At 37.1% G+C, this 103,961-nt stretch overlaps 10 protein-coding genes and 1 long non-coding RNA gene across 18 annotated transcripts; 5 read left to right on the plus strand and 6 right to left on the minus strand.

Moving 5' to 3' along the window:
- Positions 1-1,243: 1,243 nt before the first annotated feature.
- Positions 1,244-1,931, minus strand: LOC113761777. Its single transcript, XR_003467156.1, has 2 exons — positions 1,715-1,931; positions 1,244-1,574 (listed from the first exon to the last, which is right to left on the minus strand). It is a non-coding gene; the product is annotated as an uncharacterized LOC113761777 (long non-coding RNA).
- Positions 1,932-5,172: 3,241 nt separating this feature from the next.
- LOC113763828 (pre-mRNA-processing protein 40A-like) lies at positions 5,173-22,310 on the minus strand. 3 transcript variants are annotated; one of them, XM_027307783.1, is made up of 29 exons: positions 22,225-22,310; positions 20,450-20,502; positions 18,976-19,044; positions 18,477-18,806; positions 18,229-18,375; positions 18,015-18,091; positions 17,246-17,315; positions 15,266-15,318; positions 15,097-15,154; positions 14,605-14,960; positions 14,453-14,519; positions 14,283-14,366; positions 14,136-14,204; positions 13,985-14,062; positions 13,755-13,841; positions 12,893-12,927; positions 12,618-12,723; positions 12,040-12,120; positions 11,863-11,955; positions 11,539-11,592; positions 11,334-11,450; positions 10,413-10,511; positions 9,606-9,653; positions 9,444-9,533; positions 8,351-8,458; positions 8,195-8,247; positions 6,489-6,591; positions 5,629-5,919; positions 5,173-5,521 (listed from the first exon to the last, which is right to left on the minus strand). In XM_027307783.1, the coding sequence occupies exons 2-29, from the start codon at positions 20,480-20,482 to the stop codon at positions 5,378-5,380; spliced, it is 3,000 nt and encodes a 999-aa protein (XP_027163584.1). In that variant the 5' UTR covers positions 20,483-20,502; positions 22,225-22,310; the 3' UTR covers positions 5,173-5,377. The 3 variants fall into 3 exon arrangements, with proteins under 3 accessions (XP_027163584.1, XP_027163582.1, XP_027163583.1); XM_027307781.1 differs by having other exon boundaries at positions 18,211-18,375; XM_027307782.1 differs by lacking the exon at positions 22,225-22,310 and adding an exon at positions 21,988-22,134 and having other exon boundaries at positions 18,211-18,375.
- Positions 22,311-23,545: 1,235 nt separating this feature from the next.
- On the minus strand, positions 23,546-28,266 carry LOC113760815 (probable zinc metallopeptidase EGY3, chloroplastic). The gene is made up of 6 exons (XM_027303548.1): positions 27,512-28,266; positions 27,189-27,386; positions 26,461-26,685; positions 25,499-25,737; positions 25,089-25,243; positions 23,546-24,128 (listed from the first exon to the last, which is right to left on the minus strand). The coding sequence occupies exons 1-6, from the start codon at positions 28,127-28,129 to the stop codon at positions 23,773-23,775; spliced, it is 1,791 nt and encodes a 596-aa protein (XP_027159349.1). The 5' UTR covers positions 28,130-28,266; the 3' UTR covers positions 23,546-23,772.
- A 3,365-nt stretch (positions 28,267-31,631) lies between these two features.
- LOC113763306 (F-box protein SKIP22-like) lies at positions 31,632-33,637 on the plus strand. Its single transcript, XM_027307074.1, has one exon. It carries the CDS (start codon positions 31,771-31,773, stop codon positions 33,364-33,366), a length of 1,596 nt encoding a protein of 531 aa, XP_027162875.1. The 5' UTR covers positions 31,632-31,770; the 3' UTR covers positions 33,367-33,637.
- Positions 33,638-34,188: 551 nt separating this feature from the next.
- On the plus strand, positions 34,189-37,648 carry LOC113762443 (protein SHORT HYPOCOTYL IN WHITE LIGHT 1-like). Of its 2 annotated transcripts, none has more exons than XM_027305898.1 (4): positions 34,189-34,454; positions 34,569-34,799; positions 36,202-36,267; positions 37,183-37,648. In XM_027305898.1, the coding sequence occupies exons 1-4, from the start codon at positions 34,293-34,295 to the stop codon at positions 37,336-37,338; spliced, it is 615 nt and encodes a 204-aa protein (XP_027161699.1). In that variant the 5' UTR covers positions 34,189-34,292; the 3' UTR covers positions 37,339-37,648. The 2 variants fall into 2 exon arrangements, with proteins under 2 accessions (XP_027161699.1, XP_027161700.1); XM_027305899.1 differs by having other exon boundaries at positions 34,197-34,449.
- Positions 37,649-38,498: 850 nt separating this feature from the next.
- Positions 38,499-40,926, plus strand: LOC113761258 (tubulin alpha chain). Its single transcript, XM_027304157.1, has 4 exons — positions 38,499-38,784; positions 39,219-39,453; positions 39,547-39,917; positions 40,025-40,926. The coding sequence occupies exons 1-4, from the start codon at positions 38,692-38,694 to the stop codon at positions 40,676-40,678; spliced, it is 1,353 nt and encodes a 450-aa protein (XP_027159958.1). The 5' UTR covers positions 38,499-38,691; the 3' UTR covers positions 40,679-40,926.
- Positions 40,927-44,535: 3,609 nt separating this feature from the next.
- On the plus strand, positions 44,536-48,107 carry LOC113761055 (amino acid permease 6-like). 2 transcript variants are annotated; one of them, XM_027303872.1, is made up of 8 exons: positions 44,536-44,661; positions 44,802-45,035; positions 46,289-46,382; positions 46,470-46,684; positions 46,785-46,927; positions 47,011-47,238; positions 47,401-47,531; positions 47,609-47,744. In XM_027303872.1, exons 1-8 carry the CDS (start codon positions 44,577-44,579, stop codon positions 47,658-47,660), a joined length of 1,182 nt encoding a protein of 393 aa, XP_027159673.1. In that variant the 5' UTR covers positions 44,536-44,576; the 3' UTR covers positions 47,661-47,744. The 2 variants fall into 2 exon arrangements, with proteins under 2 accessions (XP_027159673.1, XP_027159672.1); XM_027303871.1 differs by having other exon boundaries at positions 47,401-48,107.
- A 14-nt stretch (positions 48,108-48,121) lies between these two features.
- Positions 48,122-52,063, minus strand: LOC113761056. Its single transcript, XM_027303873.1, has 4 exons — positions 51,621-52,063; positions 50,976-51,202; positions 50,185-50,292; positions 48,122-48,488 (listed from the first exon to the last, which is right to left on the minus strand). Exons 1-4 carry the CDS (start codon positions 51,850-51,852, stop codon positions 48,366-48,368), a joined length of 690 nt encoding a protein of 229 aa, XP_027159674.1. The 5' UTR covers positions 51,853-52,063; the 3' UTR covers positions 48,122-48,365.
- Positions 52,064-55,255: 3,192 nt separating this feature from the next.
- LOC113762125 (pyruvate kinase isozyme A, chloroplastic-like) lies at positions 55,256-58,884 on the minus strand. Its single transcript, XM_027305413.1, has 7 exons — positions 57,990-58,884; positions 57,778-57,865; positions 57,501-57,691; positions 57,147-57,265; positions 56,559-56,802; positions 56,122-56,356; positions 55,256-55,834 (listed from the first exon to the last, which is right to left on the minus strand). The coding sequence occupies exons 1-7, from the start codon at positions 58,539-58,541 to the stop codon at positions 55,506-55,508; spliced, it is 1,758 nt and encodes a 585-aa protein (XP_027161214.1). The 5' UTR covers positions 58,542-58,884; the 3' UTR covers positions 55,256-55,505.
- Positions 58,885-62,783: 3,899 nt separating this feature from the next.
- Positions 62,784-70,308, plus strand: LOC113763793 (inositol-tetrakisphosphate 1-kinase 3-like). Of its 4 annotated transcripts, none has more exons than XM_027307731.1 (10): positions 62,786-63,514; positions 64,869-64,950; positions 65,536-65,568; positions 66,910-67,030; positions 67,202-67,336; positions 68,074-68,193; positions 68,289-68,465; positions 68,920-68,975; positions 69,063-69,147; positions 69,916-70,308. In XM_027307731.1, exons 1-10 carry the CDS (start codon positions 63,318-63,320, stop codon positions 70,005-70,007), a joined length of 1,098 nt encoding a protein of 365 aa, XP_027163532.1. In that variant the 5' UTR covers positions 62,786-63,317; the 3' UTR covers positions 70,008-70,308. The 4 variants fall into 4 exon arrangements, with proteins under 4 accessions (XP_027163534.1, XP_027163532.1, XP_027163533.1 ...); XM_027307732.1 differs by having other exon boundaries at positions 62,787-63,514; positions 67,244-67,336; XM_027307735.1 differs by lacking the exon at positions 62,786-63,514 and adding an exon at positions 64,246-64,316.
- A 290-nt stretch (positions 70,309-70,598) lies between these two features.
- LOC113763170 (serine/threonine-protein kinase TOR) lies at positions 70,599-103,234 on the minus strand. Its single transcript, XM_027306905.1, has 57 exons — positions 102,890-103,234; positions 97,873-98,211; positions 97,707-97,781; positions 97,109-97,281; positions 96,249-96,347; positions 93,971-94,130; positions 93,686-93,829; positions 93,324-93,493; positions 93,031-93,235; positions 92,758-92,949; positions 90,424-90,576; positions 89,759-89,880; positions 89,362-89,461; positions 89,191-89,286; positions 88,488-88,618; positions 88,201-88,303; positions 87,937-88,119; positions 87,776-87,868; positions 87,644-87,679; positions 87,068-87,166; positions 86,877-86,975; positions 86,614-86,776; positions 86,394-86,518; positions 86,241-86,293; positions 85,634-85,757; positions 85,344-85,526; positions 84,139-84,291; positions 83,837-83,989; positions 82,217-82,288; positions 82,002-82,136; positions 81,853-81,914; positions 81,632-81,729; positions 80,787-80,896; positions 80,521-80,694; positions 80,367-80,432; positions 79,747-79,815; positions 79,539-79,649; positions 78,912-79,052; positions 78,694-78,822; positions 78,453-78,612; positions 78,128-78,342; positions 77,388-77,594; positions 76,048-76,161; positions 75,768-75,971; positions 75,295-75,375; positions 74,797-74,871; positions 74,648-74,714; positions 74,393-74,553; positions 74,047-74,220; positions 73,833-73,961; positions 73,592-73,675; positions 72,794-72,855; positions 72,655-72,727; positions 72,417-72,551; positions 71,992-72,165; positions 71,652-71,917; positions 70,599-70,929 (listed from the first exon to the last, which is right to left on the minus strand). Exons 1-57 carry the CDS (start codon positions 103,004-103,006, stop codon positions 70,911-70,913), a joined length of 7,410 nt encoding a protein of 2,469 aa, XP_027162706.1. The 5' UTR covers positions 103,007-103,234; the 3' UTR covers positions 70,599-70,910.
- Positions 103,235-103,961: the final 727 nt, after the last annotated feature.

Genomic DNA, 103,961 nt, shown 5'->3' on the forward strand with positions numbered 1-103,961 from the left:
CAACAAACCATGCAATGAATATAAATCCATATGCCCGGCCAGAGTTGTTAAGATTTTTTTTTGGTGACCATTTCTCGCCCGCCGGTTGTTGCCAATTAATATAAATTAAATCCATCCCCTTAATGATAACGTCAGCTCTTAGTCTTTAGATAGCAAAATAGTTGTCTCCTGGAGACCAAATTTTTCTAGCAAATGCTAGAATTTTCAACTTTTGTATCTCTAGAAAGTTCAAAGTTATGAAGAAAGAAGAAAAGGTTTGTCCCTTTGCAATTTGTCAGAGATGTGTTATAGCTGACTATTAAAATGGACAAAATAACTTCGTACAAATGCTCGAAGTCAGAGTTCTGCGTCCCATGAATTTTCTTTCTGATTAAATGAAACAGGTTACTTTAGGGTTGCTGTGCAATATGAGGCTCCAGCTTAGTAGACGAATTGGATAAATTTATGAGGTCAGCCTTAGCACGAAAGATCCGGTCCACTGATGCCGGTCTGGAGCATTAAAACATAACCCCCCCAAGAAACATGGAACAGCAACGCATAGCAGTTCAGTTCAGCTCATTGATTCCAACCAAATAACTGCCATCGGAGAAAAAAAAAGAAAAAAGAAAGTGTTTTAAGAAGGCAGCAAGCTAGCTTGTCTTGTGATGGCCAGGGATAAAGCATGGCATAGCGAGCCACACTACACACCAGGCGTATTGGGTGCATTAATTTTGGTTGGGGCAAAGTGAGTGGAAGAACTAGCTGGAACGGCTATCATTTGGTTTCCTAGTATGATTTTGAGCCTCGTGATCCAAAATAATTAGTGGAAGGAAATGTCTTTACTTAGTATCATCACATTAAATGGTAAGCTTTCAACTTTGGTCAGTTAGATTTTAATAAAGTGGATGCCATGGCAAAGGACAATGTGTAATTAAAGTTGTAGTTGACGAATATATTCTTGGCTTTCGGCGCTAGCTCTAAATATCTTGTTGCTGGGCTTTTGCGGTCCTGGCCAATAATCACCCGAGTTGGAATTGGATAAAATATTACTGTAGTATTATTATCATATATGCCGACCGTAGATCTACGAGAAACACGAGGTATGCCGTCTTGATTAGATGCAGAGGTTTTGCCCATATCAAAGAACAACATAAATCTGTTGATGCATCAGAGTCCTGTAAAACAGATAGGTGGCTTTGATATCCTATACAGTCAAATTAATGAGCAAGTTTTGAATTTGCACCATGCATCCCAATCCGGCAAGTAATTAAGGCAAATCACGAGCTAGAATTATATTTCTAGCACAAATGTTTATCGGTTACCCAAGATACATTCGCATTGATCACAAACAACCGAGACTATATATGATGTGTAGAAGGATCATATATGATATATACACGCACAAATGCTCATGCATAAGACATGAGAAAAATGAGGGAGTAAGAACAAAGATATATACTATATCGTCAGGGCTGCTTTTGCCCCTGCGTGTATATATAGTCGAGATGAGCCTCCAGTGTTCTTCTCATCAAGCACTCATCTTCTCCAAGTCCTTCGCAACTCTCCTCTTTATCTACCTTCTCAACATGATCATTCTACGTACAAGACCAAAGACACAGATTAATTACTAGCATCAAAATATGTGTATGAACCAGTACTCGAGCCAAAATCAGAAACAAATAATAATAATAATAATAATAAAGATGACCATCAGATGAGTTGATATGCATCATACCACACGATGACCATGATGAGTTTCCATCGGAGTTACGTCCTGAAATGTAGCCACCGGCCGGGCAACCGCGTAAGATAGGGTAAGAAAAAGTAGAAGGGATACGATGCAAAGGGTGCTAACCTTGGACATTTTTGTGATAGCTAGATAGTGCCTAATATTCTATATATCTATCTTCTCCCAAGAAGGGTAGGCAAAGATATGAAGACTGTTGAGGGCAATATATATGTATATTTATAGGGAGGGAGAGGAAGAGGGGCTTGCTGGGGAGGATGTGAGATGGGTAGTAGTTTATCCGGATGCTGAAAGTAACCCGGACGGCCCTGAATTTGTTTGACAAATGCTAGAAAAATGCTTGGCCTATCCTTTTCATGGTTGAATAATACGACTACTACAACTATGATGAATAATATGAACTATGAAGACCTCTAGAAGGTTCATGAATGGTGTAATACTCTATTGGATGGATTAGTCAAAATGGATGAAATATGTATGTGAGCAAGGACTTGTTATCTAGAAGAGACATTTGGCCGAGTGTTTCAGGTTTCTGGGACGTTGCCTTTTACACGGAAGTATCCTCGTAATCCCAAGCAATTGACTGCGGTTAAGTCGGAAGGTTCTATCTGTATGCTCCTACTATGCAGGGATGCCACGTACCATCACCATGCCATTTAAAAGTAATCCTGCCCACAACTTAATTTGGAAAATTAGATCAGCTTAATTAGCAATTTCTTTCCTATTTTGGGCTTTCATATTTGTAGTACAATCTCTCATTTGCACATTTTTTAAGTTGTGAGCTGTTTTCTTGAAAAGGTGAAACGTACATGGAAGTGGAAAACTTCAAGAATAAAGAGCAGCGGAATTAATGGAAAGTGTACTATTTCATTCTAGCATTCATTAAGCTCCCTGATTTGTTACTTTTTTTGAATTTTTTTTATCAGACTTTTGAAGTTCGTTAATTAAACTTAATCCCAAATTTAACTCCGAAAGTCGACAACTCTTGAGACAAACTTGATTTGTTACTTTTGAATGGTACGAGATATCTTTGGATTGATTAGACTTGAGAGAAGATCAATCGATCACGTACAAATGATTTAATTTCATGGAGAAAATCTTCAAAACTTGGTGAAAAGCAGCAATTAATGCAAGGACAACAATTAAAAATGATAAATACGGATGCATAAGTGCTAAAAACCAATTAACATGTTCATGATGATGTCCAATGTCCTTGAGGTGCAACAGCCCACAATGAGCAACACATATGCCGCCCGCACTGATCATGATGAAGTCTAGCATGCATGCTCCTGCTCCTCAGAGATTCTGTGAGTTGACCGGACCACGGGGATCATAACCCACAATGAATCAGTTAATTACTAGCACCGAGTGATTGTTATCTTGTACTCCCTCCCTTTTATTATAACTGACGTTTAAGAAATTTGCTCTAGTGTACTTTTATCTGTCGTTTTATTATCCCCATACAACATTAATTATTTTTTCACAATTTTACCCTTTTATCTCTCTTTTCCAATACAGGGTTCTTAATTACTACTTTTGGCCTAGTAAAACAGCACCATTTAGTACTCTAGTGAGAGAAAACATGGGTAAATTGGACAATTAATGAGGGTATAAAAGGAAAGTAGTATACAGATTTAAGCAATGAAAATTTTTTTTTAATTGGTGTGCAAAATCTTAAACATCAGTTATAAAAAAAGGGAGGGAGTATTAAGGAAAGATCCACTTGCATAAAATGGCTAGTTCCAACAATGCAAAAGTTGACCATGAGCCTTACACACACACATACATACATATACACATATGGTGGGGTAGGTTTAAAAATTAAAAGTTAGAATGTTCATTAGGATGATAAGTGAGCCATAAAAGGTGATGGAAACTTTTCTGTTTTGTCAGAATTTCAACTTTATAACTCCACGTTAATCTTGTCACCACTATGACTATATCTTTTCAACCTCCACCTGATCAGTTTCTTGAGATACGAACAGACAATTCTAGACAATTCTGCAATTGTCCCATCAAAATGCCCTAACACACACACAAAACGTAGTTGATCGAGGAGGAAACATGCAACCTGCGGTGGAGGTTGGAAGGTTGAGTTCAATCATTATTAATGAGGTGCCGCCATTTGATTATGGACTGCTAGAGATTCTTGGTGGAACCAATGGTTATAAAACTTACAATACATGTTTTGTGGCCTCAATCATGCAACCTGTGAAGCCTTTTGCCGCGGTCGATGGTTATTGCTATCGGCCGCTCGTACAAATACCATTAGTCTCAATCATCATGCATGCATGCATGCCTCTGCCGCCCGGGTCTCTGCTTTTGCCCGGACGTTTGTGCTGACTAGTGACTACACACGCACATACATATATATATATATGTATATATACAAAACAAAAAGGAAAAAGAAAAAGGAGATTGCAGAAGCAGAAAACACAATCACAACAGTTACACAAGTCCTTTCACCACTTGTGAAATGCAGTTTCAGGTTGTCGGAAAAATTTTTTGACCGTACTCTGACTTGACAAAAGAATAAAGAAAAAGAGTAACGGGAAGAACACTTCGATTAGGAAAATTTGGCTGGTGATTTCAGCGGGCATGCATGGGCTTGCATTTTGCGGATAGATACGTCTTTGCTGAACTTGTAATAACACAGCCCCGATTCCATTCATTGGCTATCTCTGAATAGACATTAATCATCATCTTATAAAACTGGTAATCTTTGTTAGCTCCACAGCCTATCCATACCCAATGACCAACTTTTGTGAACAAATTATTTACCTCCTAATTCTCCACACACTACTTGGAAGTAAGGGTGGATTTGGAGAGCCCTTTTTTTTATTTATTTTTAATAACTGCATTTTGAGTTTCACCTGTGTATAAAACAATTATCGATTTAGTTCAAAGCGGTAAGTTTGACAAGAAATTATCAGGCTGTTTCTTCCATTGAACTGAATTTATTAGGTAGTGCAAGATGCACAAAGAAAGTTCAAGAGACGAGGCAAAAGCCATGCAACAAAACCCAATGCTTAAACGGAGGCATTAGAACCAGCAGCTGTTATAAGCATAAAAAGGAACAGAAAAATATAGAATTTTGTGACACTGATGAAAGTCAATCTGCAGAAAAAAGCATAATGGAGCTATTTCGATCGCACTCTCAATACTCAAGTGTTATCAGGATACAATCGGTGAATGCACGTTGCACAACCTATACACCACCCGAAAACCTGTTTATCATGGATGCTAGGAATGAAGCCCTAAGGATTCACTGGGTAATATTAATCTGTCAAGCCTTAGAAATAAGAAATACCTAGTAGGGTCAGACTGAGAGCCACGGCAGGTACATAATTCAAAATTTTAGATAGCATCTCTATGGTTATTTGATCTCAGAACAATACGATTACAGCTAACAAGATGGCCAAATTGCCAAGAAAGGAACCGAAAGCGCCAAGTTCAAAATCTTTTTTCCTTCCATAAATATCTCAAAAAACTCTATGTTGCTTATGACTCTACAATATCAAAAGTCCACATGACAATTAAAAAGACTGGAGCAAATCTAATCTGAAGTACACTTACTGCAGCAGAACTCTAAGCAAATTCAATGCTATTTACAAGAGACGAGCAAGAATTATAAATTATTACTCCAAAAAGCTACCGAACCTCCCCATCCTCATCAATTTCTCCACCCCTGTACTCATCATGATCACCACTCCTGTAAGAATCCCTATGATCTCTCCTCTGTTTCTTGTATTGGCTATCTGAAGCAATTTCGGGAGTCCTCGAGTGCGGTTCCACCTATCATGCAGAAACTAGATTTTGTAATCTTAACTTAAATGATCATACTACAAAACAGAAAGACTGTATAACCATTTAACAGATAAATGAGAACGAGAGTGTATTACCCGCTTCAATTTTTTGCGTTCATCACTGTGTCTGTGAGAGTTCCTAGGCCGATCTTTCTCGTTTTCATCCAAACTTGTATTGTCACTTGAGTGCCGCTTCCTGTGTTTACTGTCCCTGTCTCTGCCTGACCTTTCTCTCTCTTCAAAACTGTGGGACTCTGTTCTATCACTGTCCGTTCCATCACTCTTGGGTCTCTCTTTCCCTTTCCTGCTTTCAACTACTTTCTCCTTGTCTCTTCGGTGTTTCTCTTTCTTCTTCTCCCTATACCTTCTGTCTTTATCTTTTCTGGCCTGCAAAACAATAATAATCATCTCAAATTGCATGAATTGTAATCAAAAGTGAACTGAAAGCTAAAGGTACACACTAAAAGGCTGAAATTATAAGTTAAAATTTGTCTTCTACAAACCCATGAAATCTCGAGCAACTCCACCACAAATAACATTTGCAGGAGAATAACACATGATTAACCAATTCATGTCTCAAATAAAATTACTATAGATAGTAAATAAAGGCATAGTTTGGGAGGTCATAATAACAGGATACCATCTCAACGTTGACAGTTACAATAAGAGTACAATATTGAAACTCTTGTGAATTTCTTCTGAATTCAATGACAATCAACCTTCCTCCATATTAAGATCGCAACTTCTAAATACGTAAATACGTGTATCCCTTTTCTTCTTAACAAGTGTACCAAGTTACCAACTAGCAGTCTCTTCTCTATCCAGAAGAGTTGGTCTCAACTTTTGTAAATTTCACCACATGCCAGGAAGCATTTTAAGGAAGTAACCTCAATGGGTTAATCGCCATAACTAAGTAGTAATGGATAAGCATAAGATCATCAATACAATTGAAATACCTTATCCTCCCTATGCTTTCGTTCCTTCTCTTTTGCCTTTTCCTTTTGTTCCATTATGAACTTTTCAAAAGTTTCCTGAAGAAAACTCTCTTCTCCAATGAACCTAAACAAGAGCATGGTTGTTCAGATCTGTCAATAGACATTAGTTGGAGCAAGATATCACAAAAGAGTTTCAATCTATCATACAAAGTCAAATTAGCCAAACATTTCAAAACTTAATTAGTTGTGAGAACCAACAAATCATCAACCAAAAGTAATTCACTGGGATGAAAAAGAGAACACGTGCAAAATTTATGGGCAATGGGAATTTTTATTTTCAAATGCAAAAGAGAAAAAGAAAACTATACATGGAATTGTCACCAAGCTGTAGACATCCAAAAGAGAGCTGCATAATCCAGTTATATACGATACAAAAGGGTTCAAATATCCAAGCAAAAAAAATCCACCAAACTTCTCCTTTTCAATGAATTAAAACATTTTAAAAACAAATTAAAAGTTGGAATTCAAGTCTCTTTTATGAGTTTTAATTTTTCCAACCTGCCTTCTCCAATTTCATAACTCAATTTTTGAGCCCTCGAGCTACCTTCCCTAAATAAGTCTATTTGCTTAAATTTCTCCCAATCTGATTAAGCAACCTCATAATCCCTTAATAATTCTCACCATATCCAATATTTTATAAGATACATCCTAGTGCAGTGCAAAGACTTAGTCGAGAACCGGTTCGCACAATCACAAAAAGCATCTTTGTCCTTCCCCTTTTTAAATAAGGCAGGCTATACTCAGAATGCAGGCAGTTCAAAATCCTGCAACAGAACCAACCCAATAACTGTGTGCAGTGCCCAAACCCTCTTAAACTTTATACGGTGCTTACACAAGGCAATTGAACATTTTCTCAAGCATCTTTCACCTAGGAGCTCTATTTAGCATTTCTTTTTCAAGGTAATTGACAGGAACCACTAGACCCAACTGAAACTCAAATTTCACAAAGACGATACTTAGAGAAGTTTGTTCCTCTATGCATCCTGCAAAAGCAAAGAGTTCCCCATTAGATATGCCCTCTTAATCCCTTCAAGCCTCCTCTTGCCAAACAAGAAGAAAATCATTTGAGCAGCAAAGCAATGAAGTGCTGTTGCGCAAATCTCAATATTTCTCCAAAGCATTGACCATCAAGCTGCAGCCAACGGTCCCATTGACCTCATCAACCACAAATCCCCATGGAAACCCATCTAATTTCAGCTCATGTCATACTTAAGTGAGTCAAGAAAACAAATTTGATTCCCTCAAACATTATGGCCCATAAATCGACTCTTTAAAGCATTGTCACCCATAAATATTTCCAGCAAAAAATATGGCCGAAAGCACTAAACTGTCTAGGACAGACATTTCTGTTTCTTGCAGACTAACAGCATAAACTGGAGACAGCTCCTTTCTAACAATATTCACATCTTGAATATCAACAAAACCCGACTTCATCTCTTTGATTAGTCATGTTTATCAAATATACCTTTCTAATTTGCATTCAGCACTCTCATCTATTTGACTGAAAAATATATGTTCCAGGACAGTTGCTTTTACTGACAGAAACTAGAATGAGAAAATCTTTGCCAGAAATTTTTCATGTTCTGCAACATGACTTTAGTGTAAATGTTGTCTAGGTATAGCTCAATGGGAAAGTAAATATGGATTAGCCAACAATGTTATCTTGCCTGTGTTCAATAAGTTGTTTCCAGTCCTCCCATCTTGAAGAAATTGAAATTTCCTGTCAACCAGCAAACAAATAACAGTTAAGGTTGCCTTATTTAATATCCTGCCACAACAAAGTAATTTAAAAATATTGCAAACAAAACTTGAGTTTTTCAGACCTTTGAGCCATGCAGAAATTGATAAAGGTCATCAGCAAGACGTTTACGCCTCTTAGCTTCTTTTTCCTCCTTTTCCCTAGCTCTTTCCAGTAGCTCATCAAATACAAGCTGCAATGTGGTAATGCATGCATTAGATTTTTGAAGTCAAATGACCAACAGTAGAAAGAATATCCCTTAGGCAACATGTGCTAACATCAGAGGAAGCAGAACTTAACTAATTCAGATTATCCATGCAAATAAATAAATAAATAAATAAATACTTGCTCTTCTCCTCTCACTTTATGGTCATCAATCAGGGAAAAAAAAATGATAACGATTTTAAGCCTCCTTCAGATTACCAACACCAGAATGGCATAACAACAAATATTGGTCTAACAAGTGGAAATTGCCAAAAATTAAGCCTGATGGAAGCACCATAATCAGATGGTTCAATGAAATCCATGTCCACCTATCATGATTAAGCTGCACTCCAGTCATACTTTCTTCCAATGCTTCTTTACAACAACAATTTCCTTATCCTGGAATCTTTATCTTTTGTAAGAAGCACAGAAGCTCCTAAGTTCCTTGTCACTTTATCTAGAACAACTCAACAAACCATCATTGACTCGTATTCTTCAACTTTGCATACGTATTTGACATTCCTCAATTAAAAGCCAATGCGTGCATAAATCTGGCAAATGATAAAGAACTAACCATCTGGTCATTGTAATAAGCATGCAAGTGCAACAGCATATCCATCACTTCATGGATGGATTGTTTTATTCGGTAAAAAAGACCACGATAACCAAACACCACAAACAAGCATGCCATAGCACAAAATCATAGTCAAATTTTGAACACCTTCAATAGGTTTGTGTTCACTTAATCCATCAATTCGTCACACTAACTCTATTGCTAAATCTAACAACATTGCACACAGAGAGTTTAACCAGTAAACATCATAGACAGTCATCCCAAATTCTTCACTGAATCCTGAATGTGAACCTTTCATATCTTAAAGGCAAGGTGAGCTTTAACTAAAATAGATACCAATACAACATATATGTTCAAAAAACTTCCAGCAGGAAAATCTACATGTACAGGAAAAACTTACTTTTAAATTAACGTCTGAAACTGGTGAACCGACATCTTTTGCAATTGCAGCCTTGAAGTCGTCAAGAGTTGAAGATGATGTCAAACTGATCTGCAAGCCAGCCAAGAAAGCAATGGTAAATATCTATGATAAATAAAACTTAAACCTAAAGAAAATAAATACCTCTCTGATGTTGACTGCATCTCTTATCTGGGCCTTATCATCCAAATACTGCGACCAATATTTATTGTTCCAAGTGAGTGAGTATAAATAATGCTAAATTAGAAACAAGAAATACAGCCTCAGGATAAGTGATGCACAAGGAATTTCGTAATAACGAAAAACAATATACTGGACTATAGCCTTTAAGGACTCATGATTGGCCGTTTGATCTTGATCTAATCATGCTTCATTGCCACAAAAACAATTTAATAATGTGTAGTATATGAAGCAGAAAAATTGTCATCTTTTGGCAAGGAGCAGAAAATCTACTGCACAACTGATGCAACACCACGATACACGAGTACTATTTTGATCAGATAAATAGATGAACAATTTTAAAGATAGTCAAACTCCAATTTAACATGATAAGCTTTCTCACCAATATAAGATAGAGCCAAAAATATAGACATCGCTGAGTAAAGAGATGAACTAAAAATTATTGATTAAACTGAATCATGAAACTAAAAAGTAAAATGACAACCTATCTTCTAATCCTCCAAAAATCACCCCATCAAATGCCCTTGTTATCCCTAAGTCTAAGAGCAAATCTATACATATGACCATGGGGACAATTGCCCCCACTATGCACAAGAATATTGACTAAATTATAATTCCACTAATAGCTTGAGCATTGAATTAGAACTCAAAATGCCAACCATATGTCAAATTTAACCAAAATGTATCTATAATTGCTGAGAGAAACTTTCAAGATGCCAACCAATGCACCAAATTCTTGACAAGATAAACAATAAAAAGATTAGCATTCACCTTCTTTACTAGCTCCTCCGAGACATCGTCAAAAAGTTCTTTTGCAGTTGACCCTGAGGAGTTTGATGAGACAGCCAGATAAGCAGGCGAATCTTTAACCTACAACCATGTTCAAGAAATTAAGATAGAAACTATGACCAGAAATTGCTATATGTTTCCAAAAAAAAAAAAAAATTAAGACAAAGTGATCAACTTTTTCCTTTCCACAACACAATCCACTTTTGCTTTTTCTACAACACCACATTTTACAATCATATAATGAAATAATAGGATGACAGTTGGGAGAGATACAAGTCAAATGAAATACTAGAATCATGCATCTTGCAATCCTAAATGAAGATTTATGAGCAATCAATGTGTTTGGAGTTAAATGAACGCTAAAGCTTGTTAAACAAGGAGGTCTAATGTATCATGTCCTATTTTTGTTACTTTTGTTCATGGATTAGGTGGAATTGGGGATCACTATTTCCCCTTACCATGTCTGTCCCATCTACATGAGACAACACAATTCCCTCTATAATTATGACAGAGGAGAGGCAATAGGATTATGTGTTGAAATAAAAATTAGCAAACCACAAAATGACTTTACTCATTCCCAATTATCTATAAATCCATTAAGCCATTCTGAGACAATCCTAAAATATATTTTCTCTCTGTTAAAGTAATTGTTCATTTATCTAGTCTAAACCAAACAAAGAGTGACTGACTTGAAAAGTATTAGAAATCCAGGGATATAATCCTGGGACTAAGACTCTAGGATAATCAATCCCACCCAGTCCAGTCTGTAAGCGAAGTGTCAATCATGTTAACTGCAGCATATGAAATCAAACGTATCATTATACCCTTTTCAGCTTATGTTATCTAGAGGAGAAAGCAACCAACTCGATGCTTAGTTGTTTGCATGAGAACACAATTACTAACCTGAATACAGTAATCACGCCAGAGAGTTTTTGCAGTGAGTATGCCCGCTGCAACATGCTCCTCCATCAGCTTGCGGAATTCGTCACGTTTTTTACGCTCTGCTTTTCTTTGTTCTTCCTAATTTAATAAGAAACGAAGGAGAACTAATAATATGCATCAAAAACTTTGAAAAGTAGAACCTAAAACTTAGACCAATCATTAGTACCCTCCGCAATTTCAATTGCTCCTCTTCTTCCTTCTCTAGATCACGAATGTATTCCTGCCAAGTCAACATCAACGAGGGTAATATCCAGACCATTGATCATAGACTCTAATATAGAAAACCACTAAATTTTTTCAAATAAAATGGCATATTGAATATCATAATTACACCAACTCTAGATCAACCTTCACCCTTCAAGTATATTTTACTTGTAGCTTCTAAATCAAGAAAACTGAATTAGATATTTTCAGACTTCCAAAGTCATAGTTACATGTAATTACAAGCTTCTGCAAGTGTAAATTAACCAACGTAATAAACAAGCAGTACCTGAAATATTTCCAAGCGATCAATTTTTTCAAGGCGTGAGCACCTTTCATCAGCCTCTAAGCGATCTTGAACTTTTCGCCACTGGCTGCTTGCCTGCATAATATAATCACAATAGTAAGGAAGAATGCATTTCAAAAGTGTGCATGACGAGAATTAGAACTCCTCAACATAAATTACCTTTATAAAATCACAAGATTTAAGAAATTCTAAATATTCCACTCTATTATGTTTCTGCTCTTCCATAGCTTTTGCCCGTTCCTAATCAAAATCTCAAAACAGAGGTATTAATAGCATTGGAATTTTAGGATAGATCTGCAATCACCAATTTACTACCTTATTAAAAAATAATAATAATAACCCGTCAAGTAACCAAGTCTGTGTCACCACTTACCCAACAATGTAATGGCACAACCATTCAAACTTCTAACTACAGTAAATATACAAAGAAAAAGTCCATCATGTTGAGGTTATATGCATAGACCGTTACTGGTGAAGCCCTTAGACCATAACAACAGTGAAAGAAGAAAATTGTATCTGATACAAATTCATTTGAGTTCAGCTGATTAGTGAACCTGTAAATCACTAATCCACCTAGATGGTACATAAAGTGTGTGGTCATAATCCTATCAGAAGCAGTAGATCCTAGGATCTACCAGAATAAGTATCTCTAGCAAACCATAGTCTTGTTTCATTCTTATTCGTATTCAGTTGCTTTATTTTTTTTTGAGCAGATCACAGTGACAGTTAGAATGTACCTTCTTCTCAAGTTCCTCCTTATAATTTTCAAAAAGATCCTCACGATCTTTAGCTCGTTCAACTGCTTTAAATCGCTCATCATCTTCAAATATGGAAATTGCTTTACTGGATAGTGAAAGCAACTCAGTTAGTTGACAGTTCTAAAACAGAATTCACCATGAGAAATGTAGACTTCAACTATAATTAAATTGCAGCAAAAAGATTACATAAGGAATTCTGTCAAACATAATCTAAAGTAAAAGGCAAGAAGGATCACAATGCAGAAAAGACATACCTCCATCTTATGGATGGTGTGAGCTCTTTGGATTCCTGTTGCGAAGAAAAAACGAATAAAATTTGAAACACATTAGGAAAGTAAAATAAGTGGTGAGGCAGAAGAAATTCTTGTGCATATCAAGTTTTTTTTTTTTTTTTGTGGAATATAAAAGGGGGCAATATTGGCACTCCCAAAATTGTTAATAAAACGCCTGTCCATTGCCAAAAATAGAAAACCTGTATTCCAACTTATGTAGTGCCCAAGAGCAAATCTACCCATTCCCTTGTCCAGCACCCCAGCAACCACCCCCCTTTCCCGCATTTTCCAGTGCTCCCCCACCAATGCTCATCCCTTGCCCTGGCCAATCCAACTCCACAACCCGCTTTCCCCTCCTTCCATCTAAATGTTAAAAGTTATTCCAACAGAACAACTATATGCTGTTGTGAACGTCTCACCAAAAATTATGCAGGAAACACATCAAAACATAGCCTACGTTTCAACTCTGTTTGTTCCTTTTTTGGTTCATTCAGCTCATATCACAGTGAAAAACAAAATGTGAGGCTGCATACTTTTGCTTCAGTGTCCAAGCAGGCATGGTTTTTATCTAGAATCCCAATTTCTAGCAGCTGGGTAATTTGGGTGGCTGTGCAGGGGAGTAAAGGGACAGGGAAAGACCAAATGAAGCAGAAGACAACTAGGTTCGGGAGCATTGAGGTGTTGGGGAAGAGAAGACTAAGACAATAGAGAGGATTAAGGATGTTTTGGTCAATTTCCAGAATAAACTGTTGAGGGGTGCAGTGACAATATTATTAGTGCCAGTACTGCCACCCGCCCAAAAAAAAGGGGTTCAAAATAAAATCACTGATAAAGAAATACTTACTTCTAGCATCTTCTTGAAATCTTCCCGTGCTTTTTTCTGTCTAGCACGTCTCTCTTCAGCTTCTTGCTTTTTCTTTTGGCTCGCAAACTAGAAAACAGACCATAAACACAGTGGTTGACTCTTATTCTCGGGAACAAAAGCAATAGGTGGCAATTGAACATCCTCTGAAAGTCTTGTTTTCATATAACATATCAGAATGTCTTTGTGCAAAGCATTGATGAGAAACTAACCTCGTTAAAAGCTTGCTTCCTCTCTCCAAGGGATTTTAAAGCACCATATCTTCGATCATTAATTATTACTCTCATTGCCTGATCAAATTTCTACTTTAGCAAATAGTTATTTTGAATGAACTGGTATATATATTGGTAATCCAGTATGAACCTGATCCCAAGTCCAGTCTGACCCAACATTTTCAGTTTCCAAAAGGGCTTTGAATGCATTCTTTGCCTCCTGGAGTTAGTAACCAAGATAATATGAGATCAATGAAGTTAACAAATAACAAACAAAATTACAAGCAGTTTACAATACCAGCTTGTTCTCATAGACCAAGGGCCCCTGCTCAACTGTTTTCTCTTCGGATCTTGCACTATCTTTGATGTCTTTTCTGGCTTCCTTCAACGCATAAATCAGGAAGTCTCAGCGGTGGAAATCCATATGTACTCAATTGTAAGTACCATAAAAAAAACAGGCAGTTGTACCTCACTATTTCCTGGAGAAACTCCAGCAACTGAAGTATCCGGAGCAGACAAAACAGCACAACTACTTCTGCAGTAACAAAGGCAGGATACTAATTATAATGACTGCCAATTTCAGAAAGCAACCAAACATAGAAAAGCAACAAATTCTATACACTGGTGTTCTAACAGTAGTTTCCAAGGCAACTGAGACTGCATCCTTGTCTAAGACAGCAACAAATGGTGTATGAGATTCTAAAGAAGTCTGCATATCAACATCGTCCATTGCCACAGGAGAAACCTCAGCTGCTGGGATTGAAGATTCAGGAGTCACTAAAGATTGTTCAGTAACAATTGGTGCCACCGGATTTGGGCTTGACACAGCAGGTTGAGCAGGGAAAATAGATGCTTCTATACTGGAAGATGATGCATTGACTTCAGAAGTGGAGACAGCAGCTGAGTCCTGAGAGCTTGCATCCTTTCTTTCTTGTGTTTTATTCAAAGAGTCCAAATTTACACGTTCACGAGCCAACTGCATGCATAAAAACCAACAGCTAAACCTCAAAATTTAAAAGAAGCTGGAGATAGTCTCCCTCCCTCTGTAAGTTCAAGAAGATGAAAAGGATGAAAACAATAAGATCAGCAACAAATTAATCAACTAAAAGAACCTTGACTTCATCAGGGATACGCCACTTCGATTGTTTAGTAACTCTATTGTAGTAATACCTGCGTCAGATAATTACACATTTTTTGTATAAGTAACTGAATACTATAATCCATGTGTTCAAGAACGAAACATGAACACAACAAATAGGATAGTCTTATTGTTTCACGAACTTCCTGCCATCAGGACTAGTATATTCTCTCCAGTCAGTTGAAGCATCAGCCCTCTGTATGAATAGGAAGCAAAAGCCATGTCAAATTGAGATGAAAACCCTAAGAATAAATGGTTACTTGGAGGCCTAACACATTAATTGGTAACACATGGTCAATATGCTATAGAAAAGAAGGGAAATAAAAATCAACAATGATAAGTGGCAGAAGCTTACGGTATAGATGCAATATTACAGTTCTCAACCATTAAGACCTGTCTATCCATCGAATTCCAACCAAAACCTAGTATTTAGAAGTCATACCTTAAATTGAGATCAAAGCAAAACAGATGACACAGTATATGATACCTAAACTTCAGAAGTTGAAATTCCATAGCCAATGACATGACATGCCAAGATCAGCTAATTACATCCATATTACAGCAGAAAAGCAAAAATACTGTAGTACGGATTCAATTCTCAGGGTTAACTACAGCTCACCTCCTTGGGCATATTGTTATTCATGTCAGGCTTTGGTTTTAGAGAATTTTCTCAAGCAATATCTTCTCACCCACCTCATACCAAAATTACCTAGACGGGCCATAGAATTGGCAAAATCTACACCAACGATATGATGGTTACAAACAAGGATCACTCTTGGGAAAAACTGTAAAACAATCAGAATAAGAGTATACATTTGCTAAATTCAAATGGAAAAAAAGAAAAGACTGTTGAACAAACTCCTCATCCCTCTACCTAGCATCTGCTTCACCTGACTAATATTTCATGATAAAAACTAAATTTTGGGCTGCGTGGTTTTAGTAATCTAGAACACACGTTAAAATAGCTAAATTTACCAAGACTCAAGCAATTTAGTAAAGTGCAATAGGAATCTAAGAACTGCAGTATAGTCTACATACCTACCTACCAACCAATTGACCAGACTGCATACACCCATTGGCAGCTTAAGGCAATAGGAATCAGCCAATTCATAAAAGGGTATGGAAGTTGATCAAAAACTGAATCAAAATAAGAACTGCCCCATCCAGGCAGATAGTTATGGAAGCAATAGGCATGAGTTGCAATGTCAAAGTCATCTCCATCTCAGAAAAGAAAAATACGATATACACAAGTGGTGAAACACCCTGCAGAGTAGAAAGGCAATTTTTGGGAACAGGAAGGGAGAGGAAATTTCTAAAAACCCTTCTGATGAAGCAAAGAAAGTCTAGGAAATGGAAGGCAGACTCACTACATTTAACTAATGCTAGCTGGCATCCAAAGGAAAGGCTTGCAGTCCCTTGACAACATATCCTTGTTTTGTTTATGTCGCATATAAATAAAGTATGAAAATAGATTTAAAAAGTACAGAAGAAAATAAAAGGTAGCAGCTATTACCACTACATTCTTCTCTCCACAATTTACCACTACATATTAGGTAGCAGCTATGTTTAATCTCCTATCATCGCTACAGAGGAAAAATAAGGAAACCATTCTTCAGAAATTAACTGCAAGGAAAATTTTTTCTGTGCTCTGAATCTTATAATGCCCACCCTTCCTTTCCCAAAAATGATCATAGGGAGAAGGAAGTAAAGAAGATAAAAGTGAAGAAATACAGGACAGTAAAAGGAGGCAGGGAGAAAACGTTTTTAAATATGGTTTCATACGAATTTGACTGTCACCTGATGTTAAATCAGGGGTTGGCATAAATAAATAGAAGAGATAGTCTGTCAAAAAAAAATGGCCTCTAACAACAATAGCGCATGTCAGAGAATAAGCTTGAACTGAAATAGCTAGTAAAACAAAAAAAAAACTGTTAGAGAACTAAATTAAATAGCAAACTAATTAAAAGAGACAAGATGCTAATCCTCTCATGACTAGATGTTGCAACTATTTTACATCCTAACTTGAAAGATCTTTGTATCAGGAAAAGTTTAATCATTCTACTTCACATCGCATAACATATTCTCCAGGAGGTTACATGTACAACTGGAAAATTATGACTCACTTCAATCGGTGTCATTAATGCTAGAGGCTTCTCCCAAGTAGAAAGCCTTGTCAACCTATTGTAATAGTACCTGCAACAACCATTTGCAGGAGAATGACAAACAATGCATATTTAAATACAGAAATATATGACAAAGGAAAAAATTATCTTAGCTAAATCAATAATCAACTCATAATGCTAGAGTTGGAAGAGAAACTCATATAAGGATTAATAACACCAAATTATGCATTTTCTAAATGCAAAAGTTACTTATGCAATTCAATGCTAGCCAGATTCAAGAAAAGTACGTACAACTTTTTCTTTGGTAGATCACTGAAACATTAAAAATGCTCTTTTTTATTCTGTTGGGAAAAGAATATGACTTCCACCACCAACACTACTCACATCAGAGTTTAGGAAATTAACTGACACAGTTATCACGTAAAAACCACTGGCCATTCTTCATTTCTAGGTCCTGAAACTACATGGCATCAAGTTATTGGAGTTACAGAATAAATATTATAAATCGATTGCTGCTTTATATGCATATGTTCCTGCTAAATGAATGACATTACAAAGATGTCATGTGCTTGCTTACCATGTGACTCAACAAGACCGGCAGTCTTTTATGAGCAAAATTCTCATCTTTGATTACATAATCAAGCTTCAGATAAGGAAAGCACCAGAAACAATAACAGCACTTGAACTTAGGTTCTCATTGATGTTATCTTGAGAAACATAAGAAATCCATGTTCAACAAAATCTACAACTTCTCAAATAAATCACTTACTTTTTCCCGTTACGAGCTGTGTGCTCTATCCAAAGCAAAGAAACCTTTTCACCAAGGTCAGGTTTGGAAGTTATTTCCTGAAATCAAAAGGAACATTAAGAACCAACAGAAACCACAAGAATGCAGTGTCATACCAACAATGAACATGAAGTAGCTAGAAAGAAGGAAATTGAAAAGTTAATTTAGTATATCTCACTGGGTTTGCAGCACTTACACATGGTTCTTGTGTCTGCTGCACAGGTGTAATAGGTTTTGTACCCTGATTTCCATTTGATAACCAAGCTTGTCCCTCAGCAGGAAAATTCAGAAGTGTTGTCTGGGACATTGGCTGGTGCTGGGAAGCAGGATCCACATTAATTTGCTGCAAGCAACCGGATGATAACAATAACTAGTCAAAAACCAATTTCAATATGTTAAAGACTTCAAACTCGATTTCTATCACACACCAATGTCTGTTCTTACAGTATTTGATGATGAAAGAGGCATTCTGGGTCCACCAAAGCCTGGCATATAGTTATTTGAGATCTGTGTACTTTGCTGAGGCTGTCCAGGAACAGGTGTAGGAGGTCCGCTCTGCTGAAAATCTTGCAGGGGCCTTGCCTGTGCTTGAGGCAGACCTTCTCCTGCTGGAGGAGGTCTAAGAGGAAGCTGATGCATAGGTTGGTGAAACTGAATTTGTGGAGCCGGAGGAAGAGGTGGTGGGGGCATTCGGACGTTTGCATGTCCAAGAAATGGTTGAGGAGCCAAGGCAACATATGGCTGTGTCTGCTGTGGTGGGGGCACAGCCCGGTACTGTTACAAACATGTGTCACAAAATTATCCATTTGGCATTACTATGAAAAATTTATTTGGCAGCATGAGGCCAGAGCAACAATAAATGTGTGATTATCAAAATCTGCAGTGCAAAATTACTATATAAACTAATTCAACCGCTTAAAAACATAATGCAAGAAAACCTTACTTGCAGGGGCATGGATGGAAGAGCACTTTGTGGAGGACCAAGAGAACCAATTAGTGGAGGCCGATGGGGCTTTTGTAGAAATATCATGAACCAAATAAAAACATGTAGCAATTAGCAAACCATATTGAAATTAATCAATGTTAGATAGCATGAGTACAAGTATTTCAATCATGCTCCATATTAATCTTGAAATTCAGAAAAAATTTGAGTTTCAAAAGGCAAGAGGAAGATGTAATGCACCACCATGCTTCATGAGTGCTAGTCGCTTAACAAATATTAATTGTTGAAGAATAAAAGAGTAATTGTATGCTCCTACATTCCAAAATCAGTAGGACATACAAAACAGATCAATATATTCTGGGAAAAAAAAAGACATTTTCCAAGTAAGCCATTCAAATAAGCAAAAATATTTAATCAACATTTCCTACAAAATCTAGTATTCTGCAATCAACTCCCAAATTATCTTTAACTTGCATCAGACATTTGCAAATTCCTAATTTCCACGAGTCAATGGGAAGAATTGCAATTCAACTAGGATTTCACTGCTAAAAATATTCAATCTAGTAATGTTAGTCATCTATTTTAGACACATTGATTCAGATGTTAACAAGCCCAAATAAATGCACTACTTTCTCGATTTTGAACACAAGCCACTTTCACTGAATTTGCATGCGGAAGTCGCATGATCTTTAGTTTTAGGGCAGCGTCCAAGTGAGAAGATTTCCCCTTAATGATGGAAAAACAAGACTAAAGCATATTTGTAGTAGAAATTTGGTATATATTTTTTCCTTTTTTTCTTATAGGGAAATCGACATTTCTATAACAAACAGCTCCCCGTTTACAAGAGGTCGTACTCAAAATTGAAATTCAAAATGGTGCCAAAAATGCTTTGAAAACTTTGAGGACCAATTTGGCAATTAAGCCAATCCAAATGGTCAATTGACAGGGATCTAGGATTCTTGTTGCTGTAATTAGAAGAAAATCTTGATACAAAATTAAGCTAGGAATGTGCTGCCATAAACAAGTCAAAATATAATTTAATCAATGTTGGCAAACAAGTCAATGACACAACTTTATATGGCAATGCATTAGATGAAAAAATGGAAATCAAAGCACATGAGGGTAGGTTAATTTTCCTTAGTCGATTCCCCTCATGAAGGTTTTCTATCATAACTTCCCTTCATTCCAACAAAACCTAACAATTGAATATTCACCTAGCATCACGGCGTAACTTCACTTGGCATCAATTGCTTGAAATCACAAACATTTTCATTTGCTACAATACACATATCACTATATTCTGCAGGTTTTGTACACCCATGAGGACTCAATGGAAGAAGCAAACAATGATATTCTCCATAGTAATCCAGAAAATGAAGTGTATCTACTCTACAAAATCTTGTGCAATATATGAAAACCTTTAATAGAACAGGTCAAAAACAGAGGAAGAAGAAAAATAATGGAGAGATTTTACCTGCATTCCAGTGTATTGAGAATTATTTGCCATGGCTGTGAAAATGTCAATTCCTGAAATTTTTCCAGAAAGCAAGCAAGCAAGCATTTTATTTGGTATGGCCATAAGGTACATCTAAACAGTCTTGAAAAGCCATACAATAAATAATTGGAAAACGCATTATTTAGTATTGATATAGGAACCATCACTATCAACACATGGCTGTGAAAATGTTAATTCCTCAAATTTTTCCAGAAAGCAAGCAAGCATTTTATTTGGTATGGCCATTAGGTACATCTAAACAGTCATGAAAAGCCATACAACTAATGATTGGAAAACGCATTATTTAGTATTGATACAGGAACCATCACTATCAACACATATAAACTTGTTTAGCTGAAAAACGACATCCTAACAACCCATTCTGGCTTCAAAGATACTAGCAGATGCCAAATCGATAATAATACCAAAAGAGCAAAAACAAAACGTGGCATTCGTCTCTACAATGGAACAGATGAGACCGGAGAGACAATCATTTGATCGCAACTTTCTAAATCTGCTTTTCTTGCATTGTTTTTAAAAAAAAAAAACTTCCATAACAGAAAAGCGTGGGAACATATTTAAAAAGGCCACGTTAGCAGCAGGAGATCTACGCGCCAAAACAATCAAAAAGGTTTCGACATCATTTTCTGGCCTAAAATAGGAATAACAGCAAAACTTCCAGCAGAAAGCATAACAAACGATGAGGTTCTAGCCACATCCTAATTCCATAAACAGCAACGTTTAAAATCAAGCTTAATAGATGTCACATCCCTGCAATCTTCCTCATCACACATAAAAGGCAAATGAAACTGAACAAAAGAAGTGAATCTCTCTCAATCATTCCATTGATTTACTGATAACAAAAGAAATCTAATAACACGAAAACAACTCTCTCTCTCTCTAGAAATCTGATAACATGAAAACAACTCTCTTTCTTTTTCCTCATCTTTTTCCTTTTGGCAGGGAAGGGTGGAGTTCCTTTAAATCAGAATCTCATTAAAAATCATAATACCGATCACCTCATAAAAACATAAAAAAGATGACGAAACAACAAAGTTATCACAGAAAACCCAGAATTAGCACTGAAGGTCGTCTTAACGAGCAGGCGCACACGTATAAACAAAAACAAGTTACAACCTTGGAATCCCCTAAAACCCCAAAAACAGGTTGTCAAATAGAATTTCAATTCAATTAAGACCCCTGAAGAGCAGCATCCCGAATTCATTCAAGCTGTCTTGAAAGCCTACAAATTCAGCCCTAAAGCTATCTCTTCCTCTTTTTTTTAAGTCTTCTAACTGGATTAGTTCAACAAATTTACAGAAGGGGTTCCAAATTTTATTAAGCAATCTTCAAGTTAATGGAATTGAACTAAGAACTCAACAGGGGTTCAAAAATTGTGAATGCAGATTAAGAACGGAAAAAAAAATAAAAAAAAAAAACGTCGGTCAGGGAAAGAAACAAAGAGCAGAAAAGATCGAACCAGTCCGTCAGTATGAGTCCGAAGATTTGTTTTGTACCTTTTTTTATTTGGGAATTGATTTGGAATTCAATTCAAATGAAGGGTGTTTAGTTCAATAAACTAGGCCTGAGTGAGTTGGAGATACAGAGGGGAGAGGAAAGCACATTCTTTTTTGGAAGTTTTGTGAGGTGAAGCTGAAACTGAAACGGAAAGGGGGCTTTGGGAGTGATATTTATACACGACCGGACGCACACAAAATAACAAATAAAACAACGTGAAGATGCACTGTACTTACCATCTCCCTCTATATCCCAAGTGCCCTGTTTGCGGTCTTAGTTGTCGTTGTTCTCTCTCCCCTGAATCCTGATGCCAATTTCACTTTCTTCTCCTTTTCTTTCTTTTATTTTCGGTCTCTTTTTGCCTATTTGGCTGCCTGCATAAGGCTACTTGGGTTACTTGGTACAAACATCCGTTCCATAAGCGGAAAGCTACGTCTAAAATAGTAGTATCAAATTCGCCTATAACACTTGTGAGATTCTTGTTTAAAGATTTGGCAAAAACATCTCCTCGATACTCCAACCATTAATCTTATACATTTTCAAGTACTCCAACTATACATTTTCAGCTAAAAAAAAAAAAACTATACATTTTCAGCTATTCAACTATTATTATTCGAATATTTGTAACCCTCTTATTTCTAAAGTATTCTTAAGTCTTCTGTCATTATTTTAAAATGATGCAATTTTGATCACCTTTAATCCTCCAACGGCCACTAATTATTATTAATTATTAGTTGACCACTATTCTAGTGTTGTCAAACATATATATATATATATATGTTTTTCGAGTATATTCTAAATTTGGATTCAAATTTCTTTGAATCTTCCTAGTTATGAGTAGATTTTTGTTTATATATTGTGCATGCTGCAGTGTCCATTAGTTTTAATAGCTCGAATAGACACGAGAGTCAAAAGTATACGCTTTTAGAAATTGAATAGCTAAAAATGTACAAATAATAGTCAGAGGGCTAAAAAGTGTATTATGCCCTCAAAGAAAGTTACTGCAGTTGGACAAAAGTTCAGCTTAATAGAGCTTGTCCGAATTCGACCCAATCATTCCAACATCATTTTGACATTGTTGAAGACATGAAAAACTTTTAAGCATGGTGACATTGGACCTATGGTTGAACATGTAAATTGACTTAATTGACGAGTTGCAATCTACAACACTTGCAATATTATTATGTAGTTTGTGAAAGTTTTGACAGTTTCTCTTTACATTGTACTAATATTGTCGACTTAGGCCAAGCAGATTGTGGATTCGAACGTGACCCTACTTGAAAGTCTTTTCAAGATATTTGGCAAATGCTTTATGCTGCCATTGGTGGATTGTTTCCACCATAGTAAGGAGCATGCAAAGGTTCAAAAAAGACAAAACGAACCTACAAGAATTTTGTTGCAGTAGTTGAAACTTTCTTTCGAAAGAAGAGAAATTTGCCATGATCAACAATAAACTCGATTCCCATAATTTCCCTGAGAAATCTTGCGACGAGCATTTGAAAGTAAATCCATTCAATGCAGACTCTGAAGAAATCTATGCTTTACTTAAGATTAGCCAAATTAACAGATAAAGATTAGTTTAGACAAGTTTAATACGAAAACATCTTTGCTCAAGGCTGCAATCAGAAATTACAAAAGATTGACTCTACAAACTTGATTAACACAAAACGAATACAGATCCTTCTGCTCCTAGTAATACGAAGCTGGGGTGTTTACCTTACATTTTACATATTCTGTATCATACAGGGCAATCTAAGAATGTCATTAGCTTCTAGCCTACTACTTTAGAAATCACCTCTGAAATAGGGCGACCCGAAATATGAGCTAGAGAATGTCCCTCCCACATTGGGGAAAAGAGTGAGGAAGCATATCAAGAAGAGTACACAACCCCAAGCAAACCTGTCATCTCCTAACGGGGTGATCTCATCCTTAGCAGGGATCTCATCTCCGCCCCTAAGGAAGGTTGCAAAGAGTCCCCATGCCAGACAAAGGACGCTACCGCTCAGGCCACCGATAGCTAGCAGCAGTGAAGTGGCAAAAGATAATAAATTTGCCGTGCTTCGTCCAAACATGGCGTGTGCAATACGGCCCCCTTCGAGTCTTCCACACGGCAACAAGTTCAAAGAAGTTACCACCATCCCTGTAAAAGACCAAAACAATCAGGCAAGGAGATTCGGAAAATATATTTTCTGCTTTCATGGCAACATAAGTTGGACACAGGTGGACTTTCCTCAATGCCTGCCTAAGTAACTTTGGGAAAAAAATTGAAATAACACCAAGGTGATTAGATTAAGAGAACGCTTCTGCTTGAATACAGAAAGGAACCATTTTTCTCTTTCTCTACTTTCGCTGTGTATGTACATGCACATTTATGTGGATCACCATAAGCAGAATAAAAAGTGAGAAAACAACTCCGTTTCTTTATCAAAATCATATTATAGATGAGGAGGAAGAGGATAAAGTTTCAATCTTTATTTATTTATTTAATTTTTTTTTTTTTTTGGGTGGGGGGCAGCGTACTTCATGGAGTCTTAATGCAATGAAACTTCTTTGAGCTCAAAAAGACCAGACTCTTTGCTACTTTAGCCAAATAGATTGTAAACAACATACATTAACTGTCCAAGACTTACCAACAAACCTGCAAGTCATTAGTTTAGATAATCCAACTGACTCGCATATTGTGCTGCCCATGAATAACCATTCTTCTATAGATTCCAAAAGGTAAAGTATGTGGCTGATTTCATGTTCCTAGTTGCTATTTATCATTATTTATTCAAAACCTATGTCTCATGGTTTATCCTACACCTACACCTCATGATTTCACCAAATCCCAAGAAGATTAGTAGTATTCTCATTATAATCATAAAAGAGGCGCTCTAGAAATATCACACAGAAAACCCTTGATATAGATCAAAGAAAATAAACAAAAGAATAAACTACCAAAATTTTCAGAACCCCACAACCAAAGCTGCAGATGAATTGAGCACGTTTGTACAGTTATAAAGGCAAGCTATATGAGCTTATGCTAGACAATAAACCATGTACTCAATCATGCTCAGCCATATGAAACGTGCCATGTTAAAACAGGTGAAATGCTAACCTAAAAGGCCAGCAAAAGCAAGGGGATCACAAGGGACTCCAACACCTTCCACTGCATATGGCAGCACATTCCCCAGATCATCGGTGTACGGACCAATGACATACTGGATAAACGAAAGGAGAGGATTATTGAAGAAGAACTGAGGTCGTATATACCTGCAGAGAAATAGACCAGAATAAGCAGATTTTAAAGAAGCTTAGGTGTAACATTCACTTCCTTTTTCTCTATCGGTAAGCATCCTAGAAAGAACAATGGCTGATCTATCTTCCTCAACTAAGAGAAACCAGGAACTAAAAAGGATACTGGTGATATTATTTCTGAAAAAACAATAAGTAACTAAAAGACATTTAAGTGGAATCTATGGTGACAAACATTCAACTCAGAGCATATCAAGATACAGAATAACTTACAATGCATTGTCACCCCCATTGAAGCTGCCATCAGCTACAAAAGCAGCAACTGCAAGTACCAAGGACGTCAAATACGCACTTGCTGTTCGTGCCACTGGGATATCAAACAAAGCCCTCTTATTTGGAAGTAAAGACTCATAGTTATTTACAACACCCAGGCAACCGGTCCAGCTTGAAGGAACAAGAAATGATGGGCTAAGCTTAACACCATATCGTGCGGCTGTTACTCTTGTTGCAATCTGCATGGCTTAGGGAAGAAATGCTTAAATAAAGATGCTTGAATCTGCAATGGTTGAACCAACTTAATTGTCCTTCAAATGTGTCAGCTTTATATATTTAAACTGTCCTTCCAAATTGTTCATTTTCTTCTACATGACCTTTTCCATAGTAGAGCAATATTCTGCAAGACCCGAATACAGTACAGCACTTGCCAGTTGGGCTTGCCAATCAGCAATAGCAGTTGCTGCATGATAAAATATACATTTCCAAAACACAAAGTTGTCACTAGCCCCCTAATTTCTTTTATGGAAACTAATTCAACAGACAGCTGTCACTAGTAAAAATCAGATCCTCTCTCCCCCTAAAATTTCTTTACCTAGTTGTCCACAGGATGCCTCAAGGAAACAAAACATATAGACTTAAAGGTTACACATGTTTTCTCAAGAGTTTCTTAGGACAAAATATAGCCAACTTCCTGCCGCTTTTATATTTTTAACACTACATCATCCAACTAAATATGTATCTAGATGGAACTTGGAAGTGACTACTGAAGCGTACTCTTACAACACATATAGCCTTTCCTTGGCTAGAAATGTTTAAAAAGTATCTAAACATTAAAAAAAAAAAAAAAAGGGGTCTTGGAAACCAGTTTGCCCTTTCTCTAATCATTCAAGATAGTATGGAAAGGGTGTTAGCATCAGACACTCATAAACTGTAGTTGAGAATGGAAGAGTAAACCATACCTCTGAGACTCCCAAGATGGTTAAGAAACCGCCAAAAAGAGGCACGATGTCTCTAAAATAGTCATCTATAGTTGCATCAGGTTTGAGGAAGAATCCACTTGTCAGTGCTATTGTACCTATTGTCGTAACGAATAAAGCTATTGCACTAAAATAACCCCAAGCATTGTTAAGATTGGTTGGCTCAAACTGCAGATCCATCTCAGCTTTGGGTTGCACCACACAAGCCTTAGAACACAACAGTTAATAGTTGACAATGAGGGTTAAAAACAGACTAAGCAAAAATATGAAGACATAGGAACAGAAATATTAAAAGGAAATCGTAATAAGTAGCAAGCCATGAGTACAACCAGTTAACCTCTCCAGTACGTCTCACATGGGCAAGCATTTGCACATTGGATGCGTTCAAGGAGGTCTATTAATAACATAATGATTCTCAATCGCAATCCATGTACTCTAATTGATTTCTCGTATATTATCTTGTCAGCTATTTCTAAGAAGCAAGTTCTAAGTTCTATACTACAAAGTTGCTAAGACTTCAAAGTGAATGCTACATAGTACTTCTAAACAAGTTAATTGTGGTCCAAATGAGAGAATTGCCACATGTGAAATGTTTGATCGCTCAATTATATCAAAATTCTGAACAAAACTCTCAAGAATTATATCGCATGTGAACATCGTGCAGTTAAGTTCCATTACAGTAGATATGCTTTTATCTTTTCTTCAAGTACCTGCTTTTTGATGTCATTGGTATTCTCCTCCATGAACCAGACCACAACCTCTGTCCCTGCCGCTTCTGATAACTTCTTCTCCAATGTGGGGATTGCTTCTTCAATTGGTTTCCTCAAATTTCCAATAAAAATTCCTCCATCTCCAAATCTCCTAACGTCAGTGGCAAAAAATGTATCAAATCCAAAGCAGCTCTTTAACTGCATGCAATGACAGAAAAATCTCATGAACGACAAAGATCAAACACGTATAAATAATTTAATACAGGTGAAAGTGCAATAAATTAAATGGATATCTGAAGGCATATCAGAGAGGAAAATAGTACCTTGTTAAGGTCAAGAGCTTTAAAAGCCTCTTCTGCTTTTTCCAACCTCTCTTTCTCTTTAGACAAATTATCTCGAGCTAATTTATTAAAGAAGCCCAAGATGGGATTATCACTTGTTTCCCGGTTAAGCTCCTTCAGCTTCCTATCAGTCCTCTTCTTTTCTAGCTTTATAGCAGCCTCGATAGATGGATTCCCCATGAACTTCTTGAAGTCCTCATCACTTTTCCAGTCCAATTCTTGCAGCTTCTCTTTCTCTTCCTTCTCCGCATCGGATTCAGCCTCAGGTTTGGACTCAGTTCCACTTACTCCGCTCTCTCCACTTAACTCACCTTCCAAACTCAAATCTTTCTTCTGGGGTTCCTCATTTTTAGGCTCTTCTGATACCACAGCTACTGAAGAAGGAGAAGATGATGATGATTCATTTTTTTCCTCAGCTCTGACATAAAAATTGAATCTTTTCGATTTAGGCTTGGAGATTATAGAAAAACAATGGTAGGATTTCCGAGAAAGGGAAAATTTTGAAAGAGAAGAAGTCAGATGAGATGTTGAGGACAGTGGGATTCTGTTCGGAGCCCATGACGATGAGAAGTAAGATAAAGCTGGGAAAGGAGTAGCCATTGCAGGATGGTACTAAAGAAGAGTTTTTGCAGATGAAGAATAACATGATCATAAAACTGCAGATGCAGCTACTTTTATTTGAATTCAGAACATCCATCTAGAAAGTTGGAGAAGCGTTCCAGGTGTATCGGGTGGTGAAAGTAGTGCCAAAGGACTTGGGAGATGAGAAACACCACAGGCCAGGATTATGGAAATTTAAAGGCTTAACAATTAACAAGAAAGGCCGAAGTTTTTAGTTTTGTGGTGCATAAGCTTCAGTTCAGTGATGATTTGGAATTCCGGATTTGATTGAGACGTTGAAAGTTGACACTCATGTTCATCCACAATAGCCGTGTCACGCTTTAGGGGAGAAAATACACGAATCCACAAAATGCTGTTAGGTGACACAAAAATGATAAAAAAATATTTTTTTTTGCAGAATCATGTACCCAACCATTAAAGGTTATCACCATTTGGTCCGGTGGTCATCATCATTAAAGGTGATACTGGAGGTCAGGGTTCAATTCCTACCTCCCCTTCCCCTTAATTGACCTTCATCGATGGAGTCTGTATTCACATCGAACCCCCTCCCCTTCCCCTTAGATTATGCTAGATTAGGTTATAGAACATCTATCGTTTCGAAAAAAAAAAAAAAAATGTACCCAACCAAACAGCCTGTAGACTACTAAGAGCCATTTAAATTGCTATTTTTTAAAATTTTTGTAGAAAATTATATTAGCCACGTGATATTTGTGAAATAAAAAATAATTAATAAATATGTCCACGGACAGGACTACAAACAAATCAAATTACTCGCGAATGCTCATGAGTTGCTTCAATCAAAATTCAATTCGAACTCGATCAACATTGAGCTGGAGTCGAGGTCGAACTCAAACAAAAAGAAACTCAATTTATTATCTTGCGAGCCGCTTGAGTTTATATATATATATATAGTAAAATTACATATATATCTTTAATATTTTATTATTTATCAAAAAAATTACTATTTTATTTATTTTCTTAAAATAAAATAATTATTTTTTTAACTCAAGTAGGCTCGGATTCAAGATTGACGGCTCAAAATTGAGGTGAAGCTAGAGCTGGCGCGGGAGTTGGAGTTGGAGTTGGAGATTTACATTGAGAGTTCATAGGGTTCGAATTCAAGTTTCGTAAAATTGAGTCGAAACTTGACTTGATTAAGTTAAACTTGATTCAACTCGATTCATTTGCAATTATATCACGGAAAATGTAAACAAAATTTTGAGAAAAAATTGACAATATTTCTTCTAGATTAATTATATTAAGTGATCATAGATTTTGAATTCAAATAACTAATCTTTTAGACATTGTAATTTATTTTTATATTTAAATTATAGATTTTTAAATAGTTAAAATAATTAAAATTTATATCAAAAATGGATTTTGCTATTTCTAATGATTATGCATAATTACGGTACTTTTCATAATTAGATTTCGTTGGAAAGTTTAATTCTGTATTTACCAAATTACAAATTTATTATGAATGCCGTTAGTGATTGGGTAGCCACCTCACGCCTACTTATATACACTAGCTATCGAAACACATTCGATGCGTGTGTAATTTGTTAAAAAAATTTTATAATTGAAAGAATCACACAAATAGTGCAAGTGAATGTAACTATTTTATGTAATATGCAATAAAAAGTGTATTGTACATAAATATGTACAATTGAATGTTAAAAAAAAAGCTTTGATAAGAGAGAACATGAGAATCGAAGAGAAGTACTTTTAGTTGAATAAAATTTGTGTGTCACTTGATAATAGAGATAAGGGCTCATAGATAATATAAACAAGGATAAATTTGATAACAAATAAAGTTAACACCAAATTAAGGCCCCGTTTGGTAAGTGAATTTTTTTTGTGTTTGTTTAAAATTCTACTGTAACTTATTATAGAATTTGTAGAAAAACATGAAGTGTCTGAAATTTCCTACAAATATCATGTGGCAAATATAATTTTTTTCATGTTCACGGATATCACGTAGGAAATTACTATTTTTTTTCCTGTAACTTTAATATAATTTTTTCCTTTTCTTAAAGGAAAAAAAAAATTTTCTTTCCTTTTCTCTTCTCCTTCCTCCCTCTCCATTGATCACCTGTCGATCATCAGCACCACCGTCACTAGCACCTCCGTCGAGAGCCGACGGCAGATTTTTTTTCTCCCTCATATTTCTCCCTGTCCCTCTCTCCTCTCTCCCATCATCTCCTCCTCCCTCCCTTCTCCAGCCACGTCTCCACCTCCCATTCCCTCTCTCCTAGCACGACCAGAAACACGTATTTTCTATTCTTATTCTAAATCCATTTTTCTATTATTAATATTCATTTATAATTCAAACTTGAACCCAAGTCTTGCAAATGTTGAATCGAATCCACTTTTATTTTTTTATCTTTTCTCCCTTATTCTAAAAAGGGCAAAAAAGAGAAAAGAGGAGAAGAGGGGTTAGTCATAAATATTTGATTATATCTTCAATCTTCCTTATCCCTTCCCATGTCAATAACTAAGATGAAAAATGGGGAATGTCAATGCATCTGAAAAAAATGATTAGTCTCTATCAATAGACCTACCAAAACCTCGAATCATAGTGTACTTAGTACTGTGCCACGAATAGATATGTTTAAAAATATCACATATTTGGTCGCATTAGGGAAGAGAGAGGAGGAGGGTGACAGGGGAAGGGAGCGGGAGAAAATAGCAGGAAAGAAAGGAGGAGGGGAGACAGAGAGAGTAAGGGGAAGGCAGAATAGGGGAAATGGAGAGGGAAAGGGGAAAGAAAGAAAAAAAAGAAAAAACCTCTATCGAAGGGGGAGGGTGGAGGCCTGCGGAATAAAGGGAAGAAAGGTGGTTGGTGAGAAAGGAGGGAAAAAGAAGAAGAGAGGAAGAGATAAGGAAAGGGAAAGTAAGAGGGAGAAGAGAAAGCAGGAAAGAAAGAAAGAAAGAAAAAAACCCTTGATCAGTGGCGGAGGTGGTGGTGGGTTGAGATGGGAGAGTAAGAAGTGAAATATTTTGTGTTTTTGATATTTTGAAGCGCGTATTTTAAAAATTTTGAGAAATTTTTTAAAGATTACTGTAATTAAAGTTGTTAAAAAACTCGTAGGAGAAAAACTAGGTAAAAAACCACTATACCAAATAGGGCCTAAGTATAGAGTAGTTGACTACAGATAAAATCTTAAGACTGTCATTAGGTGCAAGTCAAGGGATTTGTTCATTTTCAGGATTTTCTAGAAGTTTTCCTGACTGGTGCAAAGGCCTGTTTTGGCTCACTTACTCTGGAACAGGAGTAGAATAGAAAACTATTGTGTCGAAAACAAAAAAAAAAAAGCCTATGTACACAGAAGGGAAAAAAAAAGAAAAGGGCCTGACTAGACAAGCTTTATGACATCGTAGGTGCAGGGCACGTAGGCTCACACCGTCACACGCGGTCAAAATTTTAAACTTATTTAGTAATACTACGATACGGCCTAGAATTATTCCATCATCTTCTCTACCAGACAGACAAGAAGTTAGGCTAGAAACTCGAAATCGACCGACCGTCGCTTTCTCATACTCTGATCCATTTCTCTTCTTCATTCTCACCGTTTGCGAACAATTGCCGCACAAACTCTTTAATCATTACCAAATCAAGGATGATGAAACTCAGGATTAGATCATTCGGAACCAAAGAAACGCTAAGAATTGAGGTTCCCATCCCATGTTCTCTTCAACAACTCAAAGACATCATCTCTCAAACACTTAGGCCATCAACTTCTTCTTCTCCTCCGGCGCCGTCTGATTCAATTCATCTTTCTTTAAATAGAAAAGAGGAGATTCAAAGTTCTTCCCCCAACGAAGACACCCTTCAATCCCTCGGTATCACCTCGGGTGACCTAATCTTCTACACGCTCGACCCCAGTCGATTTTCTTCGTCTGAATCCCTGATTCCCAACTCTCAGGAACCTATCTCTAGTCCGCTGGTCCAGAATTCTGAATTTCCCCTCAGGATAGACCTGACCCTTGATTCAGGAAAACCCCTGCAAAAACCCTCCTCAATGGAGCCCCTAGATCCACCAAAAATTACCAATTCAGATCCCAGTTCACAATTAAAGCAAGCCCATCAACCGGAAAGTGCAAATCTTAACGAACAAAATGAGGGATCAACGGATTATATGGAGTTTGATGGTATTGATGACCAGGAGGAAGGGGATGATGCGTCTGCTCTAGAGGCTGTTGGGAATGGGAAATCGTTTTCTGTGCCGGGATTTTTGAGGAAAGTGTTTACAGAAGAGTTGGGTGGCGGTGATGATGATGGCAGCCGCAATCATAAACTTTTGGTAATTGCTATTCACGCTGTTTTATTAGAATCTGGCTTTGTTGGGTTTGATATGAATTTGAAAACTGAAAGTAAGGGGTTCCCCTTCAGGAATGATTGGCCTTCCAGTGGTTTTAGGTTGTCCCTGTTTTATACTCTTCCTGAGATTGTCAGTGATGTTTCCCCCAGTTTAGATTGCCATAATTGTGTTGTTGGATTGAAGTTTCAGAATGTAGGGAAGTTTATGATGGTGTATGGATCTTTAAATGCTGGTTCTGCCATGCATTCGGTTCGGCTGAACGAGGATGAGTTAGTGTCTTTCTTGAATGTTGTGTGGGCTAATTGTGGTTTAGGGGATGATATTATGATTAGTGGAGATGTGGTTTTAGGGGCGTCACCCGAGAATGAGGTGTTTAAGTTTTGGAGGAATGTGAAGGATAATCTTGCATTGCCATTGTTGATTGACTTGTGCGAGAGTGTTGGTTTAGTGCTGCCGCCTTGCTTTATGCGCCTTCCTACTGATCTTAAGCTTAAAATTCTGGAGTCATTGCCTGGGGTCGACATTGCAAAAGTGAGCTGTGTCTCGGCTGAACTGCGTTATCTGGCTTCAAGTGATGACCTGTGGAAGCAGAAGTGTGTGGAACAGTTTGGTCATGCTTGTAAAACAGAGGACAAAGGCCCTTGGAAGGAGAAGTTTGCCAGGTTCTGGGAAAGCCGAAAGAGGAGAAAGTTGGGTTCTAGATCTTTATTTCGCAGACCACTTCATCCTCGCAGGATACTTGATCCTATTCCAAGGTTTCCTCATTGGCCGGGGATTATAGGTGGAGACTACGATTTGTATCCACAAATTCCCGGTGGGGCGAGATTGCGGGATCTCGGCCACTGTTCCAGGAGTCATGTACCCCGCTGTCAGTTTGGACGAAACAGGATATGATCATGTCTGAACGCAAAGATGGTTAGCTTTACGTGCTTGTCCTGGCACATCAGAGTGTTTGTTGATTGCAGTACTTTTAGACTTGTCAACATGTCTGTTAGTTATGTTGTTCGTTGCAAGAATAGTTCTACAACTGAATGCCAAGTTGGAGATGCCTATGGAACCTGCTTGTTTTGTTTTTCATGTGTACTTGTTCTTGTACTTGTTTTGGTACAGTGTACATACATCAGTCGCTGTGCTAATCTTATTGGTCATGATACATTAGGACTCACCACCTGGAGTTTTTTATTTGTTTGTAAATATTTTGGAGATCTTTATGACCAAAACAAAGTTCGTTTGCTTAATGGAGAATTTGATTTTTCTGAGATAATTAATCCATAGATTAAAATAGCTGATTTGAGGGTTAACAGCTCAACAACATCTTCATCTTTCGTAAGTTAGTTATATTCTAATTTTTAAACCACAAAAAAAAAATTGAAACGATATAAGGATTCTTTAAATTTCCCCAAATTGTTTTGTGAATAATCTTAAAGGATTAATTTTGTATATATTATCACGGTTGGATGAATGACATATGAGCAAAATTTGAATTTCATATTTGACACGTGTGTAAAAATTTAAATTTTGCTTATATGTTATTCATCCAATCATAATAATATATACAACGAATGTATATAAGATTTACTCTAATCACTTTTCAATCCTATTTTCTCGATGATGATGGGCTCTGGTCCAAAAAAAAGACGGTCATCTGCCCAATTTTATAAAAATTAGTTGGATGTTATACAAGGCGCATCTAAGAGGACCACGCCTTCTAAGTTCCCCACCAAAACACAAAAAAGAAAAGAAAAAAGCTCACGGACGAGGGAGAAATCACCACCGTACTCCACCACTTTTGGGCTCACAGTCCCTTGTCTTAGTCCGTTATGGCGTCTAATGTCGTTTGCTCTCCTGCGACGCTTTCAGCTTTCCCGCGTCCGCTTCCTCTTAACAACGACACCGGCGGCCACCTCCGCCTGTGGTTCTTTCCAACTGGAACTCCTCCCCTCCATAATCATTTCTCTCGACGCCTCTCCGATTTCAGTAAGGTGTTCCACAGTCCACACAGCTAGGCACATAGCAATTTTACGAGTAAAACTCATCAATTTTTAAAGTCGACAGCTGTCTAATTGGTATTGGTACGTAAATTATGTGACGTTTAGGAATGGGAGAGGTTGGATACGGAACCTCGCCATCGGAGCAGAAGTCGGAGCGGCGTCGTAAATGCGGGATATGCTGTTGATGATGACGACGAGGACAAAGATGATGACGAGGACGAAGATCGAAGTTTGGATCTTCTAATTAGGTTTGTTCAGAATATATTTAAGAAGGTATCCAGAAGAGCTCGCAAGGCCGTTCGGTCTGTTCTCCCCGTTCCCATTTCTTCCCAATTGGTAATTTTCCTCTCGCCGAATTAAATTTACAAATTCATCTTTGGACTCTCTGAAATTGATGTGAAGTAACTTTAGCGTCTTGGTTTGTTCTGGAGTTGGTGCTGTTTGCTTCTGAAATAGAGTTTGAGAAATTCTATCGGTACGGAGGATTTCATTGTTGTTATTTTTTGTTGTAACGGTAGTCTACATGATGAGACAGAGAAAATTTTTTATGAAACCTAGAATGAAATTGGAGATGCTATTGAGTTAAATCACTTTGCCACTGGGAAGATATGTGGATAGACTTTTTCTAAGGCTGCATCTCAAGTCTACTTAAGGACTTGTACTAGCATTACTTTGGAAGAGCTTGGTAGGTGGACTAAAACTCATGAATTAGTAGTGATGTAACAAAAAGATATTCCTCTGCAAAAATTCATGAACTAGGAATGTTATTAGAACAACATGGACAGCTTCTTATGGTATGTTTTGAGAGTGCACGCTGCTCCAGAATCTACTTGTTAGCCTTATTTATGCTGAATTTCACATGGGAAGGAAAGCACACTTAACTGTTTCCTCGTTTGAGGTGGTTCTGTGGATTGGCATTGAGGGTAGGGAAGACAGCCTAGTCTAATCTAATGAATGTTCATTCATCAATTTTCCTGGTTCTTTTCCTCCAAGTACTGTGCATTCTTAATGTTTTACTATATTTTTAGGGCAAAGATGCTCTGGCCAAAATGTTTTGCTTGCAAATGTGTTGACCACATTTACTTTTCTGCCTAGGACGTCCCTTTTCTTTTTTAATTTACAAGGGAGAGGTCAAACCTCTTAAACAGAAACAAAACGTGGGGTTGCAGCACCTAAAATATCTGCACCAAGCAATTCCCTATGTTCCTGTGGCGGTTCTGTTATGATCTGCATCCCAGATTCTTCGTTGACACTGCTTTTAGCCAGCCAGTCTGCATATTTATTTCCTTCTCTCCAAACATGTTGTAGCCGGCATTCCCAATCCCTGCTTATATAATTCCTGATCTGACATATCAGAATGTATAGTGGTGAGTCCTGTCCTGCTCCTTGTATTAGTTCCAAAGCTGCCTTTGAATCCATTTCCAGAATCACTCTTCTTTCTCCAGAGTTTCAAGCCATTTCTATCCCTTTGAGTACTCCCCATAGCTCTGCTGTCATATTATCTGTTAGCCTAATATTCACTGTAAAACCAGCTTTCCATCTCCCCCAGCTGTCTGTATGTCCCTTTTCAAATTAATATGGCTTTGCCTTTTCTACTTGGAATAATGCTAAATTGAGAGGTGTACATCTTAGCACAGTTAATTGCTAATTGTTGATAATTTCATGTCTTCAATGGTAGTTTGTTCTGGATGTAGCATTATTTTATACTGTATAATCACAAATTTTTTGCTGGATGTAGGTTGGATTTTCTGTTAATGGAGTAATAATACTAACGTTTATGTGGGTTTTGAAGGCATTCCTTGAGGTAATACCTTTTCTCTTTTCACGAATGTTTGCCATTTTTGGTGTCAATGTTGAAGTAAATTTCATTGGGAACGTTTTGCAATGTCCTGCCACTTGCCTAATTCACTAGTTTGATTGGAATGCAATACTAAGGGGTGCTGGTTTTCTATGGAATACACCATGACAAACAGCACAAGTAATTTCAGAGATCTGGAACAAGAAAGTTGTTATTTGCTTTTAAATGGCAAAGGAACATTCTAGTTATGTTGGAACAAGAAGGTTCTCTGCACGAGATATATTCTAGAAGGAAGAAGTGATTACATTTATGCATTGCTGATTATGAGAAGACTCGTAGCTGTAGCTAAGATAATTTCCAGCATAAGCCAGTTTTCAGGCAACCTAATTGGTGCACAATTAGATTTACTAAGTAGAGATACTTGTCTTCATATTATTTGCCAACATGATCTTTTGATTGTGGTTTGAGGACTCTGCTGCGATGGGAACAAATTTAAAACTGGACCCGCGAGTCCTCAAAAAGTGCTATAGTATTATTCCAAATAATTTTTTTCCAGATAATCTCATATCCAGATGCACTCATTAATGCTTCTATGAGCTATCTCAGGATTCATTCTGAGATTCAATTCAAGCTGCTTCATGTTTTTTGGCAAAGCATCTTATACGTCTTACATCTTATGTTCCAATAGAGTTGAAGCTTGGTGTCCTCAATCCCTATGTAACCACTTTTATTTATTAGCTATTTTTAGTTGCTTTTCGATAATGAGTAAGAAACCCCTTTTACTTTCCATGTGATCAATTTTCTCCTCCTCCTCCTCCTCTATCTCTCTCCTCATTTTTGATAAACATGGCTTAGTTGATCATTTCTACCTGTAATATATTAAGAATGTGTCCTAAAGTTATTTTTCCGGGGCGTTTGCAGGTAGTCTGTACTCTAGGGAGTGTGGTATTTATAAGCATTTTGCTTATTCGAGGAACATGGACAGGGATCGCTTATTTACAAGAAAGCCGCAATTATAGACCAGATGAACTTGATGATGAGCATAGGACATGGACAGGCAGTCAACCTGCAACTTGAATTGCCCTCTGATTGATGGAATAATCCAAAATACAGAGGGAATTTTTACTACAGCGAAATACTCAATATTGCTTTTCCGGCGGAGCTTGCTTGAAAATCAGGGCGGAGGGAGGCGTGACGCTCCTAGTATTTGCAAAACTTCAGTAGTACCATTACCATTTCAACGTATTTTTTCCAAGTCCCTGGGCACTTTTCCGGTCCCATAATATGCACAGCCTTTGTGTATAATAAACAGAGACATTCCGACGGAAAAATATGGACATTATTCGCAATTATAGGAGATCTCTTTTGAGTTTTCTTCGTTTTTTAATGACATTTTGTCCTTTGTTGTGATAGTGAAGAAGAAAAACTAAAATTCACACAAAAAAAAAAGCAGCAGCAAAGTTAGCACCAAGCTTTCTCCTCTGACTGACTTTATAGATATATTGTATGGATATAAGTATACAAGATTTACTCTAAGTATTATAGAATATAGATATGTTTAAATATAGGTCATTATCAAAACATAAAGAAATAACCAATTACTTGAAGGGTTCTTCAAATAGGTATCTAATGGGCACTTTAAAAAAAAAAGTCAATGGACACTTGTTAATGTATTTAAATTACATACAACCTAATGAACCTATCATACAATTCAACTCTTATCTTAATGAGCATTCTCTGAGCACTTATCAAGAAGACTTAGACCTTTCAACTGATTTAATTACTACAAAATTTTCGACAGTCATTCATTTGGGAATTTAAAAAAAAAGCTAGGAATTGATAGGATTAATAAGACAATTTCGAGTTTGTTCAGATAGCAGCAAAAACTTTTTCATTATTTCAATACAAATTTGTATTTTTCAATCCTAATGGACTTTTCTTTTTGGGTGGAAATTGGCCAGCTATTGCTCCAAAAATGGACTCATATTACTCTACAGTAATCTTAAAGACACTGACAACAAGGCGGCAAGACAATTTTTTGAATTAAGAAGCAAACAAACCATGGATAGTAGTGCTTCACAACAGAAACCGAGTCCTGCAGGCCCAACCCAAACCGAGAGGCCCACATTCGCCTGCGAAGACGGGCCACGTTTTGTAACTGCAGGCCCTTAACCCTGGTTAACTCAGCTAACCATCATCGGTTCCCTCAACCACTAGAAATATAGCAGGGGAACTCTTTCATCTTCTCCCCGTTCCCCCACCAGAAAATCGTCTTCTCCGCATTCCCTCCCCAGAAATTCTTTGAAGATACAAAAGGCGTCTTAATAAACGCCGTTTGTAGCTTTATTCCGTTGCACTTTCTCGTCTTATTCTTCTTGGATCTTAATATTTTTCTGCCTTTTCTGATCGTTGTTGTTTGAGAATTCCAAAATGAGAGAGTGCATTTCGGTTCACATCGGACAGGCTGGCATTCAGGTCGGCAATGCTTGCTGGGAACTCTACTGCCTCGAACACGGCATTCAGGTTGTTACGTCTTCCAATTTTTCCGATCTGTACCTGTATCTGTTTGAGTGATTTTTTTTGTTCATTTGTTCTGTGGAAGTTATTGAGAATTTTGTTTGTCATTGGCGTTTGCGGTACTTATGTTAATGTACGTTTGTTTTTAAGAAATCACGCGTTATTTGTTTAGATATTCAGGATTCACGTAAATTTCTGGATTTTGTGAGCATGATAGTTTTGCAGTTGATGGCAGGATGATTATTTCATTTGGTCTGAGGTAGACCGGGGTTTTTTTTTGAGTCGTGATTCGTTAATTATGTGTATTCTTACGTATTGATTCTGTTAATTGTTTTGTGTTAGATCTGTAAAATTTCAAAGCGGAAAATTTTGTACTTGTATCATATGCTAATATGGTAATTGGAAATGTAGATTATGGAACGTTTTTTGTCTCTTTACAGCCTGATGGGCGGATGCCCAGTGACAAGACAGTAGGTGGAGGAAATGATGCCTTCAACACCTTCTTCAGTGAGACTGGTGCAGGAAAGCATGTCCCCCGTGCCGTGTTTGTTGATCTTGAACCCACTGTCATTGATGAAGTGAGGACTGGAACTTACCGCCAGCTTTTCCACCCTGATCAGTTGATCAGCGGCAAGGAAGATGCTGCCAACAATTTCGCCCGTGGCCATTACACAAGTAATGAACATGATTATCTTAGTCAATAATGCGCCAAATACATAATTATGTTCGTGTCGCATATTAAATGTTGAAATGTTTGTGTTGTCTCAGTCGGGAGAGAGATTGTTGATCTCTGCTTGGACCGCATCAGAAAGCTTGCCGACAACTGCACAGGCCTCCAAGGTTTCCTTGTTTTCAATGCTGTCGGTGGAGGTACTGGATCTGGGCTGGGCTCCCTGCTCTTGGAACGTTTATCTGTTGACTATGGCAAGAAGTCGAAACTTGGGTTCACTGTGTACCCCTCTCCACAGGTCTCAACATCTGTTGTTGAGCCTTATAATAGTGTCCTCTCCACCCATTCCCTCCTTGAGCATACTGATGTAGCTGTGCTGCTTGACAATGAGGCCATTTATGATATCTGTAGGCGCTCCCTTGATATTGAGAGACCTGCCTACACTAACCTCAACCGCCTTGTTTCTCAGGTACTATAGCTGATTTTTTTAATCTAATTTTAACTGTCGTTTTTAATCTTTTTTTTTTTTTTAAATGATTGGTTTTTGGTCTTTATGGATTTTCTTACTTGATACAGGTCATTTCTTCCTTGACTGCATCTCTTAGGTTTGATGGTTCCATGAATGTGGATGTGAATGAGTTTCAAACTAACTTGGTCCCATATCCAAGAATCCACTTTATGCTCTCGTCTTATGCACCTGTTATCTCAGCTGAGAAAGCATATCATGAGCAGCATTCTGTGGCCGAAATCACCAACAGCGCCTTTGAACCTTCATCTATGATGGCTAAGTGTGATCCTCGCCATGGCAAATACATGGCCTGTTGTTTGATGTACCGTGGTGATGTGGTGCCCAAGGATGTAAATGCAGCTGTTGCCACTATCAAGACCAAGCGCACCATCCAGTTTGTTGACTGGTGCCCTACTGGATTTAAGTGTGGTATTAACTACCAGCCACCCACTGTTGTGCCCGGTGGTGATCTTTCTGGGGTCCAGAGGGCTGTCTGCATGATCTCTAACTCAACCAGCGTGGCAGAAGTTTTCTCCCGCATTGACCACAAGTTCGATCTAATGTATGCAAAGCGTGCTTTTGTTCACTGGTACGTTGGTGAGGGCATGGAGGAAGGTGAGTTCTCTGAAGCTCGCGAGGATCTTGCTGCTCTTGAGAAGGATTATGAAGAGGTTGGAGCAGAGGGAACAGAGGAGGATGGTGATGATGGAGAAGGTTACTAGTGTGCTTAGGGTTATCAGACAATTAGTACGTTGGTTGAATGCTCTTCTGCCATCTATGTCTCTGGCTATCCTGTCAAGTATGCCATTTGGTGTTATCCATTATCGATATTTGCTGGAAGTTTGGTAATCTAGTTTAATGTCCAGTGACTTTTAAGCGTCTTAAGTCTTAACTAGTTCTCTAATTTCAGAGTACCTTTTTTTTTTAATCAATGCAATATCATGTTCAGCCTTTTGCTGCTTTTGTTCAAGTCTTGACCTATTTTTGCCATGTTCTCTAAATTGTTACTCAACTGAAGCTCGTTGTTTGTGTCTTTGGGGGTGGGAAGAGGGGCGACTGGTAAACTCAAAAGACGTAAACGTAGTAGTTCATACAGCAATCAAAGGTGTGCCTTTGTGATTGCTGAAATATGCATCTGATTGCCCGCAAGAGCACAAATATTGTGGATTGTTAGGTGTAGAAATGCCACGTGCTGTTTTATCCAATCTCCTAAGAACCATCAAAATCTCTTTTACTACCAAATAGTTATTGCACTCATGAGAAAAAACCAAAAAAAAAAAAAAAAAACAGGGACGTGTAGCAGTAAATTTCAAATTGAATGCAGTTGAAATACCATTGCCGAAAGGGTATGACAAATGGCTGACAAAGGGTAAGAATGACACAGATTGTGGCACATCACTTGATACAATATACAATAAATGGCTCAAAACGGACCAATAATGCTGAAATTCAAATTGTTATAAATATGTGATAAAGTCACATATTGATAACAAATATGCAATGGCCTATGTAAACAGCAAGTGAATATAACGTTTCTTTTATAAGAAGTGTACATCCAATTTGCGATAAGTGTTGAAGAGTTGTTGCATCGTCCAGCTCCAGCTGTTCCTGCTCCTCTCCCGACAACCTTTTGTTTCGCAAAAGAGGTTGGAATCCAATTAAAGCATCGTTCTGGAACCGGATACAGCTGAATATCTACTTCCAGATTTTTCAGGATTTAATAAAGTTGGCTTTAATTTGAAAGCATTTGACACATGCCCATGTAGAATATGTTGGTAGAACTGGAAAATGTCCCTTCAACTCTAAGCCCTTTAGCTCTAATTCCAGCTATATAACTTTGCCCTTTTTTTTTTTTTTTTGGGAAGAAAAATCTTGTTGATATGGCTGCTACAGCAGTTTACGTCTTCATTTATTCATCCAATAAAAATGGTCGATGCACTTATTGGTTTTCATCCATTTTTGGTTTCAAGTGGTTGCTTCGCCTCCCAGCATCCACAACCCAAAATCCACAGCTACTCATTAATTGTTTCGTGGAACATGAAACAGAGAGAGCAGAACAAAGTCAGCTTGGATACAAATGCAGAGAGTAACTAGTACTAGACTACGAGTTTTGCTGTGGAAAGTGCTTACGATGTTTCAAAATTTGATGATGATGGTCGTGTCAAAACGAACCGGTAACCTGATGATTTTCTAAAATTTATGCTGTTGGCTTGATTCTTTTCCTCAAAATTTTCCATACGTTCATTGATGCGGTTATTTCCTATCATCACCTGGTTTACTTCTGTTCTGCTTGCTGATTGCTACGGGTCACCTGATTCCATAACTGGCAGAAGGAACCATACCTACATCGAAGCTGTGAGAGCTAATCTTGTTTTAAGTTTTTTGCTATCATCTTTTTTAGACAAACGCCACAAATTATGAAACACAAAGGTAAGAAAACAAGTTGCGGTTCGGACTTTGGAGACCGAAGCCATTGATTAGCCAGTATCTACCCTGAAAAATGGATTGCATTCGTGGTTGACTCCACTGTGCTAAAGAAACAAAAGTCACGTATTGAATGCCAGCACCGGGATGATGGGAAATGCTGGCTTTCTAAGCAGGGAATAAGATATTAGTAGTTTTCCTCATTTTTGTGCAGGGAAAACTCCATTTGTTTTCATCCTCTCTTCTACATTCTCCTTTTCTTTTATTTTGAATATTTAGGAAGAACTGGATTCTTTGTCAAATTTGATGATCGGATCAGCAGATTCCTATAACCATTTTGGGCTATCCACTATCATTAAAGGTGCAGTTCACGGCCCTAATTAATTTGGACTATAATTCCGTTTGAATGGTTTTTGGCCGCTGCCGCACCTTCTGGTGCAATTTACAAATTGTCAATGTACACTCTGTTGTTGAATGTATAATATTTGCAACGGAGTGTACATCCTGTAGTTCAATTAACGCTCAGTGATTCTGGAGGCCCAAAATTATCACCAGATGGTAAAAACTTCCATTCATCCTATTCTCCAGTTTACCTCCTTTAAGGCAAGAGTTCCTTGAGTTGAAAAGATGTATAAAGTTTAAAAGAATGTTTAATGCTACGTGACACCACATGATTAACGATTGACAAGAAAACTAGAAATAAGTTACACGACAATAATTAGTTTTAGCAAGACAGAAGCTATTCAGATGTTTATCAAAGTGTAATCAAGTGCACTAACAATTATTCATTTGAACTCGAGCTTGAGCATGGTGGTACATCTTGTTGGAGCAGACCGGGTAAATGTAGGTTAAACACTACACGAATGCATCTCAGGATTGTCGTTGTACCTTAGTCTGAATTTGCATCTGGGACAAATCCTTTTAACTAGTAGCAATATGAAGATAGCTGCATGTACCCTCTAAATTAATGAGCATCCAACTGTGTGATGCAGGTATTTTGTCAACCACTATATGCATTTGTGGAATCATGGAGCAAAAGGAAATGGCCAGACTGTACATTTATAACAAAGGAATCAGTGATTGACCTGCCCTGCTGTGAAATTCTAGACAACGTAATTCTCAATTTACCGGAGAGGAGGGTTGGGTTAGGCGGTAAGATGACGGAAATTATGAGTGGAAAATTTTAGATTCAATATCTCTAACTTATTTAAAAGAAAAAAAAAATCGTTAATTCACCTTTAAATTAAGGACATCCTATCCAAACTGCCGAAGTCTATGATTAACTAATTATGCATTCATCTTATATGAATGGGAGTGTAATTGAGTGTATTTGCACATTAATTCAGTTTGCTAAGTGCTACGGTCAACTGTGCAGTATTTTCCAGTCCAATTTATAGACTCAGAGATGAACATCATGTTCTTGGATTTAGTGGGCTCTTTCTTATTTTAACCACGCCTGATACCTTTCTTTAAAGTCTCTCGGTAAATACATTATTGTTGAATTCCAAAAGTCGGACAAAGATAAATAATTTGCATCTTCAGATTCCATGAATCAGATGTCTTGTCATACATGCAAAAAAGTAAAAACGAACAGCCAAACATGTTCAGAAAACTAGTGCTAAATTGCTAATCTTTATTTATTTATTTTTTTTTTGGGGGTTTGGTGGTCAAGTACTTGTGCTAACTTCCTTTAGTTTTGCACGTAACACTTATATTTTTTTTTTCCCACTGACTTTGGATGCCTCTGAAGTGATTATGCTAAATTCATGGTAACTTGTGGATCAGTGCTGTGTCATTCTTCCTCCTTTTTTGACTCATTTTATGAAGCATCAAAAACGAAAAGTAGTGGTAGCGCCATAAAAAGAACATTCTCCCAAGAAAAAGAAGAATTGAAGTGATGAAGTTGGTCAGAGCGCAAATTAAACAAGCCATTAACAATCGATCACCTCTAATGGTAAGGAGTAGTAAATAAATATTCCTCACTAACTATTGTGTGAGTGCCTTCCAACAAAACGAAAAGTGAAGAATTAATTACACCTACCCCTTCCAGGGATGACTGCCGTTATATATTTCCTTGTCATCCTTTCCAACTTCACATCTTTCTCCTCAAAAAAAAAAAAAAAAAACCTTGCGAGACAATACACAAAACCGACAGAAAAACAAGAAAAGAACAAACAAAAAAGTGAGGTTTGAGAAATGCAGGCAAATAGCACTATTTTTTCTGTTGAAAGAGGCTGTGATGACTCAAAATTTGATGAGGATGGTCGTGTTAAACGAACTGGTAACACTCTATAATTTTCTACTTTCCATCCCTTTAACTTCATCTCTTTCTAATGTTTTGATGTTTTCGCATGAAATATATTGTTCCTGATCTCTGGTAATGATTCATCTTTTTTTTTTGTTAACCCGTTTGGTTTGTAGGAACCTTGACTACTGCTAGTGCTCATATCATAACGGCGGTTATCGGGTCGGGGGTGCTGTCTCTGGCATGGGCAACTTCTCAGCTGGGGTGGATTGCAGGACCAGTTGCCATGATGGCCTTTTCTTGCATCACCTGGTTTACTTCCATTCTACTTGCTGATTGTTACAGGTCTCCTGACTCTGTAACCGGCCGGAGAAACCGTACTTATATGGAAGTTGTGAGAGCTAATCTAGGTAATTAATCTAGTCAAGAAATAATCAGAAAAATCCTTGGTCATCATGCAGCTGGTATAAGCTGGTTTTGCATAGCACTTGATTCGAGCTAATCTTTCATCTGCCCTTCTACAATTTCAATGCATGTTAATTTCACGTAAAAATCTTTTAATTACAAAAGAGATTATCCCTGTTTTTTTTTTGGCAAAAGGAGGAAGATTCCAGTGATTTCTTGTTCTATCTTGAATGTCTTCTTGCAAATTAGACCACTACTCCTCCAAGTTTACTGGACTTTCTACCCCTAGACCGCCAAACTTGTACTGTTCTTCATGACATATTAGGCTTAGTAATTTACAGAACTGCCCTAATTTTAAGGTTTTACGTACGAACAGTTATATGTGAAAAAATCTCTTCAAAGCTTAGCTTTTTCAGCTTTGTTATGGAGAAGGGGTCTCCATGTACATAGCTTCTCCTTTTTTTTTTTGTTACCAAGGAGTACTATTAATATTCTTATGTCAGTCCAAGGATTCCTCCCCCATTTCTTTTACCTTTTCTTACCTTTAGATTTGCTGAAACTTGCTCTTCAATTCCCTCATTCAGAGGAGATTCACCAGTCCCCCAAAAAACAAAAAAAAAAAAGTGTTGCTCATCTTTTTTGCTGCACCATTTATTAATCATCTGCCATTCGATTCAAAAGCAGACGACTGAACTATTATGCTTCGGAAACTGAACTGTTGAACAGTAGATGAATTAGCGATTACGTACAGATGTTCGGCTGGGCTGTGGTCAGTGCTCAGCCTTCACTTACTGAGAAACAAACAAAAGTTGGTGAAAGTTGCCAGCCCCCATGATGCAAGTGAAAGTAAATGCCAACTGCAACGCCCCCTAAACGGGGGATTTTTTTTCTTTTTTAAAAAAAACTTGTATTCCCTCGAAAACATTTTGTTATCGAATGTTTATGGGACTGGAACAGTAACCTGTTAGCACTGGACAGTAGAATAGAACCTTGCGTTACTTCATATCCTTTGTCTAGGGTATAACAAGGTGAAAGGCAAGAAATTACCTAGCCGTTGATAAAAAGAAAATAAAAATGTTTGCCCTGAAATTAAATTACTAGGGATGGACTATTTCTACTCATTTATTTAAGAGCTCTACTATTAATTCATTGGACTTCGTCCAAAAGGAAAAAAAAAAAAAAAAATGGTAAACTCGTTAGACTGTGCCATCATCGCTTCCTTAGAAACCATCTCTCCTTTTGCTCTGTATCCACGCAGGAGGACTCAAGGTCCAGCTTTGTGGGATAGCACAATATGGGAATCTTGTGGGCATCACCATCGGATATACGGTCACCACAGCCATTAGCATGGTGTAAGCTACCAATAACTGACAAAGGTGCATTTGATCAAATACATTAATCATGTATAGATGTTTATTCAGGATTGGATTCTTGTTCAGGGCCATCAAACGATCAGACTGCTTCCATGAGAATCATATTCGTGATGGCTGTCACACCTCAAACAATTTCTTCATAATCCTCTTTGGGTTGGTACAAGTAATCCTCAGCCAAATACCAAACTTTCACAAGCTGTCGCTGCTTTCCATCATTGCTGCTGTCATGTCTTTTTGTTACTCTTCAATTGGCCTCGGCCTCTCTGTAGCTCAAATTGCAGGTAATTTGTTACACTACTACTCTATCTATCTGCATATATAATTGTTAATTCATTCTATTGATATTGTTTATGAGTTAACCATGCAAGAATCTTTTTGAAGGCGGGGCTCATCCTCAGACAAGCTTAACAGGAAAACCTGCCGGAAAGAGTATGACGGCTATGGATAAGATGTGGGACACATTTTCAGCCCTGGGAGATATTGCCTTCGCCTATGCCTTTTCTACTGTACTTGTTGAGATACAGGCAAGTCGTCCTATCTTTTTGGAGGTTCTTGTTGTTTAACTATACAGTAGCTTCTTAAACTAACCATTCTACTTGAACACTAGGACACGCTAAAATCCACTCCACCGGAAAACCAAGTCATGAAAAGGGCTGCATTCATCGGAATTTCAGTCTCGACCGTATTTTATATGCTCTGTGGAGTCCTGGGATATTCTGCATTTGGAAATGATTCCCCCGGAAATCTCTTAACTGGATTTGGTTTCTACGAGCCATTTTGGCTTGTCGATCTGGCTAATGTCTGCATTGCGGTACACCTTGTGGGAGCCTACCAGGTATGATTAGATAGATTGCTTGGGGAATGCATCCTGCGTACGTATAATGCATTGCGTCTTAACCATATATACATGAAAATGCATACGAGATCTTTTTTTAAAAAATAAAAATAAAAATAAAAATTGATAACTCCACTCTATATAACGTCGAAACAAATGCAGGTATTTGCACAACCGATTTTTGCATTTGTGGAAAGTTGGAGCAAAAAGAAATGGCCGGAAAGTACATTCATAAACAGAGAAAACTCGATTGACTTGCCGGGCGGCGGCGTTATGAATTTCAGTCTCTTCAGGTTAGTTTGGAGAACATCGTACGTAATATTCACAATAGTAGTAGCAATGATCTTCCCAAATTTCAATGACGTATTAGGGCTCCTTGGGGCTGCCTCATTCTGGCCGCTGACGGTTTTCTTCCCGATTGAGATGTACATAGCGCAAGCCAAGATTCGAAAGTTTTCATTCACTTGGATTTGGATGCAAATCTTAAGCTTCGTCTGCTTAAGCATCTCACTTCTGGCTGCTGCTGCATCCATCCGAGGCCTTATCAAGCATCTCGACACCCTAAAGCCCTTCAAATCCGAGTCTTGAGATTGTTGCTTCTCTTTCTACAGAGAAATTACTACAAATGAACTTTATACTCGTGTTTTTAAGTATCCGTATCCGTGTGATCTGACTGTCACACAGTTTCTTCGGTGAAAGTTTCCATATCCTTAGGAGTCATGCTAATATCTACTACATATATAGAGAGGATATTTAGAATAAAAAGAAATACAGAATGAGGAAAAGAGAATTACAAGGAAAAAACATTTTACATATGAATACGGCAAAACTATAAAAAAAAATGAAAAATAAAAGAGATTCTTCTTTCAGTAGGTATAAAGCATGTATAAAGCTTAGAAACTTCAACTCCAACAACTGGTTTCAGAATGGCTAACAAGTACCGCTGCGCATGATGTAGGAGGACAGAACAGCTAGTTCATAGTTAAGGCCTCAATAAGCTTCTACTACAGAGGCGTAAACAAGAAGGTTCTGCTAATAATTTTACAAAGGATAACGTGAAGGTAAGGGAATAAACAATAGAAACCTATAATATTGCTTGAAAAAGCTGATCTGAGCAATTTAGTCCATCAGTTTAGACGAGGCGCTGTGGACGAAATCCTTTCTTCTTCAAGAAGCTGATAGGGATCAATGTACTCGGGTGGTGTGACACGAGTGTTCCTTGCGTCATGGACGAAATTTGGTCCGAAATACTGCAGAAATTCAAGAAAGGCTGTAAATATCTAGTGCCAATTTATGTAAATAAAAACACTGAAGGCGCGAATGGGTTTTAACATGACACGGAAGATGGAATAGAACGCAATGACATCAAACCACGAAGTAGAAGAATATATAATTAGAAAGAATCAGCTCAAGGATCGCAGCATAAGTCACGTTACAATCCAGAGGATATAAAAAGTATTGATTCGTCTTACTACGAACCAATTAACTTCTTATAACACAAAGGAGATTCGGTTAATTGTTCTGCTCCATGTTCTCAATGAGTACCTGAAATTTTAGACCTCTAAGAGTCAGTTTTTGCCATGATTAAGATCTTCTTTGTCTCATTTTTTGCAACAAAGAGATACGGATTGCGTACTCCACAGAATAAAAAGCCAAAAGCAAAGGCAGAGGTTCAGGAGCAATCCCCTGGAAAATCTACTCACACTCAGGTAAAGGAAATTTGGTCAAAAAGTTCCTCCAGGATCCAGCATTATTTGACCGGCCCCTCACCTCACTTTAAATTCTTCTCTGCCATTAATTTCTGCTCATTATTCTACTTTCTCTTACTCCTTTACCAGAATAAATAAATCAGAAATTCAAAAACTGTCACCCTAAAAGATGCAATATCAGAGCCGCTAACAAAATACCACTTTTTCACACTTAGGTCCTTAATAAATACAATTATCACACTGAAAGATTCTATAAACTTACTGTTTGATCCTTTTCAACTATCCAGTGTCTCTCTCACTCTCTTCTCTTTTTCATTTATTGGTTTTTCTACTTCTTTTTTTTGGGGGGGGGGGGTGGGGCAGTGATGGTTGGGGTAAGGGGGGAGGTGTGGTTGTGCAGGAGAAGGTTATTTTGAATTGTCATCTTGTTCGAGAGAAGACAAATGAAGATGAACAAAGAGGTCAACAGAGTTGTGAGAGAATTTAAACCTTCTCTTTCAGAAGGTTTTCCTCTCCAATTCAAATGAAGTAAGAAGCAACGATAAAAAGAAGTTGAATATGAGGCTCTGAAAATGTGATCCACTTGCAGTGCATCAGTTAGATCTATTCCAATCACTACAATGAAATTCTTTTCCTTTTCTACAGTAGAATTCCTACCTACGGAAGATCTGTCCAAAAATACAGCATTCCTGAGCTTATTCTTCTAAGCAATTTTCTGAGAAACAACTCTTTCAGAAATTGCTTAATATAGCAATACCAAATCTCTACCTTCTGTGCATAAGTTTGGCCACGATCATCAAACAAGATTTTTTTTTTTTTGGGCAAATGAACCATTCCAACCCAGCAACTATCAATAAAAGTTAAAAAAAGACCCCAAAAAAACAGCAAATACTTTTCTTCTTTTCTAATCTTTTACCCTTGATTTCTCGTCTTGAAAAATTTCTTGGTTGCTCTTTTGATAATTCCAATATCATGCACCACTTTCAAGTCCAGGAAATAACTCAGAGGATCTAGCAATCAATGCTTCCTTTTTGGCTATCTGTATGCCATAAGATTCCCAAGAGGCTTTGGCTCATCTGATTGATAAAAACAATTTATCTAAGGCTTCCAGATAATCATAACGTCATCAACCAAGTGGAAAGTTATCACACTTTGAATTAAAGCACAACCTATTACACTTGACTTTTTGGTGGAGATGAAATTATGCACTTCACAAAGATCAAAATGGAAGACTTACCAGGTAGATAGTAGAGAAGAAGGCAAAAGTTATGAGGATCAATGGCCAAAACCCCAAAAAGAATGTTCCTCCAAGCGTAAGCAAAAGTCTAGCCCGTGGAATCAAACCCTGCGTAGAGACATACAGACGGTGATGCCCATCACTCCAAACACACTTGAACAAGCAGGCAAGGAGAATAGCAATCTTCAATCTTTAATTTGTTGAACAAGATTTATATAACAGAGCACAATGAAACCACAAATTGCTTAGTGAGATCAAATAACGAAAATGATTAATGAAATAATGAGAGTTTCTTCATAAACAGGATCTGGTACTTGGAACAACTATCCTTTCCTATGACATTGCGTGGAGTATTATTTTTATATGAAATTCCAAACTGTCTCATCAAAGTAAGTTTCACGACAATTAGTCAAGCCCGGTATTTGTACTTAATAGAACAGGAACATTATCCTTGGTTCAAATATATAATCAAATTGTCGGGATTTCAGCAGGTAAAGGAATTTGGAGACATATTAGATCAAAGACAAACAACTAATAAGCTGTAGAAGAATTAACTGGACAGTGACATGGATAAAACTCTAATCCAACTTAAGGATGTTAATCAGATAACTGTTGTCAAACATGAAGAAGAAACAGGAAAGTGGGTTTTCCTGATCAGTGCTTTCATAAGATGAAAAAAGGAACACCTAACAGGTGTTTAGCTGAGACCTGTACCAAAATTTTCCAAGACAAACAGAAGCTTTGAGCTATACCAACTAAATACAAAGAGTGAAGTAAAATTCAAGACCAACCTCAAGGCCTTCACTATTAAGTGCCATAGATTGTTCTCTTTGATTGGTAAGGTTTCTCTCAGGATTTGTAGACACAGCATTTGCTCGCGAGAAACCTCCATCTTCTTCCCTGGAAGTTGTTTCTTGACCTACATAGCCGCTTTTGGTTTTTTCCTCAAGCAATGAAGCAGGAGTCATACCCCGCCTCTTTAATTCTTTCATAAACAATGACTCCGGAGCTTCTTCCCCTGAAACCAATAGGAAATTCGGAACATCAAGCATTAGTGGTCCGATAAGATAGCAACCCACAGGCAAAGCAGTACAGTTCACCAATCATCCATCGACCAAAAACAATAGTATAGCTCAACTCTCTAGTAGTATTAATATTCTAAAAACGTCATGTTCAATGCTACAAATATGAATTTCAATCCAAAATAAATGATGATGGAATACTTCAGTAACCAGAAACGAAGAAACCAATAACGAGATGCTAAGAATTTATCAATCCTTACTCTTGAATTAAATACATATATATGTAGATTCATCTAAATGTACATACATATATTCGCAGGATATGCTCATATACGTATATTATACGGAATAAGGGTACTCAAAAGGGGAAAAAAGGTTCATTTAAGATAACTAATAGGAAAATTGTTACTTTACCATTGCTTTGATTATCGCTGTCTTTAACGTTACAGGAAACGCTAAGCCTCCTTCTGATCAAGATTCTCAGGCTCAATTTCTTGCTTCGGCTTCCAAAATTCTTTCTTCCTGAGTTTCTGGAATCCAGCTCGGAGCACAGAAAACTCCATTTACAAGGAAAACCCTGCCTCGATTGAGAAACTGAAAACGGAGAAATGCTCGATTTTAATGATATACTATGTAAAGTCGCCATTTTTTTTTTATCGGAATCTGATTGGAGAATTGGAATTTAGTGGAATAGGAAGTTCAATACGGACTTTTGAAAAGGAAGAACAGAACAGCAAGTCGTGATTGATTTACCAACTACTCCTCCTAGCAGGACTAGTTCCACCGTGAGTGACAGAGAAAGAAGAGCAAGAAGTGACGAAGACGGTGGGTGACTGTTTACGGCATCACTTAGGCGGTATATTTTAGAATTTTCCTGTTTCTGTTCTCTATTTTGCGCGCCAAATTTGTGGTTGCAGTTTTTCCAGAATTTCTAAAATATGAGGTGGTGGCTATGACTATGAGGACACAAAACTACGTAGTTTTCAAGTTGGACTGTATTAGATAAATGTTTGTGTGATACAGTAAATTAGCACTCGGAAAGTGTGCGTAGCCTACTAGCCTTGTTTGGAAATCCATTTTTCACCAAAAATTTTCTATGTTATTCGTGAATACATTTTTCAACCACCTTTTTGTCTTATATATATCAAATCATCATAATACATTTTCTGAAAAAATTGCAGAAAATTGCAATTCAAACAGGATGTGAGAAAAATAAATTTGATATATACTGATAATGTATATACTATCACAATTATATACATGATACATATTCAAAATTTAAATTTTAAGTTTAAATTTACATTAGTTGTCATTTATTTAAAACTAATAATGTATTTACTATTAGTGTAAAAGAGATTAGGTCTTGTTTTGATTGTTATTTTTGGGAATTTTATAGAAAAATGCATTATAGCAATTCGATATATATAAGTTAGGCTTAAAAGACGAACAAAACTACTTGATATTCGAGCTCAATTCAGTAAGAGCTTGTTCAAGTTTAATTCGCTAGTTAATCAAACCAAACTTAAACAAGAATTTATGTTTGATAAACTTTCAAGTTCACCTTAATTAGCATATAAATGAAATTTATATGTAAAAATTTTAAACTACTCAAATCCGACTCTTGTTTGGCTCCATCAAAACTCAGTCAAACTCGATTTGAGAAGTAAACAAACCAAATTCAAATAAATATTCAAACTTAACAATATAATTAAACAAGTTTGAATACTAGGACATTCGCCTTATTTAGACTCGTTTACACTTTTAAAGGTAATTAGAAAATATGTTAATGAAAAAACGTGAAGATTTTTCTTAGAAAACTGCATTCCAAAAATAACTTTCTTAAATATATCAATCAAGTGGGACAATTTGAGTTTTGTGAGGAAAAACGTGCTCAAAATTTGGGAAGAATCCCTTTTGGTTTGCATCTTTCTTTTGTTTTTCTTTTTTTTTTTTTAACTAAAATTATAGCATGCACTCTAATCATAATGGCTTAACAAATGCTCTTTTATTGAAAAAAAAAAAATGCTCCGATGCTAGTTTTGACCATCAATAAAAAAACCATTTGAGAAATCACAATCACCGGAAAACAAAATGCATTGAGGACACTCTGGGAAGATTATTTTGATACCCGGCTCTATCAAGGATGCACTGATCGTACCTTTTCCTCTTCCTTTAATACCACATGGGGAACTATTTTGCTTTCTCTTGCTGCACTCTGTGGACAAATAGAACACAGAAATAAAAGAATTTTTGAACCACCAAAGACCCTGCCAAATTCCTTCACCTATGTCGTAAACATGGCCATAGAATTTTCTTTCCTGGACCCCCACCAAACTCTCTTCCCCTCCCAGAAAACTGTCTCGTATTGCGTGGGAACCACCATCTTTTGGATGGTTCAAAATGAACTCTGATGAACCCGTCTCAGAAAATTGGGGCTTGAAAGGTTGCAGAGGACTTATACGGGACCACAATGGGTTGTTGGATCATCAAGGGTTTCGCTAGGGTACAACTTTAGTTGCCGAATGTTGGGGATTACGTGACGGTCTTGAACTTGAACTTGCTTAGTCCCTTGGCATTAATAGGCTGGCTGTAGAGTTTGATCGTGAAGTCATTTGAACTATGCGGTCTCTAATACTGATTACTAGCTCATTGCTTCATGATCTGGACCCCATTTTGTTTGCATGATTGCAGGACTTTGGCGGCTTCATTCCAGCAAGTCAAAGTTAAGCATATTTACAGAGAAGCAAATTTAGGAGCTGATTTTGCTTGCAAAGAAGAGAAGAGTGGAAGTCTTTTGTCAAAAATTTCACTTTATCATCAATGTCCTCCTCAGTTAGGAACTATTTTGTGTGATGGTTTGAGGGGTGTTTCCTTCCCCAGACAAGTATGTGATGTACTGCCTTAATTATTTCATTTCATGCCATCCTTTTATTACTAAAAAAAAAAAAAAAGAGGGATTGTTTTGGTAATTCAACTAGCAAATGGGAAACCAAATGTGACACGGACTCTTATCAAGTATTAGAGTGTAATAAAGTCTTGAGACACTTTCTATTTTAGCAAGAAATGAACGATCAAAATTAGAAAAATGTTATTTGCATTCAGTTTTTTGTTATTTACACTCTCACTATTTGTTTTATTATATAGATTAATAAATAAAAATTATATAATTAAAATGATAATAAAAATATGATTAATAAAAATAAAAATGCAAATAACATTACCTTTCAGGTATTACCACAAATTGTGGGATCTACTAGCCGGAACTTTGGACTCGGCCCAAAATGTAACCATCTGTGCTTGGATTCTGGTGTGAGTAAATTGGCTAGTCCAAAATCAAAATGTATAAAAATACAAAACTCGGATTTACTTTTTCAAGTGAAAGGCTTGGTCCAACCTTAATTCACGTGGAAAGAGCCGAAAGGCGCTCGTTGCGTTCAACAAAGAAAATAATTCTTTTCATACGACCGATAATGACTAGGGACAATAGTCAACAACCGTGGAGTGGAGTGTCTGAATTCACTTTTAAACGTTTTTTTCCTTCCCCTAGGTACCCAAAAAAAAAGGGCCCCCCGGGGGGGGGGGGTGTGCAAAAACAATTCCATGAATTTGAACAGCAATTTGTTTGCAGATTATTTCCCTGCCTTGACCCTGAATATTTCCATAATCTTTTGGCACAGAAGGGAAAACTTTGAATGATTGGAAGCTAACGCTTTCAGGGTATGGCCAAGAACCTTATTTGGAATGTAATTTTTTAATAATAAATTTTTATATTTTTGCGACCGTATTTTTTAATTATTTTTTATTTCATATATATTAAATTGTTAAAATATATTTTTTTTAACAAAAATTTTTAAAAAAAATAGCAACCCAAACGGCAATTAACACTTTCAATCGGGACAAAAAGCCCTCTCCATTGGTTTCATGCTGCAGCGTTTGATTTTAGATTCTACCCGGGAAACAAAAATAATAGTGGTCCTCGATTTTCTCTTTGTACGCTGCTGGCCTCGTGAAGCACGCGATAATGCAGAATCATACCTTAACCCTCCGTATACGAGAAGTCGAGAATATCCATAATCGATTCAAACAATTTTTTAAGTGTACATAATTAAAACGAGAAAATTCTAACTCATAATAATAAAGACAAGACATTCGTAGAAATGAATGTGGATTCTTGATTGCTTTATCACAGCGAAATAGCAACTTCGAATCCATGCAGGCCATCGAATCCTTTCATAAATGTGGCAACTGGCCACGCCTTTTCCCACAATCTTAAGACTGTTGTATAGAGGAAAATGTTCTCTAGGCAACAGTTTTCACCTGGATTGATTGAAACAATGTTTGTGTTGCACATGATGGAATGATATCTGAAATAACCAAAACTGTATCTCCCTCCTTCATCAGCCCTTTGGTTTTTATTAGGCTGATGGTTTTTTCAGTGTTAGCTTCCATGTCATCTGATAGATCAATCAGAAGGGGAGTAACTCCCCACTGCAAACTCAGAGCCATCCTGGCGCCCCTGTCACTTGTAAATGCAAATATGGGAGGATTTGGCCTGTTTCCAGACAGGAGACTTGCCATTTCTCCATGCCTTGTATAAACAAAGATGGCATCCAAACCCAGGTTGTTTGCTGCAGAAATAATTAAAGAGAACATTCTTTTTAAAAAAAAAAAAATCCTTTTTTTAAGGTTCCTTAAGGAAGAATGCAGAAATGAAACTCATGGTTTTTGAAACTTTATTTAGTAAGTGCTGCCCTCGAACTGGTTTCACAAGCCAATATAGATTTTCCTCAACGTCATCCATCAAAATGCTTGGGGAGTGTCAGAGTTAAAGAGGATCATATGATGATTATAAACCTAAGAATTTTAGGTTGATCAATGAATTAATTTTGAGAGAGAGAGAGAGAGAATGAAATACCCATTTCTGCTGCACAATTGCAGATCTGCTCAGCAATTCGGTCTGACAAAGATAATCTGAGCTTTGATTGGTTCAGATTAGCTTGCATGCTCTCCTCGCGGCCCCATGATTCCATTCGACTGCTAGTTGTACGCAAGACAGAGAGAGCCTTCTGCCCATAGGAGCCAACAGCAGACTCACCGGATAGCATCACTGCATCAGCATACTGCCTAACTGCTTCAGAAACATCAGCAACCTACGACATGGTGACATTATCAATCAATGCTTTAGCATGCAACTGAATCTTCAACTTTCCCATTTCAAAACATCACTTAAGAACACACAAAATGAAGTAAAGAACGTCCTCCAAGATCAACTGCATAAGAGAAGGAATTCGTACATATTTATCATCTAAATAATGCTTCATGGTTTTCTTAAACTTCAACAGATTATGGTACCTCAGCTCTTGTTGGAGTAGGATACTGAATCATTGACTCCAGGAGTTGAGACGCTACGATAGCAGGCTTGTTGAGATGCCGGCAGACTTCAATTATCTTTTCCTGCATTGACGGAATCTGTTCAAGAGGAATCTCAACTCCAAGGTCCCCTCTTGCTATCATGACTCCATCGGAAGCTTCAACAATTTCTTGCAACTTCTGGAGAGATTCCACACATTCTATCTTTGCCAAGACTTTAGCTAATCTGTAATTAAGACAGAACAACACATTTTCAAACTCCAGGAAGACGAGCATTATTGTACCTACATAGCAAGGTTTTTACACCTTAAAAAAGGAAATGCTTTGCTTCTTTAAACAATATACACCTACGGTGACAATTTTAACGAAACTGATAAAATTTTCGGGCCTTAGCTTAAAGTTATGAAGAGACATTTCAGTTGGATCAAGTACCACAATTTCTAGCAAAGACGACATGCAGATCAGTTGCTAATAAAATGAGATGATCCTCGTGGTTTAAGCATGTTTTAAAGACTAAAAAACCTTTTGCCCTATAAGATTCCAAATTTCCTTCTTCAGAAATTCTCTCACTTGGCAGACTTGGTGGAAAGGTGGCTCTTCAGATGCCTGATAGCTTCAGCATCCTTGACAAATGATACAGCAATGAAATCAACACCTTCCGAAACTCCAAACTCAATGTCTGACCAATCCTGAAATTATAAACTTCGAATTACAGATAAGATCAGAAATAATAACTGCATTTTCCTTTTCAAGAAAAAAGGATACTTTAACGAATTTAACATAGAAGTAGTAGCAGGACAGGGACAGAATATCTTGAACGAAGAGAACATAGGATGAGACGGCAATAGCAAGCGAAAAGTTCCAACACAAAATAATAATAATAAAAACCAGATACGACATGGTAAACAGAAATGGGGAATTGACCTTTGCAGATAAAGTTGGAAGTTCGTAATTCCCCCGTACAAGCTTCCCATCCCTCCAAAAGCTCAATTTAGCTCGAGGCAGCAGTAGACCAGAATCTGTGCACTTACATCGCAAATCATTCCCAATCTTTTCAACAACCTCGAAAGTTGCCATTCCTCCATCAATAACAACTTCATCACCTATTTCAATACCTGAAACAAAAACTTAAAAATGACCTGAAAAATCTTTTTCCTACTTTCATCCACGTAGCATGAAAGTGCAAGGTAGTCTGGCTAACCTTCAGAAAATCCTTCACGGCTCGCTTGAACGGTCAATGGACGAGAACCATCGAACTTTTCAGCAGTGAAGTGCCAGATGGATCCGTCCTAGCAATTAAAGATGAGATTACCATGAAACTTGCAAAATCTCATAATATATTCTGGTATTTTCGTTAAATTACTCTTAGCAACTGCACATCATTTATTATTATGACAAGATTTGCTATATTACCTCTGCTTTGACTGAAGAAGGAGCTCCATGATCAACCACATTTATCTGGCTTCCTTCGGTATCAATCATCACGGCTACACAATAGCCTTTATCATTCAACTTCTTAATCTTCCTTATAACGTCCAAGTGCCACTCCCTTGTATTATGGCACATATTTAGCCGTGCCACGTTCATCCCTTCCAATGCCAACCTCTCCAATTCCTCCAGAGAGCAACAAGCGGGACCTATTGTGCAAACGAGTTTGGTCTTCCTCAACCCCATGAATCCTTTCTTCCTTAACTCCCCTTCTGAAACCAAATCAAGCTCCAAAGTCCCTTCCAATCCCTTCAAATCCCTTGAACCCTCAGTAGTTGTAGTCGATCCTACTTCTATTTGAGTCACTGCTTTTACTCCAAGTCTAGCCTTGTGATAATTCTTCAACTTCAAGGCACTAAAGCAAACTCTTTTACTAGGAACCGGAGCACCAGAAACAGTCTTCTTCAGTGTAACACCCGGTTTTGTCATGATCAACGTCTGATTGCACATGGCAGCGTATTCCCCGGCGAGTGCCATTTTCCTTTCTTGGAATTGTGATCTTGAATTTGTCCGGGTCAAGAGATCAAACAAGTTTCAGAGGGATGAAGACGAACAATAATCAATTTAAGTAAGCAGAGTTTCTTCCTATTACACTAATTGATGATACTTAAGGGGGACTATAGTTGAAATCACCGTCAAGCCTCAAGACTCTTTTTAAGAATTGTATATAATGTTGGACAAGGTTTTGCGGTTTACTAAGTCAGCAGCAACAACAGTAAGTAGGGTTTAGTGCATTATTAGACTATTCTGCAGACGGAAGAAGGGTTCAAAACTATGAGCAGTTAATCAGTGCCGTCCCAAGTCCTGACCATTATGGCTGCTCGTGCTGGTAGCAAGTATTGACGATTTGAAGTTCAAGCACATTTAAAAATTGTGGTCCTATTAGGACTATTGTATGGTAGCACTCCACGGCCAACAACCTTTTCGTATGGTACCACTCCAAATTTAACGACCAACAACCTTTTACCGTTAGCACGTCTCTGCTCTAATGCTTCTTGAACTTTAAAAGGAGAGATGAAAAAGGGTCTGTCTAACCGTGCCAGGTAGTTGATATTTTACAAAAATAAAATTAAATAGTAAAAATATATAAATTGAATATCAAAAAATTATCCGTTTGGATTAGTTATTTTTAGGGGCATTTTTAAAAAATTTTACTATAACAATGTATATGATAAATTTTTTTTGAAATATTGTATATTACTGTAGCATTGTATTTGAAAAACTTATTTTTGAAAAAAAGGCCAATCCAAATGATATGCATTCATATGATTTTATATGTGCGTTTAAGCATATTAACATATACTCATACACATTTGTTAAATAAAAAAAAAAAGTCGGATGGTCTCAAAACTTTTCAATAACGACTTTTTTTGGTGGTTGCAAAATTTAGGTACTCCAAGCAGAATTCCTATTTATTTAAGGTTTTGGGCATGAGACCGTTTAGACATAATAGTTCTTCTTTAAGAAGCTGCCATGTTGAAAGGAAATGACTGTAACACCTTGTATAGGAGATTACTTAGAATAATATTTTGAGAATTTGGATTGCTATTATTTGCTTGCATTATAAGTACATTTTCTAACATGCCTTTTTATATTTTCAGTAATTTTTTTATGTCACATACATCACATTATGAAAAATGTTATAGTAATTATTTTAAATAATATTTCTAATAAACTTCTATCCAAACGCAAACACGTTCACTGTAACACTTTTTGTTATATAATGTATTGTGAGATATGAGAATAGAGTTGGTTGGGTGGTATGGCGGGAGGGTTCATAAATCAGAGATCTCGAATTTAAGACCTCTCACTTACAAAAAAATATACTCCCCCTACCCCATTGAAAGTATCATACTTTCAATTTTGAAATGTTTCAAAATGTTTATCATGTTGAAAAAACTAAAGCACTTTTAAGTCTTTCCTTTCAATGTAGTTCCCCCTTTTTAATCATGTACATGCTACCGTTCAAATTTAAACTCTAAATTTATGGGGGTAAGATTAAAAGGAGAAACAAAAATATTACAATCAAATGACTCTCTTTAAAATATTGGATTCTCGAAACATGACAAAATAATTGAGATGAATGGAGTATATATATATATGTGTGTGTGTGTGTGTGTGTGAGAGAGAGATAAAGAGGTAACTAAAAAGATAAAAAGACATAATTAAAAAATATGTTTATAATCCAATCAAAAAAAAAAAAAATCACAAATAATGCCTATCCAAACACGCTAGGCACGTTTGGGACCTTGGATCCCATTAACCAGCGAATTCACCATACGCCTCCTTGTAGCATTCAAAGGACTCCTAACCATTTTATCAGTTTAAGACTTGGATCTATCCTCCGCCTCGTTTTTTTAGTGTCACCTACCTTCAATGTATTTTATAGAGAAATCCAAAATCCATGCTGGACCACTAAGGAAGAACATCTATGGTCTCCTCCACCAGTGGTTTAATGCCTGATTAGTCGCTTTACTTTGTAGAATTGCTCAAGCATCAAAGCTCTTGAAAAAGGAAGAGTACTGAAAATCAAGTTTTTATTTATTGTTATCAACATACTAACAGAATAGTCATCAATATCAAGTTTAATATTTGCCCTGCATCTCACGTAGTGCTACTCTAGACGCTGATCAAATTGAGGGTACGGGGATAAAGTTCCTCCACTATACAATAATAAGCTTCCAAAATCATGAAACGCCATGAATTATTAAATTTTCAAGTCATTATGACCAATTATACAACTTTTAATGATGCGAAGCTTTCAAATGCATTCCAAAGCAATCTGTGCTTGTTAATTTCCGCTTGATGACATTTACCAAAGATGAAAATATAGTTTGTTTACGGGATGTTTTCACTTATTGGGCTCCGGGCCGTCCACAGAAATTGGAAGGCCATTCCATTCATAAAACGTGCTCTTTTGGACGTTTTAAGTGGTACGTCAAATGAAATCTGCTTAATGGTTTTTTAAGTGCTTCACGAGTTCCTTGCGAGGTAGCTTACTTGATCTTCACGCTGTCAATCCTATACCTAATAATTAGAGATTCAAAGGGTGTGAGGGTTAAAAAGAATTCTATTTAATAATTTTCTATCCGTCCAAAATAATTATCAAATTTAACAAAATATAAGGAGGCGAATAATCTAGTCTTGCAACAGTGCAAGTTAGGAGTAGTTGATTTCAAATTTCATAGGGTGCTTCCCAGTTACATTCAGGAACATCTGCGGGATGGCTCAGTTGACAAATGTCGCAATTCGGCCTTGCCAGAAGGTAATGAATTATAAATATCCAAAAGGATAATCGGTATTTCTTAATATTAATTGCTTACGTGACAAAATATATATATTTTCTTTTGATTGCGTGCAATTACGACTCATAACTTATAAATATTGACGTAATATTCTTTTTCGATGAGATTTTTTTTTTTGTTGATTTTGGAATGAAGTTTAAGAAAAATCAAAACATTACCCGCTCCAGCATTACAAATATAAAAATGGCAGTAACTCATTTTACATAAACTAGCAGCATTATCCGTAACTCATACCGTGATGTTCAAGTTTGATTTCTATACCTAGTATGTTGCAAATCATTAGGTCATATATTTATTAAAAACGTATTGCAAGATTTGTCTGAATAGTCAATTATTTACTCGCATCACAAACACATTTTTCAAATGTTTAATTATCTCAAATACATCATGTTACAAAATTTTTTAAAAAGGTTCCATTTGGATAGTGAATTTTTGAGAAAAAAATTTTAACATTTTTTTTTTTTACCTCACATAGTACAATATATACTTTTAAAAAAAACTCCAGGAATGTTGCAATCAAAACAGACTCTAAAGCACCATATGGATTGAGGGAATGGGAGGGAAAGGAAAGGAGAGAGATTAGAGAGATTTACCTTTTGTTGTTTGGATTGATTTTTGAGAAGGGAAAGGAAAGGACAAGGAGGGAAAGGTCTAGTTATTTTGTTAGGTTATGATTTCCGTCCAAAAGTGGTCGAGAAACGTAGGAAAATGAAACTAGTAAATTAACTGAAATAATTTAAATTTTTCCTATCTTTTTTTAATAAATTAACACTTGAATCTTTTCCTTTCCTTTCTTTTCATTTTTCATTCCAAATAAAAAAATCAGTTATTTTCTGTATTATCTTTCCATATTTAATCCAAACGAGATGGATGACAACTGTTCTCCTTGACTCTCCCTTACTTTCGTTTGCACTGATATCCTTTCCTTCAAACGACGCGGTGCCTTATTTACATTGTTTAAAGTATCATAAACTTCGTGTCTTTATGTAATTGAAGACATCCGATAAAACAATCTTTGGACATCCAATAAGAAGCCTGTTTGAATTGCACTTTTCTGGAAAAAAAAATAACTATATTACTTTTTTTCAGAATGCAGTGTGTACGTGAGATTAAAAAGTGATTAAAAATTATATAGAATGAATATTCAGGAAAAATGCATAAAATTTATTATATTATGTTTTCCAAAAATAATTTTTAAAATAATCTACTATCCAGAGACACACGAGCAATAAATATTGTCCAGTCTTAATCGAAAAGTTACAATTTTCACGTGTCAAATTGAGCTCGAATGCCTGGCAATGTCAACGGCCTACCCACGCTCAAGCATCATGATAGCTCAAGGGAAAGAAAACTTGGGAAAGGAAGATAAAAAGGCAATGGAAAGATGAAGGGCAAAAGTGTAAAGGAAAAGAGATGCTCCACTGGCACTGGGAGCTTCGGAATGTATCCTCTCTCTCTTTTAGTTTTAGTAAATTAGTAGCAGTAGGAAGTACTTAACAGGCAGACGCGCGATGTATTAGTAGGAGTGAGCAGCGGAACATGGGAGATTAGCATCTTCCCTCCTTTTCTCTCGTCTTTGTTTACATATGCTAATCCTATCCCTCTTGGCCTTTTTATTCGCTCCTCAGCTGCCAAGCAAAAGATTAATGCATGAAAACAATTCCAGATTTTGGGTTAATATACTACTAATTTAACAATAATATTAATTCCACCGAGATTCTCTGTTTAAACTCTTGTGTGCCGAAGATATCCTAGTAGTATATATACAAGCAGATTTCATCGAGAAGAACGGCCAAATTCGACGCCGATACATCAGACTTTTCCTTTTCTAATCGAGGCGGGGCAACTATTATAGGCGGCGGCTTTTAGTTTAGGTGAAATTTTGGAATTGAAATCCTTTTTGTTTTCTCTTCCTTTTTTTTTTTTCCGTTTTGATTGGGTGATATTAATGAGGTTGAACGGAGAGATTTCAATTGCAAACGTTGACGATGACGACGACGGCGACGGAGAAAGGAAAGAGAACGAACTAGGTTTAATTAGGTCTCCGACGCCGACAGCGCCGCCTACGAGACTCGTCGTCGGCTACGCTCTCACGTCTAAGAAGAGGCAGAGCTTCTTACAGCCCAAGCTTCTTGCATTAGCTCGGTATAGAATCCTTCCCGTTCATTATTTTCGATTAAATGCATTTAATCGTTTTGTGTATATTGCACTAGTTTGATCTTTTGTTTCCTTCTTCACAAGAATTGGTAGCTCAGCCTCTGTAATTTCTTTTTCCGGCATTTCGAGTTCTTGTAGTACTTACTTAGATAAGTATCTTTAATTAGGCATCATGGGCTCGTGCTTGTTCGAATTTTCAGTTGCACAATTTGTATCAGATAAATGATTATCTCTTTTCATAAATTTTATAGATTATCGTGCTTCAAGTTTTTGCTTAAAATCTTAAGTAAAACAATTTGGCTTTTAGATTGCAGATTTTTAGTTTTCATTAAATGTAGTTTCTATTGTTATTTTTTGGCTCTAATATTCATTATTTTATCAATTATCACGGGAGAAAGTAAAATATTGACTAGTTTTGCCTTTTTCTCTTGAGTGATTGAATTAGAGAAAAGAGTTGTTTTGCTCGCCTGAGTCGCATCAACTACTTTTTTTTTTTAATTAATTTGGATCAGCAAATTGCAGTAATTGGGGTCCGTGTCAAAGGTGGTAAAATTATTGCGCATGGGCCTGTATAGGAATTTTTTTTTGTTTGACCTTTCCTGTTAAATGTGGTATCGGGAATCTTTTGTCTGTTCTTCTAGTTGTTTTCTGGGGAATATTCCTTGATATATGCTTTGACAATGGAATTTGTTTTAATGATGGTTTGTTCTAAGTCAATACTTCATACGTCCTCATTGCTTGTGACGGTCATTGCGTCAATGCTTGTCCCCACTGCCTTATCTGGGAATTCGTTAGCACCATGTCCCTGTGCATTTTTTCCCTTTTTCCTTTTGCTCTTTTTACTGGATATTAATTTAGTTACTAGCCTTCCTCGTTTTAGAATTTCAGAAATAGAATATTTTTATCAGAGTGATGTTTAAGGATATTAACGTGTTGATCTCTGTTTTGCGTTTGGTTTTTCATGCTAACATGAATGTAAAGTAATTTGTAATTAGTTTGACATGTAATCTCTTTAGTAATTTCAAATAAAGATGGACAGTTAATTTGTTCAGTAAAATGTCTTTTGTTTTCTAATAAAATGTTTCTCTTTCCTTTCTCTGGCTTGACTCTTTATTCCTTTGTTGTTCTGAAGTCAAATATATATTGAGATGCACAGAATGATTAACATGTTTATTCATGCATATGTCCTTTCTTCACTGGCATATTCTTATTTGGTCCTGTTTGTCATACTTCCTGTCTGTGTATGAAAGTTTGCTGTCATTCGTTGGCTCTCATAGGCGTTGTATAAGAAGAGAATTTTTACTTAGCTCAAGCTTATATGCTTTTTGTTCTTACGGTGCAGAAGTAAAGGAATTTTGTTTATTGCTGTTGATGTCAAGCAGCCATTATCGGATCAAGGTCCATTTGATGTTGTTCTGCACAAGGTCAGTGCAATGTTGCTTTCTGAAACCTTCATTCTGCACGTTCATGAGTCTCATTTTGTTGCGTCGCTGATCCTTTTCCTGAATCCTGAGCCTATACTGTTTAATCTCAACATAGTATTTTTAACCTCCTCTGTTATTTTTGTGGATATATTGCAGATTTATTATTAAAATTTGTATTTTATCTAGTTCTAAATGTTATACTTTATGTTTATTATTTGAAGGTACTCATGCCCCATTGCTCCAACAAATTTATATTGTTGTCATGAATTTCTTTTGGTGTTGAATATTGGCATGGAATGTCAATTTTTTCATTGGAAAATTACGATAGTTGCAAAATGTGTGTGGTATGTCAATTCAGATACCTATAAGCAATAGTCAGTTGCATTATGTGCTGCTGTATTAGGTTGTGAATGGGCTCTATATTAAATTACAGGGACCAAAATATAAATTGACACTAAGTAGGCAAGGGAAATGGATTAACTTTTCTTTTCCCTTGTATTATAAAGCAATCAAGTTTTCATCTTTCATCGGTTGGCGGATTGTATTTGTCCGCTATGATCCTAATGAATTTGTTTCTATTTCTAGTTGGCAGGAAAGGAATGGAGCCAGATGATTGAGGTTTGTGCTCTTAAACTATAAGATCGTCTTTATTGATCACATATCTTTTGCAATAAGCTCCATCAAATTGTGTGTTGCTCTATGTACTCACACTAGTTTCTGAATACGATTCTCATTAATCATGCAGAATCTGGATGTGACAGATTGTTCTGGTTGAGCAATACTTATCATCAGAGCTTCAAACCTTTTTTTTTCCTTACATAATTTGCTGAACCTCTGCTCTATATGTTATGAATCATGATCAATAGCTTGACATTGGACTTCAAGCGAGGTTTACTCTTTGAGAACTAGATAGCTTGTTTGGTATTCATGAACATGGTTGTGGGTCTAAGATAGGGCGCTTCCTGTCTTCATTCATGTTTTATGGTTGTTTTACTTACCTAGGTATAGTCTCAAATTGAACTTTGAGTTTCGTTTTATGGTTCTGGTTTGTTTCAACTTATTTTCTGGAATCAAACTATGTAGTTAGGTATCTGTTCTATGTTTTGATTGCAAGTGTTGTGTGTTTCAGAGGTCGTCTTTTGTGCATGCATCTCCCATGATGCTTAACCTCTGCACACTTCTGTATCTTTGCTGCATTTCAATTTCTCAATACTTGTGGGAAATGTAGAAGTATGCAAATAAATTTCTTATCAGAGGTAATTAGATGAATAAAAGAAAAAGGACAAAAGAAGAATGGAAATCTACTTGTTTAAATTGATCTTAACATGCATGTGAATAATAATAAAAGAGTACCCAACAAGAAGTTAAAAAACCCAAAGATATTAGCTGAACAATAGAAATGGTATAGCTGATCTGGATCACCTCTGCATATTCTGTGCAACATCCGAATTTATTTTAAATTTTTAATAGCTTATATTTATCTCTGCCTGTGTGAATGAAGACATAAAGTATGTAATAGTTAATCTCTCTCTCTCTCTCTCTTTATGTGTGTGTGTATACCAAATGTGTATGTATGTTTATGTATCTGTTTTCCAAATATTCTGTTGGCCATGGTTTCTTGCCTGGATGGGGGATGAGGAAGAACATACCACAGTGTTTACACCTGACAAATAACCCATTTGACTAAAATGCTTGTTTTCCATTGCTTCTCAATTTACACTACTGAAATTAGGCACCAGTGAGAAATAAATTGGCTGTTCAACAAACTGCTAGGAGTTTTCTGCCGGGTAACATTCGAGGGGGACAATCGGTTCTTTTGAAAAATAGGCTTCTCATAGTAATTAGTAATGCTTAACCTATCTAGTCGTCTCTTTTAGCTGGGCATTTCATTCTTATGTATCCCCTTTTGCCTTTTTAACTGGGCATTTCATTCTTATAACCATTTTCTTTCTTTTGTAGGATTATGGGCAAAAGAATCCAAATGTTACTGTCTTAGATCCTCCTGATGCTATAGAACATGTAAACAATCGTCAGTCCATGCTGGAGGATGTTGCTGATCTAAACTTACCTGATTATTATGGTACTTGTAAATTGCTGATTTGCATGTACTTTTTCCTTTTGTCCTTGGCTGTCTCTCTGTATGTAGGACATTGCACGGACATGTATACATATGCATATATGCACAGGTGTGGTCATGCTTTCATGATTTCTAGACATCACTGATGTGTATTTGGCATTCAATTACTTCAAGGTAACAGTGTAATTGGGTTTTGGGCCGTTAAATTGCTTATAGGCAGAGTCACTGTTCCAAGGCAGTTGGTTTTCACAACAGATCCATCATCTATTCCGCATGAGGTTACGAAAGAAGGTCTTAAACTTCCCTTAGGTAAAGTTTCAGTGTTTTGTTTTTCTTTTCTCGCTTTGCTTTTTGGAGGGTTGTTATTATTTGGGTGCCATGTTTCTCTCTTGCTCACGGATGGTGAGCTGGAAGATTCTAGCTTTTTTCTTGAACGATCAAGTTGCTCTCTAGCTCTTAGTTTCTTCGAAACACATTAAAAATTAGGATAATATGAACAGGTTTGAGTGTTATAATAGGATATTAGTGATGACACATTCACATGGGCAATGAGAATTTTTTGTCAACTTGGGAACTGGCACCTATACTATGACCTATTTCTTTGAAATACTCCCTGAATCCCCTTTTTTTTGCCACTTTGAGATGGCTCTTGGTATGAGAGTATTGCATCTCTTTTATCAAAATATAAAATTGGAAGTGCTTGAGACTAATGCATTTTCAGAGAGAGGAATATTATCCTATGTGGTGATACATGATCTTTGAGGAGTAATAGTGGACAATTTTTGTTACAAGAAGAAAAAAAATGTGGTTAATAATAATGAGATAGGTGGAGTAGTAGTTACTAAGAACCATGCTTGCAGTCTTGAGTTGATTTGTAATCTTTCAACACTTCTTTTAATGTTTTCCGTGATAACTTCCTACACATGGCACTTATGGTAGCTGTTTCAAAGTAATCTTTCCACAAAGAAAGGTGCTTTTGTTATAAATAATTCTATTTTTATCTAAGTTTGACTAAAGCTTTGTCAACTTTACTTTACTTGTTTCAGTTGCAAAACCTTTGGTAGTGGATGGAAGTGCAAAGTCCCATGAACTTTTTCTTGCATATGACAAAGTTTCTCTTGCTAAACTCGAGCCGCCTTTGGTATTACAGGAGTTTGTTAATCATGGTATTCATGTTTCTAGGGGCATAAACCTAATAGTTATTATACTGATGCTATCATTAATTTATCTGTACATTCAAGAATTTTTTGATCTATTGTAGGCGGTGTTCTCTTTAAAGTGTATATTATTGGAGAATTCATAAAAGTTGTCAGGCGCTTCTCTCTACCTGATGTGTGTAAACGTGAACTGTCAAAAATTGCTGGTGTATTCCCTTTTCCAAGAGTTTCATGTGCTTCAGCTTCTGCAGATGGCGCTGATCTGGACCCGAAGGTTGCCGGTGAGTCGCGAGGTCTTGTAGTTATCATAAATGTTGACTTTTAATATTGATGAGTTCGCATTATGGGGCTTAAAAACATGTGGCATGAGATCTCCTTGTTATGTTCAAGCGACATTTGGGCTTAAAAGCACATATGGCTTGAGATCTCTTGGTTATATCAAACGTTTCCATACAGATATTATTGAACTGGTCATCTATGAGGAATAACCAATTGAACAAAAACTCAATAACTAGAAGAATCATTCCATATGCCAAAACTTCAGTGCATTCTTCTTTCTGGCTAGGTTTGCAGCACTTTTCACTGCATGAGTGAAGATCTTTCATTGTCTATGTCAAGTGATATTTTGCTTTAAGCCAGCTAAAAGAGTGGTGCATGTTTAAAGGTTGACTTTTTGGCCAGGCATGATTTTTGCCATACATTATTTTGTTAACATTAACTAATTGTTCTGTGAAGAACTCCCTCCGAGTCCTTTGCTCGAGATGCTTGCAAGAGAGCTTCGCCTTCGATTGGTAAGTTTCTTTACTCTTTTGTTTTGGTATGTTATTCTTGCCTGTACTTCTTTGTTGTGCCATGTGCCTGATCCATCTGTCATCCAGGGTCTCCAGCTGTTCAATATAGACATAATACGGGAGTATGGGACAAGAGATCTGTATTACATAATCGATATCAACTACTTCCCCGGTAAGTCAAGAAAATTTTGTTCCTTTGCCTTGTTCATGAATTCCCACCCCCCCCCCCCCCCGGGGCGGGTGTATTTTTCCCCCTGGTTGAGAAGGGGGGGGGGGGTTGGGAATCACATGTGCAGTTAGTTTACCTGATTGAAATCCAAGTATGCATTGTCTTATGGTTCCAGTTGTATGTTGGTAAATAATACCTTTTTGGAAAACTATTAAAATATCAATAATGCATGGCTGCATCTTGCTTGCCTTTGGTTCATATTGCCATTCTATTCCAGCATCCTCGATTAATTTGCTCAGGTATCTGCATCTTCATAAACTTTCCTGCTTACAAAAATGTTTTTGTTCTTTGCTTTTTATTTACTTGTAATAAATACTATTTATGAATTTTGGGAGTCAATATGTTTTGATATTCTAGTGTAAGAACTACTGCTCATTAATCTAGTTCCTTCAACTTAATTGGAAGCTGAAAGCTAAAGATTAAATTCCGCTTTGCAGTCCTCCTGGATGTGTGTTCTGGTGTTAGTTTCTTCCTTTTACCCGCTTATTCTCTTAGTAGACTTTGACCATGTGTATGTTCTTTTACATGATGGCGTAGTTCTGTCGATGGCCATGTGGTGACATGGACTGGATCAGTATTTTCATGGATTTAAGAATTTTCATAGATAAATATAATTTGGTCCTAATGGCCGATCATATTTTGTCTTGAATTTACTTTGTACACAAAATATATGATTATGGTTGCTAAACAAGCATTTGATAACTCGTGCAGGATATGGTAAGATGCCTGATTATGAGCATATATTTACCGAATTTCTTCTCAGCCTTGAGCAAAGCAAATACGAGAAGGTACTTGTAGCATAGACGTTAAACATATATATCCTTGAGGGTGCTAACTCTTCAAGTTACTGGTGGCTAAAGTCATCTCCACAAGTTGTTTCACCGTCTCCATCCACGAATGACAGGCACGTCGTGTCCTTTTTTAATGGATCTGTCATTTTTTTAAACCAGGAAATAGGTGGTTGTACATTCTCTGACTTATCCAAATAATGAATATTTTGCTGTAAATATTGAGTTACCTTTTCCGGATGACCTCTTTTGCAATTCGTCGTTATGCCACCCTTTTCTATGGAGTCAATAAATGGAGGTAGATTTTCTAGAGCAATCTACTGGAACCCCAACTGATTGGATACTTACTATGAGGGACGTTATGAATGGTTTTAATTCTGATGATGACCTAGCACCTTGCCGTAGCAAGAGTTTTTACATATTTAACCTGAACGTGGATCGTAAACGTGTTCAGTTTACGATATGAATGAGATTCAGAAATGGTATTCACCATGAAGTTTTCTCCGATCAAATAGCTGTTTTTGGGTAGCGTCAAGAAAAATCTTATTCTAAGTGCATGTGAGAGATAAAAGAGTCTATATTTAAAACCACTCCATGCAATTGGAAGGATGGAAGAGACGCCGGCTCTGTCACCGCTCATATATATTGATACATGAAACTTCTTTACATAAAGTTGGCCAAATAAAAAAAAATGAAATTAGAACATGACCTCTTCCTCCGTCCTACAACATTTTGGCTACTTACCTTACCTTCAATGTACCGGACGTTATATACAATGTTCAGTTTAACTCTTATTACATGTAGCGCTCTATATACAAGAATTGCTACAATCATCAAAGAAAGGAGAAGTTGGCCAGTTCTGCAAAAGCTTGGGCTATATACAAAACTATATACAGTCTGTCACAAGTGATCTTCAATTTACCAGAAGGGACACCACCTGAAAGAGTCGAAAAGAGCTCTCGTTAGAAAAGTGATATCGCATAAATCCTAGATAACATGCATTCACTTATTAATTTCTCCCATCCCTCCCCACATCCTTTTCACTGCCAACTATTAGACTCAAGATTCACACCTTGAACTTGCAATGGGGGGAGCTCTAAAAGCCCTTCTCTAGCCACTAGACTAACCCCAGTGGTTGCTTCAATTTAAACTCAAGATGCATATTTTTTATGAAAAGGATCCCAGGTTAATATTGAATTTAGTTATAAATTATCTATAGCAAGCAACTAGCAAGTAACAAAAAGCTAATGACTAGCCTAACCATAGCGATGTCCAAAGGTCAAGCTACCGATGGCATTTCTTGCTTTATTTACTTGTCTTAAAGGGTGGAACTTTTGTCACGGAAAGAAAATAGCAAGAGCCAGCTGTTTGTAAGATGCAATTGACTACTATAGGAACTGCAAGAAAGCAGCTAGTTCTTTCTCTTTCAGTAGTTCCAAGCAGCTAATTGCAAATTTAATATTTATCAGCATGCATTAAAGACACTAAATTGTTATTTGAAAGCAATATAACAATAATTTTCTGCTCCCTTTATTGGCACATATACAAAACTGTGCCAGCAAAGAAAGATTATAAGCTGTTAAAATCATCCAACTATCTTGCAACATAGCAGTAAGGAAAATGGAAGAAGTGGAGGAAATTTAGGTTCAGAAACCATACCCAACATAATTCTGGCACAAATTTTCATGAGATGTTGCTTGGAGAATGAGTTTTTGAACTTGCAGTTTTACAGACAAACCATGTTCAGGTTCACGCGTATCACCAGAAATTAAGGTACTGTGATCAAGCGCATGTTGAATGGAGCTGTTCGACACTGGAGAACAGGTAGAAAAATCACGTCCAGTAAGTTTGTTACTCATCCGAGCCATAACAACAACAGCACGCTCATTTAAAACCTCATTAGCATCTCCAAGTTGATTGACAGCCTACAATCACACATTAAAGTCATCAGTGAAAAAGCATACATAGAGAGAGATTTTGGGTACAGAATAACCAAAACCTGAAGAAGTTCTCGCTCTCGGGCACCCCGCAGAGGGTGCTGGAGTTCCCTGTTTGCAGCAGACTCGTCACTATTGACAACAGCAGGAAGATGTGCACTTGCAAGAGCTGACATTTGGGGGACTTCATTCAAGTTGAAAAGACGCCAATTTATAAGGGGATCGTGAACAAAGGCCTGCAAAAGCATTAAATAAAACTCATTATTATTATTTTGTATATACATAAATTTTCTGATTTCCTTTCCTTCAACAGACAAAAGATACATGAGAAAGAAGCCATAGAAGCATGGCCATTAAAATGGTGGGGAGAAAAAAACTTAGTAAACCTCCACCCTCCCAAGAAAGGGGAAAAGTTCTAAGCAACCCCATTCCAACTGGGACGATGTACGGAAAGTAAGATGCAAAAGAGCAGTTTCAATTTCTATACCTCCATCATTGCCATAACACTATCTTTATTTGTTCGGAGAACTTGCATGACATTTTCACAAGTTGATCGGAAGTTTCCCTCAATACCACTAACTTCCATTGCTTTAACAAGCATTCTTGTGAGGCGGAAAGGAACCTATATCAAAATCCTCATGTGAAGAAGTTGTACCAGCCTTATTCGATTGGAGCACGGAATAATGGAAGATTTACTATGGCAGAAAAAATTTTAGATTGCAAACCTTTTCAGGGAATTTTTCTCTATTCATTGAAGCTTCAAAGCAATCTCCGAAGTCAATGTGCAATATCTTCCCACTGACAACCAATACAAGTAAGTACATGCAGAACCAAATGAACACATAAACAAAACCACCAAATTACCTGGAACGATGCAGCATAAGGTTACTAGGATGTCGATCGCCTAAACCAAGTAGGTAACCAACCTGAAAGAAGTGAAAAAATCATTCAGTAGCTCTTACTTCCCAGAAACAGCAAGTACATTATCTATTTGAAGGTGAAAGCTCTACAGATTTCTTGCTAAACCACAGTATAATACTTGCTGAACCACCGTATAATTCATGGATCATTCAATGTGACAGGAGTAAACATCAATAAGAGGGTTCAAGGCTTCAGGCGGATAAAGAAAGGAGAGGGCAAATGATTTTAGTCAGCTAGTGTAGCATGATATAGATGGTACATAAAAGAAGCTCAAAAGACAACTTATACAAGAAATGATTATTGAAATTTCCAAATCAATTTAAATATGTGACAAAGAACCATTAAGAAATAACTCTATCATGGATCACAACCAACTATATAGTGGCACAGCATACTGCAGCATGCTGAGTGAATTCATTCTCATTCAATGTATGATCTCACATCCGTGTCCAATGAGTTGGCATCTCTAATTGCTCATCACTTGCTTATCAACTGGAATAAAGTCATGAAAATCTAGAGATACATTTTTTATTACAAGAGAAATCAGTCAATCATTCAGCAAACTGTCACAACTATGCTGAAAGTATATGCAGGGACAGAAGCCTCAAGATGTAAATGGCATGACTATGGTGTTATTCAACTTGACCACAAATATTTCTGAGAGTATTTACATGGAACGAACTAACTTTTGGCCTCACTTGAAATGAATTTAATAAAGCAAAGTTAAAGAGGCATATGTACCATGCTCATAACAGCTAAACTTCTCGTATAATTTGTCCTCCTGTCCAGCCAGACTTCAGATGTGCGACTCTTCAACCACAGTACCTATACAAATGAATTTATCATCTTCAGACGACTACTACTTGGATATGTATCGATTGCATGTCAGAGAAAGAGAGACAGAGGACAGTACAGAGGGAGGGAGAAGGGAGAGGGAAGAAGAAGAAGAAAAGGCTGCCACAAGTTTCTTGGTATTGCTTACTCGTGATAGGTCATTTCCTTCTGTATTCTGCAAAGCGTACTCAAACACCTCTACTTTTGCTATAAGTGGCAAGTGATCATAATCCGGAGCAAAACTAAGCATTAGTTTGTGCTCTTGATTTAGGGTGATCTATGAAGTCAGAAGTTCAAACATCAGAAGCAAACAACACACAGGGACAGGAACACGAAGCAACATCCTAATAACTCAAACGAACCTTACGAGCATCTCTGTACTCCCGAATCAGATGGTGCAGTGTGTCACAATTTGCAACCCATCCTATCAACCCACTGTTCGGAGATAATGGAATGACATCATATCTTTGGATAGAAAGATCTTTTTCTGCAGTCTTTCTAGAATTCTCCAAGAGTGTATTCACTAAACCAAAAAGCTGGTAAACATGTAAAAGTTTAGAATCTCCAGACTTCAAATATGATTAAGAAAACAAGAAAGTCTGGCAACCATTTCAATTTGATCTATCCAAGTCAGAAGAACCAGGAAACCTGAGCAAAAAACATCATAATGGACAAAAGAGGCACAAAATCTTTAAAGCAATTAAGAACCTGCATGACACGTTCATCTTGACGTAGATCTTCATGCCCCTTGAGCAAGAAAGCATAATCTTCGCCATCACTACCGTGAATTGTCAATTTCCGGGGTCGTTGTTTGGATGTTATAACCACCAGCTGGTCCACAAATGATGCTATGGTGACCACCGGTGAATCTGAGGGAATAGGTTTTCGAAAAGTTACCACATTTCAGCACAAAAACTGAAGATCAATGCTTTTATGCATTTGAAGTGAGCATTTCAAATTTACCAGCTCGATAGGTTCCAGGAACAGCCAGCTCCAAGTTTCGGCATTCCAATAGCTCCGGAGAAACAGACTGGTTCCCCAAATAGAAGATAAACTACTATGAGGAGATACAAAATAGAAAAATCATAAGCATAATAAAGTCTGTTCCTTGCCTGCAAATCCAGGGTGGTAAGAGTTTGAAGTTGCTTATCTATCCTCCGGAATACATGATAATACAGATCCCAAGCCTGACATATAATTGTTTTACACTGATCAGAGTCCACGCAAAATATAGTTGTAACCCTTAAACTGGGCAGAGGACAATTAAAAATGATGCATATTATGCAGATCAAGACAACCGTCTCTTCATATATAGAGGGATCCCCAACCGTGATGCATGCAACAGCAAAAATAAAGAATCTATTCTTTTGAAACTAACAAAACTGAATGATCAATAAAGAGCATCCTGTGTCAATTAGACTTCTCAACAAGCAAAGGTGAGAGAAGATTCTCAATCAAACCAGTGAGAAATTGCACAAGTACATAAAGATAAAAATTCTAGCATGTAGGAAGAAGCTGGTCGGGATAACAAGGCCTTTGTATGGTACCACAAACTCACAATAATAGGCTGAGAAAATTTTTTCCAGTGCAATACTGAATTCAACTGGTACCTGAGTAAGTTCTGCATCTTTTCCAGTTCTCCTATATTTCACGCAGCACTCATAGGCCTCCAATAATTCATGGCGGTATGCCTGTAAACAACAAAACACATCCACTCTAAGTACAGAATTGGTGGAATATGTGTAAGCTCTATCAAGCCTACTGTACAGGATTATTCTTGTTCAAACCACTTCCTCATATTCTGTCCAGGTAAACATGTAGACATTACAGTGGGAGTTGGAAATTTAAAGAAATCAAATCCATCCAAGAAGAAGTACAAGAATAAATTTTTCCAAAGTTGAACTAGCACAATGCCCAAGAAAAGTTCAGACAAAATAATCAAAATTACATGGGAGGAACTTCAAAAAGCATATCCATGATTTAAATGTAGGCCATGTCGATGAAAGTAAAGCATTCTGTACAAAGCTGGAAAGACCTACCAACCATAAGAGAATGTCAGCAAAATTAAAAAACTAGAGTTCACCTGAATGAAAGCTTTTTCTTTTGCGGTGGTGTCATTCCTCATAGCCCCTTCCTCAAGCATTTCATGCAATGGCTCTAACACCTTTAGCATCCCCTCAATGTTGTGCTCACCAAAATACAAACGACTAGCCTCTTCCAATGCTTCATGCCACATTTCATGCCAAAGTATTGCAACTCTGATCAACTCCTTGGACACAAGTTGTGCCTTACAGAAAATCAAAATAGTCAGACCAACATAACAAATGCCACAAAAAGATTATCATTCTGGTCACCATTTTAACCTGGTCCACCAGCACACCACTATGCTGTCGAACTTTATCCACAACTTCTTGAGCTGCAGCTCTACGTAAATTGCTAATTGATTTACATGCCACAAGAAGTGGATACATAAGAGCCTGAAATACAATTATAAGACATGAAATGGTCAAATTTCTGAAAACAGAAAAGGAAAATTGAATAGAAAATCCTGCAAATTTTGCATGACACAAAATGAAGGATAGTGAGGGAAGATTTTCTAATTTTACTGCAAAACCAACACACATATAAGAAAAAATAATTAATTATCCTTCAATTTCTGACACTTCACCTTGCAACCAAACACAAAATGATTCAAAGTGTCAATTCTACAATTTCCTAAATATTGTCTCAGTTGAAAGCAAGGATTACCTTAACACATCTCTCCCATAATCAAACAGAATAATTGCCTTGAAAGAATAAATCATATATTGGAGTGTTCATTTGAAAAATTACAATGCAAATTGACTATAATCTGTCTAGATAACTTCTACCAATCAATCAAATATCTTACTCTCTCCAATGTAACAAAACAGAGGTAACTCGTTACACCAGCCATGGTGTGAACTATCTGTCTTTGATTATCTTGTTCTGTGAGTGAGTGCACCTCAAAACCAATTGAACAGGAATAACATGACAGTTTCAGAGGGTTTCTCCAGGATGCAACCCAAATAGAACATCTTTACAGTTTTCAAGAATTGATATAACAACTGAAAGCATCTAATGAACTTCATAAAGATAACCTAGAATGCGTATACTTCAAATGACATAATGATGAGCCTACAGCCATAGCAGTGAAATGGGGACCCCTATGCACCAAACTATGCTAGCTTCTTTTATAACTCTCACTTTTTCTCCTCCTCATTTCCTTTCATGAGTGCTTGCCATCCAGAGAACATCATTAGCAACCAACCCAAGAGTCAATTTGCCCCTCCAAAGCTATTGTTCCTAAACAATTAGATAGGTTCTCATAAAAACTCGTAAGATGCTTCATAGAATTACAAGAAGAACCTCTGCGGAAACCTAAACCAATTAGGTTCATCACTAAAAATTCATCTATCAAAGGTGGTAAACGAACTTACCATATTCTTTGATTAGGATAATAAGCTCATAAACTTAAAGCAATACTGAAAGACAAGGTGCACTTATGAACAAATATAAGCCATGAACTGTAAGGAAAAGAATTTAACAATGGAGTACAAAAGGAAAGGAGATGTATAAATCTACTAATCTAATACGGCATTGATAATGGAAAAACCCATTCCATCCAAAGCATGAAAATGACAAGCAAATAGCTCAAGGTGCCATGTAAAGGCTGAACACCAACCTGTGGATGGCTCTGTCCAATTCGTACTAGCAGTGATTGTATCAACTCACGGACAGCGTGATTATTTGAATGTATCCTAGCAATTATTTGGGGCAAAACAACCAACCAAGTGTTGATGTTAACATGTGTGAATCCTTTCTGCAATGCCATTTGAACCTCTGAAGTTGCTCCATGGTTGAACCACAGAGTGAGAAGACGCAGAATATCCTGCAATTTGATGAACGATAGACACTTAATGTATATGTGAGAAGGCAGAAGTATCAATCACAAAGTTCAATACAAAGAAATGAAACAGATCAAAACACTGGTGGAAAATGAAAATATGATCCTATCAATATCAGCAGCGCTGCTTGGACTTAAATAAACCCTGGAGAGTATTAAGCACGAGATGAAACAGAAAGGATATCACTAAGATCATATAAGTTGTGCGATATACACTGAACAACCAAGTCCAAACCACAACATAGATAAGAAAGGTCAGTACTTTCCATCCTCCTGCCCAAAAATAAAGCTCCAACTAATCAAATATTAAGAGCATTCGTAGGAAAAGAAGATAAAATCTACTCAACCAAGTCCCACATTCAAAACGATAGGTTCTAATAAAGTAACTCAAAATGTCTCGAATGTTTCATAAAAGAAACTAACTATGCTGATCTAACGTTCTCAAATTACTGGAAGCTTTGGCAAAGTAATCCAAAATATGCTTGAAGATTTGAAGAGGATTTAGATTGACATGCCACCTGTAAACTATCATCCACTCCCTTAGCATGTGCTGCACAAGCTATGGAGTGAAAATACCCATTAACTGCAGCAACAACAAATTGAGCAGCTATGCTTGGGAAGCCTCTCAACGTATAATGAGACATCACAGCCGTGTTGAAGAGTGCCCATGTATGCCATCCTTTTGCCCACTTTGTAGCACAATGAGTAGCATTCCGGAATGCACTAAGAATTTCTGAAATCAAGACCAATAAGGACAATGAAGAGTACATTGTCAAAAGTGTGTTTTAAGGCAAACTTGAGAATTTGGTATGCACAGAAAGATAAAAGAGGAAGAGAAAGAACCTTGTATAGAATCATCATCCAAACCAGGAGAAAGTGCCCACTGCCAACTTCCAAGTTTTAGATATACACGGGCAAGGAGTGATACGTTTGAATTGCTGATTGAGCTAGTCTGACTGGCAGGTTGAAGATTTGGCGTTCTTGTAAGATCCATAGCCAACTCCTGCATCAGAACATGAAGAAAATGCAGATATAAGTAAATAGTATATAAAAGAGCAGCAGGTAGTTTGTGCTTGATTAATACCTGCAACCTAGCAAAGGCTTCCTTGCGCTTGTGATCCTCCCCAAGTGACCACTGATATTTCAAATACGCCAGAACCACTTGAGGAGGTCCATGCACCCGTACAGTTTCAGTGGTTGTTTCAGGATCAAACTACAGGAACAAGAGTCAGATACTTGGAGCACAAATAACAGAGAGAAAAACTGCTCACCTATCAAGTCCAACAGACAACCATCACTAACCTGTAAAAGTTTTGTCAAAGTAGACTTAGCCTGACTTATTCTGCCACTTTTACGGCAAAGAGAAGCAAACTTGATCCATGTTTCAGAGTCTTCTGTAGGGGGCAGCACAAGAGCCCTGACAGCCAGGAGTACTTGCCAAACCTTCAAGTTCGAAGAATCAAGTATCAAGAGATTAGAAACCAAAGAACAAGTAAAAGATTAGGGACCATAGCTGCAGAAGAAAAGATCAGAGAGAAATTTAATTATGAAAACACAAACCAGGTATTGACCCCAAAAAGAGGAAGTGGCATTTTCAGACTATCATTTTCCAAAAAGTCCTCTTTAACATTTTTTTCCAGATTTTGACACATACAATTAACCAAGTAAAATAGCTGCAGTGGTCTTCAAAAACTTACATTCAAAAATGAACCTTGATAACGGGCCCTCATCATCAACCTCCCCTTCCGACCTCCCCCCCCCCCCCACCCACTCACCCCCCTTCCCCCCCCCCCCAAAAAAAAAAAAGTAGTCCAGTAACACAACGGAATGGAGAAAAGTGATCATCTAGTCCAGAAATAGAAAATCAGTCTCCAGTTTCCATTGAGTTCAAGCAAACTATATAACAAGGAGAAAACTCAAGATATATACCTCGACATTCCGCTTTGCACCTTTTATGCGCTCGTTCCACATATTGCGAATGAGGGCCCTTCGCCCCTCAGCAACAGGGTTCCCCAAAGGGAGAGTGCAGTACTCAATTACCTATTTAAGGTTAAGTTACTCAATATGGCTTGAATTACATCACATTTAGTAGTAACTTAAACAGCCAAAGTAAACCGATAAGAATATAAAGGCATACTTCTTCTAGTTCAGAGAGCTGCTGAACACGGACCATATTGCTGTATGCACGGTCATAGCTTTCAAGAACCTAATCAACATGTTTCACACAATATCCATCAATATTTAGCAACAGCAAGCAGCATAAAAGAAAAGAGCTATTTATTAGTTGCACTCTTCATGTTTCCCAAAGCTTGGTGCAGTTAAAAAAAAAGTAACACTACAGAGCAGTTCAATGAAAATTCTTTAATTAGCCAACTTGGTGCCTCTTTACAAGTAATTGACTGTCAATATGGAACAGCAAACTTGAGCACGTTAATTTTCACAATAGCTAGACATAAGCAATTGAACCCCCCACCTTCTCCCCCCCCCCCCCCCCCAAAAAACAACAACACCACAAAAAAAAACCCAAAAAAATATACATACAGCTATACAGATAACTGATAAAGGAGACTGGCATTTGTTTGACACACCATTCAACAATCTTAAGCACTACACTATGTCAATTTAACACCTTTACCAATTTTAACCATTGCAATTCAAGCCAACAGCAGAGAATACTAGAATCAAGAATATATCATGTTCCTCAGGATAACAAGCCAGTAACCTACAGAGGAGATCATTAGAGAACGGTGAACTAACCAAAGCAGCGAGCTCAGTAGCCAAACATTTTCTCGCTCTCTCAATGTATTCGCGTGCTTCATCATACTGATGCAAACAAATCAAAACTCAGAAGGACTTTACCATTATGAAAATTTAGAAAATGGAAAATTTAAAAGATGGAAAGAGACTCTACTTTTCCACGACGAACAAGGAGAACAGCCCTAAAAAATGTTCCATTACTGCTGCCATCTCCCGTAGCGGCAGTGTTTCCCAAGGTACGAAGTTTCGTTTCATCACCATCATCCAGTCGAGAAACATATTCTGCCATTTGATCCCACTCACCCATGTTCCATGCAGCATTAGCAGCCTGAATTAATAAAACCATAAACCCACATTCCAAGGAAATAGTTGCCCCAGTCTCTTAAAATTAATTGAGAAGATTAAAGTTAAAAAATGAACCATTGGTGCCATCTCCAATCGAGCAGCAGGTTCAGCAGGTGTCCAGAAATCTTTGCAGAGATTGTTAAGCTCCTCCCACCGAGCCAATGCAGCAAGGCATCGCATCCGCCCTTTAAAAACAAGAAAAATTAAAAGAGGAGGCATTTTCATCAGGATGAGAGTATAAAGGCTTGAAACCAATGGACAGTTCAGACGCATTTGAGATAATGTAGGACCAGACACACACAAGGAGTTTCATAACTCATTGAATCTCAACAGAAAGTATGCAATTGCTGTTGTTTTAAACAAGACATGAATTTCAGGTGATAAACAGCCAAAGTTTTAAAATAGAAATCATAACTATCAGAGATAAAAAGCAATAGGCAAGTATAAAACCAATTCGTGAAAATGCTGGCCTGTGTTGAGCAAAACTAGTCAGATTAGGCCTTCATGGGAACACTAATCTTCTGATCTAGGTAAGGTGATCAATAAAGACTTGGAAGAAACAATCATATAAACCAATTTCAGTCAATACTACAAGGTTGCATTTTGTGAATTTTTAGTGTATGTGTGTTTACACTAGTCAAAGAGACAGAAATTTGACTCAGCGATGACAATGATCACTGCAGTTAATTAAGCCACAAATAACCAGCCTGTATCATATGATACGTATATTGAGATCACTACATCACTAAATCACTGGAAAAATAATATAAAGTCAAGAACCTTGCAGTCCTATTTCCTAACCACTTGTGAATTCTATAGTGCGAGGTATCCATTTACAGATACTTCTCACCTAAGAAACTTCATTCAGTAAAAAGTAAAAGAAACAAGAAACCAGATGCTATATAACAGTCAATACAAACCTAGGGTAGCATCCAAAACTAGATGAGGATTGGATGTTTGAGAGGCTTTGGCAGTGTAAGCTTTCAGAGCATCATCCCATCGCTGCAACTTTTCATACCTACAAATATCCAAGTTAATATCCGCAAACCAGCTTTATGGAAAATGAGATCCATTGCAGGTACCAATGACACAAGTTCAAAAGTGAATGAATTATGAAGCCAGCAGAACAGTTCAAGGGTACCATGATTCCTTTAGTTGAACGCCCAGATGTTGTTGTGCATATGTCAAGATTCCAACAGCAGCCTAAAGAAACAACAGTGAATCAACTAAACAATATTGATTAAAGTATAAGCATCCAGCAAATGGTGAACTTGAATAACAAAGAAAGACCTCATGCTGATGTAATTGATTGTTTATATGAATAAGTGCCTCAACCACAGCAATAGGATTAGCATCCATCCTATTGGAGCGTGCTCCTTCAAATTCCATCTCTTTATAATGCAGAGCCTTTGCAAATGCCCGACACTGAAACGAGAAGTGGTGAGAGAAATCGACAAGGCAATGGAAGGTAATACATATGAGAACTTTTTGCAGAAAAACCTCACTTTCTCTGCAAGAGCACCAAGGAGACGAATGTCAATAGGAAGGGGTCTCTCATCATGTTCCATAAACTCTGCCTGCACAGATTATTGCACAGACTGATCATCAAAATCAAGTTGCATGCCCGCAGTCTCAAATGCATTAATGACATAAAGACAACCAAAGGACTTGGTTTCTTCATTATGCGGATTGCTACTCTTCCTAAAATTCATCCACCTGAAAGCTACAACTAAGTAAAAGCATTTTTTCTATCATCTTCACTTTTGACAAGTAAATGAATTAGTGCAAACAGCATGATACCAGTGTACTTGAAAGAGCACACTGTTTGCATATGTATACAATTAGCTAGTATGATTCAAAATTTTTATGCCATGGAGAAATATTATATCACTCAAGGTCAAGACACTGAAAATGATACAAAGTATCATGGTTTTCATTGAAGCAGAATTTTGGTTGATGGGATGTTGGAGCATCTGCTGTTGATGGCCTCAGAGAACTTTATTTTGAGTAGACTCCAACTGACAAATAATACTGTAGCAGGATATGTAGCATACTGCACGCTCACATTTACAAGTAAAACAAATATGCAAAATCCATCTATTTTGCTTTTTAAAGAAGACTACAATAGAAACAGCATGCAACAATAGATGGACACAATTAAAGTTAGAAGCACATTTGCACATGCATGTGCTAACAAATTTGAAATTCTAAATAAAACCTCAATATACTAACCAATAAACTCTCCTTCTCATCTGCAAAGGTAAAAATCCTACATGCTTGCAGATCCAGTGGTATGTCTTTGAAAACCTTTAGTGTTTATACATACTAAAGCATTCAATAATGAACTGACCAAGTTCACAATGCAAACAAGACTGGAAATTAAGCAACTTAATGTTACCATTGGATGCAAACAGGCAAATATAAGATGGGAATTTCTTAGCAATCAGGGAATCATCATAATCAGATCAAAAACACTTTTGCTCAAAAATACAAACTGAATGAGAAGAAAAGCATGCACACTTCTAATGATTACATTAGTCATGCAAATTATGTTTTCCAAATGAAGAACAAAAAAGCATGCTCGCAAAAAGTCATGTTCCATGGAAAAATTGTCCAAAGCAGAACATCTTTTTCACTAACAGATGGTGAACTCCAACTTTAAATCACATTAAAGACTTAGATAGGATGATGAAAATCCTAGTCCAATCCAATCAAATTTTTCTCATCTTTTTAAGCATTACATTCAAAGAGAACATAACTATCAATAGTAGTTTCAAGATCCAAATAGCAACTTAACTAAAAGTTAAGGTAAAACCATCTTTTGCATCAGGAGAATTCTCCAGGCAAATAGCAGAATAAGGTTCTCTGACCAAAAACTGCAAAATAAGTAAGATGGTTCCAGAAGTCAAAAAGCTAGTAAAAACTGCATCAGATTAGGGACAGCCCAAGAATATCTGCTCACATACAAAATGAAAAGAAAACAAAACTTGCTGATAGGGACCACTATTGCATGTTATAATACCTACAGGCCCACTGACCACATTAATAACCTAACCACAGCTCATAAACGACATTGAACCTTAATTTTCAGGAAAATGCTACCGCAAGAAACAGCAAAAACTTACCAAATTCAGAAGCGTTGCAAGTATCTCTGGAGGTATATTCGGGGAGGAAAAAGCCATTTCCAAACTTCGCACTAGCTGTCGTTGACTAGCCTCATTCAGTTGTGACCAGCAGCTAACAAAACCAGCAGCAAAAAGCTCCCTCCCTACAAACGGCTGCAAGGTGCAAAACATCAATTTTCTGATTCTCAAGTTAATTTCATGTGGGAGGAACCACCTTAATTTTTTTAAAAAGGTTGTGGTGGCGGTGACGAGGAACACCGATAAGGAAGAAAAGTACACAATCAAAAAGTAACCAACAATACCTGCAGCTGTGCAAGTCTAGCACATGTTCTCAACGCAGGAATAGGTGACTCCTTCAGAAGCTCAATGCTAAAATGCCTCATCCACTCTGCCCAATCCTCCTTTGTACTCCGCTGAGAAGCTTCCCCAGCAGAGCGCAACCGTACCTCGTTTACCTGTATTAACATGCTAATGAGTTACTAAATAAAGAGCAATTTTGCTATGTTCACAAATACAAGAAAGCATTCTAGCAGTATGCAGTTGGATTAGTAAAATTCTTAATACTGTAACTTCTGACATAGATGCTTAGAAATCTAAATTGTCTATCCAATGACATTTTTTATCATTTTCTAACCATATTACTTGGTCAGTGGTTCCCTAAAGCATTTATGAGACCCAATCGCAATCCAAGTTCAAGAGAGTGATGCTACAAATGGTCAGAGCAATTCAGCATATATTACACCGCAGCCAGGTTATATAAAATGACGAGCAATATCTTAAAGCAGACCCCGAGCGTATCAAGAAATGAACGCTCAGTTACTTAACCATGATTTTCTCCATGAAAAAATTCCTACTATGTTACATCTGTATGAACAAGAATTTGCAGAAAAATATGAGCATAAGAATCCCAATGCAAGCATGATTTTAAATTCCTGTTGCTCAAATATGTCAATTGATCCAAGCAAGCTTAATGGTTTATTAGAAGAGGGAGGAAAAAGTGAATTTCAAACGAGAACACACCCTTTGCAAAGTTGCAAACAGAACTTGAGAATAAAAAACTTTCTATCCTTGTATTCATATTGAAATTTAAGAAAGATTGCCAAATAAACAGCACTTCAATTTCATTATGACTTCCTTTACAATGCAGATGGGATGATGAGGGATTTCTCTAAACCAATTGTATAACTTTCGCTTGAAGGACAAATGTAATTGGAGAAAGCTATACTAAAGTTTTATCATTGATCTCCAGTATCCACAAATTGGTTGAAACATACCTCATCATCAATGAAGTTTAGTCCTAGCAAACCTCAAAGCCAAGGGTGACGAATATTATGTTTGTGCAATGATGTTAAATGTACACTAGCAAACAGATTAAGAGGAATGATTCCTTTGTTCTCCTTGTGATTATCATTAGAATACTAAGCCCTATTGTTCCAATTTGAGTGCAACATCACCGGAAGACAATTAGATGAAGGATTGACGACTAGAACAGAAGCACACAAATCACCTGATGGCTTCTTAGCTGCCGGTGCATGTCTGCCCCATCATCATAGTCGTTCTCCATTTCACTCAAAGGATCACTGACAACATCAACAGGAAGACGGCGACTTAATCTTTGTGTAGCTGTGCTCCCCATGATTAATGGTTCACGTTTTTGCAGGCGATCTTTGATTTCCTCAAACTCTCTATGCTGCAAAACAATCATTTGAGCCACACAACCTCGGTAAATTTGGAAATGGTACTTAGACAATAGACATGGCACTTTGGGATGAGATCAAGTAGGTGATGAGAAACTACCCGCAAGCGATGTTTCAAGAGCAGCTTATAGATGGAGGAGATGAAGATAGTGAAATCCTCTCCAACAGCATGAGCTAAACAACAAAGTGCATCAACAGCATCCTTTCTAAGCTCGTCATTTTTCCTATAGATTATACAGTATGCATCATGTATAAGTTAGTGAATAAAATCTGACAAACTATTTCAGAGCAGAACATGACATGGCGGGTCAGCTTGGAAGGAAAGATGTACTCAAAAAGCACTAGTGAAGAATATGGTTAAACTTTGATCGTCTAAGCTCGTAAATCTTCTAATCATCTAAAAATCAGAAATCCTTTTTCGCTCTTGAAGCTAATGTGTGTTACCATTCTAGAGAGGTGCCAGGGACCTCAAATTTGTTCCGCTGCATTCCTTTCACTTTTCTTGTGGGCATAAATAATTGGTTTTGTCATAAGACCCATAATCAATAATTGCCAAACATCCAAAAATAGAAAGATATCCATAGCTTTGAATCCTCCTTGCAAAGGACTAGTGTTTTCCATTTTAATCCATCCTTTCAAAACAATGGAGAAAAGACAAGCTTCAAGTCCCAGGCTTATCAAAAACCAAAATAGAGAGGAGATCATACCCATCCAAGACAAGCTTCAAGTGGTGCACGAGGGCAGAGATATGACCGGTAACCTGATTTAGGGAATATGGTAATTTTATGGATAAAAGGATGAAACCAAATGGTCAATAAATGCTTGAAAAGCACAATGCCAAATTGGACACTATCACCAACCTGTACACGAGGGATCAATCTTGTCAGAGTTTTGATAGCTGCACGCCTTACATCCACTGACGCATCAACTTTAAACAATCTGATAAGCGCAGGTAATAGTAGATGCATATGCTCATCTAAGGTGCCTGCAGCATGCATTCATAAAGTTTTTCATTATAATTAAATACATTCTACACCTACAGCTTACCAAACAAAGCAGTTAAAGCTGTCAAACACTGACCGCCAAAAACTTCAAGGGTGTGGAGAATATCCGGGACATAGGTATAATCATTAAACCGCTCAGCATCACTGAGGACTTGAATACAGCATGGGAGAATTACAGGAAGATACGTTCTGAATTCGTCATTTAGCGCCAAGCAAAGTTGCTCTACTAAATGTAGAATCTACAACACCAGCGCCCCATAAGAACTGAGTCAGTATATTGATATCTCCTACAATATAAACAACGATTCCGATAATCCCAGCAAAACAATCTCACAGTACCGGAGATCCATGTACAGGTCGATTAGTAGCAGGCAAACTGAAGGATGACCATAGCTCTGATATCAGAGAAAGCAATTCTGGCAGATATTTTCGAATATGCTGCACATACACCAATAACATCAATCTCACAATAATTGCAGAAAAGAACTTGTGGCTGAACAAGCAAATCCATTGAGTATTATTACAATTACCTGCCGAACAATAGAAACCAGAGTTCCTAACTTCCAGGTTATAAACTCCTTGAGACCATCTTCACAAGTACGAACGGTATGGAAAAGATCAGGTAAAACCTACACATCAAATGCATACGTAAGTCAACCTTTTCGGGAAGAAAAACCTAACATAAAGGATAGTGGAAAAGTTAATCCTGCACAAAAACCATAAGTGGGAAAAGAACCTTTGAAATTGGTGGGATAATTCCAAAATGCAGTTATAAATTTAAACAATAGCCCAAGAATAACATCCCTAAAACTCTGCATGAACTTTAAGCCATATAACTGAAACTCTTGATCCTCTATCCCAAAAAACCAACCCAAAAACCTATTGCTTAATTTGGTGCAGTTTTATGCTTCAATTTTTCATGTGGAAAGTACTAATTTGTTTGAGTTCTTCCCTTCTTGGGGAAGTGGCTTTATGATTAGGAGGTGAACAGGAGGAGGGCAGATTTCCATATTCAGAGCAATAATTTTGTATGGAGAATACATGACTACTTGATTGAAACAACAAAAGCAGAAACATGAGATAAATTGCAAGAGAAATAAACTAACCTTGGGCAAATAAGGAACGCAGCCAAGACCCATTGACTACTTGCAGAGAAAATGTAGAACACCATTAGTTTTCATCATGAGATAATATAACGTCGTCAAGAAAAAAAAAAAGTTCCCCAAGGTAACACAAACCTTGAATATAAACATAAGAGATCCAACCACTTTTTGGTGGTAGCTAGACAAAGAAGGATCCCTCAGAATCCGCATAAGAGAATTTATAGCAACCTGCAAAGGTAAAAGTTTGTTAGGGCACAAAAAAACCATAAAAGATTGATCTCTGTTTGAAGTCTTACAGTCGAATAATAATCATCTGAGGTTGCAAAAGATGGCCAAAGATCCATTGGCAATTCATCCATTGAACGAATGTGTTGACCAGGATCATTGGCTGCACGACTAACTTCACCATGTGACCCTGGCAAGCTTTGCTGATTGCGCTTATGTGCATGGGGATCTAAAGCCCCCATTATTCCAAGAACCTGGCATGCATCCAGCATAATTGTAGCATAAAACTCAAGTATGAAAGTCACAGGAGGTCAAACAAGTTGGCGTACAGGTACCTTTAAAACCTCTTTTCTGGTAGACCATGCAAGCTCACCATTAAGCAACTTCAAGAGCAAACCGAGCAACGGTGGGTACTCATTATATGGAGCTATGACATAGCTGCAAGATATTCCAAAATTATGTAATACATAATTATAGACATGTGAAATCTATACAAGCTCTCAAACAAAACCATGTAGAAGTTCATACCAACAAAATCTCATGTTTATAAATTGTTCCCAACCAAGACACAGATGACTAGCATGCTTGAGCAGGGAAGAATGAAAAAATGAACAAGACATACCCTGTACTTTGTACCACCTGACCAAGAGTCGCAACAGCCACTTCACGTTTTGTGGCTGCAGCTCCATCCAGTAAAGTTTCAACAATTAATGGCATGAGTTCTGGAATGTACTGTCTCATTGCAAAACCACCCTGGATCAAGAAAACAAAGAGATCATAATGTGATTAGTAGTTACACTACAAGAACCAGAAACATGATCAACCATCATCCAGTCCCAGCACAAAAACATTAAGTATACGTTTAAATTTATTTTTCCAGAACCTAAGGCATAATGACTAATGTCGCAGATCTCACCACAAATTCAACCTATATGAAATAAAATCAATTGCAAGTTAAAGTGTGACTAGACAAACCACATCAGTAATCCCATGCCCATGATTGTCAGAAGACTAACTATTCAAGTTGCACAATAAATGCAGAAAACCACAAATCGCGTGAAGAGGAAGAAAAATATAATATGGGAAAAGGTGAAACACATATCGTCAGAAATCCTGTAGGTCGAACTTGTCTACTCGAAATCATGCGAGGAAAGAAAGTAAATTTCTACTCTTACTAAGCCTAATAGAAAGAATTATCTTTTAGCTGGGGTTGTGTAAAACACAAGGATAACGATCAAAGAGCAAAAGCAGGCAAACAAAACTGTCCCCACACAAATAAATAAATGAATGAATAAATAAATAAAGATAGAAAAGTGAAAACTCACCACTCTTGCAAGATCCCCAACAGTCACCAGAACTCCACTTATAATCCCATTATTAGCATTGACCCCAGTTCCCTCACAAAGTTTAGCAACGAGGGCCTGGAATATGTAAAAGCTACATGAGCAGAGAGATGATAAAACACATATTGAAGCTAATTTAGGCAAGCACTGAACCTTGTGTACTGGAGCAATATATGGGAGTATCAGTCGCTCACAATTACGAATTAAGCAACCCAATAATTTTGCACTCTCTTCTCTACATTTACTATCTGCACTGCTGACAGAAATAGAGAACTTAGCACAAATATCACTAAAGAACTTGAGAAAATCTTGATAAGATGAAACTCTTAACTGTTACTTGAGCATTATGACACTCACCAAAACAGAATACTACAAGCATATGTTTCATTTATCAAGTCACATACGTAAACTGAGCTATCCAGTTAATTGGTTTGTAAAGCAATACTCTTTCTCAAGGATCTGAACCAATGGGACAAGTTGCTTTGGCAAGCAATTCACTAAAGAAACAAATAGCGGATGCACAGCAGAAACCAAAACCTCTAAAGACTACCTCTGTTCAAGATAAGTCAACAATTGAATAAGATGGCGGCGAAGAGCAGGAAGGACATATGCTGGATTCTTCTCAGACAATCTCCCAGCTAAAGAAATTGCCAACTCCCTGACATCAAAGTCCTAAGGAGAAAGTACAAATTAATAAAAAAGGCAGCAAATTGCACATTGAAGTTATGTGCTAATTGCATGAACACATACTATTGAGCGAAAAAAAAAATGCAGGTATTAAAGCCAAGGGCAAGAATAATGAAAATAGTATCTGTCAATCTACAGATTAAGATCCATTGTCTACTCATCTTGACTTCCAGCATACCCAGTTAAAGAGAAGAGGAACTAATGCATATGTACATAAAAGCTTCTTAGACCCTGAAAAAAGTATTAAAACCCTTTAAAACCCTAATTTCAGTCTAGCTGCACAGCTTCTTTAACCACCAACCGCTACAAGAAGAAAAAAATAACAGAACAGAGAAAAGAACAAAATACTAAACAAGACAAGAAAAAGCTATTTAGAAGAGATAAATAGCAGAAGGTAGAAGGATATTATAATCCATAACTATTTTATGGCCAAAAAACTGAAATAACAAGTCAAAGTCCTAATGGAGCAAAATTGATGTATATTAAGCAATTTCCTTAACACTTTTGGGTAAGCATGCATGTTTATACCTCATCATTTAAAGCAGAAAATATAGCAGTCAAACTATCAGCTTGTGCTAAGAATTCATCAAAGCCACTATTTCCATGTAGAGAGACAAAAATGGAATGTCGAACAGAAACGTCAGCATCTGCAACAGCAGCAATAAGAAGCCTTTGCACAATCTGCAGAAAGACAACGCAGTCCATCAGGCACATCGTTAACAATTACTCGAGAGGCAAGAACATGAGGAGCGCTATATTCCAGAAAGGAGTCATGCAGACAGCAGATTCAGAGCACTTAACTTTTTCAGAATTTACAGGTTATAACAGGACCTCTCTTACTGACCTTCCCACAGAGAGAGAGGGAGAGAGGGAGAGCGGGGGGGAGAGAGAGAGAGAGAGAGAGAGAGAGCAAGCACTGATGTGTTACTCCCAGGTCCAGTTCAATCATAAATAAACCAGCAACATACACAAGGAATTGCCTGAAGACACATGGATCAGAGAAGTTGCCTAGTCCTTGATAACTTTCTTTAGGGTCTCTCCATGTAATTATTTTGATTTACATACATCAAGTAAGAAAGACATGCATTAGTATTACCCACTACATACAAAATAAATAGGTTAATAACACTTTGCCCCCCTGAATGTTTGGGGTGGTAACACTTTAACCCCCGAGTTTCAAAAATATGCATTTTGTCCCCCCAAGTGAATACCGTTTGTACTCTTAAATTTGACCAACCCATGTGAATATTTTTCTTGTCAAATTATCCTCAGCCTTCCTAATTTCTTAACGATCAACTTTTAGACCATTGCCTTTTCCTGCTATATATTCATCATAATTTGCAAAAGAGAGGAACCAACCTCTTTATCTTTCTGGACCAACAACAACAAATGAATCACTGCAATTGCTCCTCAAATACCTCAGTTTCATCAAGGTAAAAATCAAGTCCAGATGCAAGGTGCAACTGTTGGATAAAAGCACCATTATGCACCACATTGGTCCTTCGAAGATCCAGGAAGTTAGTTCATAGGATGCTCTAATTATAAGGTAACCTCAACCTTGTGAAAAAATATATGAAGTTGGCCTGATTTTTGTAACAAGTATATGCTAATGATTCTATGCATAGAATGAAAAAGCTTGTGGATTTTTTGAATGGTAGAATCTGAGGTATGCGAAAAAGGATAGCAGATTGGGAAGTCATTGCTAACAAAACCAGCTGATCAAAAAGAGAAGGTGTTGTAACCTGGAAAGGAAGTATGCAGATTTGCAAAGAGAGAAAAATGTAAAGGAGAAATATATGAAAAATTATGAAGAACTTCAGAGGACATGCAGAGCACTAAAGGCGGATGCAGCAAGATATAGAGAGGCTTTGAAAGAACGCGAAAAGAGTTAAGCTTTGCTAAAAAGGATCCTACTTGCCACGTTGTCATGCCCTGTTCTGTATGTTCTAAAAATGCAGACCGACCAAAGCCAAAAGGAAATCTGTACTTGCCATAAGATATGCTAAGTTCTACACCAATATGAATTTCATTAAAAAGCATGCTCTTCAGAACAAAAGACATACTAGAGAGTAAAACACAGCAGCAAAATACCCCCAAGAAAGATATGTTTTCCCTGCTAAAGTATACCTCAGGCTACACAATTAACTCCAAGGACACCTATGAGGTGCTAAAATAGTAATGATCATACAGCAGGGAAATGCAACAGCCTAAACTTGACCGTTAAGAAACTAGGAAGGTTGAGGGTAATTTGCGAAGAAAGATATTCACATTGGTTGGTCAAAGTTAAAAGTATAAACAGTATTCACTTGGGGGGTAAAATGCATACTTTTGAAGCTCGGGGGGGTAAAGTGTTACCACCACAAACATTCAGGAGCGCAAAGAGTTACTATCCCAAATAAATCTGGAGAAGCATGAACTAGCCATCTCAGCGAGAAAGCAATAGTCTCACCAGTACAAACAGATAGAATTATAGCTCAAAAATATTCATCACGTGTATCTCAAACTCTTGATCAAATACAGCCATCTGATAGAGTTCACCAGAATTTTCAGAAAACAATTACCCGAAAATTTAGAATAGGAGTTACCGAAACCTAGTGCAATTACAGATCAAACCTATATAAGAACTACTTAGACTAGAAATAGAGCCAGGTAAAAGAGGTTTGCATGTGCATGACATGGGTGAGACCATAGCATGTATCTGCAAGCTCACACGGAATAGCTCAAAAAAAATCCTTTTAAACTACAGAGTGTTCTTTGAACTTCCACTTAATTTTTTTAGAGTAGGAAATTAATCAGAGAGATAAGAACAGCCGAAAAAGTTTATTAACTTACAGTAAAAACTTAGCACTTGAAAAAGCATACCTCCTCAACAAGACGCCGTCGCCTGCCGCCAGCACGACTAGTCCTGCTAGAGCTAAACTGCATCGGCGTGCCAGTGAAGGAATTTGCAACTAGCCTGCAGCAACAGAATGCAGCATCTTTCCTTGTGCCTCCATCGTCATCTTCGAGATATACCACAACAGACTCCCGAGCAAACTCAAGAAGATCATGGCCCTAAGCAATAGCAGCTGACTCTGAAATGACAAAGTAAAAGGAAGAGCAAAAAAGAATCCAAAGGCAGTAAATTGGGCATACCTTGAAGTTAAACCGAGCAAGGGTTTGCAAAGCAAGTTGAACAAGAGCAGATCCACTAAGTTCAGACACTTGTTGAGTGGTAGTTGTGATATTTCCTCGACTCATGGCAACAGATGCTCTCGCCTGAGTATGATGGGATCTTGTAAGAACTACTGAAATGCATTCGAGCAAACGACCTTGGATTGTAGGCAGCAAAGAAGGGATGCTGAAACATCAACCAGTACAACAAGATTGGTAAAAATGATCACAGAAACATAAGAATGTATTCTTTTACTGATTATTTGTTAGAGAACCTGATCGATATTTGATCAAGGGCTTCTATTAACGTAACAGAAAGACCAGCAGAAAACATGGCATCCAAGAGACTACGAACATGGGATTCCATCTTAGGCCCCATTGCTTTTGCTAAATTGCCAACACAAACCAAAGCCTCAGGTGATGGTCGACCTCTGCGAGGAGCAATCTACCAAAAACAAATGCCACCTCTGAGGCAATTTGTGCTTGATAAATGTGCACAGATACCACAAATTCCAAACCATAAAAATAAATTTGCCCAAACAAAAGAAAGTTGGATAAACTATGAGATTCTACAGGAAGCACAACACAGTAAGTCAAATAAGTTAGTGGAACATGAGTGATAAATTATATAGCATACTGCATCGCGTAAATGTGATGTTATTGTCGGCAGATAGTCAATGAGTTCTCCATCCAAAGCACCAGCCATCTCCCCGAGAGCAATAAACCCACTGGCACGTTCTGCAGGTATTTTAAGTACATGAAGTATGTGATTCATGCATATCTGCAAGGAAAAGTCATCTCATAAGGATAGAAGAGGAATAAATAGCATAAAAGATGACATAATCTTTTAACGAACATCCTCCAATACATGAACTGAAGATGCATGAATTCCTAGGGTAAGCAGAAATGAAATCCTACAAACCGTTAGATAATTTGTCACAAAACGATCACGCAGGAAATGAGCTATTCGAGGAAGAAGAGACGTGATGCTCAGGCGAACAAGTCGATCTCGATGCTCCAAGTATCTTAGAACAATTTCAGCAACTTCTCTGTACCTTGACATCATAAACTCACCTGTATTCCTGTCCAGTTGGATGTACCAATTTAATTTCCCAACTGAATATGTACAAATGATGGGGAGATATATGACAAATAGGTATTCAGACCAAATAACAAACAAATCTTTTGAGTAAATTCGACTTAGATGTGCTGGTTGAGCAATTTACAGCTCCAAGAGCAATGAAATTTGGAACTCATGGCTCAGCAGAAGGATTGAAAAGCATAAAGAGTTCTAGTGTCATATATCGCAAATATGTTCAACATAACTTACCCAAAAACCAAAAAAAAAACAAAAAAACAGAGTATCAAGATTACATTTCAAGATACTTCGAGCAGACACTTAGCTCCAATCAGATCAGAACCATGACAAAAATAAAATAAGAGAAATAAATCCCATTAATATGAACTTGGAAAACCTAAAAATTGTTAACAGTAACTCAACACCCTAACCATGATTATTCTGCAAGTGCGATCATTATCCCCAGCTTCTTTACTTGCATACAGGAAGGCCAATCAAAATTGAATTCAAACACAAATTTTCCATAAACTAGTAGCAGTTAGTACATGCAACTCTGCTGCAAATATCTTCTAGTGACCGATTTCATTTCTAATTTAATGATTTATTTTAGAAAAATCCCAGAAACAACTAGTATAAATGGAAAAGGCACCAGAATTGCATATAGAATATTTGGTTTCAAAGTAGCAAGGGTGACATCATAATAGTGCAGAGACATTCTCAATAACATCCCTTAACGAGGCACAGTCATCAATTCTCGAACCCAGAAACAAAAGACCACCAAAAATGCAGTAAACTTCACAAACTTTTCTTGTCCTTTTTTTTTTTTTTGGTTTTTTGGAGGGGGGGGGGGGGAGAAGGGAACCAGTGGTCTGTGGATGTACTCTAAGCTGCTTTTTCAAATCCAACCAAGCAAAGGTGACACAAGCTGCATCAGTGGAGAAGAGTGCAACTAAATAGCTTATGCAGTTGAATGTTGAAGAACAGATTCATTTTCAATGCCAAGACCTTAAAGGGTGATAAAGATTGTAACTAATTGCTTTGTACAGTTTGATATGAAACCAAAATAAGAGACTGCATATGATAACAAATTTTGTTGTTCAAAATTAATTGTGATTATTTAAAAAATTAATTGTAAATTAAATAAGCCAAACATGAAGAATTCTTTCTTCTTATTCACAGACTCTCGACCCGCTTGGCTTCCACTAAAGAATGGCAATGGTAATGATTGTCAAAGACCCTCTCAATGATAATGGATTTACAAGATTCCTATATGTGAAAACTTACTTTCGTAATTAAATCAGAACAGAAAGGACTATCTTTTTATTCTTTTTCCTTTTTTTCAACTTTTTTTTTATTCTCTTTATCTTCCTCTTCTCTTCATTTTTCACGGTCTCAGAAAACACACCCTAATGGATCCCTCACCTCCACCACACAGCAGCTGCAGCACCTCCCCCTGCTACCAGTGGCTCCAAAACATTCTCAAAAACATCCAATAGCTCTAATCCACATTGAAACCCACAGCAAAGCCACACCAAGTGATTGAAAATTTGCTCAGACAGAACTATATTAGAGCCAAACATTGCAAAAAAATAACAAAGTGGACTTTATTTAATTATTGAAAAAATTAAACCAAATTTCTTGACTCCAACTTTTGTCCATGTTATTTTGCTCAGAGGTAAGCTACAGTCTAAGCCTTCCAATTCTGCCTAAACACCATCAACAACCCACTACTCCAGGAATTTACCTTGAACGGTTCTAGAAAATGATGGTAAGGCCATTGGGACAATCTGGGAGAGGAAAGCAAAAACAAAAGTCTGGTAGGTGTCTTTTTCCAAGTTCAATTTTGGTTTATTTTTGACTTTCTTCTAGAAGAGGGTAAGGAGAGGTGATACTATCCTAGGTTTGTGGGCTTGGAAAACTCAAGAATGCGTAATAAATAAACCTGTAGAGGTGTACCAAACACATCTCTACAGGTATAACTACTTGCTATTAATCAAACAGATTGTTAGAACATTTCTCTCTCTTGTCAACTGATGAGCAGGCTCTTTATGTAGTTGAAGCGAAGCTTCAACCAATGAATATGGTAGACGCAAACGTTTATAGATTTAGAAACTCAACCAACCTCAAGAGCTCCCCAACTGCAAGAAGAGAACCATGTATACTATGAATAGGAGCATTTTTACCCAGTCCTTCTTGCGTAGCCTCAAACATACGATAATACCTGCAAATAAGAACATTAAGAACCAATTCCCCGTGATAATTAATAATGAACAAACAACAGTAGAAAAGTATAAAAAAAAAGCAAAAGAAATGCAAAACACTTGTTATTATTATTAACGTTTCCAAAATTGGACAGGAAACTCTAGTTTCGAGTACCTAATGAAATGTTGCAGTGAAGATCCAGGAATAAGAAAGTAATTGCCTACACGTTCCAAGAAGCAGATAGAAAATTTCTTTTGCTTTTGGGATGGGGAGAGAAGAACAGTAATAGAGATTTTTTTAGTTTTGGGATATATTACTCCCTTGATGAGTTTAATTTTCCAGATGATGTAATAATTGACATGCATTTGAATCAGACCATTAGCTACCTGTTCAAAAAAATTCTGTCAAAACTCGTAGAAATACATTCTCTCAAGCTCAAAAAATATCACTGCTTAGAAAAGTCTTGAAAAATAAAAGAAGTTTTGGTCATCTTAATACAGTATAGTGCAGATTTTTGAGCTCCTATATCCAACAATCACACATTTGCTCGGTGCTTCATCTAATAAAGGACTTGTCAGAAGAATGTAAATTTGCACAATTCATAAAACACTCTCATTTAAGCTGAGAGATTGAAACCCAATGTCAAATACAAAGACAATCAAATCTTAAGAAAAAAACCAAAAGACAGAGTTTAGTGATTAAACATTGAATTAGGGTCGCAGCAACTTCACATTGTGGAAACTCTTACATTCATGTCTCTGTCTACTGTGGTAGACTTACCACTGGACACGCCATCGTGTCTCACGCTTTTCAATCACACGGAGACAAGCACGTAATGCCTCTACAGCTCGTTCCCGAACATCAACGGAAGGATCACGCAAAGCAACCCAAATAGCATCAACAAACTCGGGCACATGAACATTAAATACGGTGGAAGCATTTTCAGCCATCTCCTGCATTGAAGAAAATTAAGTTTCAGACAACCCCAGACAAGTAATACTGCAATTAATTTAACCAAAAAAGAGTTCTTCAATCACAAATTTTTCACCTCTAAACTGGTTAAATGCTTACTAGGAACAATTTGTCTAACCACATGAATACATGAATGTTGAGCAAAGAAACAAGAGTCATTAAATTCTCAAAAGGAAGCTACAGGCATGACAGGCTCCTTGATATTGGATAGGTGCAGGATCATGATACATGCAGTGGAAATCAAGAAAGCCCACCAACTTGCAAAATAAAACACTTCTCAAAAAGGAAACAGGCTACAGAATTCTTTTTTTTTTTTGAAGCTTTATCATTCCAAAAAAATGTGTTCAAAAATTATAAACTTCAAAGTTAGATCAACATTCAAGTAAAGAAAAAATGCAAAACTTACTTTTAGTATCAAGACAGCAGCAAAACGACGATAATCGATTCTATCTCCACGAAGCCATTCCAGTGCACTTTTTATCTGGGGAGAGACAGAAGTCAGATGATGTCTTTTCTTTATCCTTATAGATCCAATAATTTGTGTAAGGAGAGAACAGCAATATACAGCAAACCTGACGTTCCACTTCATCTGCAGTCATTGCACCACCAGCTCTAGCTAGATGACCCAGAACTACACTAGCAAGGACCAGAATATCACGTTCACGCTTTGACTCAAATACAATACGCATGTAATTAGAAAACTTCGAAACTTTGGAAGCATTCTCCCCAATTGAAACATCTATCAACTCATCAATAGCCCTTAATGCTCCCAAATTCTCGGCAACTTCATTACTTTCTAAAAGACTAGTAATGCGGTCATAAAGATGATCCATAAAACGTGAAAATGCTTCTCCACTTAGATCGCGAGCTTCTTCCTCTACAACTTTCCGTAATGCTACTGCAGCTCCATCCTACTCATAGAAATACAGGAAATAAGTCTTCCACACAAAAAAAATAAAAAATAATAATAATAATAATAATAAACAAAAGTCAGAAGTTTTTCGTAGGCCAAAGAACTAATTGCAGCAGAAGAATTCAGGTAAAGCAACTAAAATTTGCACAATAATTCAGTTCTTAATAGAGAACAAAATGTTGATCAAGGTTACCTTGTGCAGGAATACCGCTAGAGATAAGCTGTATAAGAGCGAGGGCAATAGACTAGAAGAATCTATGGTCCAAGATAAACAAATCCAAAAGATTGGAAGATTAATTGTCTCTCTCAGTCTACAGATCTGTGTTTTCTAGGCATATTTTTAATGGAAGAAAAGCAAACGGCTTCACCAGTTAGGGACAAGAAAATGTAATACACAAATCAACTGTCAACCATTATAATGCTATTGGTGCAGGTCTTGGAGTTTGTTACACATGGGGAAAAAAAAAGGAATTTTGTCAAGGTCAACAATAAAAGTACATCAATAGGATGAGAACTTCATGACATGACAGAAAAAGAACATGTGCCAACAAATTAATAGCCTTTTCACCATTAGCATGTCCATCAACAGATGATCCCTTAAAAAAAAAACCAAATCCTTAAAGCTCTAAAACAAGCACAAAGCAATTACAGTGTTTGCCTATTAATCCAACAAAAAATGAAGGCAGAGAAGAAGAATTTGTCCCAACGGAAGCCCATCGCCATAAACGGATCTTCACGATTCTCCCAGTCCTCTCTAGAAACAATTTCCATTAAGAATTCATAAATGAAGCTATTTATCATAAAGGGAAAAATACCCAAAATCCCCATATGGTAAGGCATGCTGATCCCTAAACTCCTCATGTTAGGAACTTACCATTTCGGTGTGCTTGCTTTGGTTGAAGGGTAAAATGGACAAAAATCATCCAAATAAAAAAAAAAATTTGCAGAAGAAATACTCTGTATTCTTTAATCTTTCTGCTTTAATGTATTCTTTAATTTATTTTGCTTGCCTTCCTACTTTATTTAGCCCAAGTCGGCTTCTCCCTTCTCTACTAGCAAACATAAAATTTTGGAGGTGCATATGATTAAAGATTTAAATTCAAAATCCCTGATAACCAAGTGAAAATTTCCTAGACAGCCAAAACCATTCCAGGTTTGTCTGCCAATTTCGTCCAACCCTGCATGCACCACCAAAATCATCCCAAATCAACATCTAAACTTAGGAATTCAATTAGGGCATTAATTTAACACCAAATTAAGTGGAAAAGTCCAAATTGAGTTTGGAATTTTAATATTTGGTGCAGTTGTAGGAACAATAAACTGACCCGAAGCCGAAATTGCTCGTACAACCAATTCTTGCGTTTGAAGAGATGCTGGAACAACATTTTCACTTGGCTAACTCCAATTAGACAATGAATGCACCTCTAGCCATGTGACCTCTTTAATGGTAAATTTTCGCTGAATTTTCAAAACTCTATAATACTTCCCCTCTGAATTTCTGTAGGTTGTAAAGTGTGTTTCTTGGTTACAAGAACATATCAATTATGATATTTGGGAAAGTGGAGACTTTAGTTGAGGGCTGTGTTCTGAAAGAAGCTTAGAAAGAAACAGCAAAGAACTTAGGGGCCTTTTGAGCATAAAGAAATGAGAAAAATAATTTCTCTGCAGACCTAATCGTGGGGCTCGTGCTTGCAAAAGTATGTTACTTTCGATGTATCCTAAGCACTCTGGGGTGAAACGTGAATTTCCAACCATTGGTTTCAAAAAGAAAAAGGAAAAAGGGATGGCATGCATTATTCTGAAGTAATTGTGGTTAATATCCTCTATTATACACAGCTGAAGGACAAAATGCTTCACCAATTCCTCTTTAGAGAATTCAACTGTCTTGACAAACTGACAAAACAAGCTACTATCCTTGTAATGATTCCACTAGAATTAATATGCTATACAACAATCAAATCTTAAATTATGGAAATAACAGGAAAGGACATCCATCAGCCCGAAAGCTTAAATGGAAAGACTAAAATATGAAGATCATAAAACCAATCAAAACTCTAATTCACTTTCTCATCTTCACCTGAATTTTGTGACAATATAGACTTTGACAAATAGGCATGTAACGTATCTCAGAATGCTTCAGACAGAAAAGGAAATAACTCAAAAAGACTTCCATAAATTGGCTTCCATATTTGAAAAGAAGGTGCAAATTTTAGTGGACAGGTAGTAACAGAATTATGAATTCAATCCCTAAGACTTCTATCTCATGTGAAGAGATCCATTGCTCTAGCTTTTCATCTAATTCACACGTTTAAAAGCTGACAAAACTCCTATGAATACGTATGCATATACTTGTAAACAGACAAATAATATGGTAAGTTTGCAAATAAGTAGTTAAATACATATCTGATAGAATATGCAGACATACATACAGAAGCATAGACGTAAACTTTATAGATTTTATGGTGTAGCAAGTGCCATAATCAATCACCATCAACCTAAGGTGCATAACACCTTCACAAAATCAGACTTTAGCATCAAAATGAATCAAAAGACTAAAGTTATTTCCCCGCTACTTCCACCTTGAGAATCACAAAACCTTCACCACCAGAAACCTGCAATATCCAAGTATCTTAAGGTCCTTTCCACTCTCATAAACCTACACCATCTTTATGTGCCAACAACACACTTGGAGTCCAGCACCACCTACAACACTCTGCATGCATTTCTGCCATTCATGTCACCAGCAATAAAAGTTGGCCACTTGAAAGTTCCCCCTCTCCAAATCCTCCTCCTCCTCCAAGACCACCATGCAGTCACTACCACCATTTCTTAGGACTACAGTTATTAAGAGAATCAACAAGTGTCATTTGAGAAGAAATTACAAGGAACACCCACAAAAAGTTGTTTGAGCATTTAGTAACAACTGCAAAAATTGTATGAGAATATTAATCACCTTTTGCTTTGCAATCAACCAACTCGCAAGCATCAAGAGATTTCTGTCTAGGATTTTTGGTGGAAAAGGTTTTGCTCAAATATGCCAACAAAAAAATTGCTATCCAACCTTTGAGAAATATTGGAAAGAGTGGAATGGTAGGATTTCCAAAGATCAGTGTATGTTAATAAGCATATCCAGGATGCAGTTTTCTTGCTTTATTTTGTGGACCACATCTCATTTGTTTTTGGACATCTCAGCAGCAAGCTTCAAAGACCAACAGCAAAAATAGTTTATATGTAACTCTCGATGCATTTTCTTCAGGCTTCTTCATCCCAAAAAACCAAATCTTTTCTTCAGCAATAAATTTTAATTATTTACAATGGGACAAAAAGAAAAGAGTATAGTTGGAATTGCCCGTTAACTTAGTTTCAGCAGTATCCATGAGGCACAGAGATATTACTGCCCGTGGTGACAATATGGATTTCCCCCGAGGGGAATGGCTCTAAGGGGAACTACGTGACAGTTGCAAACAAGGCCTGCAATAGCGTTGGACATCTTCATATGACCAAATATATGTATTTCAATAGCATCTTTCAAATCCGATCTCAATCAGAGACTTCATATTATAAGTATTCATAAGATATTTTATTAAAGTAATTACCTAAAGCTTTGATGAAAACCACTTCTGTGCTAATCCACAGAAGTTATACTAGACAATGCTATCATATGGAGAAAACCTAACATCGGATTAAGAGTTTTGGATTTACTAGGAAAGAATCTAGTAGTGAAGAGAGAGAATTTTCAAGGAGCACATTCAGAACTGTATCAACATTAACTAGCTGGTCTCTTACAAGCTCGTGAACGGCCAGATTGATTGGCATTTATATCAAACTATTTGGATGAAACTCCTTAACTCAAACTGTTATAACAATCTGAGGCTTCATTGAACAGTAAGCACTATTATGCTAATCTAAAGTTAGTAATCGCATATAAATGCTCATTTAGTTCGTCAGCATGCGCCTTTAAGTAATTATACATGCATGCATGCATGCATCCATTCACTAAAAGCATGCACAAAAATTGGACCTTTAAAGAAAATTCTAAGAGAATGTCTCGTGGTTCAAAACTGGAGCAATTATTACACCCCAAGAAAAAAGGGGGAAGCTCTCGCATAACCTGATCTAAACCAAAGTAGGTAGGTCTCGTAATGAAAGTGAATTATTACTTGCAATCAAAACACACCGGAAGACGAACTTTTCCATGAAAGAAAACCTAAGAGACCTCTATAGGAACCTCCAAAATATCCCTTTCTCCACTTAACTCATACAACAAATCCACAAGCTTCTAATTGGTATGGAAGATGAACTCATTGCTTGCAAAACGTAAATCACTTAGTTTTGCATGAATTCCCACCCTTTCAAGTGAATGCCCCAAAAATAAATAAATAAATAGAACACAAACACAAAACAAAAACTCCCCGGCGTTTCAGCATCGGCAACAAAAGAAATCACCTGTATGCAAATTGAACAACTATTATATTGATTTAGCAATCCTCTTGAACTTGCAAAAGAAACAGAAATGCACTCAAGTAAAACCAAAACAAAAAAAAAGTACTGAAAAACACCGAATTCTTCTCGTCACAACAGGACGTATCAACTGAAAAAATGAAGAACAACGAAAACAAAAAACCAAAACAAAAAAAAATGAGGAAGAAGGAGTAATGAAGGAGAAAGGGACAGACCTTTGGGTGTCCTCGAGTGCAGAGGTCAGCGAGTACTCTGTTGAGAGTATCGAGATTGCCGGCGCCGGTGGAAGAAGCCGGACCAGTGAAGCGAATTGATTGCGTGGCGGTCGCCATACTTGCTCACACATAAATAAAAAGCAGTCCCCTAAAACCCTAACCTGATTTCAACTACATTAGGAAAATGCTCAACTATAAATACCACACGAATTTTATGTGCACAAAAATATATAAATTTGCTCGTCACGTTCGATGAAATGAGTGGCTGAGCTTGTTGTTTCGGTGATGAAGATGTAACAGGTTACAGGTTAAGAGGCTCGAAACACCCAAAGCCCTCTCTCTCCCTTGTTCTCTCTCTCTCTACCTTGTTATAGAATAGAGTAGTAGCAGTACTTAATATCTTTTTTCGTGCTTTAAAGCATCTAATGTAATGTATCCTAATTTTACATTTCCCGCACACACACTCACGCAGCTTAGCTTGGTCGGATTGGTGATCTGGCTTTTAACTTTTAACGACCTGCCACTAAAATTTTACCCTTTCTCTGACCCGTTTGCGTGAAAATTCAGCTGGGTGAATACGTGGCAAATTTACATTCGCTCAAGTGGACAATGGCCGCGCCAATGACTATATGGTCTCTCCCACCAAAATTACTACACTCTCCCTATTATGGGATGGGCTGTGATAATAATTGGTCGGGTTGTTATTCGGACTCTTACCTTATCGGTAAAACTACTCCCTCCGTCCTAATTATTTAGAATGTATTTGGATTGCAATTTTATAAAGAAAAATTATTACTTTTTTCATGGATACATTTTTCAATCACTATTTTATCTGACATATATCAAATCGCTATAGTATACAATCCAAACAAAGCCTTTGTTATATTTGGGGAATCCAATTTTTAAGAATAGTAGTTTAATTGTGATGTTTGTGCTTCTCTTTCCAATTTTACTCCCACAAATTCAAATTTTGAATTTGAATGATAATATGCATATGATTAAAAAGAAATGTTATATTGGAAACATATATTAAAATGTGCTTTAACTTTTCCAATATGACAAATATTTTGGC

The sequence above is a fragment of the Coffea eugenioides genome, chromosome 2 (genome assembly GCF_003713205.1).
Source record: "Coffea eugenioides isolate CCC68of chromosome 2, Ceug_1.0, whole genome shotgun sequence".
In the NCBI taxonomy this organism is placed as follows: Eukaryota; Viridiplantae; Streptophyta; class Magnoliopsida; order Gentianales; family Rubiaceae; genus Coffea; species Coffea eugenioides.

Coding starts and splice junctions, on each gene's coding strand:
- LOC113762125 (XM_027305413.1), bottom strand. CDS start 58,541: ATGGCACTCGCCGGGGAATACGCTGCCATGTGCAATCAGACGTTGATC. Junction 57,866..57,989: donor CTTCTTCAGTCAAAGCAGAG/GTAATATAGCAA, acceptor TTTAATTGCTAG/GACGGATCCATCTGGCACTT. Junction 57,266..57,500: donor TTCCAACTTTATCTGCAAAG/GTCAATTCCCCA, acceptor TTATAATTTCAG/GATTGGTCAGACATTGAGTT.
- LOC113762443 (XM_027305898.1), top strand. CDS start 34,293: ATGGCGTCTAATGTCGTTTGCTCTCCTGCGACGCTTTCAGCTTTCCCG. Junction 34,455..34,568: donor GCCTCTCCGATTTCAGTAAG/GTGTTCCACAGT, acceptor TGTGACGTTTAG/GAATGGGAGAGGTTGGATAC. Junction 34,800..36,201: donor TTCCCATTTCTTCCCAATTG/GTAATTTTCCTC, acceptor TGCTGGATGTAG/GTTGGATTTTCTGTTAATGG.
- LOC113763306 (XM_027307074.1), top strand. CDS start 31,771: ATGATGAAACTCAGGATTAGATCATTCGGAACCAAAGAAACGCTAAGA.
- LOC113761056 (XM_027303873.1), bottom strand. CDS start 51,852: ATGGCGACTTTACATAGTATATCATTAAAATCGAGCATTTCTCCGTTT. Junction 50,293..50,975: donor TTAATAGTGAAGGCCTTGAG/GTTGGTCTTGAA, acceptor GTCTCTACGCAG/GGTTTGATTCCACGGGCTAG. Junction 48,489..50,184: donor TCTTCTCTACTATCTACCTG/GTAAGTCTTCCA, acceptor GAATTTCTGCAG/TATTTCGGACCAAATTTCGT.
- LOC113761258 (XM_027304157.1), top strand. CDS start 38,692: ATGAGAGAGTGCATTTCGGTTCACATCGGACAGGCTGGCATTCAGGTC. Junction 38,785..39,218: donor GCCTCGAACACGGCATTCAG/GTTGTTACGTCT, acceptor GTCTCTTTACAG/CCTGATGGGCGGATGCCCAG. Junction 39,918..40,024: donor TCAACCGCCTTGTTTCTCAG/GTACTATAGCTG, acceptor TACTTGATACAG/GTCATTTCTTCCTTGACTGC.
- LOC113763793 (XM_027307731.1), top strand. CDS start 63,318: ATGAGGTTGAACGGAGAGATTTCAATTGCAAACGTTGACGATGACGAC. Junction 67,337..68,073: donor AGGTCTTAAACTTCCCTTAG/GTAAAGTTTCAG, acceptor TACTTGTTTCAG/TTGCAAAACCTTTGGTAGTG. Junction 69,148..69,915: donor CGATATCAACTACTTCCCCG/GTAAGTCAAGAA, acceptor TAACTCGTGCAG/GATATGGTAAGATGCCTGAT.
- LOC113760815 (XM_027303548.1), bottom strand. CDS start 28,129: ATGGCTACTCCTTTCCCAGCTTTATCTTACTTCTCATCGTCATGGGCT. Junction 27,387..27,511: donor AAGCTCTTGACCTTAACAAG/GTACTATTTTCC, acceptor CATTGCATGCAG/TTAAAGAGCTGCTTTGGATT. Junction 25,738..26,460: donor CCATCTTGGGAGTCTCAGAG/GTATGGTTTACT, acceptor TAAGCCATGCAG/ATTGCAACAAGAGTAACAGC.
- LOC113763170 (XM_027306905.1), bottom strand. CDS start 103,006: ATGGCGACCGCCACGCAATCAATTCGCTTCACTGGTCCGGCTTCTTCC. Junction 80,433..80,520: donor TCCTTGTTCGTCGTGGAAAA/GTAGAGTCTCTT, acceptor TGTTTGCATCAG/TATGATGAAGCACGCGAATA. Junction 74,872..75,294: donor AAGATGCAGAACTTACTCAG/GTACCAGTTGAA, acceptor ATTATATGTCAG/GCTTGGGATCTGTATTATCA.
- LOC113763828 (XM_027307781.1), bottom strand. CDS start 20,482: ATGGCAAATAATTCTCAATACACTGGAATGCAG. Junction 6,592..8,194: donor AAACAACTTATTGAACACAG/GCAAGATAACAT, acceptor GCTCTTGTTTAG/GTTCATTGGAGAAGAGAGTT. Junction 5,522..5,628: donor AACGCAAAAAATTGAAGCGG/GTAATACACTCT, acceptor TCTGCATGATAG/GTGGAACCGCACTCGAGGAC.
- LOC113761055 (XM_027303871.1), top strand. CDS start 44,577: ATGCAGGCAAATAGCACTATTTTTTCTGTTGAAAGAGGCTGTGATGAC. Junction 45,036..46,288: donor AGTTGTGAGAGCTAATCTAG/GTAATTAATCTA, acceptor GTATCCACGCAG/GAGGACTCAAGGTCCAGCTT. Junction 46,685..46,784: donor CTCTGTAGCTCAAATTGCAG/GTAATTTGTTAC, acceptor ATCTTTTTGAAG/GCGGGGCTCATCCTCAGACA.